This window comes from Ornithodoros turicata, chromosome 2 (assembly GCF_037126465.1).
Source record: "Ornithodoros turicata isolate Travis chromosome 2, ASM3712646v1, whole genome shotgun sequence".
Lineage (NCBI taxonomy): Eukaryota > Metazoa > Arthropoda > Arachnida > Ixodida > Argasidae > Ornithodoros > Ornithodoros turicata.
Genome location: NC_088202.1, coordinates 74,377,680 through 74,521,858, shown reverse-complemented (window position 1 = coordinate 74,521,858; position 144,179 = coordinate 74,377,680). Strand labels below are relative to the sequence as shown.

Genomic DNA, 144,179 nt, shown 5'->3' with positions numbered 1-144,179 from the left:
TTGTGTCGTCGTGACACATTGCCGTTGTGTTGTGGATTAACAAGTACACTGCTGTGAGCTCGGACAGAGTAAGGCTTGCAGGCTTATTTTCGACATGCTTCAGTACGGTTTCAGATCGATTCACGCTGCGAAGGCAGTTTGCCGGCAAGTACTGTCGTCTATGTTACGCTGTCCATCTTATTAGGCTTCCTTTAAGTGTATCTTGCTGGCACTGTGCGTGTGAAAAAAGATATTTTGGGAACAGAAAGTAGCAGGACTACACCGCTTCAACAGCGTGAACTCTAGTTGCAATAAGTGTTCATCCATTTCTCATTTCTCTCACTAAAGGGCTACCTCACCGCTAGAGACGTCAATGCAGACAACAGCAGTAAGCTATTAGCCACGCATTTCCTGATAAAAGCAGTTTTATGGAACATATATAACGGAAGCGTTGAACCGGTTCGCGAACCGGTTCGGGGCTGCGAACCGGTTTGCGAACCGGTTTGATTTCTGGACTGGCCGAACCGGAACTGAACCGGAACGAAATCAAAACAACGCGAACCCGAACCCGAACCGAACCCGTATTTTTTGCGGTTCGACACCCTGATTGAACCATCATAAAATCGACCAATATACAATTTTCATTCTAACCAACAATACGAACCTTGATAGAGGCATCCAAGACGTAGGAAATATGCACTGTTTTCACTCTTTTCCTCAAAGCCAGGAGACTTTATGTCTCTATCTATGTGACCATAGCAACGCGCATGCTTTATCACTCAAAGGGTTAGGTGCTATATTACTTCGTCCACCAAACGGGGCGCTCTAGAGGTCAGATAAGAGAGTTCAAAGGCGATATATTTTATTGTGCAGCGCAAGTAGATGTCGATATCACTCGCGGGGGTCACTATCTTCGCATCCTTTCCCTGAAACGGAAATCTTTCGTCAAAGTGGTTGACAAGTCGACTAAGTTTGTAGAGATGCGATATTGTTATTGAACGTGTAGAGAAAGTCCAAATTATTGATTGGTTGCAACGATACTCAATCAAAAACGAGAAACAAATTTAATTACATCAATATCTTGCAACAGAAATTTCTAATGAACCACACAGAAATATCAAATGTGAAATGCAACTCAGAGTTATGAGGCATTCCCATCTTAGAGGTACTTACTTATGTCAATCGAGTGAACAATTGAAACAAATACAAGACAATAATTATTTCAGGCAGTAAGTTCACAACTCATAGAATATCAGTCGAGTGAATACTTGAAACAAAATCAAAACAATAATTCTCACGACAGGTGGAGATTATAGCATTCTAAACCAGATGATAAAATTTTAATCAATAAAATAAACGTAGATATGCTTTTAATTAAGTGTAGACGTGCACTTGAAAACAGAAGAGACAATTGCTCTACGTTGAAAAGATGGACAGATTTTGTACTCGATACCATAAGTCATGGGAAGATGTGATAAAAAACTGCTTCGAAAAGGAGGAGCCGCGAAACGATTTCATTATTGCTGCATTTCAATACGTCCTAGACATGGTTGTATTCGGAGATATGGTACAAACTACAGAACCGAAGGTGCAAGAATTTATATGTCGTGGACATTAAAAGTTACGAATATTTTCCGAACGAAATTTACTTCAAACTCGAAGAAAGGGTCACCCGCGTCGACGAACCAGTTTCCGGAAAAAGCAACACGCTCGCGTGCGGTACCGCGTTAACGGGCCCGGCGCAGAATCGCGTTCGGTTTCGGGTACGGCATTGGGGAAACGCGGCCCGGCGTGTTGCCAAAACGTCTTCGAGGAGGCGGGTGACCCTTTCTTCGAGTTTTAAGTAAATTTCGTTCGGAAAATATTCGTAACTTTTAATATCCACGACATAAAGAATTCGCATTATGTTATAGTGTAAACAGAAAATGTCAATCCATTCGATTAACTTCTCTGACGTCGTGAAAGAGTGCTCGTCAAAGTGAGCGACCTAAAGCTTGCGTATTGTGAAATTGCACATTCTACGACACTGATCATAAATCGCAACACCTGTTCAAATTTTAATTAAACTCTTACTGATGTGTGGTAGTCACCACTTCTCCTGAATGTGAATCGATAAAACTTTAATTCATAAAGCATTTAATTCACAATCAACATATCTTGTATAGTATGTTTGAGTATATGCACAACTTTTTAATCTATATCTTTAGAAAAATGCAAGAAATAGCGTGCAGTTTTGACTTTGAAAATTTAAAGAAGAAAATGATCTTCAGTGTGGAATTTGCGTTTTACAATGTTATGAGCTAAAGACTTATAAAATTAAAGTATGGCCTTTCCATTTGCAGTGCCCTAATGCTATGACACTAAAATAATGTGATAGTTTTTCTGTATGGCTACGGGAAATCTCGATTATATTTTGTGAATTGGATCTACGTTTATGTGTGACCTGCGCTGATCTGGTTACTATAATTAATATAACATATCTTCCATTGTGTTTATGCATAACGCTCATCTTCATTGTATATTGGTTAGGCGCTTCTGATGGCTGTTGTGTGATCCGCTTCTCCCAAAATCTGATTGCCACTTGGAAATTGTTTCATATACGTTTGTGTGCCGTGTGTTACGAAGACTACGTGATTAGAAATGTAGACTTGGCCTGCACGTCATGCTCGTCAAATCTTTCGTTTGCATTGTGGCATCTGATAATAGATTCGCTTTTTGCAAAGGCTTCGTATTATCTCCCAGGCAGTGAACCCGAATGCGATTGTAAAAGTCGATGACACTGTGTCGCGAACACTTTGAGTTATCCCGCCGCAATCAGTTATCTTGCCTTATTTCCCGTTTTGCCCTATCTTGGACGGCTCATTTTCCCTATCCAGTCATACAAACAGACAACTGTGTTGACAAAAATATTTATTTATTTATTTTTTCCGCACTCCAATCGGGTTGCTTGTCAAAGACGCCTTTCTTCTTCTTTTACTACGTCTGGGCTAGTGCAACTGATTGAGAAATATACATGCACTGTGGAATTTAATTAATGAAATGTGATAAGTTTTCACATTAGATTTGTGATCCTTTTTTGTAATCATAGACTGATGTATCATGTCTCTAAATTTCAATGACCGATCCTTCTCCGGCAATTCTATCCTTCGGTTGTCGAACTTGTGTAGTCGAGTAAAACCTATTTGGTGGTCAGGCGCGTCTCATTCCATATAAGAATTCTTACACAAATTGTGGAATATTTGTTTCCTTAGCGATCACTGTTCTCAGTCTAGCCATGCTAAATGCAAGTTGATTTTTCATTGTGATGCGTAGAATTTATTGTAATGATGACAAAGATTACATTTATTGTTTCAGTTATACACTTGTTTATTTCGATAAATTACAGTTCTATTTCAAACTCCGAAGTTTTCGTTTGCTGTCTTCATTGATGAATTCCGAAGACATTGAATAGTTTATTTTGATTATTGGGCGCTTGAATCCAGCGTTGATTAACGCATGCGCTGTGTTGTCGCCGTGTTTGTATTGCTTCAACAACTTGCACTTTGTCGCGATGAACTTGCACAGTCTCTTATTGATGTTTCCTTTCTTTGTATGAAGACTCTAGAATGGCGTACAAGAAAGTATTAGATGAAAATCGTCCGGTGGTCCACCACAATTGATATGTTTGTTGAGTTTTAACAGGTGATAATACATCAGACCTTGCATTACGATATTGAACTTGTGCACATTCGACATCTTTGCAGAGACTGGTAGAATAAAATAATTGCGTTGCCGTGGTAGTGGAACATATCACGTGATAAGATTTTATGTACTTTCCATCTCAGCTATGTGTAATTTCAACAAATCCGTAATGAATCGTGCGATATAGACCGCTTGTATATGATAATTTGATCCGACTGCTTTCTTGATGAACGCAATGCCTATTGCAGTGATTACAATTACATCTGGTCTCGTGTATTTCAATTCTTCTTTAGCAAACCTCAAAAACTCCGCCATCAATCCCAGTGGCCCTTCCGACGTTGATGTGCAGATATTTTTATAAGTATTGTAGATTCGGCATATAAATTCTTGCACCTTCGGTTCTGTAGTTTGTACCATATCTCCGAATACGACCATGTCTAGGACGTATTGAAATGCAGCGATAATGAAATCGTTTCGCGGCTCCTCCTTTTCGAAGCAGTTTTTTATCACATCTTCCCATGACTTATGGTATCGAGTACAAAATCTGTCCATCTTTTCAACGTAGAGCAATTGTCTCTTCTGTTTTCAAGTGTACGTCTACACTTAATTAAAAGCATATCTATGTTTATTTTATTGATTAAAATTTTATCATCTGGTTTAGAATGCTATAATCTCCACCTGTCGTGAGAATTATTGTTTTGATTTTGTTTGAGTATTCACTCGACTGATATTCTATGAGTTCTGAACTTACTGCCTGAAATAATTATTGTCTTGTATTTGTTTCAATTGTTCACTCGATTGACATAAGTAAGTACCTCTAAGATGGGAATGTCTCATAACTCTGAGTTGCATTTCACATTTGATATTTCTGTGTGGTTCATTAGAAATTTCTGTTGCAAGATATTGATGTAATTAAATTTGTTTCTTGTTTTTGATTGAGTATCGTTGCAACCAATTAATAATTTGGACTTTCTCTACATGTTCAATAACAATATCGCATCTCTACAAACTTAGTCGACTTGTCAACCACTTTGACGAAAGATTTCCGTTTCAGGGAAAGGATGCGAAGATAGTGACCCCCGCGAGTGATATCGACATCTATTTGCGCTGCACAATAAAATATATCGCCTTTGAACTCTCTTATCTGACCTCTAGAGCGCCCCGTTTGGTGAACGAAGTAATATAGCCCCTAACCCTTTGAGTGATAAAGCATGCGCGTTGCTATGGTCACATAGATAGAGACATAAAGTCTCCTTGCTTTGAGGAAAAGAGTGAAAACAGTGCATATTTCCTAGGTCTTGGATACCTCCATCAAGGTTCGTATTGTTTGTTACAATGAAAATTGTATATTGGTCGATTTTATGATGGTTCAATGATAGGTTATTTTCCTCTGTTGTTGTTTACGTGTCGCCGCGTGTTCCTCTGTTCTTCAGCCTTAAGTCTGTGCTATAGTGTTAAGTCTGTGCTATTTCGCCTTTGGTAGATTGATTAGCTATTATTTCTCTATGTGTTGGATGTTGCGCAGGTTTGGCTCTCTATTAATTGTAGCTGTTGATTGTGTTGTTTCTCGTTATTTCCTTACGTCTATGCTGTTCACTTAATAGGAAATTAAAAGTTGAGTAATGTTGGAATATGAAACTGAGATTCCCTATTGCGCTCGAAATGTTATGACAAATATTCACGCTATTGCAATGATGGTTCTCACGTATACGAATATTAGACTTTTTATAATACAACTTGTAATTTCATTGTCATCATATTGATTAAGAATATCTTCTTTGTAGTGGTATAGATTTTATTTCCTCTTGTGTTCTTGTCGTTCGTGTTCCGTGGTCATTCATACATCTATCGGCACCCGTCTTCAACAAATCAGGGCAGATATCATTAGATCTCGTTGTTGGCTAGGAGCGTGCTATGTGGTGAAGTTCATTTTTAACATGTCTATTTTCTGATGAGTTTGATTTTTTCTTCTGATTTTCTGAATGATAGATTACTCTGTTGTTTTGATTAGGAATATCTTCTTTGTAGTGGTATAGATTTTATTTCCTGTTGTGTTCGTGTCGTTCGTGTTCCGTGGTCTTCCATACATCTATTGGCACCCGTCTTCAACAAATCAGGGCAGATATCATTAGTTCTGTTTGTTGGCTAGGAGCGTGCTATGTGGTGAAGTTCATTTTTAACATGTCTATTTTCTGATGAGTTTGATTTTTTCTCCTTATTTTCGGAATGATAGATTACTCTGTTCTTTTGATTAAGAATATCTTCTTTGTAGTGGTATAGATTTTATTTCCTCTTGTATTCGTGTCGTTCGTGTTCCGTGGTCTTCCATACATCTATTGGCACTCGTCTTCAAGAAATCATGGCAATTATCATTAGTTCTGTTTGTTGGCTAGGAGCGTGCTATGTGGTGAAGTTCATTTTTAACATGTCTATTTTCTGACGAGTTTGATTTTTTCTTCTTATTTTCTGAATGATAGATTACTCTGTTGCTTTGATTAGGAATATCTTCTTTGTAGTGGTATAGATTTTATTTCCTCTTGTGTTCGTGTTCCATGGTCTTCCAGGGTCTGTGCTGTTCACAATTAATTACATACAACTATCAGAACTTCCCGCTATTGCACTGATGGTTCTCACATATAGGAATATTAGACTTTTTATAACACAACTTATAATTTTGTTTATAATCATATCGATTAAGAATATCTTCTTTGATTAAATGTGGTGATCGTCACGCTCCGCCCATCACAGCAGCCCTCCACCCGAGCGCCGTCCCCAGTTACAGGTGGTGAAGGTTTTTCTGCTGAGTTTTTGCCCTTCACCTGATTGGCATCACAATTGGCACAATTCGCAGCACTATTGGCTTTACAATTTGCAACTTGATTGGCATTAATAAATATATTTTCACTTGTACTTTTTTGTATGATCCTTCTTTGCATGTCTCTGCATGTTATAAGCGCACGGAAAACCCTCCGCACACGCGCCGCGCGGGGAAAAATACGTGCAGGGCTCAGGGGTAGGGGTGCCGTAGTTTCGCCCCGATGTAGCCTGTACCCCCCCCCCCTATTACTACTAGCATGAATATCGTGTACTATATCTGGCTTCACACACAAGTTTCACCCAGTCAGTTTTCTTTATCACGAACAAGGAACACTAACGCACGTCGAGATGATGCAGAACGAACGACGGAGGCCCTGAATTGGTATTAGGTAACACCTTCAAGATAATTGATGTCTCAAGTGGTGAGAGACAGCGCACAATGGATCTTGCGCAAGCCCATTGCACGCTTATCGCATCCGATACTCTTGTTTTTAAAATTTAGTTCCGGACCTCTGCTGTGCAGGCCTTTCAAAGGCCCTTTGGAAGGAAAAGGAAGGAAGGGAAGGAAAACGACGTTCATTTCATGCTATTCATGCTAACTGCATAAAATATACACCGCCGACCTGGAAGGACAACTGGGTGTAACGCAGTTCGGTGAAACGGCGTCGACGAAACGGCTTTCGATGGAACCGCATTGGACGAAATGGCGTTCGATGTGTAGAGGAGGTGGTGTTCCTCCACATGAGTCCTGACCGGCGATGATGGAATGTCCCAGCGGGCAGATGTGCGTGGCCTCACGCTAGGACGGTGCCGGTAGAACTGGCTGGCAGGCGCAGTGGCGCGCGCCAGCAGAGGCACGTCGTTGTCATCGTCTACGGGCCGCCACATCACCCCCCCCCCCCTCAGACGTGGAGAGGTGCGTGCGATTGAGGTTCGCGTCGATACCATGAAGAGGAGAATGATGACGGCTCGTATATGGTGGACAACTCGGCACACGACTTGTGCATGTGGCTGCTGATGCAGCAGCAACGGAATGGCGGGAACAAGAGCGCTGCGATACGGGCGGGTTCCAGTGATGCGATGTGTATGTTGAGTGCTTGGATGCTTGAGTTGTTGCTGATTGTGTTGAGTCCCTGCTGAGTGCGTTGAGCCCTTGTTGAGCGCGCTGAGTGTTTGTTGAGCGATTGCTGTCGAGCGTTGAATGTTGCTGAGTGAGTGAGTTGCTGAGTGCTGATTGTTGCTGGGTGACTGCGTTGCTGAGTGGGCGACAGTACCACGACCGGTACGACAGCGTGAATGCCGGTTGCTGCCAGAGGAGTGCCGAGGAGGACCGTCATGAAGCAGGTGGAGACCGTAAAGTCAGCTTATTGTGGTTTGCCTGCGGATCCCCGGTGGAACAATGGTCCCGGTGTGCCTTGCCTGCTAGAGGGTGGTTCGCTGCTGGTTTGCCGCCGAAAAATTTAGGATAGTGAATGTCCGAATTACGCCGAACATGGTGTTCGTTCTTCGGGTCACCAAATGTAGAGGAGGTGGTGTTCCTCTACATGAGTCCTGACCGGAGATGATGGAATGTCCCAGCGGGCAGATGTGCGTGGCCTCACGCTAGGACGGCGCCGGTAGAACTGGCTAGCGGTAGAAGTGGCGGCTGGTAGAAGTGGCGCGCGCCAGCAGAGGCACGTCGTTGTCATCGTCGTCCACGGGCCGCCACAGATGAAACTATGTCGACCAAACGGCGATGAGACGGAACCCGACGAACCAGCGTTCGACGAAATAAGCGTACCTGAAGATATCGATGTACACAAATATGCTGTGCACAAATGAATGTTCACGTAGGGTAAGGTGGGGCAGAATGAGATATTCTATGACATGGTGTCTGCGGGTCTTATAGCCTGCAGAAAGCATCAGTATTTTGTACTCAATGTTGTACTCGTTGTAACAGGGACGTGCTGAAACGCAGGACGAGGTACAGTTAAGCGGTCTTTCGCAAAGCGCGCCGACTCTCAGGTGCGTGTGACATTCACGTCAAAATGCTAGTGAATAGGTCAGAACGACGAAACGTTTCACGAGTCAATGGAGATGACGTATAGATTTTTACGTAGGCAAAAAAAAATAGGCGATGTCAAGTTGCCGGTGTTGAGTAAATCAAAGAGTGGTATTAAACGGTAGGAGCAACCTATTTATTTACACATGGTAAACAAGACTTTCGTGCACGAGACTGCCATACTTCAGGTGCACTTCTTCTAACTGCACTTCTTCTAACCTGAAGTAGTACAGTCTAGTGCCCGAAGATCTTGTTTACCATGTGGAAATAGATAACATAGATCGAGAAGTTACCCGTCAAAAAGAATTCGTGACGAGTTAAGTTATCGTGCCAAATGTTACCGTGTCAAAAATGTAATTAAGTTAATAACGAAGTTCTTCAGCCTGAAATTTAACTCGCAGCTACGGAGTTACTTAGAAAAAATAACGAGTTACTTCCAAGTTACTTCGTACACAAAATAGCACTACACAGGTACTGCGCGCGTTGCAGTTGAGTTCGACCTTGAGTTGCCTGCGGAGGAGTGCAACACGCCTAGATGGTTTTCGTATATGTCGATCAATTCGAACGCTTTCCATCTTAGTCCCTGTGGGCGCACAATGGTTCAGCTTCATTTCAATGGCAGCGGTCCTTACTTCCTGAATAGAATACTGTCATTGATTGAATATCACGTTTTATGGCATAAAATGCCATGAAAGAACCGGAGAGCAAGCAAGAAAATGGGTGGACGTGAGTGAAAAACGAATTAAAAGTAGCTTGGACCTTAGCTAAAGTTACTTTGGCGAAGTTACCTGAAAAAGAAACGAGTTCCTCTGAAAGTTACCACGGCGCAAAAGTACCGAGTTAAGTTACAAGTTACCAAAAAAAAAAGGAACTTAGTTACAGTAACGAGTTACCTCCAACTTCGATAAGTAAGTTGCTCCTACCGTTTAATCTCACTCAATATATTTTTACCAAGAATTGTTCGACGTGAAACCACATTTTTTTTCAGGAACAGCTTCGTCGAACATATGATACAAGCAGTGGTGGGCAGTATCGCAGATACATGCATCTTCGATACAATCTTTCGATACATTTTGTGTATCGGTATTAGGTATCGCGTGCGGTTAGGTATAGGTATTAAGTATCGCAGTATTGGTATCGAAAATACATTTTTAGTGTATCGTGTATTTTAACGATACTCGATACTAAAAAAAGACGCAAATATTGAGGCTGTTGTGAGACTTAGGGTCGGCGGCGCTCGCTCAGGCGATAGTACAAGCCAGGCCGCAGCGGCGTACACTCTTAACTTGGTACCCTTTATTGTAACTTTTCGCAATGTGTAACCTTTATACAGACGTAGATATCCCAATATCGTAGAGGTTAAACACGACTTGTAACGTAACACTGGAGGATCAATAGAGGTTACTTCAGTGTTCAACGGAAATCCAATCGTCGTAACTTATAAATGTACCCTTTATAGGAACGTTGTAACTTCTAAATGACTGCCGCGTTTGAATTTCCTTCGTTTGGTTTTCTTGTTTCTTTGCAAGGTAACCTGTATAAAAGGCACTGCTCAAAAGTCACTGTGTTCTCGTTCAAGCCGCACATTCAATCATTCAGTACGAGAGTGTCGGATCAGTGTGCGTTACGTTATTGTGTCTCTGCGTCCGTGCGAACTCCGGATCGTGTTCAGAATTGTGAAGAATGCAAAAGGGTTAAGTGACGGAACTTTATCAGGGTATTTCTACGGCATGTTGAATACAAAGTTTACGTGGTTACGTTCTTGCTGGACAATCTAAGAACACTAATCAGAGCATAATCTGTCTCTCTAACACGGTTCAACACAGTGTGTACGTGTGTGTCTTACGTCCGTTATTTGAAAAAAAAAAGTATTGAAAGAGATTGAAACATTTATTTTACTGAAGAACAAGCTTTCGGACGGAGTCCGTCCTTCATCAGGTGCGATACATTGAACACTTGGTAGAGATATTTATACTAATGTACACCAGAGAAAGGGGACAGCGAAGGTGGTGAGGAGGAGATACAAATTCTTATTAGAGAGGACTGAGGGCGCGAAAACGAAAATATAAAAGAAAGCGATGTACAGTCGGAGCGTTAGCGGAGACCAAAACCGTTGAGAGATCTCAGGTGAGCGAACATCGTAAAGAAGACCGCTAGAAGAAATATTACACTGCTGGGGTTTGAAAGATAAACAATGGCAGCACTCGTGTTTAGCCTGCATTTTAACGTACAGAAACTGAGAAAAGGCTATCGGTTATTAGGAGTTTTGCAAAAGTTGTACATTCTTAAAATGGGTAAAAAAGAAAAAAAAAGGAAAGAAAAAGTAATGAGCAAAGAAAAATAAAATCTGGAGAAATTGTGACATGTCAGCTGAGAACACAAGGTATATGTACCACAGTTTAAAGTTAGCGGGCCCTGGAGTTGGTAAAAAAAAAAAAAAAAGGGGGGGGGATGCATTATACAATACTAAAGGGGATTGCTTCAGGTGGTCAAATGACTGATACACACGTGGTCTCCTGCAGTAGGTGAAAAAAAGGTCACGAGTTTTTATGTTTAGCAGAGGGGCAATCTTTCGGACCTTTCGGGAAAATCGGGGAAACAAGGTGATAAAGTGGGCCAGAAAAAACATTAGGACCATGTGGAGTCAAGGACTGGATCATATTTTTGTTTTACTTATTCGCATGCTTCTGATAAACCATAGCCGCGTGGTTGATGTGTCATTCTGACATATCAGAAAGGAGCAGAAATGTTTTCGGCGTACTGGAGAGGAAGTTGCAACAACGTGAGGACTGCAAAGAGTATACCTCCTTGAAACTGAATGTCGTTCACCACAGCTGAAGTGTTGGTATCGTGACGTCCTCGCGCTCTTGCCTCAGCTGTAGTTCCAGGTTTGCCAATTAAATAATACATATGCTCCAGTTACAATTATTTCTTTCTTTCATTTGTTGTGCATGTGAATCTGTACATGCAGTCATCACTTATTTTTCGTCACTGCAAGCCCTTAGATGAATTACGTATATTATAGCTGTATGTTCCGAATGACAGTATGCGTTCTGCACTGATGAGCTCTCATTTTGAGCACCATTTGTTCTGTAGCGTCTGTGAAGAGACGAGCGTCTTAGAGACAGCCATGCCTGGCGAAACTAACTTTTACGTCGGTGCGGCGGTTAGGAGACAGTAACCTCTATTTATAGGTGATCTGTGTAACGTTTATAGAGGGTATTGCCCATAGGTTACAAGATAACTTCTGAAATAGAGGGTAAAAATTTTGAAATGTTTACGCTTTACTAGAAGGTACAAGGTTTAGAGTGTAGGCATGTCGACCATAAATTCGTTCGAAGCTTACGTCCGCGCGCGCGCTCCATAGGCAAGGTCGCCCGGAGAGGAGGCCCTGGACCCTGCCCTGGGACGCGCTCGTGGGCACGCACGGCTTCTAGTTGGTTCCAGAAGAATCTCTTCCGTCTCTTTCTACGGCGGGCGCGCCGAAAACGCCTTACACAGGACCAACCTCACGGCTTCTGGAACTGCGCTGCCCGATGTCCCCCTCCTCAGTGCGCAAGAGCACGTCCACTTGACTTGAAGTGTGGATTCCGCGTCTGCCATGCGGAAAGAATAACCGCCGGCTTAGCTTGAGCACTGTAACCCGTTCTACAGCTCACAATTCACAACGGCCAACTAAGAAAATCAAGTCAGAGGCAAAGTCAGAGGCTACCGGGTAAGTACTGCAGTACCAAACGATAAAAGCAGCAGAAAAAAAGTTCCAGGTTTATTCGTATGTATAGTCAAGTCCTCACAGACCGGTACGCACGAAGAACATTGTCTTAAAGAATCGTTTTTTGCTACGCTGCTTATTGATGCGATCGTTTCAACGTACCCATGGCTTCAGTCTAAAGTTCTAACAAGACTAGCTGCTTAGACAGTGCAGCTTCATTAAATCCGTGCGGTCGGATACGTTCAAGCCCTGTCAGAAAAAGTGCGCTATAAAAATACACTAAAGGCTCTAGAAATAACAAATAAATGTTTTTACTTCCCTAATCATATTACCAGCTTTATTATATTGTTATTTCAGTGATGTAAACTTCGCTAATCATAACGCCAGCTGTATTATATTCGGGATTTCAGTTATGTATCGAAGTATCGACGATACAGTACCGAGTATCTGTATCGAAAATCGATTTCGGTTCTGTATCTTGTATCGGTATCGGAAATACAATTTTTGAGGGCATCGAGTATCGGCATCGAAGATACTTTTTTTAAGTATCTTGCCCAGCCCTGGATAGGCGCGTTAAGCGCGAAGATAGGGCGCGTTAAGTAGCCGCTCTACCCAGCTCGCTAGGTGCACTCTCTTCCTCGTACTCCGGTGCGTCTATACTAAACGCAGGCGAAGTTTCCAAGGCAGCTGATTTGTTTCCCGAACTCCCCTGTATACAAACGTCCCGCATGAGCAGCAATTACACGCTTCGGCATGCAAGTGTGAGAGCGGGAGCAGGAAAGGTCATCAAGAGCGCCACGCTCCGGGAAAGGACTGGCACCGTTTCTACTAAACAGTGTCACTCCTTACCGTAGGTGTTCAAACGGATCTGCCTGCCTAGGTTGGCGGCACGTTGCTTGGGGAATGAATAAAAGGAAGGCTCACACGTCTAGTTCTGTAATTTTCTGCACTACAGCCGTACGTGAGGGTCCACGGCCTTTAGAAATTTCAGGGCTTTCTGCACGGATTTGCGGCGCTCGAGGTTGTCGCGTGGATGGAGATCTCCCAAATCTGGAGCTCTGATACTCCACAATGCCGCACAGCTTTCAGGAGTTCACGTCTGGCGTCGGATGTAGCATGGCAGACCATTATAATGCGTTCTTCCGTTTCTAGTTCACCGCGTGGCGACAATTTGAACTAGCAGTGCGGCCAAGCTTGAAAGTGCGGGCGCAGGTGTAGGCACTGTGGGATCGGATGCGAAGCAGGAGAGAAACCTCGGCCTTGGAGAGGCCACTCGATCCGAGTTGTCTCGCGACGTAAACCCCCAAGTATTATTGCTGAGGCCACTCGATGCACAGGGTGAGGGCGCACACACGTCTCCCGTTCGCTTGTCAGGACGTAGCCTCCACACATGTATTTTGATTGTTCTGGAGCAGACGAAAATACCTGAACGCGCATGGAATTTCGGTTCGATTTTTGTAGCTGCTTTGGTCAGCTCACCAGCTCTGTCATTCCTGGAAATTCCCTTATGGGATGGCATCCACTGCAGCGATACCGTGGGACCTAAGTCTTGCCAGCTGGTGCCGGGCCTCTCATGCGAAACAGCACGTGTCAGAGTGGCGATCGATGCGTGAGATAGCACCTCGTGAATCCGTGTTTACAACGATGTTTGACAACTTGATCTGCTTGACACTTGATCAACTTCACAACGCACTCGATCTGCAGGATGGCCTTGGCTGTTTCCTTTCCTTTTAGTAAATGTATATTCTCCCCCCCCCCCCTGGATGTTTGTGGAATGTCAACTGTGATGGTGAGACCACCGTGTCTAGAGAAGTGGTGGTCTGTTCTTTTTCTTTCTTTTTTTCATGCGTAGCACGCAGCACTTCAGCGGCGACTAGGTGGGTGGACGTCTATCAGGGGCTGGTCGGGATTCACAGGTTGCAGAAGACGTACGAAGGAGCGCGCACCCGGCGCTCTGGAGTGCTTCAGTCATGCGCCCTTCACAATCACAACGGTGCCAACATGCAGCCGTTGAATCAACGTACAATTCTACAACGAACAGACGTTTCTTTTCTGCTCCTGACCGATATTCGTTTCAGGCCTAGCACCCTTGACTCGCACTATTCCCTTCACTTCCACGCACAAATCGACAAATCCACTCAGTTTCAGTGGATTGCCTGTTACTTACGCTGTTCAGGGCAGCCTGCGGGCCTGCCCTTAGGTAGCCCTACTATGAATTCGAATTTCAAACTTAATGGCACAACCGACGGAGACCTGAACGCCCTTTCTACGCTCAATCCAGACATACCTCCAGCGCCACCCCCAGAAGACCTCGGCGAGCTTCACGTCAACGCAAATCCTGCAAGCTCTGGCACACAATCTGCTGCCCGAGATCATGGCAGTGACCGTCATCTGTACAACACGGAAGACGACTCCGCGCACTCCGCTGTCGGTTTCCAGTTACCACGTCAACAACGGAAGCGCCGACGGCAGCAGGATCGGCGCCACAGCACCTCCAGCGATGCGTCAGTGAAAAGCGCAGGCGTAAGAGCTATTTGGTCGGCGGAAACACGTACAGTACATCTCAGGCCAATTGGTACCGGAAACAGCATATCATCTCTTCGTGTAATCAAGCTCGAGCAACTCCTCGAATCGGAGGCGCCAAATGAGATCGCTGAAATACGCATTAACCGCAATAAAAACATTGTTGCAGCAGACGTCAAGACCTGGAGGCGTCAACAAGCTTCTGTCCCTAAATTACCTATGTGCCATCCGCGTTCGAGCCTTTGTACCTCCACCACCAGGGTCGGTCATAGGATTAATCCGTGTACACAATACATTCGTGAGCGACAACTGTATTACGTCACGCATGCCTTCTGACATACCAATAATCAGTGTTCACCGACTTGAGAAAGAAGGAGAGTGAGTGAAGGTGGCTTTCTCCCACGGCCCATTGCTGACAACGTACACATTGGGGTAGTAAACTTCCCGGTGACCTCTTTTTGAATCCACCCTATGGAGTGCCTGAAATGTGGACGTTTTGGCCATGCTAGCGCTGCCTGTCATCGAGACCAAGTGTGCGGAAAGTGTGCATGGGATCACGAGGCTCACAATTGCGCAAATGAAAGTTGCATCAAGTGCGTGAACTGCGGTGGACAACACATGATGACCGGCAGGATATGTCCAATACAAAAACTCGAGACAGCGGCATACAGGCTCAGCCGCTCCAATGAGCTATCAATCAGGGAGGTCAAGAGGATAATGCGCCAGAGGAATGCTAAGCACACTTTGACACATCCACAGCCACACCCATCACAGCCACCGGTACACCCCTGCACAGAGAAGGCTGAGAAAGCGATCAAATCAAGAGTGTCAGAAGTTTGTTCTGCAGCTCCACCTTCTCAGCGCACTGGTTCATACGAAACCGCATTGAATAGCAAACAGTCCAACCTACGCGCAGGCCCGTGTCCTCATCCTTTAGACCAGGCACATGAGCGACAGCTCCCTACTCATACTGGTACCAAAGGTGAAGCTGGATTCAATGGCGACTTACTCGTCAAAAGCTCAGCACGTCGAGACGTCCGCTACTTCCGTGGGATACTTCTAAGGGGGATACGGGACTTTCTAGCACTTTTGGCTACTCCACAACGGACCCTGGCCGTCTTTTTAACGCCGTAGTGGCGTAAATGGACAGTCTGCCAGCTGTCAGCAATCAGTGACGCCCCGAAGCAATATGGAGGGACACCACAAAATACTGCAATGGAATTGTGCCGGGCTGCCCCCCCCCCCCCCGTCCCAAGCTGTCAGAACTGCAACTCCGACTAAGGAAAACCTTCTACAGTACCCTGGCTCTTCAGGAAGTCAACGACCCCACACATGCTATATAAGGAGTTTCATCAAGTACACCTCACCCGCCATCCCCAGCTTTAAACACGGCAGTGCAGCCATCTTCGTCCACCAAGACAGCCCACATCATCGTCTACCATCCAAGCATCTGACAGACGACACGGCGGAATGTGTAGCGGTTCATGTTATGCTAGGCCACCACAAGATCAACGTAGTGTCCATCTACATCAGGCCCCAGGCAGCGGGACGCCACCTCACTCCTTCGTACATAACAAAACTACGACAGGCTTTTAGTGGACCCATAATTATATGTGGCGACTTCAATGCCCACCATCCGCTCCTGAGTTCGAAAACAACAGATAAGCGTGGCAAGGACATTGCCGCTTGCCTTGAAGGCTCGGACCTAGTGGTAGCTAATACCGGTGAAGCCACGTTCTTCTGTCACCCTCACTCTAATGCCATAGACGTTACCGTACACTCTTCCGACATCCCGGTACACTGGGCCGTCTTATTCGACACCTGGGGAAGTGACCATTCTCCCATGGAGATCACGTTGGCCTGCAAGAAAAAGGAATCGAAGAGGCGATGCACAGTAATAAACTGGGAGATATACCGCGCAAGATTTTCCCCAGATTGCATGGACATATGGAGCACCATAGGGCAGTGCTTAGCTCGTGCATCGGCCACCATCAACGTTTCTTGTGACGACCCCAAGCCGGATCTGAAGTACTTGCGCCTATGCGCAGCCCGCCAAGGAACTCAGCGCATTCTGCGACGACTGCCTTCTGCTGAGAACACAGGCCAGAGTACCGTCGAGTGTCCTCAGTACTACGTCGCTATGCAAATAAGCTTTGTCGCGCGCAGTGGAGGTCATTTTCTGCATCGCTAAACGAGCACACACCGGCGAGGAAGATATGGGTCGTTGCAAACGCATTGATGGGTGCACCAGTAAACAAATTCCAGTCGCTTCCTTGGCCATGGCCAGGAACTCTTCAGTAGAGGAGCTCGCTGAAGAATTGGCAACTTCGGCGAAGGAAGGGACATCCCTGCCTCGAGCTTCATTCCACACGTGGCGGCACCCGACGTTGACTCCGCATTTGCATTGAGTGAGCTACAACATGCTTTACATCGCCTACAGGCGAAGTCATCCCCGGGCGTCGACGGCATTACCTATCAGGCCCTGTGAAACCTCCCATCGTACGACTTTCGACTACTTTTGGACTACGTCAACCAGGTGTGGACATCAGGCAACATCCCCCCCCCCCCCCCGAGTGGCGCGAGAGCATCGTTGTTCCTGTGCTAAAGAAAAGTAAACCTGTCAACGACATACGCTCTTACCGGCCGATCTCCCTAACTTCCTGCGTCGCTAAGCTCGCTGAACGCATATCTGCACAGAAAGCTCGCCTTTTTCCTCGACATGAAAGGCATTCTTCCGTAGCAAATGACCGAATTCAGAGTCCACCTATGTGCGACAGATGCTTTACTCGACTTTATTTCTGACGTGGATCAGGCAACTGAGTTCAAAAGGAAGACCGCTGCAGTATTCCTTGACATTGAATGGGCCTTTGATGCCGTATCTTCTAACACCGTGATGCTGGCTCACAAGGCAGCTGAGATTAGAGGGAGACCGTCCACCTTCATGCACGGTTTTCTAAATGAGCGTACTTTTAGGGTGTGCCTGTGGACGATACTCAGCCTATCCAGACGCCAGAATCTCGGTTTGCCGCAGGGCTGTGTACTCAGCCCTCTTCTTTTCAATCTGGTTCTCTCTGGCCTACCCAAGTCATTACCGAAATCTATTCCGCAACTACACTGCTCCATTCATGCCGATGGCATCTGCGTATGGGTTTCAAGCGAGAACCCTGAACAGCTCAGCCAAGCCATTCAAGATGGCATTACTGCGGTGGATAGCTACGTCACTGCAAGCGGGCGAGCTTTCCCAGATCAAAACACGATATATGCTCCTAGGGAGTGGAGAAAGGTGGCCTCCACTACCTCCGCCTTCTTTGCACGGTGCTCCCTTAACAAGAGTTAGGATCCAACACATACCTTCACATTGTGATCGACAGCCGCTTATCGTGGAGAAATGAAGAAATGACAAGAGAACTGAAATCTAGATGTCTGTCGACAAAGGAACCTCGCCCGACGACTTGGATGCACGGCATCTGGATGCCCTCAGCGCACGGTGGTGGCCATTCATAAGGTTACGCCCGTTGCCAAGATCCTATACGGCCTCCCATGCGCTCGCCCAAGTCCATCTGCACTTCAGAGCCTGGAGCAGATTCATAGGAAAGGCCTACGAAACGCCCTCAGCCTTCCTGGTTTTGCGCGTAACAAGGCCGTGTATTCGGAGGCACTAGCGCTACCTCTTCTCATACACTCAGCAGCTCCTCTAACAACTTACGCACTTACACAGAACCACCGCTGGCAATGCCCACATCGGGAGACTGACAAACTGCACGGAATCTCGCTTCGCAGCCACCATCCGCACTTTCACCGAGGTAGTGTCCGCGCCACCTGCAATGCCTCGTAAGAAGCCGCCTTGGACAACTTCCGAAATTCACAGCGAGCTATACCTAGCTGGACTTTGGAAGAAAAATGAGCTCTCTGACGCGGTTGTTCAGTACCTTGCAGTGGATGCCCTCTCATAAGGGAATTTCAGGGAACGACCTAGCTGATGAACTGGCCAAAGCAGCTACAAAAATCGAACTAAAAGGCCAGGCGCCTTCAAGTAGTTTCGCCTGCTCCTGAGCTATCAAAAGACATGTATGGAGGTTACATCCTGATATTCGAACGGGAGACGGGTCTGCAACCCCACCCTGTACAACAAGTGGCCTTTCCAAGGCTGAGGTTTCCCCCCTGCTTCGCATCCGATCTCGTAGTGCCTACTTCCAGTCCAAATTGTCGTCAATGCGGTGAGCCACATTATAATGGTGTGTCCGGCTACATCCGATGCCAGACGGGAACTCCACAAAGCAGTGCAGCACCCTGGAACGTCAGAGCTACAGATTGAGGAGATCGTTCGTCCTCTGAGGCATCGTTCCTTCCAGGTTAGTTCCATCGCGCCGATTAAGTGACCATGCGGTAAAAACCTGGCGACAAGGATCTCTAACAAATCAGTGCACCCTGTGAATGAGCGTGTCGATAGTCGTACCCGGTGTGCTCTGTGCACATAAGTCGGGACACCCCTCGCCCGGTGTTCCATTGGTTTCCTCAAACGATTTACAACGATGACTGGGCACGTTAGGGGTGACGTGCCCGTTACGTTTCCCTCCTTTTGAGAGAGAGAGTAGAGCGAAGCCTTTAATCACGAATTAAGTGACGGATGGACGCTGTTCCTTTTATATTACTGTCATGGTAACGGCATTTTTCGTCCCGAGTGGATAAATTGTTGCACTGCAGTGCCCCTTAAACTTCATTACCGCAAGACGCCATTGGTAAGTCCATTCTCCGCATGCAGTGCACTGGTCCTACACAAACAAGGCACTACCGCACTGTTGTGACGCACGTGACTCGCTTTTCTGGGCGCTTGTGTTTTCCTTCAACGTAGCCTTTTGCATTACAAAGCCTGTTCGTTTCTCGTACGTTCGAAATGTCCCAGAGAAGGAGTGAATGGGGAATACGTCGAGAACAAGCACAAAGTGACTTAGTTGTTGGCTTTATGCCTTTCTGACAATGACATATTGTCGCGTTATGTCCCTTACGTAAATAAGGAATTATCTCAAAACTAGCAACCCTGGATACCCTATATTTTCGATTATATTTTATTACGGCCAAAGTCTCATTACAGTCGGAAGTATCATCGCACCAATAATTCTTTAATCCCCAAACGTCTCATTACGGCCAAAATCTCATTTTTACCAAATGTGTCTAATTACGGCCAAAGGTACATACATTCAAGTACAAGTCAAAATGTCATGCTTATTGCAACTTGGGTAGCCATAAGGGCACACTGCATGGCTTATACCCTGCTGAATGCACATTCACACCGGGCTGCACAGTTGCATCATGTCATATTATGGTCCGAGAGCAGTATGAGTCCACCTTTGGTCAAACGGAGATTTTCGCCATAATGATACCCCTGAGGATAAAGGGATTATTGGTCGTCTTGAGACTTTTGTCCGTAATGAGACATTAGCGTAATGAGACTTCTGCGTAATGAGATGGATATTTTCAAGTGGTCGGGGTAACTCGGTACTGTAACTAATCTACTTTTTCGGCAAGGTTTAATTTAACTGGTTGCTTTTGAACTCCAGAAACTTAATCAGAAACTCGTTCATTTTTTCAGCAAACTTTCTCAAAGTAATCATCAAATGATTCCCTAAGGAACAACAACAACAACTGTATAACAGGATAATGACTGGGGAGTTTCATCGCCGGGGGCGATATACTCTACCCCATTGCTGGTGGTGATGCGGGAAATAAAATAATGAGCCCCTTCACAATAAGGATCGAAGTCCTGTTGTGTCCAGAAAGGCGAAGAGAGCCTTGAGTGCAGAGCGTTGGTGTGCTGGATGTGGCCAGGGACCAACCAATTTTGTGTGAGAGAGGGGGCGGGAGTCTAGCTCGTTGAGGGATCCGGAAAGTACGGGTTCGGGAATGATGGGAATGTGCGCGATGGAGAAGAATGCTCTAGATCTTCAACAGCACCGCAGTGGCTGCAGTGGGGAGAGGCAACTTGTCCCTGAACTAATGCGGCATCTTGACGAGAGATATGTGCAGGCATGTGGAAAGCGAGCGCTGGATCAACTCTGCGCAGCATGGCGAGGGGGAGAATGTCAGCGGTCCGTTGGCGGGTAGCCAGAGGAGTCACCAGGCGTCGAAGTAGGGACCGACGATCTCCTCTTATCAGTGCAATACGCGTCCGTCTCCGAGACGAGAGAGCTGCTTCGGCGGCGCTGTCAGCCTGTTCGTTGCCTTCGACACCGCAATGGGCTGGAACCCATTGGAGAACGAGCCTGTGCCCTGCTTCGTAGACAAGTTTGTAAGCCATTAACACAATAACAAACAACGTTGGGCTAGTTGGTAAGCATACGACATGGTCTGACGTAGTCCGTGTTTTTTGTGCGCATTCTACCATGCCATTAACACATCCATACCCAACGAGGCGGAGGAGCCTCGGATGCAAGAATTTTCAATTGCTTGTAGCGCAGATGTTGAGTCAGTAAATACCACCCAATTTCGTGGTGTAAAGTGAACGATGTGCTGCAGAAAGAAAAGTATGGCATAGAGTTCCGCAGCTGCGGATGAGGTTTGATGCGAAAGGCGAAGTCTTTCAACTACGCCCTTCGGATGGGATGACGAATGCCGACGCGGACTTGCCATTTCGAGATGCGCCAGCGGTGTATCCGGAAAAGAAGTTTCTCATCAAATATTGGTATAGCTTTCGTACATCAAACCTTTTATAAAACGTCTTGAAGCCGCCATTGTGAGATGAAGGTCTGAATTAATTATAGAAATGTCAAGAACTAAAAGGTGTATATTAGGTAACAAGTCATTGAATGTAACTCGTTGCTTGTCCCCAAATACCTGAGGAAGTTTTCACTATCCGTAACTTCGTTAGTAACTTATTTTCATTTTTGCAAACAACTCAACAGGTATTGAGTTCCGTTTGTCGATAACTTCCTCATCTCTGACACTTTTTACAAATCAAGCAAGATAAATAGTGAAATAGAGTTCGAACCTATTTTCACAAAGTACACTTTTACATCGTCGCAACAGTGATGAAAAAGATAGGGAATTACAGGAATTCGCGACTTTTCGGCGAGTCTGCACCCTCCAGGCAGGAAGAAACGATTCTTTTTCTCTTTTTCGAGGTATGCATCAATCGCAACACTAGAGATACCATAGAGATAGAGATCGCAACAATTACCAGGTCAAATAAAGTAGGCACACACACGACTCGGTAACGTATGAAGTTCATAAAGTGGTGCGTGTCTGGGGATAGATGGCGCCAAGCAAAAAAAACAATGTTTCGTTTCACGCTGCGTCTCATTTTGTCTCTCCTCATTTCATACAGCAGCTCTGCGATTGATTCACCAATTTTCACAGGAGAATGGTCGATAAGTTTGAGGTTTCCCAAGGCAGACATCGCAGTTATTCGGGTACATCCCACGTTTCAGAATGGTAAGTGAAATGCTAGCTGAATTCCACTAGATTGAAAACTCGGATCGCTCCCTACGCCGCCCTGTTCGGGGGTCCCTATGGAACATTCACAGAAGTTTGCTCTGTGACGACTATGGAAAGGTCACTACGATGTCGAAGTACAGGTAGTTTCTTTGACTGTCAGGTCACTACGATGTCGAAGTACAGGTAGTTTCTTTGACTGTTAGGTACTGACCTATAGACAAACTATAAACCTAGGGGAACCTGAACGAAAGCAAAGTCACGTCGTGTGGTGGTACGCGTACGTACATGTGTGTCGTTTCATGGACATGCACCTTAGACCGTGATGATAGGTACCTCGGCCGCCGATGTTTGGTCCGACAACGTGGGATTTTGCGTATTCGTAGGTTGAGGATCAGTACCTGATACATGGGTAGGTTGAGGTGCAGCGTGTTGAGTTTCAGAATGTTGAAACTAATAGCTAACGCAAACTTAACTGACGACCATTCGGATGGCCGAGTGGTTAAATGTGTCCAGTCGTTGGCGGCAGCCGAGGTCGTGTTGAAGACTGGGAGGTGCTGGGTTCGAATCGTAACACCGGCTGTGTTGTCTGAGGTTTTTCTTGTGTTTTCCGGCAGACTTTTCAGACGATGGAAGCGCAAAGGTGCAGGCGAGCTGGTACATTGTAAAACGACGAAAAACGTGAGCCAAGGAGGAGGAGGAGGAGGTGTGTCTGTGTTTCTTTGTGCTCTTTGTCTCAGGTTCTTCGTCGTTTTTCAGGCGAGTGTCGGTACAGTTCCCAGCACAAGACGCGGATGAGCAGCTCAGAGCTCCGAGGTCACCTTCCTCTTCACTTCCTTTCAGCGACCTCCGCTGCTATGGATAACCTCACATCCTAGCATCCGACCTACTCAACACCTAATCGCCAGCCGGTACTTCTGCCAGAGCCCGAACTCTGACGTCAGAACCTGTGCCAGCAAGCGAAGGTTCATCGACACACATCGCTTGGTGGATTTCTGCCGCCAGATGCCCGTTCCAGTCATGCACATGTCGACATTGTAGGGCCACTCTCGCCGAGTCCCACGGGTTCTGCGGCAACGGTTTCCCTTGTACCCTCACCTGCGTCGACAGGTTCCGTGATATTCCTATTCCCGACATCACCGCCGCACCCGTCACCAAAGCCTTAGTTGTTGGTTGGATTAGTTAGTTGAGGCTGCCCGCTACCATAACCAAGGATACATCAACATCCTCTGCATGATCGGGTCTACTCGCATTCGAACAACTGCGTACCAATAGCAAACGGGGTCCTCGAGCGATTCCACAGACAGCTCCAGCCAGCGATTTACCCAGAATTTCGTCCTTGGGGGGGGGGGGGGGAGGGGGCTGCAAGGGGGTGTATTTACAAGCTGTTACTCAATATTGTGTAGTCTCACAAGATGTTAGGGGGATCTCTTGTAGGTTTGGGGGTGGGGGGTTAGGGGGGTCTGGATGAATCTCTGCCTCCAGTCACTCGCGCTTATTCTGTAGGTGAATCCAGGACCGAAGTGCTACAGTTTGTACCGCTGGGCTTCCGTTCGGCCATCAAATAGGATGTCGGTTGTACAGTTTCCCAGGTGGCACGACCGTTGCGCATCCCTGGTGACTTCTTCCCGTCATAGGACAACCTTCTGCTGGACTATACCACATACCGTCAGCCTTCCCCGATCAATCATCCAATCTCTATTGAACCTATTACTTCATTTACCTGTCAAACCAGCCCCACATAACTTCCTCCCACGCTGAAAACCACCACGCATGCATTCATCCCTAAAGATTCAGTCCGCTACAGCCACAATATGACGGCCCCTTCCGAGTCCTCTCCCGTGACTATCACCATTTCACTCAACCTCCCTCTCGGCGATAAGTTATTTGCAAGGTACACCTCAAACATGCCTTCTTCGAAATTACGCACCCAGAACCAGCAGACCCACTTCCAACCCCTGGTACACCTCTCCCATAGCCACCAACCACGAAATCTCAGCGACAGATGCTGGGCACTACCGCTTTCCTGCGGGAAGACGTCAGGTAGCGACGACAACATTGTGAGATATTGAAGGTATCACGTGACAGAGATACTCGGTGGATCCTTGGTCAACAGCGACGATTTCTCTCTGCTGACTCCTAAGAATAAAGCGTTATGGCTATGCCACAGAAGGAACTCTGTTTCGTTCCATCGCCAGACGGATGTCAAAGGCTTGTTGATATGAGATTTATCTTAGCTAAGTATGAGTCAGCACATGTGTGTTTAGCTTTTAAAAAAGAATCTTTCCCTCAACGTACTTGCACACGAACAAAGTAACCCCTGTCTCATTTTCAAATCACGCACTAGTTACGTTCAAGTGTTATTCATGTGTGGTTGTATAATTAAGGATAATGTAGCTGTTTCTGCCATGTTGGGTCATGTTACATTCAAGGCTCTTACGCATTCCACTCCTGATCTGTATCAGTCAACCGCCACAGCTTAATTAAACATAAAATTGGGGTTTTCTGAGGCAAAAGTTCTCTGTACGTCCTTCTGTGTTTGGTTGACCTCTTTGTATAGCAACCGCTACATAAGATAGGGGAGGCCTTGTCGGTCATAGTTTTGGCAAGAAACCAGACGAACATACGTCAAGATATACACATGAGTATATTAATTACTGCATACGTTAATCTGTAAAGCTCGCATCCTATGTGTATTTCTACAGAATACATATTCATGGTATTACAGACTGCGTCTCGTGCAGCCGCATTGCTAACAAACGAAAGCCTATAGTATATAGTAGAGCGCACAGCTCGTAGAGTCTCGCACCAGATGGTGACAACATTAGAAGTCCTGGCTGTCTAGCAAAGCAATATACACACTCGAATACAAGAGCTTTTTCCCTATCCTTCTACCATGTAGAGAAGTAGAGGTAGTAGGCCCAATAGCATGCAATGACGAGACCAAAAATAGGCCCAAATGCACACCGAGCACCACGGTCGTAGTAGTCTTGGTCCACCTCCGCGACGCTCATTGTCACTGGAGTCTGCGTAGAACTCTCCACCATCAGCGTGTATCCATGTGCGGTGTAGTACCGTTCACATGATCCAGTGCCCGTCTCCTTTAAGCGTTTCTTTTCCCACATCTGAGATTTCTGGGCGAAAATGGAAAGAAGACGATTATCATCGCTGGACGTTAGGTGGCGGGATACATGACGCGGCAAAAGCATCCCTGGCAAAGGGAACTTTACATATTTATGCACAAAGCGGATCAAGGAGGATCATTCCATGCGATATTATCCAGTGGCCCTGCTCGACCGTCGCGAGTTCGATTTTCCGAAGGTATCATGGATACCCCGCGTCATCCTGGGATATCACATGTCTCTGTCAATATTACTGGGCCCTACCCAGTACAGCGACGTGACTGCAGCGCTACTCAGGCTCCCCAAGGAAACAATACTTCCTGGCAAGCTATGATGACTGAACCAACAGCAACCAGTGCGGGAACAGTCTAAAATATGATTTTGCATACAACTATTCGCTCTTTTTTCCTTTTTTGAAGGGAAGAGCAATCCGACTCGTGTATCACTTGTTTCCTTACAATAGATGGCCCGTGCTATCGGAAGGCATTTCCTGCAGATACCAAGCAACATTGAACTATATTCTCGAATCTCGGTGCACGCGGGGTCCAAGTTTACAAGGGGATTTATCCTTACGATCCAGACCGAAGGTCAGACTTCTTCAGCAGGAGGTTCATGGCTCAGCATGAGATAATGGGGTTCGAACAATCTGCCAAAACTAATTTCTTTCTCCAGTTTCGATATTTCGTTCGTCGGATGGGCCCAAGTTCTGGCAAGAAATGCCAGCTGACCAAGAAATGTAGGCTATCTCTGAGACGTTTGTGATTTTTCCAAATTCTGGTGACACCATCGTGTAGCATTCGTCACTTACTGCTGAACAAGCAATGGCGTAGTGGAAGAAGGCTGACACGATGAACACCTGGCAGATAGCGATCCAGATGTCGAGAGATGTGAGTAGCTCTTCTCCCCGTAGCATCGTCTTCAGCTGGATAGAATGTACACCGACGCAAAGAAGTGATGCCGAAGGTAAGAGCACACCTGCACCTTTGAACCACGCCCCCGCCCATGCAAACACAACGCTCAGTGCTCCAGGCAGCCACAGGGTTAAGATGCTCGAGAATGGGCTTCGTGGAAAAGAGAAGGCCACATGAAGGACCTGGTGAGTGCCTATGTGGAGAAGTGAGAGTGCCAGCTATGTAACTGCCGTGAAGCAAATTCGATTCACAACTTTGACTTCAAAGCCAATGGATATACACAGCTATGTACAAGAAGCAAGACGGAAGAGGAAAAAAGCTCGGAAAGCCGCGTAATATTGTTTCACAGACGTATGTATGTGGTTTATGAATTTCTAGGGAAGGCTTTGAAACAGTTCAATATTTGTATACACAGCCATCAGTGTAGCGAGTGCAGACGAGCTGTTTTTGGACGTCATGCTCTCTTCGGAGCGGCGAAGCGCCTAAGGTGTCATGATGACCTTCTCAGGATAGTAATGGGGGTGGAACCGTCCTAGAATACTGATTGCACTACATACCGTTATTCGTGCGTTTTCACAGTTTTGTAAACGCCCGTTGTAAAGAGAACGCTCGGCAACTAAACGACACAAAGAGTAGCACGTCCTGCATGCACACCCAGGAGCATCGGTTTCAGTTGGCGTAGTCCCTATGCAACGCAAAGGATGACACACTTCGACATCCCTTTGGATTCACAGCGTGATCCCAATCATGGCTCCCCATGAGGGACGTCGGCACTAATCCTTAATTGCGGATAAAATGCGGACATCCGCGAGCACCGAAGAGACGCGATTTCAAAACGTTTTATTCCTTCCCGTAAACCAGGATGTCACGCAGATATTCACGCGGAACCGCGAATATAACCTCACCCGCGCACTCTACCCGGGCTATGCCCTGTATCAGAGAGCATTAGGAAAAGGAGGCGCGACTTCAATGGACGGTCGCACCCGTCCTCAGTCCATTCCGAAACTATAGTGTCATTTATTTTATTCCTCGTTGACCACGATATCGAAAATCCCACGCTTAATAGTGGTGTAATTTGACTGCTATTCGATGGAATACGTGACAAGAACGGACGCCGGATGTTGAGAGTAGCTATGCCGGAATTCCCTCTGTCGAAAAAGGCGAAAACCTCATTCATTAAACCAAGGTTTTACACCAATCAGAGCACGGTCTTGAGCAAAGGGATGCTGCGGCCGCGCGAGGCAGACATTCACACGAAGATGTTGCACGTGAAAAGGGTAACGAAGCCTTTAACATCTGCGCGCCGCCCTCTCACTTTTTCTGTTGCGGAGGGACGTCACGCTGATGTAGTTGCTGCCGGGGCTTCCGCAGCTGCAGAAGCATCGCTGGCCTTTAAAATTCGTTTACTTAATATCTAAGCACTTTACAAAACAAAAAATGTTCCAAATAAATTGTCGGCCGATGCTAAACATAGTGATACATGTTTCATGGGCGGAATTCCGGATGCTACCTTCCCCTTAAATGTCTTTTTGCGCTGTGACGCCCGAAGGCGCGAAGTCGTGCGGCGGGGCGGGGCTTTGCTACGGCACGCTGCGTTTCGTTTCTTGTGCTTCTGTTCATACAAGTACAACGTCGTGAACCAGCGCAACTGACCAACGTTTTCCTTTCCTTTTCTTTCGTTTCCTTGAGCACGTGCGTCACCACAGCAACATCCGTGTATAGCGACCAACCAGCGCAAGGAATTGTGGTATGATGTGCTCCGGCGAGCGCTATCGCGCAACATCAGGAAAAGAACATGCTACTCCTAAAGCGTGTCCATCGTTGGCAGGGCATGCGGGTCCAAGCCATACCTTTCTTTCTGTCCGAGTAAAAAGGCTCAACCGCATGATGCGTTCTCTCAGCATTGGGTCGATTGTGGAGCGGCAAGCCACAGCGGCAGCGTTGCCGCAGACGCCGTTCTTGAAGTCCGAGACAAGCAGATCTTGACGGTAAGCGACGGAAATGGCGCGCACAAGTGGCCAATCAGAGATTAACCTCAGAGATGAGGTCCATCCGGTCGGGAGACCTCATAGATGGCGACACGCGGAATTGCCCAGATAGCTCATGTGGATCGCGTTCGGCAGAAGATTGTTGCGCACGTTAAAAACGTAATTTAGTGTGAGCGTCCAACACGCAAAACACAGAGAGAAGTGTTGAACAGATTCGTGAAGATGCGAACTGGGATGCTACTCTCGCTTCGTGTATTTGGGTGCGTTGTGAATAGCGGGACCGGCATTCATAAAAAATGTCTCGGTGCGTGCGCATTGCTGCAGTATATTGTTCGTTATAATACGAGTATGTTATCGCTAAAAAGCACCTATGTTTGAGACTTTTTCACTCGTTATAAAAGTGTTTATCAAGCCATGTGGAGTTTCTCTCCTTGAGAGAGTACGAGAACGCTCGCATGTGACACCATCCTCACGCTGCATGCGGTTAGCTTTGGGCTTTTCTCGACAGCGCCGCTTGTCCCTGAGAAAAGCTAAGCGTTCTGCCGCTCGAAAAATGCCTCAAGACAAACCTCCATGAAGCTAATTTTTTAAACGTAGTTCGCGCGGCAGACTGTCACGCGCGTTCCGCGGCCAGTTGTTCGCCGGCACCAGCTCTATGGGACGAAAAAACAGCGGACGGCGGGGGGGAGGTCTTGCTCTGATGTCAGTGTTGCCAGAGTACAAAGTGAAAGCTTAGTGAAACCAGTTCTCGAAGAAATGCACTTAATATTGTAAGCAGAGGAGGACGAGGAAGACGCTATTAAACGGAAACGTTCTATTTTCTCCTTTGACTTTGGTTGATGTAACGGGAGCGTTACAATTTTGGCGCAGTCGACAGGATCGTCACCTAATTTGCAGTGTGGGTGGAATTCTTTCTCCGTCCGGTTCCTGATGACGGGGTCGTCATCACAGCATACCAACCTCACGATGAAGATCGACAAGAGTTGCCTCCACAGGCCTCTACAAAGGATCTCTGTAAAGGATTGAGTTGTGTTTGCATGACCATTATGAGAATTTGTATGAGCGAAGTATGTTATATTTGCCCAAATTGTAACATCTGGCATCATCCGCCCACGTCTGGTGTTGTTGGGGGATGTTTGCTCATTTTCCTAACGAGCCTGCGACGAAGGTTGACCCGACTGGTAATGTCAGTGGGGAAAGGGAAAGGGAATGGCATCGTTGCAAGTGCAGGGGAGCTGGGGTCCTCCAGGCAACTCGATCCGTCGCGACGGCCATAAATCTGGGTTCTGGCGCCGGAGGCATGCACTGACCGAAGTTAGGTCGTGCACGGGTTGACACCTCGAAACGTTGGTCGTAAATCGCGTGGAGAGAGTGTGCAATCGGGCGGTTCTGGTCTGGAGAAGTATTTAAACTGGGCCAACCATGAGCTGTAACCCTTTGAACCCAGGCCGCCCGATTGGAAGCCTTCAGCGGGGGTTGTGGCCCTATCTGTCACCCTTTTAAGCGGCCGCAGCGACGGAGAGAGGACTGGGAGCCGGACTTCGGAACATGTAACATCCAGTCCAGTGTGTAAATCTTGTAAATATCCCTATGTACCATAGTCTCCAGTGAATAAAGCCCGTATAACCGTCATCTGAGTCGGGCTTTAATCAGTGCCTACCGAGCAGATTCCCAATCATCCCTTCATCGAACTCGGAGCGGCGGAGAAGGATTTGGACACTTCGGGCACATCGTCATCGCCCATCCGACCCCGCCACTCGGGACGAGAAGAACGGACAACAACAACATCGAGTTCGAGTTTTTACTATCTCCTACAATACTTAATTGAGAAGAGTAAGTTGGACTCCACGGCTCTACTTGCTAAAGATGCGATCAAGGTGAACATGAAGACGTCGGATTTTGAGCAGCTTTTGGCCTCCTGCTTCGCCTCGTCTGCTTCCTTCAGCCTTGCCCAGTGAAGCATCTCCCGTGGCGGACCCGAACCTGGCTTTAGTTTGGCAACAGTTGGCCCAAACCCAGCAAGTACTTACTAATCTCCTGGCGTCTAAGCTGGGACACGATAGACCTAAGTTCGAACTAACAAAACCCGATCCGCTTGATGGAAAGTCCTCCTGCCCGATTGCTTGGATTGAATTCTACGAATATGCTTGTAGCAAGAATTTTTGGAGCCGATGAGGATCGGATTAAAAATCTCCGTCTGTTCTTAACCGGCATGGCTAGGAAATGGTATGAGCTTCGTGTACTAGCTGGAGCATGCGAACTCTCCCTGGACCGACTGCAAGAGAAGCTTCCTGGAGTCGTTGGGAGAAAATGCGGTAGACCGATGGGACAAGTTTCGCAGACAGTGCTGCAGCTCTGCAATGGACACTTTCGCGCCTTCATCAGGGATTTCGCAAAACGAGCCAAATGTCTAACGGTGTTAACTCAGAAGGACGTTCCCTTTGTTTGGACAAATGCATGCGAAGATGCTTATGTAGACCTCGGACAAGCTATTTCATCTGATCCGGTATCGGCTCTTCCGCATTTTGCCTTGCCCTTTGAGTTAAACACCGACGCCTCCCACTTTGGCACAGGAGCAGTGCTGTACCAACGCCAGGACTTGGAGCCGAAGGCAAGAAGACTGAGAGTAATTGGATATCACTCATACACTTTCAGCAAGAGTGGGATCAACTACTCCACAACCAAAAAGGAGTCCTTGGCGGTTCTGATGGCATTCAGGTATTTCATAACCTATCTGGAGGGCAGGCACTGACCATCAGGTGCTGACTCATATCCTCAACCAGTCTGAGCCGAAGGGGAGAATAGCGCGATGGATTGCAGAGTTGCCGCACTTTGATTGTGAGGTTGCACATCGACCAGGTCCATATCTGACGGACGCGGATGCGCTCTCAAGACTGCCCAATTTACACTCACCAGCGCTTCTGGAATCGAACTACCTAAAGTTATGGGAAGGTACCGAGGAGCTTCAACAACTGGGAGAAAGATTTCTGGTTCCCAAAACCCTTGTGCCCAAGGTATTGAATATTGGAGTCTGGAGGTCATGACGGTTTTTGGAAGACTTACCACAAACTGAGGCAGCGTTTCTCTTGGGATTGCATGAAGAGAGACCTCAGAGATTACGTCAGGTCGTGCGCTGAATGCCAATTAAACAAAGCCAAATATAGACCCACTGCGGACCGTATGATTCTCACAGAACATTCAGCGAACCCTTTCCAAACGCTTCACCTGGACTTCGCAGAGCTAAAGAAGAAGACGGAAGGTGTAGGAAGGACGCAGTCATTCCTGCTTGCCATTGATGAATGCACTAGGATAGTGGCTGCCAAGCCGGGTAAGGAGGATACAAATAATGTCATAGCCATGCTTGAACGAGACATGTTGCGCAATACAAAACGTGTTGTGTCAGACAACGGAGCGGCATTTGCAAGTCGGCGCTTCCGATCATGGGGATCACCTTGAAGACATTGTCGCCGTACCACCCTTCGGGCAGCGGGCTAGCCGAGAGGGTTATCCGAGATCTCAAACAGTACATATCTATGTATCCAAATTTTCCTGGTGGATGGAAGTGTTGTCTCGAAGCCGCAGTGAATCATCACAATAAGTCGTACACTGCAGGTTTGGGATGTAGTCCCTACTTCGCTGCACACGGAGTGACCTCTGTATTGCACGCTGACACAGAACTCTGCATAGCAGACAAGATCGTCCTGAAAGAGAGCCTAAAAACAGAGCCTGAACGACACACCTACAAAAAGGCGATGAAGAGAGGTTTCGACCAAAGACATCACCCTAGCATCCCAGACGTCGCTGTAGAAGACATGGTGCTAGTCAAAAAAAAATATTCCTGGGCAGCGATTACGGTGGTCTGGTTCATTTCGGGTCCCGCGAACTGCGTACATAGACGGTGTTCTTAAGAACGTTGTGTACATAAATCAGAATGGCAAAAAAGAAATTGCCGCCATAGGAAATATTTTAAAGTATTATCCCAGGAGGGGCGGTCTTCTTCGCACAGGAACTGTAAGCAGAGGAGGACGAGGAAGACGAGGAAGGGAAAAAGGAGGAAGGGACTGTGGAGGACCCACGTTGATGTGAGTGGCTATTAAACGAAAACGTTCTATTTTCTCCTTTGACTTTGGTTGATGTAACGGGAACGTTACAAATATCACCAATTTTGCAACTAAATCCAACAACTGTCTAAAAAAACGGTGTCCAGTAATGTACCGAAAGGCATATTCAGTACTGATAAAGGAAAACGTGTTTCTTCGCAGAGAATGCCTGGTGTTCTAGCGATGCAGTAAGAAGCAGCGAGCAGACGACAGCGCCCCACAGCAAGATGATGATTATGGTCGCGTTAAGTAGAGGTTTCAGAGCGCAGGGAGCGCGCTCCTTTTTACCAAACACTGTCACTCTTTTCCGGAGCGTGGCGCTCTCGACGAACTCTCACGCTCCAGCTTGAGGGTCGGAGTGCGTAAGTGGTGCTCTGGCTCCGTGACGTATCGAGGAATTGAAGGCCCGAAAACAAATGAGCTGGGTTGGAAACTTCGCCGCCGGGGCGCCTATAGCGCCCGTGCCTCTGAAAGACCGTTTACTAGAAGCACAGGAGTACGAGACACAGAGTACACCGACCGCGTTGGGTAGAGCCCCTATTTAACGCGCACAATGACTCAGGAGAGCAGACGACAAGGCAGCGCAGCTGGCGCGAATTCGTAGCGGAAGAGCGCTTTGATTGGTCGGCCTCGTGTTCATCCACAGTCGACGCTGGGCGAAAATATCTGGTATGGGCAGATCGCAGGCAGACGCTCACATTCTTGACGCCCTGCGCGGGGCGTCCGACGCCGAGCGAAGTTCGCAGCTTTTTCGCTGTACATTCGCTCCATGGAGGTTTGCCATCATGCGATTGGGCCTGAAACGCTCAGCGAGTAGCGTGCGGCAGCCTTCGTCGTTGCAAGCACTCGTCGGCTACGCGGCAGTATAAACAGGCGTTCGGGGTACCCAATAACTAGGACGTGCGGGTGACGCAAACGAAAGCAATCCGTGGCAGTTTTGCCACAGAGTTTTCACCGGAACCCAAACCCCAAGCATCTTGCGCTTGCAGCAGCATCAAGCTGTGTCAAGCTGTGTCCACAGTATATAGCTAACCTTTGAAATACGAGTAATGTGAAATATACGAGTTTTTGCCCCAAACTATTGTTGTTAAACCTATGTTACACTAAACGGTACGTACGTGATTGTTTTACTGCTTTTTCATGACTCTAGCTCTCTTACAACATCTCATGCCGCATGAGGGCGATGCCAGTTCCCTTTGGGACGAGATTGTGTACCCAAATAGCATGCGCACTCAAAACACAAAACACAAATTGGGTTCCGTGCATACGCAGTGACTTCCCCCAATTTCGCTTAGACCCCGAAACGCTTGGGCGCGCTTGTGTACAGTGTTCTAAGCCTCTCTTTTACCCCTTTTACAGGCCGACCACAGCGGCGTCGCTCATGATCCAAGTTGTCTCGCGACGTAAAGTCACGAATGATCCTTACCTCTCGCAGTAATGCACGGGCTGCTTGTTCCACATCATGCAGATAGGTACACTCACTCTTATATCTACTTAAAGGGACGGTCGCATTCGTTCCAGTCTATTTCAAAACTATAATGTCATTTTATCACGAAACAGTAGCGTAGGTGACTGTTATTCGACGGAATACATGACAAGAGCAGACGCTGGATGCTGAGAGTATGTGGGAAGCCCCTCTCCTGAAAAACGAGGAAACGTCACTCCCTAAGAACCAACGAGGGTGCGACCTTGAGAAAAAGAATGCCGCAGCAGTGTGGTGGTCTCATAGCGTTACGGGGGCGTCTGGACGGAGCCTCCTCTCTCATCCTCTGAGCGCCGCCCTCTCACTCCTCCGCTTAGGGAGTGACGTCACGACACCGGAGCATCTGCGGTCGCGGGAGCAGCACAGATCTCTGAAATTCAATCACAGTCACGTCTCGCTTGTCCGGAATGTGAACGTCGAGTGGCCAGGCCGTCCGAAAGCATATCCATTTCTTCGCGTGAGCCAAAGAGGCCCTAGGCAATAATTTGAGAAGCATTGTCTACGACATCCTCTGGGAAACAGAGAAGTGGCCTCCACCGAACCTACACCTTGCCAGGTGGAACGCGCAGGTATCCCCACGTTTGCAACGCTGGAAGAAGCACTTTTTTCCTGGTTTGGTGACATGACAAGTAGACATGCTGTCATCAGCGACGACATGTTCGCCAAGGTTTTCGGAACCGCCTTAGGTAAGCAGGATTGGCCTCTTAGCTTTCTTTAGACCTTGCGCTAACACTATGTATTCTGCAGATAGGTGTTAACTCTGACTTTCATTATGCCGCTAACAATGCTACTAATTTCGAGCAGCTCACTTTGCATGACTTTTTCAGGTATCGGATACCAGAGGCAATCCCTTGCATTGTTTTATTTCTTATTTATTAGACCAATAAAGAGGTCTCCTAAATTTTCGAGTTTCCCTGGTAGTTTGCTTGATTCCCTTATACGGAAATTCGTTATCTGGACGCAAAGCGACGTACGACTCCCGAGGTATCATGCGGATAAGCGAGACATGAGTGTCCAAACAATTTGACAGAAACACACAGATAGACATGACAAAACAGTTTACGACGTTCCGGACGAAAAAAAATAGCCAAGCAGATTGTCACCCGATGCTGAATATATGGGTGTCGGTTTCATAGATGGGTTTTCGTATGCGAGCGTCCCTCTAATGGAACTCGAGGGCGAACTGTCATTCCTAACTGCCACTCTGTCGTTAAAAGAACTCTATGCAAATTACAACCTAAAGCTGCAGTACCTGCTATACTCGTAACGACTTCTTCATGGTACAGGTAACGCGTTCCGATATCAATGGAGTGTTGATGCATGCGAATGCTAGACGTATTCCGCTGTAAGTCGCTGAGCCAACGAAGACGGACCTGGTTTGCTGTTTCGCGTTCTGCCAGTAGAACAAACGGTAAATCTCAATTTTCGGAGTTTCGTAAATGCAGAGATACAAGTTGATCAGACTTTAAAAATTTCAGCTCATTATCGAAACGTACGTAAAATTGAGAGGAACGAGGATACGATTCATAAAATTTTAACCCACTTGACATTTGAATTTTATTTGAATTAAGTAGTAACTTAGCTTTGCAGGGCAGACGTTGCGAAAAAATTTTTGTGCGTAGCTTTTTGAACGAACACCTCGTAGTTTTGTGTTTACTTTCACTAAACATTTACTTCGGGTGTTAGCAAAAACAGACGAAAAACTTTTCTCTCGTGTGCATGGCACGTGGATGATTTGTTCAAAGTTTGCGCACCGTGAATGTCCTTTTTCAATCTGTATCTCCGCCGGCATACAAAATCCTTCCGTCTACTATCAAACAGAAACATCACTCTCACGTGTGGTGATGCGAAAGGGACACAGCTGCGAGTCCAGGGGATATCGGTGCATATCAGCCACGCAATACACGGCGAATATGTACCTGCAACACAAAGAGAACCCCACGCACATGTATGTATCTCACGCTTCCACCGGCAGTGTCTAGAAAGTTGTAACTTATATGTACGTTCCGTGCGAATACAGATGCAACAGAGCGCGCAATATAACTGGGACTGGATGCCACGATGCATGATTGGTAAGAAATGCACATATGTATAAAGGCACCACGGTTTCCACGTGCAAACTGTCCATTCTTTGTGATGTATTCATTTCACAAAAATTACATATTATTGCAACAATCGTAGAAGAAAATATTACACACACCCAATCACACAAAAAAGAGACAATGTTCTCCTTCGTGAAGTGGAAGGACGGAGGTCGCCGACATTTTGAACAGAGTCTATTCTTCTACTGTCCTCCGCGATCTGCTAAAGTGACACTACACTGTGCAAAGTACACTGTGTGCAAAGTACACAGGTTGTCAGACTGTCTAAAAACTGCGTAGAGCTAAAGCAGGGGATTCATTGTATACCTAAATATGTGCAAGCCCCGAGTGTTTTCATTCTTGACAAAGCACATAGAAGAAGCGAAGTCAGCGCACCTCACTCTTTCCTATAGTGCGTCAGCATATGTCACTAAGCTATGTAAGAGGCGAAGTATTCAGAACCCTGTATATACCGGCCTGACCCCGAATGACGCTTTGTGTCGACAGCCAAGCTCAGCCTCGTTTTGCGGGGGAGATAGTATAGCAATGTAATGTCAGTACCACAAGGTGCGCAGCCTGTTTACCGACGCACTACTGCGGCTCCGCGGCTGCGGAGTGGTTTCGATTGCATCCGAAAAAGTGTGTCTGACACCGATGCGGTAATGATCGGCACCGCTTGACAGCCAATACTTGGCCAAGTTTCGCTTCCGAAAATAGCTTACATATTGAAGAAACGAGTTTTAAAGAATCTCACTTCCTCTGCAGCTAAGGAAGCCGTAGCGGTAGTAACATCATGATGACGTAACCCAGGCGCACGCATGGCAGACGGTCGTCTCCGAGCTCGTCTCCCTCGCGTTCGCACCACAGTCACGGAGTGAAAAGTCCTCGGAAAATACGCAGACTTTCGCTTACCAGTGTGAGTTCGAGTTCTGACGTGACCATAGCGCGTGGAACACGGTGTTATGCTCCTGACTGTACGAAGAGGTCCTACGCTAGCCCAGAAGTGACATTCTAGAAACCGATCACAGACTCTCCACGACCTGCAGACGCCTTCCCACCCACCCTCCGGCCGCTCCGTGATTGACCTTGTCCGAGTGACCTCCGATTTCCAGAGAGGGAATTCCGGAATACTCCCAACATCAAACTGCACAGAAACTGCTCCACTTTTTCGCGTGGAATTTTCGGCCTTACTGTCGGCTATGAACGAGGAGCAAAACGGCACTATAGTTTCGGAATCGACCTGGACGAATGTGCGAAGAAATAGCGCCGCTTATAAAGTCGTTTCATTTCTGTTACTGAAGTCTTCGGCAGGAGGTATGCAAATAGTACGTTGTGGTAGGAAATGGAATGTAATTGGTGGCCAGTGTGAAATGTGAGGGGGAAAAAAGACCGACCGGCGCTATTGTTGAGACAACCCGGATGATGGAGCACGTTTGAGAAATAGTGCACGACGCGTTCTGTAATTACTGTTTACTATACCGGGTGCCTCAGTTAAATCACCGGGCTAAATAATTCGCGAACGGGTGTACCAATCGACGAACTTTCTTTTTTTACAAGTATCTGTCCGATACCACCTACAAGCTGCGCACCGTGTGAATGAGTAGGAGGCGCTCATTATTTAAATAAAACTTCAAATGAGTTTCGTAAAAAAAACAACTTCTAAAGGAGGGTGCTGTCGGCATTAGAATGGGTACTACCCCTTTTGGGTCCTTCAGTGGACACCTTTTGGAGAAAAATCTGCCACCCAAGCGGGTCATTTGCTGCAGTAATTAATTGGTTTCGGTTTTCATATTTTCGTCGCGGCTGTTCGCGGTGAAGCGCAAAAGGACGCTCTTCCACTCCTCTATCCACCAATGAATTGTGTCCTTACACCTATGAATTACGTTTTGGGCTTCACCGCGACCAGTCGCGACAAAATATGTAAAACGAAACCAATTAATTACTGCAACAAATGACCTACTTCGGTGGCAGATCTTTCTCTGAAAGGTGTCCACTGAAGGTCCTAAAAGGGGTAGTACCAATTTTAATGCCGACAACGTCCTGCTTTAGAAGTTACGTTTTTTTTACGAAACTCATATGAATTTTTCTTTAAATAATGAGCGCCTCCCACTGATTCACACGGTGCGCAGCTTGTAGGTGGTATCGGACAGATACATGTGAAAGAAAGTGCATCGATTGGTGCAGCCGTTCGCGAATTATTTAGCCCGGGGATTTAACTGAGACACCCTGTATGCTGTTGTAGAGTTTGCGTTGGATATCCAGTGTATGAACCGCACGAGCGTTCACCCTGGAACACCAACCATAACAGTTGTAACTTGATTTTGTGCAATGTCCTGTGATTGTCTGCAGTGACTTGCTCATCGCGTTCTTCTCGGACCTACGACGACTTTCAGGTGTCGGCCGCAAGTCGCAATGCGATTGTCGGTCCGACTGCGGCGCTGCCGTTACCACACGCAGTCAGAGCCGTGTAAAAAGGGTAGTCCGGAATGGGACCTCCATATACCTGAAGCTCCACCCACTTTTGGAGGTGTCTGGCCAATGACCGGTCGAAATACAGCTCGGTATTATTACAGGTGATCCTTAGTTATACTTCACCATTATTTACTGGGTGCCGCCATGTTGGAGAAAGTGGATTGGTTTAGCTTGAGACTGATAACCCTAACGACGCACGTAAAACTATGGATCTTGCTACCACTTTTATCAACACCATGTGCATGGAGAGGGGCATGTCGGGAAGACGCAGAGCTGCAGAAATCACTTCTTCGTACACCGACGGCTGCCGGTAAGAACTTTTAAACAACGTTCCTTTCAAATCACGTAACTTAAGCAGACGGAATCAGAAATTAACCAAAATATATATATATAGATAAAATTCAACAAAAACATGCGAAATTTTACGCATTAGTGACGTCTTTCCTGCTATTTCCTTGGGATAGCGGTACTCACTAGGCCTAACGTCAGCGACGAAACATATCATTTTCGCGTAAATAATGGTAAATGGTGAATAAATACTCACAGGATGAATTTAAGGTAGTTTGTGAAATAAATTTGCCACGAAATCCCCGCTTCGCCGTTCCAAGCAACACCTCTATGTTGGGGAAATTTCGGTGTCATGGCGGCCCCCATAGAAAACCGCAACCAATGAAATGCGCTCAGGTTTGGTTGACAGGTCGAGATTCTATTTTAGGCTCCTCCTAATGACCAGGCTCCCTTTTAATACACGGCACTGACCTGCCTATAACTGGATCTCCACCCGCGTTTTGAGGCGTCTGGTCAATCACCGGTCAAAATACAGGTTGGTGTTATTCCACGCTGTCCAAAGCGATACTGATAGTGATATTTACTGGGCCCCACCGTGTTGGGGTAACTGGTTTGGTTCGGATTGAAACGGATATCCCTAGCGGCATGCTAAAACAATGAATTTTGCGGCCACTTTTATCAACGCCATCTCGATGGAGAGGGTCAACAGAAGGGGTAACAGAAATGGTTGCTGGCAGAACCGATTCTTCGTACACAGATGACTGCCGGCATGAACTTTTAATTCACGCAACATAACCAGATGAAGTCAAAAATAGGCAAATATGTATATACATGCATATATCTATAAAATTTTGAAAAATGCAAAGTTTTAGTCATCAGTGGCGTCTTTCCGGCTATTTCCTTGGGATCGCGATCTTCGTTATAGGTCTAACATTAGCGACGGAACGTATCGTTTCCGTGTAAATAATGATAGCGGAGCGAAACCTGAAGCTGATTTTACAGATAGTTACAGTAGGATAAATACTCAAGAATTAAATTGAAGTAGTTTAACGATTTCCTTTTTTCCTTCGCCGTTCCAGGCAACACCTCGATGATGAAGAAATTCTGGTGTCATGGCGGTTCCAATAAGAAACAGCAATCAATAAAATGCGCTCAGGTTTCACTCACAGGTCGAAGCTCCTTTTCAGGCTCCTCCTAATGGCCAGAATCCCTTTTTTATACAGGGCTCTGTACACAGTTAATGCATTCCATACATGCAACTCGATGTAATAAGAGGGCTGCTTTCAGAATACGCACAGCAAAGTACCGTAACGGATAAATAAAGGAAAGCAAATTTGCCTGGGGATGTTCCTTTTAGCAGAAGCCTAATTAACGAACGTTGCTTGCGCTGCTGCACACTATAGGAGAATAGGAGTTAACGAGCCTGTCGCTCTTCTTATTGACTGTGACCACGCGTACATGGCATATTGGACTTCTTGAAATAAACTTCTCTATGGCAGCCGAAACCGATGACGGGATAAGAAACTTCACACGTAGGCGTTACTGCAGCTTACTGATCAACTCCCCGTAGTATGTTTCATAACCAATGCAATGAAATGCAGGTCGATACAGTGTGTTTCCGCGAAGAATCAACATCGAAGCTGCAGTGTCGCAACTGCGCTGTCACCAGATTTCGAAACCCAAAACGCCGAATTATCACCACGAGTATACCTTAACAAAAAAAATAATAATAACAATAATGGCGCCGTGATGTTACACGTAACGTTTGTCTGCCTTGTATGGCGACGTATTGCACATGCCGCAGGGTAGGGCTGCGGATAATTTCAACTACCTGGGTTTCTTTTGACATGCGCCGGAAATCTCAGAAACACGGTGCTGGAAGCAACGTTTACCTCGCCCCACATTGATGCCGTCCTCGGCCGGGATTGAACCCTTGATCTTGAGCACAGCAAGCCAACACGTTACGACTGAGCTACCGAGAAGGGCAGAGTGTACCTCCCCCATATTTTTTCATCCAAATCAGATAAGGTCGAACACACGTGCTCCCTTGTCTACAACAAAACATCGTAATAGGCAGAGCATTATCTCAGAGCACGTCAGCGCATATAAAAACGTGAACTCCTACAATTACTTTCTCATTGAGCAGAGGAAATAAGATATCCATCGGAATGGCTGCAAGTATCTTATGTTGGCTTTGTATGTTGGTTCTCGAGAGGCTGTTAAAACTGCACAAAACTATGTGTGCAACGTTCAAATAATAGCGGCTGACTTCTAATATATCCCCTTGCACAAACGAATTCTGGTGCACAGACTGCGGAAGCAAAAGTCGACCTTCTGATCGCTCCGGGACTACGAATATAACCGCGCTTTACGTAATAGGAGTGTACCTTATGCTTTGTTGGCACTGCGTTCGAACTGTGATTCTCGAGATCACACCTATTTCGGCATTCCTCTCACGTGTGAGCTTACAACAAATCATGTGACTTTGCACGTCCAACCAGAACCGAACGACATGAAGGGACTGACACGTGAAAGAAGAAAGCAACACCTGCTGGCATTGTATGAAAGGCTAATATTGTGGCACCCTTACTACGAGTACTCTCAGGAGAGTGTCTTACCTTCGAAAATGTACAACATAACCATCAGATGTCACTTTCGTGAGCGTAGCAGGGGCAGGGGTGCTCACATAACCTATGGCCATCGTGTCAAGGAACGCCAACGAGGGTCTCCATATCGCGTCTTCCAAAAACTGTGGAAACGGAAGGTACGGGTGCTTCGCAAAATGCGTCAGGTTCAGTCGATGATCCTGCCACTGAAGCCGCACTACGGCCGTCAGACTGAACTCCTGCGCGGTTGAAAAGGGGAATGTTGAAAGTGGCGACATAGGCAGTCAAAGTCATTTCATTTATAGTCGACCCTATGTGTCTGACTGCTAGCGCAAGTGCGTATAGCTCGTTAAAGTTGTGAGGGGCCCGGATTTATTAGAAAACAACATCGAAAATCGGGTAGCACCCCGATTCGTCCATGAATACAGTCACCTGCCATTCACCCAGTGTCAAAATGGCCTGTGCTTTCATGAATGCAGCCAGGCAGTCGCCTGCCGAAAGGAGCAGAGCCTTTGGGAATTCCCCCATTTGGACGAAATGGGTTATTGGACGGTACGGGTATTGGACGCGCTGGGCAAGTTTCTCCTCGCCTGTTCATTTCGTCCAAGTGTTCAGTACGTCCGATTTTTTTCGGACGAATTAAATATTTGGACGTTGTGAGTACTTGGACGAAATAAACGTTTGGACGAAATGGGGCGTAACCAGGGTAACGGTAATGGTAACGGAAACGAAACTGAAAGTCTGGTATCAGAAACGGACAACGGAAACGAAAATACAGCAGTAACGAAAATGGAAACGGTAACGAAAATACGTCCGTTACCCTTCCCTGCTTAAAAGTCGCAGTCACGTTTTAGTAGCACTGCGCTGAAATTTGTGTACTTTTCTTACTGTGCTGTACTCCAGATCGTGCACAGAAGAACCGTCCATTGTCCACAAAGGGCTCAACGTTCCTGTCGACATTGGCTGTACCCGTCCCTGTGGCCTGGGTATTGCCTCACGATGTGGCCAACCGGCCAACCAGAAGCGAAAAACTTGAAAGCGACGACACGGTTTGTTGCTGTCGACACTGTATGACATCATTATCGCCGACATGGTCGTGCGAAAATTACGAGAATTACAGAAAATTACGTGAAAAAAAAACGTATTACGTGGAAAATTACGTGTGGGAAAATTGTGAAACCGCTCAAGCTTGAAGAACAGCTGGTGAATCCAAGAGTCAGCATTTGCATAGTAAGCCGTGCAGCCCAGACATCCCGGAATTCGGCGAGAATTCCGTTAGGAACAGCCCGTTTACTAGAATTGGTGTAGTTTGCAACAAGTGCGTGACAAGTCACGAGTCACAAAATAAATCTATGCTGACGCGACTTCTGTAACATGTGTAAGAGGCCTAACAAATTTTGCACACAACGCTGCCTCACAACGCCCAGGATGTAGCCGAGGATGTATAGCGTGGCTTGGTACGTTGAAGAGATGGTATAGCCAGCACGATGTAATCGGTAGCATCTCTGACCGGCAATCAGAGGGCGCGGGTTCGAATCCCATTGCTGGTGCCTTTTCTTCAACTTCCATCATTTAATATTTTGGGGCACGGTTTGTGTTAAAGCGCTTTAACACAAACTGTGCACAAACGATTGAATGATGACTTCTGAATGATGACCTGATTGGCTGCAATACGGGAGAAGATATCCAGGGAAGAAATCAAGATAACGAGGAAATGCGTGACGTTTCTGAGCCCACATGCTTTGAGAGGCGCAATTACTCTCCGTGCATTTCTCTATCTCTGAATGACAGCGGCAGTATATACGGCCACTACAGTCACCTCAGAGGAAGGAGCCGAACTCGCTCCGAAACGTCGAGTAACCACTTCCTGTACCTTGGTTGGAGACTTTGTTCACGATTGTTTTACCCAACCATAGACGTACTTGTGTCGGAGATGTTCACGTTCAAGAATTAGAAATACGTTATTCGAAATCTACAATAAAAAACAGAGACAGTGTTGAAAGTACGCAACAATCATACCATTGAATCCAACAAGTCCTGCACGATGCAACCGATGCACACTGAAGTAACATTTGCAGGGGCCGAATCCCGATTGCGCAGAAATACTTTCGGCCGCCCGATCACGTCACGGGTATGTTTTCTTTCCACACGGTGGGCGACGTCTGCTGCTGTGTCAGATTGATATTGTAAACGTATTTTTATTCGCGATGTATTAATTTTCGCGATTCCAGGGCTGTTTCCTTTTGCGGGATAAACGTCAAGCTGTGTTCGCGAGTACAATTTTTCGCGATTTTTTTAGAGGTCGCGAAATTCGCGAAAATTAATACATCGCCAATAAAAACACGTTTACAGTAGATACACGGGATAACTGCGCCTCTCAAAGCGGGCTATTGAGAAGCTGTGACACGTATACAGCCCCCTCCTTCCATTCATATGCTGCTTACCGTGTCTCCTCCAGCGGTGACGTCGAAATCCACAGAGCTCAAGTCCAAGTAAACATCCGTGGGGCTACCTATAATATCCAAGAATACGATTTATTGATCGCTCGCTGTTACCGTTCATTGTAATTTCATATTTGCTGTATTGTCGTACGTCTACGCAATCATAACTTGTACTTGCAGAGTGCTTGCTTAATACCTCTATATAGTTCAAGCACAATTCTGCCTTCTGATTGGACAATTGCCTTCGTTTCGAATTCGATCCCCTTGATACCAATTCGTTCTTCTCGGTCGTACCACACAGGGACCGTGGTACGATGGGACCGTGGTTTGGATGGTGGGGTTACATCGAACGAAATGCTCCCATCAGTAGTTTTGTAACGAATTCGCGATGGCTTCTAAAATTCATGCGGTAAAGTGACATCGACTTATACAAGTAAGTGATGACCATCGCAAAGAGTTTTGTGACCTCCTGTTAGTCTTCTTCCATATAAATTTTGAAGACGTGCGACGCATGAAACGCCGTGCGGACACTTTCAACTCAATAGCGGTAGGATATGGCAGGCGAAGACACTGTTTGTGTGCCTTCCCAAATTACCTGAAAGGGTATGTAGCTGCGTGTCAATATGGTCGTGTTGACGCGTGCAAATGAACATTGACAGATGCAACATAAATTTCCCTAATACGCGTTATTTATCAGATGTTTTCAAAATTTAGGGGGAGCGCAACTTTAGAGGGAGCGCATTACAAAACAGTCTCGCGCATTATACCGTGAAAACTAAAAATCGCACGGAAAACGTACGGAAACAGGAAACCCAGGCTTGTGATAAAGAAAGTATAACTCTCATACTGAGCAGAGGGGATTACTGTGTCAAATGAGGCATCTCTCTCTCTCTCGCTCTCTCTCTCCTTTTCTTTTTACGTTTTTATGGTACCAACTTGAACGACTGACATCCAGGCCCACAATAACATCCACATTTTCTTGCTCCATACCAAGCCGACCCGTCCATCTCCTGAATTGCACAGGGATCGCGCAACCCTTCGACAGGAAGGTTAGCGAACTTCTTCGGAAAGCCCCATTAGTAACGCATTACAATTTGTACAGGACATGTCAACGAGATAACAGTTCGTAGATTAAGCCTTGTTGAAGTAACGAGACTGCAGTATTTCCGTGCACCAACTAAGGTAATATCGTGGAATGCTTGGAATACTTCAGAATACTGTGCTACTGCAGCCAGTAAACCAAAATATTGTGCATTCCATTGTAGCAGCACTGATAGCAACACATATATGTTATGCAATGATATATGATGAATATGATGAATGAAATATGATAGCAACGAAATATGATAGCAACACATATATGCTCCGTTATGTAGTGCCCAATGGCCTTTAACGTACCACGAAATAAAATTAAAAAAAATATATCGCGTGTGTCATAAAGCTACATGTTCCCGGTCTTGTTGGTCCGTACTACCACGCCCACATGGTAAAAGCATCTATATTACACGAACAAAATAAGCTTGGTAATTTTAGTGAGTTTTATAACATCGTACGCTGTCGCCTTTGTGTACGTAAGGCATAGCGTGGTGGTTCTGCGCACTGCGCGAAGCTCTCTTTATGGTTCGCTCGTGCGCAGAACCACCAACGCTATCCCTTACGTACGCAAAGGCGATAGCGTACGGTGCACTAAAACTCTCAACTGTAACGTACGGTACGTACGTAACTGATAATACGGTAACTGTAACGTGGTTGGACCTGTGACCTTATTCGCGAGTGATTTTTTTCGTAGAAAGCGCGCAACTGCGCAATTCATGCAGCAACTTATATGGAACAGGAAGCAACGGGAAGGGAATAAGCGCAAGGCACCACCATGACATTTATACTCGCATAGGGAAGTAAAAAAAAAAATGACGGTAAATTCCGATAGCGAGTGTACACCTCTCACTTCGCAACTGTCGGCAAAACAGCACTCAAAAACCTCGGGGCGCGTCTGCGTCAACAAGATAAGACCCACGATAACGCGTATTTATCCTTACTGCAAATAATTTTTGTTCACCTCGTCCGACAAAAAGGTTCTGATGCAGCATTCGTTGTCTTTTCTTGTCATGTGGATGTCTTCGAAATAATGACAATGCTGCTCGTACGATAATGTAAGCATTGTGTAAGCAGACACGTCTCGCTTACACTAGCGTACGCGACTGGACAAGTGCGCTGACAAGTATTTCTTTCGAAGCACCAGTGGCGTAACTAGGATGGTGCAGGGGGTGCGGTCCGCGCCGGTTGACACGACGGAAGGGGGTGGTAGTGATGGGCGATACTATCGAAACATTCGAGACTATCGATAGTTTTTGACTATCGATTGCCCAACTATCGAGTGAACCGGAATTTCGATAGTATCACGATAGTTTTTCGGACTATCGGTAGTACCGTGACATACAGGGTGTCCCAGCTAAGTGTATACAGATTTTTTTTAAAATATATATAACACTTTTTCCAAGATGAAATCAATTGCAATATAGCCTATGCTGAAGGGCACTCCCTAGAAGGGCATTAGCAAAGTCCAAAGGCAATGTCTTAATTAACTTTTATTAATTAACTTGTTAATTGTAAAAGCTACAAAGTTGTTCCAATGAGAACATCTGTTCCTTTCGGTCACCTGATATCGTAGCCGTTTTCAGAACAAAAATCCGTTCCATAGATCGCCCGCAAAAAAATTAGTGAAGAAACGCCATTTTTTTCTTTATTTTGTTCATTGCGCTTCTTAGAAGACGCGTCTTTCTTTCACCCCTAATGTGAGAGGGAGGAAGAGCACACTATCGCCTCTCGCGTCCTGGAAAAAGATTAAAAGGAAACAGAAAATGCAACCCAAGATAAGTCCAGTTCCGATAGAGTCACCCGATACATTTGTTTTTGTTTTGTTTCCGCAAGTTAAAGCTCATCTTCGACGCATGAGGCGGCACTGTGCTCCTTCCCCCTCTCACGTTGGGAATGAAGGAAATGCGCGTCTGCGAAGATGCGCAATGAACAAAATAAAGGGAAAAAATGGCGTTCCTTCACTAATTTTTTGCGGGCGATCTATAGAACGGATTTTTGTTCTGAAAACGGCGACGATATCAGGTGACCGAAAGGAACAGATGTTCTCATTGGGACAACTTTGTAGCTTTTATAATTTAGAAGTTAATTAATGAAAGTTAATTAAGACATTGCCTTTGGACTTTGCTAATGCCCTCCTAGGGAGTGCCCTTCAGCATATGCTATATTGCAATTGATGTCATCTTGGAAAAAGTGTTATATATTTTTTAAAAATCTGTACACACTTAGCTGGGACACCCTGTATAGGCGGTGCACTTCGCCGAGCTTCACGTCACTTAAGCCAAGCCAATCCAATCCAGCATACCGAGCTTCGCGTCGCTTAAGCTAAGCCAATCCAGCACACCCTCTGAATTCGCGTTTCGCTCCTGTCCGTAAACTATCAATATTTTATTCGCTCCGAATTAAAAATTTTAGCATATTTCTTTTGAAAGCGAAACTTTCTGCGAAAATTGCGTTTCGCTCCTACAAACTACCAATAGTTTGTTCAGTCCGTATTTAAATTTTTAGCTTGTTTCTTTTGAAAACGAAACTTTTTGAATTCGTATTTTACTGTTGCAAACTCTCTAGTCTGTTGACCACGAATTAAAAAAAAATTACTCATGTTTCTTTTAAAAACGAAACCATCTGATTTCGCGTTTCGCTCATGCAGACTATCGTTTAGCCACTCGCAATTTAAAAGTTTCCGTCGGAAACAAAACGTTCTGAAGTTTTTCGCATGCCTTTCGACGATTGCACTTCGCTCGCGATTGAAAAGTAAAAGAAAGAAAAGAAAAAGAAGAAATATGGTCATGGTAAATAAAATATGAAGTTCATTAAGTATCGGAGTGCAATGCTATAAAGTTGGCATTTCTGATTATCACAAACCGTATTACTGTGGCAGTAACGTAAACTACAATGGTTTTGAAAAAATGGCTAGGAAGCAAGCGAGCTGGTGAAGATGATGCATAATGTAAAAACCCCGAGACTAGGGAACACGAAGGGACAGACACAACACGAAGTCTCAAGAAGCCTCGAAGACTTCGTGTTGTGTCTGTCCCTTCGTGTTCCCTAGTCTCGGGGTTTTTACATTATAGAATGGTTTGACAGTGTATAGGTTGCTCTGAATAACATTAACCACACGCATAGCGCACAACAATCCACGAAACCTCTGCTTTGTCGGAATTTAAGCAGAACAGAAGTTCCCATCCGTTTTTCGGAACAGCTCCTCTGTTTTATGTAATCGTTTCCTTTTTTTTTTCATGCTAAAAGGTGCGAAACTATTTCCAAAATATCTACTGTGCAACCGTAAAAGTATTTGATTAGACTGATAATAGAACTGGGAGAAGTGACTTCTACATTTTTTTTTAGATTTCGTGTTAGCGCCACGAAGCAACTGTGGCTATGAGCGGCGTACAGACGTGGACAGATGGAGAGAGGGCAGCAGGAAGGAGTGGGGGACAGGGGGGTTAGTATGCGTCCTGGCCAACCTCAGGGGGAACTGTGCCTACATTCGTTTGGAAAGTCCTCGGAAAACCCAGGGAAAACCTCGGACAACACAACCGATGCGGGGATTCGAAGCCGCGTCACCTCCCAGTCAAAGCGTGGAAAGCGGCCATCCTAACCTCTATGCCACGGGAGCTGGTCTCTACATTTTTTCAGGTTTGGATTGGGTCCAACTTACTATCGATAGTTTTGAACACTATCGATAGTCAAATGAGTAGTCATCTCAACCATCGCTAGTATTATCGATAGTGTTTGGATGACTATATCGCCCATCACTAGGGTGAAGTGCCGCACCAGTATCGACGCTTCCCCCATCTCTCGCTCTGCAGCGCAATGACGTGAAAGGAACATGAGAAGCCCTCTGCGAGCACGTGATTTTTTTTTTTTTTTTCTGAGGGTGGTGTGATATTATTATTTAACGTGTATCGTCTGGGTGGAAAACGATACACTATTGAGGGGGAGTTGACGCAAAGAGCTCCCGCTCCAGGTGACGCACTGCCAAGAAATATGCTGTCAACCATAGGCGCCAACTGGGCTTGGGGCCCTGAGCCCCCCCCCCCCCCAGGAACTTCTTTTTTTGTTGTTGTTGTTTTTTTTGTGTTAGCGCCGCGAAGCAACTGTGGCTATGAGCAGCATACAGATGTGGACAAGTGGAGAGAGGACAGCAGGAAGGAGTGGGGGACAGGGGGGTTGGTATGCGTCCTGGCCAACTTCAGGGGGAACTGTGCAGACATTCGTTTGGAAAGTCTTCGGAAAACCCAGGGAAAACCTCGGACAACACAGCCGGCGGTAGGATTGGAACCCACCACCTCCCAGTCTTAGGTACAACCTTGTCTGGTATTCTTCGTTTTTCATTCAACATATCCGACATTGTGAGGCAGTGGTTACGCTTACGCTGACAGTAGCGTCAAATTGAAAGCAAGAAAAGCAAATTGCAACTCATATTTAGGACTTTTGTTCATAGGACTTTATGTTGGGAGCGCCAAGCAAACTTATAAGCCGCGAACCATCAAGCAATAACCTCAATACAAAACAATATCGCTTAAAAGAAGAGAAGCGATTTATTTTTAGCTGCGAAGTTTAATATCGTATCAATATTTCCATTCCATATAAATTATCTGTAACTGTGAAAGAAATTGACATAGATTCGTTCAACTATTTTCACCCCTTCAGGACGGCCAGCGGGTCTCTGCGCCCTTTTCCTACAAATAACGGCGTCACCCTTTTTGGTAACTTCCGTGTCGCGAACGGGTCTTACAGTGACAGATCATGCCGGAACAATCTCTACTCAGTCGCAGTATTCGTATGCAGTCTACAGCATCCAATGCAGCGATGCGGCCTCTTGCGGCGACAACCCGTCTCACAGTCTGCAATCTGCTTCATCATCTTGTCCAATAGTACAATGCAAATCGCCGGTTCTATATTGGTCCCCTGTCACAGGACTCCAATGCATATTCCGGGTTAAGCATGATGGAAGGATGTCCTTCCTGGTCTACCTTTCGTGAACGGTGCCACGAATCTCTTGTAGTTGGCGGGGACGACGGCTTTTTTCACATCTTGTTCTTGACTGCTCAGATGACACGGGATTGGGAGCCTGCCAATGGAACGTAGAATGCATAGCAACTTGCACAAATCGTTTTCAAAGGGTAAAAGGTGGAAAGACATAATGGTACAGCATGCAAGTAGTGGTGCTTCCTGCGCACAAGGCAAGACTTGTACGTATCTTGGGTACGTACTCAAAACACAGTATTTTAAATACTTTTTCCGCTATTTTGTTACTCTACTCATTACTTCTTCCGACCAGTATTTTTAAAGTATGTAGAATACTTTTTGCAGTATTTGCTACTCAGTACTCAATATACTTTCCTTCCTCGTCAAGCCGTATCCAGCACACTTCCCCTCCCTATCCACAGCTCACTGAAACTTCCCCATTTCTTTTTCTTCTTTTTGGGGAATTCGCGCATCTGTCATTTATCCTCCTGTACAATAGGCTGGTCCCACGCTTGGCCTTGCTTGTCAATATCCCGACCGATGTTCGTTCTGTTAATTTAGGGACAAGTGATATCGAAGCGTTTCAAAGGGCTTCGTTTGTAAAGCGAGCTGAAACGACCTTCGCGCGCAATTGCGTCGACTTTGTAAATGAAAGCAACCCTTCCGTCCCAGGCAGAAATTTGAGCTGGAATCCCAAGTGGATCCACTTGTAAAATAAAGCGCAACCATTTTGTTTTTCGAGTGGACCCACTTGGATTCCATCTCAAATTTCTGCCTGGGATCTCTAGCGACCTTTTAGTTTCCAGTACGCCTACACAAGGCGTGACGGTACGTGCCACTACGAATATGGCGGCAAGAGGATCGCTGCACTACTACCGCATTGGGTTTATCCAAAGTGGCTCGTAGTGTAACACCGCTTGCTTCTGGATTTTAGTCTCTTCTGAAAACTTACCGAGTAGGACAACCTCCCGTCCAATATTGCAATAATTAACTCACCCTTCCAGCACTCGCAATATCATATCCAACATTAATGTTGAAAAATCTCCCTCCCTACGATATATTCCGTGATTTTTTGTATTTTTTCCTCTGATTCTGTTTAGGTCTTGCAGAATGTGTGTGTTTTTACTTTGCTGTGTTGAATGTGCATGCGTCATGCCTTTTTTTCGTAACCAGTGATTTATCCAGGCCCACTTCTACACCCCCTGAAATGTTTGGTGGCACCCCCCAACTTTTTTCCTGTACACCCCCTACAAAGGGAGAGACTTACTATTTCAGCTTTAGACATATGTCGTAATGAATTGTACGTGAATCTGTTATGAGACCACTGTAATAATGACCCCCTCCCCAATTTTTCACAACCACCCACCCCTATGCTTGCGCTTCTAGATAAACCTCTTCCTGCAACCCTCCTCGTTTGTAAACCCTCTCCAGGAACTTTTGGGAATACATTTATTTATTTTAACAACACTGTTGGCACAGGTCACTGTGGGTCCACACAGGAAGTGGTCAGTATCAAATATCAGTATTAGTTTTTTTGTACAAAAGTATTGATATTTTATTCTGCTACGGTCGCGGCTGGTAGACCACTCGAGTCCTCAACTGTACGTGGAAGAAATGAGAATTTAAAAATGTCTCTGAGCGCTAGAGAGAGTTTTAACGCGAAGTGATGTTTATGTCTTGACATTAAGGCAGGGTAACGAGAATGAAATAAGTGAAAAAGCTGTTTTAAACGGAGTACCTTAAAATGTTCTTCAATTGGGTGCAACTTCATTCTGTGACACAAGCTGGTCGCAGATGTTGTTGTACGGAAGTCTTTGCATATGAAAAGCGATAAAAAAAAAAAACCCTGTGCGTGGAGACAACAAAAAGGATGAGGGACAGACTAACACACCACTGGCTGCTGTGTTTGTCTGTCCTTCGTCCTTTTTGTTGTCCGCTCGCACTAGGGGGGTTTTATCGCTTTTAATATGGATCACCAACCCGCCCGGATTTTAACTTTATTTCAGTATTTGCATATGAATCGAGCAACTTTTCTCTGCACGCTCTGGAGTCGATTTTTATGACAAATGAGGTACGAGTCCGAAACTATGCAACCGTAATCCAGAATGGGTAGAATAAGTGTTTTATATACTGTTGACCTAACATCATATGACGATACATAAATTGATTGATTGAGCTTACGTGAACTGCAGCAGGCAGGACAGAGTCGTGACTGTGGACACTTTTGACATTGCTGCAAGTAAACATAATACATAAGTCTCAACAGAATTTTATACACGTGGTCACGTTTTCAGGCTCCTGAAATTAATTATGTCAGCTCTAAACAATAGCAAGTTTGATGCGCCAAAAGAAATAGTAATAAAGGTCATAAGCATGATCATCGCCTAGAACGCCTATACTCTCCTTCTCTCTCTCTCTATCCCCCTCCCGTCTATCTTCTCTTTCAGATACGTACGCACTTGTTATTAAGTGCCCTGAGCAGAATAAACGCGCAAGAGAGACTCGGAAGAGCCCAGGTCACCCTGCGTTTTTCAAAACGATTCCAGACTCAAAAACTTCCAAGGCTGGCAAGTTGTACGGCTGCATTTGCACGGTGAAGAACGTGACTCTGCGACTTTTTTGGGGCACACATCGACAGAGCTCGGCATTTCGGCCTGAAAGAACTCACGATCACGATCATCTGATCAGGCGAGCGTGAGGCTGAAGCCGACCCATGCTCACGGTGAGGCTGATATGGCGCGTGATGGCTGTGCACCATGAGCGCAATACTTGATTGCGCTCATCCTCGCGCCACTGTTTATCGCAATCACAACGTCGAACGAATGAGTTGATCGCGCATGCTGCGATCACCATGAAGGCGATTACATGAATGCGATCACGATATCAGGCAAAGGCCGTTCGTGTGATATCTAGGCATTATCGCACTCACGCGATCACCATGTAGTTGCGCTGTTGGCACATGGCACCTTACACACAGCAAAGGCAGGGAAGGCGTGAATTTCCTCTTGTGATTGTGCTTTCGGGCCAAAAATAGGCAAATCAAAGATCGCAATGCCAATAAAAAGCTATTCGAGCCTGGGTGTGGGTCGTTTGGGCACTGGTTGTGCAGGCAGCAGGTGTTGCGCCGCTGCTGCAGCGAAGAATCATGTCTGATCGCGTTGACGAGCCCCACACCATGGGTGACTTCGCTGTCTCCGAGTGACTGCAGGACCACTTCAAATATACCAGTAGCTCTAGTGACGGCGAGAAAACATTTATGCTGTGCCGAGAAAACGCGAAAGATTGGAAAAAGAAGAGCAGTGGGAAATTTCGAGCATGGTCACAGCATGTGGATCTTTCCACAGCCCTCTGCATCTACGGTGTCCTTGATACGGCGCTCCCGGTGCCTGAAGTTGGGCAAGACGTCTGTGCTTGACGAGTATCTTGTGGAGGACTATGACAAGCAAGATGTCTATATCTTTTGGAAATCCGTCTGGCGGAGGTCTGCTTTGGCATACCGGCCACTTCCGGTGGCATCGAACGCCTTTTTTTGGTGGCCGGTGCAATACAAAACGGAGCGACAGTGCTCACTTCTCCCGACTACAGTGGAAAAACTCATCCTCGTGGCGGAAAGCGTGAAGGGGTCAAAACGGCAAGAGGCCGGAGAAATTCCACGACGTAGTCATTCAAAGCTCACTACCCTACACGTATTTCTCAATGTCAATGTTAGGATGTTTGTTCCTTCATGTATTTCCGCGCGCTGAATAAATAATTGGTGTTAGAAGCACAGTGAAGGCTACCGATTATGACAGATTTCCTAACTGACGTCCCCATTGGCCCTCTCGTCGCCAGTATGTCTACATGCCGATCCGCGAAGCAAACTGCGGCAAGCAGAAAACGACACACACCACCACAAGCCGACATTGCAGAATTCTAGCATCGTGACAACAGACATTTGGTCACCCGGCAACAGGTTCACAACGACACAGTGATCGGCGAAGACGAGATACGAAAAATTTGAGACGTCGGAGCATGATAGCAATAGTTAAGAAAGCATCCAAAGGCAAGCGTTATGCAAATTTCGCCTCTTATATTTGAATTTTATGGGCAGGGGCATGTTGAGGGTAGACAGCAGTGAAGCAAGAGCAACAACCATAATATAAAACTAATCAGAACGGGACGGAACACACGGCGTTGCGTGAACAGAGCACATGGCAAGTATTCTTGGGAGGGGGTGGGGGGGGGGGTGAGAACTTATGTTAGCAGTAGCAGAGCAAGTCGGGAGGCGAGTTCCATTTCTACTTTTTTTTTCGTCTCACAAACAAAGAAACACGGCGTTGCGAACGCGCCCAGAAAGTGCGCGTTCCCTTATACTTTGCGCTTTTGCAGAACAACATGATCGCGGTGATGAGCGCGATCACGCAATAATCGCGCTCAGGGAAAACAGCCTGATCGCAATCACATTGTAATTCCCGTGAGTGCCTGCAGAGGCGCGGTATCATGATCGCAATACAGGAATCACGAAATACAGATTACTGCCGTGAGTGCGATCGCGATCACTGCAGGTTTTCCTGATGTTATTTCAACGCGCCGTGATCATCGCAAAGGCACTTCAATGACGATTGCAATCACAGCCGCACTCATACCTTTGGTGATCGTGATGGCGGTTATTGTGGGTTATCGCGATCATGCGTGATTTCGCCGAGGTCTGCACATCGGGTATAGACGAACGTGTGCGCGTTATCTCGTAATGTGCAGCTCATAAGGCATACAAAGCGGTTGTCTGTGTAGCGTCCTGTCTTCAGTCCGCATCATGTCTACGTTTGATTCAAACCAACTCGCTCGCATCAGTGCTCTTGCAGCTTTCGTTTTCTTTCCGTCGCAGAAATGTTGGTGCAGACGTTCATACATGCCTTCTTTATCTATTTTTATTTTTCTTCTTTATATTTATTTATTTTAAAGTCAAGAGAAACTACTTGAATGGGATACAACAAAGAAATGTCTGTTTACAGGGAACATGTTGCGTGTAGCAGAATGTGACATTTTTTTCCAGTTGACCCATGACGCATGCTAACCCCCACACTGTCCATCACCCCTTCCTACTGTCCTCTCTCCATCTGTCGACATCTGTACGCCGCTTATAGCCACAGCTGCTTCAGGGCGCTAACACGGAATCAAAAAAACACACACACACACAGCATGGCGGAAGAACCATTTAAATGACAAGTGTATTTATCTGCCAGTGTGCCTGAGGCTCTTTCCTTAACATTTCTTCACCGGTTCGTTAATTTTCTTCCGTTCTACTATGCGTACTTTGCATGATTGTATCTAGTATACGGCTTCGTAGATCTCGCGCCCATGCAGCAGTCTCCGAACTATACAAAAAGAGGCATGAAAGGGTCGACTTGTAAGAATCATATTCCTCGAGCATGCGGAGCACAGAAAAGACACCCACCCACACGGATGAGAAAACACACGAAAACGGCTCAACGTTCAACCGGACAACTCATCGCACAACAGCAAAACGCACAGCAACCGCACAACTCGGCGAGCAACGTGACTAGTCTATTTTGCTTTCTAGCCAAGGCGAGACCGTAGCCAGAGCGCATGCGGAGATCGACGGATTCTTTCCTCTCCGCCCTCTCCGGGGACGCAACCGACATTACAGCGTCAGAGCCGTTTATTAGGAGAGTTTGGCCATTGGGAGGAGCCTGTCACAAAGCGCGCCATTTGACGTCACACGATGGTCGGCGCCAAGGCCAGTGGCGCCATTTTGGATCAGAGCTATCGCCTTGAAATCTCCCATTCCGCCATTTTGGAGCAGAGGCACAGCCTTGAAATCCCCCTGTGCCGCCGCGGCTCGCCTTTCATTCCGGTCAAGTGGGCGAAGTGATGATGGCTCTGACGTCACAGCGGCTCCCCATCTCTGGGCGGCAAAAGATCACAGAATGGCCAAGTAAGCGTGAGACTGTGGCGCCCTCTGTGAGGCTTGGGCGGAAGCACTTTAGCGCAGGCTTATCACAACGTGAGCCTGAGGCGGGGCGCAAGCGCTTTACTGGATGCTTCAGACACTCTTCCGCCGACTCCAGAATCTCCCCCCCCCCCTTGATAGATCCTCTTTACAGTGACCTTAACTGAGCAACAACAACAACTTTATGTTCGACCTTGGAGAGTGGGGAGTTTCGGAATTGCATTCGTAAAAACAATGATCATAAAGCTAAAATGAAGAAGAAACGGCATGCATGTCATAAAAGAATCCGTGCATAATGTGCGCGGCGAAAAGAGCCGCATCCCATAGCGCTTGCCTAACTCCAGCGCTATCCATGGCGCTGCAATCCAGAAAACTGACTACATGTATTCATCCACCCATCCACAGCGCATGCGCAGACGTGCGGATTCTTTCCTCCCCGCAGACGCAACCGTAATGTCTCAGGTGGACCCGACAGCTATCGCTGCTGGTGAAATGTCATACTTTTTTCCTCGTCGAAATACGTCCGCCAATACGATTTGCATACTTGACAACCAGCTCGCGTTGCTCAGTGGTTAGCGTGCTGGCCACGTCACGTCGATATTGGGAGGTACCAGGGTTCGGATCCCGGTGCCGGCTGTGCTGTCTGGGTGTTTTCCTGGGTTTTCCTCAGACGCTTTTAGACATATATCGGCACAGTTCCCTTAGAAGTCGGCCCAGGACGCACATTCCCCCACCTGTGTGAGGCCGACAACGGCGAGCCCCTTCACCACCACCACCATACCTGACAAGGCTCCACCATTTGTATAGCATGAACTGATGACGATGTCGCACTATTTGACGGACACAGTTACTGTTTCGCTTTTCTAAGGTTCCCAAATGAGACAGATACCGGCAATGTAACACTCTGCCCCATGCCTCACGTATTCCTACCAAGGCACACGTACTTCAAACCAGACCGTGAACGTTTCTTGCCGAGCATGAATGCATGATTACATATTATGTCCGTTCAAGGCGCTTCGCGTCACGAAGACTCAACAGTAAACCTAATTAACAAAAAAGAAAAAGTGAAGTGAAAATCTTCTCTCGGCAATCAAAGGCACTAATTGCATTAATGCGAGCGACGAAAATGTCACATTCGTTGGAAGCAGAAACGACCTAATGAAGCACGAATGTGTTTCGCTTGTGATTGCATGTACTCTGCGTGCGACAAATCAAGCAAACGTGAGCAGTCAGGCTCTAATATGGCAGTAACTTAGGCATTACGCGGGTATTTCGGTCTTGATTTCGTTCGGTTGCGTTGAAAGCCATCGTTTACCACACACATACTGGAGAGGAAAAAGCGTGGTATGCAATAACGTGGTTGCATTTACAGTATCTTTTCTCTTTTGTGTTATGAAGCAGGAGGTTTTGTTGGTTTATTTGTTTCCTTAACACGAAAATTTTGGTTCATGAGACAACATCACATCCCTCCTATCTGTACATCACTGTGCATACACTAAACCTCTCACTTTCAGCGAGTCACTGCTTACTGCCGTGAGCATCTGCTTTGGAGGTGAACTGAAAAAACAAAAATAACAAATCCTGGCGCTCCCATTTCTGTCCGTACATCACCTCGCAGGCATGAGCACTTCACGCGAAGATGGTAACACTGGTAATACTTCCTCGAGCATGTGGTGAAAACATACGGGGTTACAACGTACCACATGGACGGTATACTGTGTATCTTTTATATTATGCTCAACTGCAGCAAAAAGTATTGTTGTCTACTCGAAAATAATGTATGATATGTCGTATTCATTACTTAGTTAACTCAGGGACTTTCTTGTGAGGTCGTGTTTCTACAGATTTTATCTGAAAGACTTTTCGTATCGTATCTGTTCAGCGGTTGCTCTAACCGCGTAGACGAAGCCTATGCCTGCGGTACGCGACATGCTGTCTCTCCTTCTATGTGGTTGATTAGAGCAAGCGGTACATCACTCCTGCCAGGGTCAGGAAAATGGGACCGCCTGTAACGCCATTGAATGCAACATTTAAAACCCGTTTCGAGAAGTCTAGGTGATTTAGCAACGCTGAGACGGCCACAATCGCTCATCCAAAACGCTAAAACAATGAGAGCTCTACAATGCCTCCCTCTACCAGGACAGGAAACACTTAATGCGTTCTTCTGAATACAGTGTAGCGATCAGCCCAGATCGTAATTTTCTCCCGCTGGCGGTGATCGCTCTACCACAACCGATCTGTCACGCTCCGTGACAGCACTGCATCAAAAAATCGTTTCGTGTTCTCCGACTAGAGACGAAAGTGGGACAAACCCGTGTTGTTTCAGTCGTCCGCACGCGATTTGTTTCTTGTTTTCCGAGATGGCTTACATTTATTTTCCGTAGGGCTGCGCGAATATTCGGAACCTTCGAATACCGGAGCGAATAACTGTGCATTCAATTCGATCCCGAGTCGAACACGGAATTTGATATCCGAATTTCGAATCGAATCGATGTTTCTTCCAAACGGAATATATTCGAATTGTTCCGCAGCTGTTAAAACAAAGTGAATGCTGCTTCGCGCGATGGTCCCTATATACATTTCACGTACACGAGCTGTTTATCTGTACATATTTTGCATATGTTTCCGTATATGTTTGCATATGTTTCAATTAAAAGATGGCTAAGAAGCAAGCGAGCTGGTGAAGTTGATGCATAATGTAAAGCCCCGAGTTCCTGTTGTGTCTGTCCCTTCATGTTCCCTATAGTCTCGGGGGTTTACATTATGCATATGTTTTGGTTCGGTTATATAACTATTCGCTTCGGCTTTAAAAGTACTATTCACATGCCTACTTTTGGTAGAAGCGACAGAAGACGTTCAGACAGTCATTCATTACAGAGCAAATTGTTGTGTCATCTATCGAAAACGCCCCCATGTAGTCAGTGCTTTCTACTTGTGCGACTGATGACGCCGCAAGGTGTCAAGCAATTTCAAGCTTCTTGAAGCTCGTTCTAAGCCATTTCGTCCGTGATGACGCATAGCATAGGGACAAAGAGATACGGCCAGAACCATGGGTTAGGTGGCGACACATGCATGGCGGAACGTGTTGAGTACATTTTCTATCGATTCTGTTCTATCGTTCTGGTAGATCGAAATATAACGATTCGAAAAATAGGGGTTCCGACTTTCCCGTTATATCTGCTAAACACGGACAAACTCTTGACGTCTTCTCTAATTTCTTTCTTCAAACATTCTTCAAATATATGTTTCGCGGTTCGACGGTTTTGCTCTACGTGAGAATAGTAATAGGGAGTTTTAGATGGTGGTGAAGGGGCTCGCCGTTACCGGGCCGACTCCTAAGGGAACTGTGCCGACATATGTCTGAAAGTGTTTGAGGTAAACCAAGAAAAAAACCCAAACGGCACAGCCGGCACCGGGATTCGAACCCGGGTACCTCTCAGTCTCGACGTGCCACGCGAGCTGGTGTGACTTTCAGGAAACCGTGAGCATCTGATCTACTAAAACTCGCTATCAGAGACTTTTAGTAGATCGGAAGGTGTTCATGATAACGTCCCGAAAACTTGATAAGCCAATCGCCCTGCTTCTGTGAAGGGAGTGGTATCATATTGTTAAGGTTAGATTTGATAACTTCCTTTATCGTATCGTTTTCGCGAAGTTCTTCCGATGTACTAAAGCTCCATAATATGTAGAATCTTCAAGAATCTTCATCTTTCACTTATTCATATTTCAGAAGCAAATGCAAGACACGTGCAATGTCAAATGAGTAGCACAACACAGAACATAAAGGTGCGTCCTCACTATGCCGATCGGCTCTCCCCACTCTGTTTTGTATATGGCTCACGTTGAACCCCACAGTGATATCGCACTGCTGAGCTTTGATCATGCAGCCTCCACTGCCGTATCGTTTTCGTAGTGCTCTCGATTCACTAAAACTCGGTACATCGGTACCAGAGATATTCTGGTACCCGTACCGCAAGACACTATAGATTAGTATCGAAGCCATTTTGATCCACCGAGAGTTCGGGAATTAAAACGGAAAAGATTAAGATGATGAATCAATAAAAATCAATCAAAATTTCACAAGGGTAAGTTTCTGAGTTTCCCAGGAGAAATGTGTCATGAATACAGCCCGAACGCAAGAAGTAACCTCGAGAAAGGGGGGGGGGGGGGCAATGTCACGAAACTTTCAATCGTTCTTCCCTTTTTTTTTCACTGGTCTCTCTCTAGAGTATAGCGCATGGCCTCGACCTAAGTACACGAAAAAGCATAGTCCTGCATGCTTCTTGGGCCACATCCCTTGAGTTAAGTTTACGTCAAACTAAAAACTCCTGTCTAACTGTCCCGTGCACTGTGAGGCCCATGTGCGTCCTGCAACATACTGTTGGGGACACGGTTGTCTAAAATCTCAAGCACGTGGAGGAACAATCCCCTATCGGCGATGTCGCGCACGAAGGAACTACACCAATACCCTCATAAAGTTAATATAGGAAGACTCTAGAGAACGTACTTGGCGCGCCGTCAATGGGATTCTCCTATCCCCGAGCGTGACCGCCCGGGCGCAGCCATCCGTTGGTCATGGACAGTGTTAGTAGACGAATTTCAGCCCCCTAACTACAGCGGAGCTGCTCCGTTTGTTGCCAACCTTGTGCAGTCACGTGGGATGACAAACGCGGGAACGAGCCGATGGAGGGAACGACGTCCACCGTAGGAAGCGATGCAAGCCGTGTAACTGCGTTGAGTACGTACGTATCTTCGGCATACGTGCAGAATTGAGTGGTGCTATCGGAATCACAAGATGAACGTTGTCATATCAAACGTGGATCATATCTTATCTCTGAGATTACCTCCGACACCGCCAACCCGACACAGATGAAGAATGTTTACCGCCTATGGCGTATTGAAGTCGCGTTTGTGTGCTTTGCGAGCGAAATCAATATATCGTTACCCATCGTAACCAACGTAGGCATGTATTTCCGAAGGCAACAGTAATCCAAAGATGAATACACACGGTAAACCGTCATCTCATGCTGCTCTGCGAACCAACGGGAACCGGAAATGCCAATAACGAAACCACCCGCCATTCCATGCTCTGGTCTGTCGAGTTTCGTGATAATAAAGTGACGAACGAACGAACGACAGCACACAAACAAGTGATGTAGTGTGGGGGGGGGGGGGGGATATGTTTATTAAGAAAAAGAAAGGAAAGGTCAGCCAGACGAGGGTCGGCTTGCTATTCCAAACAAAAAGGGAAGGGGAAGGAAAGAAAAATAAGAAAAGAAAAGGGGAAGAAAAGAAAAATAAGAAAAGAAACGGGAAGAAAATGAGAAGAACAAAGCAAAGGAAAGGAGAAGATGTAGAAGAAGATGTAGTGGGAAAATATTCACTGCTTATTTATTTAACAAATACATATTAGATACGCACATAGTACACCAAATTTAGATAGCAAGTGATGAATGTACGAAAACGGGCGCGTCAAGTTTGGCGGAACGAAGCAGCCAACGGAAGGCAACGCCTTCCATGACCAACGGATGGCAGCTCCGTTGTAGCCACGCTTTTTTGAGCGAGTGCGACCCCCCTAATACCCTCTCTGAGGGGAGGCCGCGCTGAACTGCTCTCCCTAGCAGACGACGCTGAGAATGCGATGGTACTCTCTCCCGACAAGTGGCGCTGCGTGGCCTTACCTCGGAGACTGTAATGGTGTAGTTCCTTCGTGCGCGACATCGCCGATAGGGGATTGCTCGCCACAGGCTGGAGATTTTAGAGAACCGTGTCCCCAACAGTACATCGCACACTAATTTGTGCCAGTGCGCCACACACTCCTATAAGTTTGTGCCTCGCAGCATCGGATATGAAAACACTTTTTGTTTTTATTTTTTTTGCGTTCTTCAATGAAATAGATGCACCATCTGTCTTTAACGCTTCCCACCAGAGGGATTTTCCCATCATCCCCCCCCCCCCCCATACACACACCTTTATAACGCCGCCCAAAGACGTTGCCCCCACCATTCCGATATGGACATAATTTATACGAATACGCACAGCAGTAGTTCGTCGATACCGGTATCGCCCCCGACTACAACCACAGGGGGTACTCCTCCCAAATATTTTTTTCTCCCGCGTCACTGACTACAGCACACGGGAAAATATTTACGCAACGATCTCTTCTACAACACTAATGTTTTAATTTTGTTCTTCTATGTCACGGCATCGCAAATAAGACACACGAAAGAATTACCTGCAAAACGGAAGGACAATTTCGTGAACGTGATGTTGGCCTGCTCATCAACCACTAGCGTTACATATGTGAATGCAGCGAGTAACTACTGTAATTGAATGAAGTTACGTCATTCCTTTTGTTGCTGTTTGTCCGCGCGCAGGCAAATGATGATTACGTTGAGTGTGGGTCTCTGGGAACGAGCATTGTGTAGCTGCATACAAAACAGGTCTGTTGACCCCGATAAAGAAGGCGCTTGTAACAGTAACACGTTCTTCGAGCTTCATATTTCCGTAAACGGAGCGATCGCATGGTTTCTTTACTCTTTTTTCGTGGCGTGCACACCGAACGCTGAATGGAGCGTTATCTTGATGACGGATGTGCTATTATGAATGTGCTTGACGTTTTTGACGCCGCACCTTCGTGTTGTGACCACGACCATCTCCATAATACTCTATCTACGACTATACCTATTATAGCGATGGTCGTGGTTGTGACGTGAACACAACAGCGGTTCCAGGAACATCGCAACCATTACCTATAAGCACAGCTGAGCGAACTCACTCATGTGGGCCCCTCACCCTCACCTCACGCCTTTGAGGTGAGGGTGAGTGAGGGCAAGTCCGCGATGACGCCATCCGTGAATGCACTCATGAGGTCTTACTCCCACGAGGTCTCCTGTGAGTGCACTCATGAGGTCTTACCCTCATGAAGTCTCTTGTGAGTGCACTCATGAGGTTTTGCCCCTCATGAGACATCCTGTGAGTGCACTCATGAGGTCTGAGGGGCGCCAGGTCTGTGTGAGTGAAGTCACTGGTAAGGCCTGAGGGGTGTGAGGTCAGTATGAGTGCATTCAGAAATAAGGTCAAATGACGCATACGAGATGTGCGCAAATTATGAAGGTACTGGTGATATGGTTCCAGCGACCCAACTACCGGCAGGGTGCACTTTAAAGGGATGGTGTGCACGTATTTAGCAATTTCGTCTACGTCGCGCCGGGAACACAGCAAAGCGTCCTGAGCTGACTGATTACTTTGTGATATGGTTCCAGCGACCCAACTACCGGCAGGGTGCACTTTAAAGGGCTGGTGTCCACGTTTTTAGCAATTTCGTCTACGTCTCGCTGGGAACACAGCAAAGCGTCCCGAGCTGACTGATTACTTCGTGATATGGTTCCAGCCACCCAACTACAGGGAGGGTGCACTTTAAAGGGCTGGTGTGCCCGTTTTTAGCAATTCCATCTACGTCTCGCTGGGAACACAGCACAGCGTCCTGAGCTGACTGATTACTAAGTGATATGGTTCCAGCGACCCAACTACAGGCAGGGTGCACTTTGAAGGGTTGGTGTGCCCGTTTTTAGCAATTTCGTCTACGTCGCGCTGGGAATACAGCAAAGCGTCCTGCGCTGACTGATTACTTGGTGATATAGTTCCAGCCACCCAACTACAGGCAGGTGCACTTTGAAGGGCTGGTGTGCCCGTTTTTAGCAATTTCGTCTACGTCGCGCTGGAAACACAGCAACGCGTCCTGAGCTGACTAATTACTTGGTGATATGGTTCCAGCGACCCAACTACAGGCAGGTGCACTTTGAAGGACTGGTGTGCCCGTTTTTAGCAATTTCGTCTACGTCGCGCTGGAAACACAGCAAAGCGTCCTGAGCTGACTAATTACTTGGTGATGTGGTTCCAGCGACCCAACTACAGGCAGGATGCACTTAAAAGGGCTGGTATGCTCGTTTTTAGCAATTTCGTCTACGTCGCGCTGGGAACACAGCTGAAGCGTCCTGAGCTGACTGGTTACTTCGTGATATGGTTCCAGGGACCCAACTACAGTTACGGCCAACTACAGTGCACGGCCTTGAGGGTGAGGGCGAGTGAGGTTTCACCAAAATGCCCACCTATGCCTGTAAGCGCCTTGGTGCCACAGAAGAATAAGGGACCGTCACTGCGCATTTCCAGAACCCAAATCGCGTTTCCAACAATGCGAAGAGACGACTCCTTATCGCTTTGGGACCCTAAAGCGCATGGCCATTCTGAAAGCCCCTAATAAGAGCCACCAGCGTGCTCGCTTCGTGTAGGTAGATACTCACACATGCAGATGGGACGAATCCAGAATTTCCCGACCTCGAATCCAAGGAAGGTTCTGCGAATCCACGAATCTTTCGAATCCTTTCTTTAACAAATAGTGTAAAAATCAAAAGAAAAAAAAACACTTCTGCTGAAAATTGTTTCGAAGCAGAATTTGATATTTTTGTTTAATGTAAAAAAATTAAATAGTAAGATGGTCTATGTTGAAGACAGTTGAACTATTTTGTTAATACTGAATAGCAGTCAGAATAATCGCATAAATTTTACCATAATTCGTTAACTGAATCCCCAAACTTTTGATAAATGATCCACAATTTACTGTGGTGCTAAACCAGATATTTATTTCGCACGAGCCAAAAATGACAGGCTACATATTTTCATTAACTTACCCCACCTTATGGATAAGTTGAGGACATAAAAAAATTAATGCCGGGATTCAATTTTGTCTTTTGTTTGGGCCAGCCGAAACGGTCAGCCACGAGTAATGCACATGGAAATAAAGTGCACTGACACAGAATCATAACGGCGAGGTCATATTTTATTAGCCGAGGAGCAGAAAGGAGCAAATTAGAAGTCAATGAGAGAACTGATGTCCTGAGGCTGGAACGACTGGGCTGGGTTCGACTCCTACAGCTGGCTAACCTTTTCAGTGACTTTCATCTTTCATAGAAGTCAATGCTCGCGAAAGTTACAGATGGGACAAAAATGGCCCCTCTTACCTCGACCACATCTGCAAAATAGCGTTTGACGTCTTTCTAAAACCCACTTGCAGAATGTCAACACGTTACTTGAAAGCCTAGACAACGACTGTGTTCACCCTGGTGTCACGGACGAAAAAAATTTATTGTTAAGAAAATTCCACGCAAAAAACCCAAACTGTCCTCAACTTGCCCCGTCTTCAAGTAGCCCCACTCTACCCTAGTTCACTTTCAGGAGAAAACATACCCATATACTTCTTCCTAAGTGTAATTTATTTCAATTTATTTCATAAACTTTCGTGTCTGAATTTCTTCCACAAAAGTAAGAAACAATCAAAAGCAAAAGCATGTCACTTTTAAACTTGTAATGTCAGAGCTTTAGGCTGTGGTTTTTATGCGCCCTGGGGCCCGCAGGCCAAGCAGTCCGGCGGACTCTGGAGGAACGAATTTTATAAAGAAATAAACAAACGTGGTTTGTGGGTTCGAAAGATTCGATTCAGTGTTTTTGCACTGGGATTCGGACTCGCGAATCTCGAACCTCTGCCTAGGATTCGAGGATTCGCGGATTTCTACCCACCTACCCTCCATCCACAGTCTTTCGGCATCCACGACTTGCTTCCAAAACTATCACGAACATATAAGGGCACACGTGTAATGCCGTATGGTACATACAACGCGCCCTTGCAGTAAACCTCCACAGTCATCCATTTTTGTCATGCTGTACCTGTGATGTATTTTTCTTTCTTTTTTTCATTGATTCTTCCTCACTTCTCACGAGGCATAACATATCTCAGAATCGATAGAAATTTTATATGTGACATTACATCGTGGTATGCCACAGTGGTATACAGCTACCAGCGTATCATGTACACACTATCTTGCTGGACTACAACTTGTAAAACGTACAAAGGACTCATACCTGACAGTTTGACGTAATTCCAAGTTTTACTATAAGTGATCAGTTCCATTCGTGGTGAACATGACAATGCGGCTGCAACAATGCTTGACGCCGCCTGGCGGCAGCATGACGTCATGCCGACACACCAATATTTAACTTCACCTAAACCAAAATGCAGATAAGGTAAGCATGCAAAAAGTTAAGACGTTAGTTGTTTATTTAAAGGCTATGAAAGGATGTTTTAGTACATACTGGTATAAAGTACAACGGGTTACAGCAACAGATGAGACCAATGCTTTTTCTTTCTTTCTATTGAACACATCCCCCCCACCCCTCTTTAATGCTGTCGCATGCCTTCTAATGGCTCTCTGAGTCACCGTGAAAAACACATTTCAATTAAATCCACACCCGGTTGTTTACGGGTGAAATTGCTATAGGCAGCGCTTTCGTTGCCTCGACACGGGCACTTGTTGTTGGGCTTGTTGTTGCTATATTGCTCTAGAGTTGGCGTCTACGTAGTCCTAGTCTACAGCTTTTTCCGGCGTTATTAATCCTCTTGTCGTACATTTTAATCCTTATACCATGACATTTAATCCATTTGCCCTCGGAATTAATCCTCCCTTCATTATTTTTAATCCTCATTTCACATAATTTAATCCGTTTCTCACGCAATTTAATCCAAGTGGTTATGTGTCGGCTACATGACTTTTTTTTGTATTTTGGGACAATTCCCATGTGTACGCATATTGCACATGCTTTTCACTAATATTGTGGGTTTCTGCACCATAACGGGATACTGTGGGACTGTCAATCTGGATTACGGTGTTGTGGGACTATTCCCATGTCTACGAGTATTACCCATGGTTTTCATTAAAAACGTGGGTTTCTGCATTGTAATGGGATAGTGTGGGACTCTGTATATGGATTACGATATTGTGGGAGTATTCCCAGGTGTACGGATGCTTTTCATTAGATATTCGAGTTTCTGCACTATAATGGGATATAATGTGGGACTGTCGACCTTCATTACGATATCCTGGGACTATAAGAAACTCTACGGTTATTCCCAGTGCTTTCCATTAAAAACGCGTTTTTTGCACTGTAATGGGATATCGTGGGACCGTCAATCTTCATTACGATATTGTGGGACTATTTCCATGTCTATGGGTATTACCCATGCTTTTCATTCAAAATGCAGGTTTCTGGAGTATAACAGGATACTGTAGTACTGTCTATCAGGTTTAGGATATTGTGGGACTATTCCCATGTGTGCGGGTATTACCCATGCTTTTCGTTAACTATGTGGGTTTGTGCACTGTAATGGGATACTGTGGGAATATTCCCATGTGTGCGGGTATTACCCATTATTTTCGTTAAATATGTGGGATTCTGCACTGTAATGGGATACTGTGGGACGATTCCCATGTGTGCGGGTATTACCCATGCTTTTCGTTAAATATGTGGGATTCTGCACTGTAATGGGATACTGTGGGACTATTCCCATGTGTGCTGGTATTACCCATGCTTTTCGTTAAATATGTGGGATTCTGCACTGTAATGGGATACTGTGGGACTGGCAATCTTGATTACGATATCCTGGGACTATAAGCGTGTCTATGGGTATTCCCCCTGCTTTTCATTAAAAACGCGGGTTTTTGCACTAATGGGATACTGCGGGACTGTCAATCTTGATTACGGTATTTTGAGACAATTCCCATGTCTACAGGTATTGCACATGCTTTTCATTAATAATGCGGGTTTCTGCACCATAATGGGATTCTGTGGGACGGTCAATCTGGATTGCGGTATCGTGGGACTATTCCGATGTCTACATATTTTATCCATGGTTTTGACTAAAAATACGGGTTTCTGTACCGTAATGGGATACAGTGGGACCGTCAACCTTGCTTGCGATATTGTGGGACTATTCACATGTGTGCGGGTATTACCCATGCTTTTCATTAAATATGCGGGTTTCTGCTCCTTAATGGGATACTCTGGGATCTTGATTGCGATATCCTGGTTCTATATGCATGTCTATGGGTATTCCGCTTGCTTTCAATTAAAAACGCGGTTATTTGCACTGTAATGGGATACTGCGGGTCTGTCAATCTGGATTACGATATTGTTGGACTGTTTCAGTGTATATGGGTATTACCCATGCTTTTCATTCAAAATGCGGGTTTCTGCAGTATAACAAGGATATTGTGGGACTACTCCCATGTGTGCGGGTATTACACATGCTTTTCATAAATTATGCGAATTTCTGCACTGTAATGGGATACTGTGATCCAGGTAGACAGTCCCATAGTATCCCATTATGGTGCAGAAACCCGCATTATTAATTAATAGCATGTGCAATACCCGTAGACATGTGAATTGTCTCAAAATACCCTAATCAAGATTGCCAGTCCCACAGTATCGCATTACAGTGCAGAAACCCACATATTTAATGAACAACATGGGTAATACCCGCACACATGGGAATAGTTCCGCAATATCCTAAACCAGATAGACAATCCCACAGTATCCCGTTATGCTCCAGAAACCTGCATTTTGAATGAAAAGCATGGGTAATACCCATAGACATGGAAATTGTCCCTCAATATCGTAATGAAGATCTACAGTTCCACAGTATCCCATTACAGTGCAGAAACCCATGTTTTTAATAAAAGCATATGTAATATCTGTAGACATGGAAATAGTCCTACAATATCACAATCCAGATTGGCAGTCCCACGGTATCCCATTACAGTTCAGAAACCCATGCTTTTAATGAAAACCATGGGTAATACTCTTAGACATAGGAATAGTCCCACTATACCGTAATCCAGATTGACAGTCCCACAGTACCCCATTATGGCGCAGAAACCCAGCAAAGCATGTGCAATACGCGTACACATGGGAATTGTCCCATAATACACAAAAAAAAATCACGTAGCCCACACATAGTCACTTGAATTAAATTGCATGAGAAACGGATTAATTTATGTGAAATGAGGATTAAAAATAATGGAAGGAGGATTAATTCCGATGGCAAATGGATTAAATGTCATGGTATAAGGATTAAAATGTACGACAAGAGGATTAATAACGCCGGAAAAAGCTGTAGTCCGTGCGAAACGTTAGAGGGAACCAGTCTGTGTGGCTGGTCTTCCGCTCCGATGCCAACAGAGTTGTTTGTTTTTGTTTGCATCAGGTTTCTGTACTTACAAACTTTTCTTCTTCCTTTCAACTTTAGACTATCGTTCTGTGCAAATTAGAGGATAAATAACCGAGAAGTTAGCTACCCATAGCCTCGAAGAAGGCCGATGCCTCCTCTCTAAATTTAACTGGTTCATTGATTATTCTGCAAAAAAGGACAACTTAGTGAAGTCTCTAGTAGATGCCACTCTATAACCCTACTGTCCCTTATGCTAACCACGACCGTCTCTATAATACACGACCATCACACTCGCACCTAGCCCCAGCGCCACTGATGTAGTTTCTCCAAGCGGCCGCCGCGCGTTTGTGGCGCTGAATACGGGACCCTCGGCAGACGACGCATGCTATGCGGATACCGTTGCTGCCGTCATTCGCGTTTGGTTTTTGCTATTTTTCACGCTGTGGACAGTGTTTGTCTCCAGTGCATGGTTTGTGCATGGTGCAGACGTGATGGTGTACTGCACCGTCTCGCTTTGCAAGCCGAAGAAAGCAGTGTCGAACACAAGTATTTCATTCCACGAGTTCCGCTCAAATGCTGTCTTACGGGAGAAGTGGCTCGAAATATATCGCGGCGTCTTGACACAAGTAACTTCATTGCGAATTGCGATTGTTTCATTTCATATAGGGTGCACTTTTTGGATAGCAGTGTGTACCATAAATAGTTGAGTACCTTTTACGCATCACTCTCTGAAAAAAACGAATAATGAACCGTGGCCTCCGACCAGGGGTGGACATAAATGCATTTTTTGAGTATTTAAATATAAATACAAAATACTTTGTTGAAAGGGGTGTTTAAATACTCTTCATAAATACTGTTCGATATGAGCATGTAAATATAAAATATACAGTATTTAAATGCCGTAACTAGTACCATAAATACTGTGATGAAGATGTCATCTGGAATTACAGAAATAACGATGAACATAACAACAAGTCAGCAAGGAAAAATAGCATTTATTTGTTAGATTATCACGGTAATTTTAATATTAAAATTTTTTGACTGCATCGCTTAGGATTCTTGTGTTCGGCCGTACAATCAGATTCGCAAAGGAGAACAGCATCTTCACTGGTGCCGATGAGCAAAGGCTTGCATTAAATTTGATGAAGATACTTCGTACAACAAAGTAATCAGCCGCGACCATTGTCTGCAACAACAGCGAAAAACTCTCCATCTAAAATCGTTTTTCGCCTGCATACTAGCTCGAACTCTGCGTGTTCTCGGCATTTCAAGGCCGAAGACTTTAGCATCGGCGCAAAGCGCAATATTCTCAGACGTGGCAACGTGGCTACGGTACCTACGTTTAGTGATCACGAAGTTTACACAGCCTTGCATCTCCCAGGAGTGCAAAACGGACACAAAAAAGGCACCAAAAGGTAGCGTGGCAGAAAAGCCACCATCAAGAAAAATTCTCAGAGTGGCTTCTATCCGAACAGCATAATAAAGGTTACCATAATAAGGCATTCACCCATTCTCTGTAACTGCCCAGTATGTTAACACGGAACGCCTCTCACGTGAGACGTAAAGTCTGAACGCGCTTGCGTCTGACAATCATAAACGCATGATAACTGGCCCAACACACAGTGTGCTGCTACCAAGTTTATGTGTATGATGTACGGCACATAGTGCGCGAGTTTCACAGTTTTACATGCCACCTACGCTTCAGAGCACAGCCTATTTCTGAGTATTTAGTTTCAGAACTCTTAGCTCTACATGAACAGAGAACCTGCGACAATACACAAACATGTACGCACGAAAAATTAACCACAAGGACCACTCGTATTGCACACAGCTGAGCTACAACAGGCGCTCTTCTGGGTCCCGCAAGTGGCGCCCCTGGCGGGCGCTCCGCGCGTAAATACGGCGCTTCCGCTCCTCGAGGCGCGGACGGAAGTCCCATAGGCGAGCGGGCGAGTATTATGGTCGTGTATTATAAAGATGGTAGTAATGCTAACTTCCTACAACAACTTCTTTATACATACAACTGATCATATACCTTACTTCAAATTTACATTCAACCCTTATTTTCCCTTCCACTTCGAACGACATCGCGGTCGCCTGAACTTTCGTTTGGAGACCTTCCAAGATTTAAAGTGCAATATAAACATTCGCTAACAACTACACTCGAAATAATTCAATTCATTTTTTATGGTGCCCCATGAACGACCAGGATAGTCTGAGTAATAGTTGCACCGCACTATACGGAAGAAACACACACACATACAAAAACAATATACAGACACTAAAATGAGATAAATGAGACTATGCCTGTGATAAATGAAACTGCGGTCGGCTATGCACACATTGAACGTTCCTCACATGAAGAGAGCTGCGAAAATACTCAACGGATCGTGACATGCATCCCTACGAGTTACAGAGTAAGACATACCATCTATTTGGATCAAAATCGTGGCCGACGTCCAAGCCATTCATATTCATACATAGACGATTTTTTTTAATCTTTTAATTCTGTGTCAGCGCCGCGAAGCAACTGCGACTATGAGCGACTTACAGACGTGGACAGATGGAGATAGGACAGCAGGAAGGTGGGAGCACAGTGTGGTTAGTACGCGTCCAGGGCCGACTTCGGGGGCAACTATGCCGACCTTCGTCTGGAAAGTTCGCCGTAAAACCCAGGGAAAACCGCAGATACAATAGCCGGTTGTAAGATTCGAACACACCACCTGTCAGTCTATAGCACGACCTTGGAGCTACCACCAACCAGTGGATGATTTTATTCACCCGGTCATGCCGCTCTTTATTATTATTATTTTATTATTATTATTATTATTATTCCTAGGAAAACCGATAAGAAAATATGGAAGATAAAAATGATACTCTCTGCTGGTAATCCGCTCTCTTTCAGAATTATTTCACACAATTGGTGCGCCCCACCATCCTTTAAGCAACTGGCCTACTCCACGTTGATCCGACCTAAACTCGAATACGCGTTCAGCATATGGGATCCTCATCACTCTTACCTTATTGGCGGCATAGTTGTTCTGAACACCTCCGACTACATAGCCGAAGTCCTACGACAACTTAGCGACTCGAAATTCTATAAAATCCTAGATAAGGATCCCACCAAATCTTTTTGTTGCATTATTAACCAAACCATAGACGCCCTCTCGCGTAAAAACTTGGTCCCCTCTGATATATCTAAATTCATGAAGCCAAAGAACGTTAAGTCAGGCAATTTTTACCTCCTGATCAAAGTCCATAAGGAAAATCACCCAGGCAGACCTATCATTTCAGGTGTAAATACCCCGACAGAGAAAATTTCTTTAGTTGTAGATAAGTGCATCAACCACATCCCTCCTCTTCTGCCATCATATGTTAAGGACACAAAAGATTTTCTCGGCAAGATCGATTCACTGAACAATCTCCAGCTCAATCTTAGTAATGTCATTCCAGCGACCATGGATGTAGTATCCCTGTACACTAATATCCCTCATGATGAGGGACTTAAAAGTGTTGAAGCGTTTCTTTCTTTACATCCTCCCAATATTCCCCACAGCACCGCTATAATTCCACTCTTAGAGTTGGTTCTAAAATACAACAACTTTACCTTTTCGGACACCCATTATGTACAGATCCACGGAACAGCGATGGGTTCGCGAGTTTTCCCAAATTATGCTAACCTTTTTATGGGCCCAATTTGAACATAGAGCACTAGAATCATTTGATATACGTCCCCTAGCATACTATAGATACATCGATTACATATTCATCATCTGGCCTGATGATGAAACATCTCTAAAACGATTTTTTAGCATTTCAACTTGCTGCATCATTCAATTAAATTTTCATGTCACTTCTCACACCAATCTGTTAACTTCTTAGACGTAGCCGTCTCTCTTAGATCGGGCTCACTTGTTACCGAGCTATTTAAAAAACCCACAGATCGACGCCAGTATCTCCATTTTGACAGTTACCATCCCCAGAAACAGAAAAGTAACATACCTTACGGACAGTTTTTGCGCTTAAAACGTATATGCTCAGACCAGGGAGATTTTTCTAAACATGCACGCGACATGACTAAAGACTTCCTAAACCGTGGTTATCCTCCCTCTCTAGTAAGTGATGCCCTCCACAAATCAAACTGACAGGAAAGAGGCGTCCTACTAGCACCTAAAACTAGAATAGAAAGCCCAAACTTAGTTCTCACCACTCAGTTCCATAAATCTCTCAATAACTGTAAAACAGTCCTAAACCGCCATTTAAATATCCTTCACGCTGACAGGAAATTGAAGGAAGTTTTCCCGCAGGTACCCACAGTCGCTTTCGAGCGACAGACGAACTTGCGTAACCTACTAGTATCGTCAAAGATTCACCATCAACCCCCTAGTCGTGCTCCTTGTGGCAAAACACGATGCCAGACCTGTAAATTTATTGTTTCGTGTACACGGATTGATAGTTACAAAAACAACTTCACTTTTAAAATAAAACACCCTCTTAACTGTAATTCATATAATGTATGCTACATAATCTTCTGCACCAAATGTCACGTTCAGTATCTCGGAGAAACGTCTAATTCCAAGCGGGAACGGTTTTACGGACACAAAGGGGACATTGTTCGTCCGCGACCAACCCCTGTTTCCTTGCATTTTAACCTTCCTGAGCACGACTTTAACACACACTTAAACATAGTCATCTTAGAATCGGGCTTTCCTGACAACAACAAACGCAAAAACCGAGAGTCATTTTTAATTGCTAAATTCCAGTCCTTGACCCCACATGGTCTCAATGTTTTTTCTAGCCCACTTTATCATCTTGTTTCCTCAATTTTCCCGAAGGTTCCAAAAGATTGCCCGTCTGCTAAACATAAAAATTCTTGACCTGTTTTTCATCTACTGCAGGAGACCACGTGTGTATCAGTCATTTGACCACCTGAAGCAATCCCCTTTAGTATTGTATAATGCATCCCCCCCCCTTTTTTTTTTTTTTTACCAACTCCAGGGCCCTCTAACTTTAAACTGTGGTACATATACCTTGTGTTCTCAACATACATGTCACAATTTCTCCAGATTTTATTTTTCTTTGCTTACTCGTTTTCCTTTCCTTTTTCTTTTTTTACCCATATTAAGAATGTACTACTTTTGCAAAACTCCTAATAACCGATAGCCTTTTCTCAGTTTCTGTACGTTAGAACGCAGGCTAAACACGAGTGCTGCCATTGTTTATCTTTTCTCAAACCCCAGCGGTGTAATATTTCTTCCAGCGGTCTCCTTTACGACGTTCGCTCACCTGAGATCTCTCAACGGTTTTGGTCTCCGGTAACGCTCCCACTGTACATCGCTTTCTTTTGTATTTTCTTTTTCGCGCCCTCAGTCCTCTCTAATAAGAATTTGTATTTCCTCCTCACCACCTTCGCTGTCCCCTTTCTCTGATGTACATTAGTATAAATATCTCTACCAAGTGTTCAATGTATCGCACCTGATCGCTTGTTTTTCAGCAAAATAAATGTTTCAATCTCTTTAAATACTTATCTTATTAATCTTCTAGAGTCTCAAAATCGTGCCGCTCGTTTCATCTCGAACAACTGCGCTTATCCTTCCAGCATCACATCTATCAAACTGTTCTTAGGTCTCCCCCATCTTCACCCCCGCAGAAAATTATCTCGTTTATGTCTATTTCATAATGTTTTTTCATAATCAGCCCTTAAAGTGACAGTCCGGTCGAAAACATAGGTCTGGGAAACACCGCCTTATGATTTCTAATACTCCTCACAACAACTGTGCAAAATATTTCAGAAGAAATCGTATCGCACGATTTATAAGCGACTTTTTTCTATGCCGCAGTTGGTCCCGAGTAAAGGCCGCAGCGAGCTCTCGCGTGACGTGCATAAGAGCAATGCCGCACGTGACTTGCGTATGCCTGCTTGCGCGATAGTTGATTGTTGCGTGCTAGCATTTGTCCATTATAATGTTTTTGAGTAGCAATCACGCGTTATGTAGACTAAAATGCAGAGTAGCGTCAATGTAAACACAGGTATCACGACGTAGCGTTCTGTTCAGTACACTCATAGACAAAAACACCTCCCTGCATTCCCAGCAACTGCGCAGTCCTCCGCTCCACCTTGTCCATTGAGGACGTCATGCTCACGTGACGGCTGACGTACATAGAGGATCCTTGGGGCAAGGAGTATGCGAGGGAGAAAAACGAAACCGGATGTCTTCAGAGGAGTATTTTTTATTCGATATCTCGAAAACCACGCCATTTTGTGAGCTGAAACTTTCCACCCAGCATGTAAGCTTCCGTGGCAGTTGGAAAAAATCAACTTCCGGTTTTCCCGGACTGTCCCTAATTTTCTGGACCTAATTTTCTGGTACCGGCATTCCACGTTTCACATCGCCTAGACCGCAATTTTAAAATTCAGCCACTTCTTTACAGAACAGCTCAGCATTCCGATTCGTTTTTCCCATTAGCCATCGGGAATGGGACAGCCTTCCACAGTCGCTAGTCATCCTTACTGACCACACCATATTGAAAGGTGATGTCCGCGAGGAATTCGGAATTCTAAAGTTAATGTGATATCCACTTGGAGATGCCTTCCAAGAAGAAAACACCAAAAAAGTTTCTCAAAATTTGTTCGTGTTTTTTCATAAAACATCAAAAACATCGAATTCCCAACCAACTGTCGGTTTCCAGTTCAAACGGCCCTTCCCTGCTTCGCCTCTTCCGGTGACGTAACTGGCATTGCCGGTGAGATTACGAGATTCCCTATCGCTCAGCTGATGGCGTCGCCAGGCTGGTTGCAATCCGATACTACCGAAAGCATGAACGGAGACGTTTCTGGCGACTGTTCGGAAGCAGGTTGCGAGTCGGAAGACCGCATTTTGTGACAGCCTGCCTTCATAACCGACTCCAGTGACGTCCGTCCGCACACTGTTGCCCGAGTTTAGCCGGGTGCGCGCAGCCGGCTGCAAAATCCGATTAAGTTCATTCTCTAATGTTTCCGACTGTTTCGAAACGAAATATTCCGGTTACATCGTTTAGCATATGTGTCAGCATCCCTTTTACCGGTTACAACAACAACTTTGTTTGAATGATGATGATTGGGGTGTTTCAGCAAGAACGACTAGCTTGAAAGCTCATCGCAACTTCGGAGAATGCCATGGTTTTCATATAGAGCTTGGAGCGAGTGCAATATCTGCAGTGTGTTCATGAAGAACAACTGAACGCGCCGTCGACGCTCTGCAGCTATTTTGAAAACAACTTGTCAATCTTTCCACGTCGACATCTGAAGGTGAAAGTCACCGCGTCATGCGAACAATTAATCCATAGCTTCATTTTCTTGGCACTGCAGTTCCTTGCTTGCTGTTTGGCATTGACAACCGTGACCTCGAAAAGCTAACATAAAACATACTTCAGCTATGCGCCAATGTCCGGTGCCCGTTTCATAATTGTGACTGTACGATCGGCCTGCATTCTAACTGAAGAAAATATCGCTCCGAGCCTCGTTACTAATTCTGCACATCAGCTCTCTTCGATAATTTTTCCGTATACGAGTATGGCGCAAAAAAAAAAAATTAAAATGACTAAGCAACGTGGCAAATTAATTTATTTATTTATGCATATACCTTGCATTCTTCCTCAATTAAATGCCAGCTCCCGTGGCATAAGTTTTTTTTTTATTCCGTGTTAGCACCGCGAAGCAACTGTGGCTATGAGCGGCGTACAGATGGGGGGAGGACAGCAGGAAGGAGTGGGGGACAGGGGAGTTAGTATGCGTCCTGGGCCGACTTCAGGGGAAACTATGCCGACATTCGTCTGGAAAGTCTTCGGAAAACCCAGGGAAAACCTCAGACAGCACAGCCGGTGATAGGATTCGAACCCACCACCTCGCAGTCTTGGGCACAACCTTTGCAACCACCAACGAGCGGGACGCCTTAACCCGCTCCGCCATGCCGCTGGTCATGGCTGGTTAGGATGATCGCTTTCGATGCCGAGACTAGGATGTGTGACGCGGGTTCAAATCCCCACACCGGCTGCGCTGTCTCATGTTTTCCCTGGGTTTTCCGACAGTTCTTTCCAGACGAATGTCGGCACAGCTCCCCCCCGAAGTCGGACCAGGACGCATACTAAACCCCCTGTCCCCCACTCCTTCCAGCTCTACTCTCTCCACCTGTCCACGTCTGCACACTATTGCCTCAGTTGCTTCGCGGCGCTAACGTGGAATTTTATTTAAAGAATTCTCCCTCAATGACATTCAGAGTTTCATACTGAGTTCCATACTTCCCTCAAGAAAGGTGAAGCATAAATTTACCATAATTTGTGGGAGATTTAACCACCCCCGATATCTTCACAAGCCATAAAAAGAAGGGTGCGACGTTATGTGATTAGCATTGTGTTCGTGAATCAGCTGGTGTAACAGCGGACAAGAGTGGAAACATCCATTACGAATAACGTATCGAATTTCTGGGTGAGATAGCCATATAAGAGATTTTTTTGCGTTAAATAAAGCCGCCTCCATACTGCTGCTAGTGTAACTGAAACCATACGAAGGATTACACCAAGTCCTTTGTGTTTGAGAGTGCTATGCCATGTCCTTGTTCCAACTCAATCTGACATAGCGTCGAAGCTCTTGGGCGGAGGACCCACGAGCACACAAGAAACACCAACGTGACAAAGATATCGAATATACGCGGAGCAATACCGCTCGCCTTCTCGAGTGCGCAGAAATCATGTGCGTCACACGGGTTCAACGAACAAGCAATGGATTTCAATTTCCTGTTTGTAAGAACCCGTAACGTATTGCGTTCAACTCGAAATCAGATCAAGTCCGGTCCGAGTTGCTGGAGCGTGTTAATAAAGTGCGCTAGGCACCCCAATTGTTGTTACCAACAACAATCTAATAGCGAGACAAATATCAGGAACAAAATGTGAAAATCACGTACGCAGCGAATTATTACATCCTCAGACTCATGGACCCAGAACGGCTTTCCTACGTAATCGTCCGGTTGTATTCCAGCCTCACAATACAAAATATGTTTTATTAGTCGCCATGCGGAACACTTACTACTACTTACATACTGCTTACTTAGACAGTGTTGTACATAGGGGCGCTACTAGTAGCGCCGCTACCGTATGCGCTACTTTTTTCAGTAGCGGAGTGTCAATCGCGCTACATTTTAAATTGGTAACGGAAAAAGTATTTCCGCTACAAATGCGGGTAGCGGTGGACTCTTTCTCCGCTTCCGCTACTTTTCATAATAAGGAAGACGCCGAACACACAGAGAAAACGTGAGATAACGATGAAGCAGAATTTCTACTTGTCATTCCTTCTAGTTACTTGTTAATCAGGCAGACTGATCTGACGATCTTCCTCAATTTCACTAACTTTTATAAGCTAAGCGCAACTGAATAGTTAGGCATATAATTTGTGTTATGCTGTGCATTTTCCAACTTTTGAGCTCACATTTGCGAAACAAACACAGGTATGTATAACATACTGCATGATATTGGCTACGAAACTAGTTTCCGTCATACAATCAGTTGCAGAACAAGTGTGAGCTTGTTGAAAGCACATTTAAAACTGTATTTTGCAGTTTTATTGTTGGAGCAGATATACAACGTCGTGTCTTTTGGAACAGGAATATGGAAATATATCGGAAGCACAATGAGATATCGCTATAGTCATTCATTGCACTCCAAACGTACCGTCGACGTTGCTTTCAGGTGTTGCGCCTCAGGTGAAGCATTTCTTGCGAGATAGAATTACCTAAGCTTACATAGGTTGCCCCCAACGCGGTCTAGTTATTTTCTCACATTATACATACGTTACAATGTGGGCATATGAGCCACACAAAATGAATAATAATATTATTATCCGGGAGTCAGTGTACGCCAAGATGCTTATTAATGCTCTTTGCACACTTGCTTGATGGCGTACACAGGCGATTAAACTTAAAGCAATTGATTGTTGTTCATCATCATTCACCACCTTCTCCCCCTCAAGCAATGGGATAGGGTGCAGCCTTAGCGGCGAGACATCCCACTACATCATCATTACTTATTGTTGTTGCTGTTGTTAACAGCGTTTGACATGTTCAGGGAAAAGCTACGTGATATTTTCCTCTTTCTAAATGTTTCATTACGGAGGTTATCTCACACGGGTAGGCTCTTACTGAGGAGCTCATACTCCCGGAAAAAGCGTATTAAAAGTAGAGTTTCGTATAGTTAAACGCTTTGTAATGGAAGCCGTCGTGTGTCTGGAAGAAGGGAAGTAGGGGGCAGGCAACAACATTAACTCCTAATTCCTGTGAGACCTAAGATTTGGTGCAGCATGCCAACAACACGGCGTTGGCCCTGGCGAGAGCAAACATTATGCCATTCGTTTGATGTTTTCACATCATGATAATCACTTATTGGTGACTTGCTGTGTGGTCGCTTATCATGGCAGTTGCGCCACCTGATCACACTGATCAATCCGTCGGCAGGAAGCAGACGGAACCCAAGCAGCAAAATGTACTGAAAGTCGGGTGCAATAGGGGTGGACGGGTAGGTGGAAGGCCTTGAACAGACTCGTGAAACTATGGAACATCGATAAGACACATACCGTCCACCCCTATTGCACTCGACTTTCAGTACATTGTGCTGCTTGGGAAAAGTTTGAGATTGGGATCCGCGGATATCTCAAACAAAATACTATCACCGCAGAAAATTTTTTGTTGCTTCAAACGTTATGACGGGAACATTATTAAATGCACACATGCGCTATGTGCATTAAATTATGTCTTACATGCGCATCATCCCAAGGTCAAGATCAACGTGAAATAATATATATTGGCTGTAGGTAGTGGTACACATAATACGGCATACCAGCTATGTGAGGGAATATAAATGTTGCACCGTCTTTAGACACATTCGACAACGAGATGCCTGCGGTAAGGTGTTTCATAGAGAAGGGGTACAGTAGCGGATAAGCAGCGGCATAGTATTTACGTTACTTTTATTTGGTAGCGGTAGCGGTATATCGTTACTTTTTCATATTTGTAGCGGCGCTCGGATTTCGTTACTTTTCTGTGGAGTGGCGGGTAGCGGAATTTCGTTACTTAGGTTTGGTAGCGGGTATAAATAACACTGACTACACTACACTTACTGGGGAGGGGGGGATATACTTTTATTAGAGGGAAAGGTCTGCCGGACCAAGTTGCGCATGCTACTCCACAAAAACAAACTACTACTCTTCCTCCACAATTGTTATTGGAAAGCAATCTGTCTTTCGTATGTTTGCAATATTGCGCACTGACAAATTTCGAAGTATATGTAGGTTACGGGTACATATTGAAGTGTTCTTCGGCATCCTACAATTTAAATACCTGAAAACAGCGAATACTGGAAAGCTAATAACGATAGAGAAACGTCAATTGCTACAAAAATATGTATGAACAAAACCCGAGTCCTGAGCAACTTCACGCCTTATTACAATGAGTGCTGTTCGGGTAGCATCTCATTTTTGCGTCTGTTTTATTGTTACGTCTAGTTCAATTCCTACATCTATTTCTATTTTTACGTATATTTTTATTTTTACGTCAACGTTGGACGTAGACATTAGACGTAGAAATAGACAGACGAAGAAACAGAATTAGACGTAGAAATAGACGGGAAAATAAAAATATTCGTATAATTAGACGCTGAAACAGAAGTAGACGTCGTGGGGATTCTCGGTGGCACCTTGTGTGCTGATAACAGCCGGAGCTCATAGCTGCGGGTCATGCACAACATGCGCTGGGGCACTGTCAAGGGTAAGAGCGCGCTGCGCGCTAGGTTTGTGATCTTTTTCTGCTTGGCGTCGACAGCGGGAGCACTGTCGCGGAGGGAGTATGTACTTGCAAAGTAATGTATTAAACGATTGTTCTTCTTGTTCCATCTGGCCTCGTTGTGTTTTCCCTGCTGGTGTGACGGACGGGCTTCGCCCAGAGTGTAGGACTGCCGGTCTGGAACGCAGGCCCTACAGCCTAGAGCAGTAGGACAGCAGGTCCTACAACGTACAAATAGAAATAGACATAAAAATAAAAATAGACGTAAAATAGACGTAGAATTAGACGTTTCCCAGATGTTGTCGAGGGCGCACGTTTATCCCTCTGCTCCTGGGAACGGCAGAACAGAATTCATTTTCCGCTCTTCGCGATGCTATTGCTAATGCAGCGTCATTATACCTACTGGACCTGAACAGTAGTTCAGACTGACGCAAGTGACTACGGTGTTGGTGCAGCTCTTTTGCAGGAACACCACGACGTCCTCTGTCTGGTAACCTTCGCAAGCCGCACTCTCAATTCGCCTGACGGAACTATACTTACCAATCAGCATTGCCCTGAAGAAGTTCGAGTTCGACCTGTACTTGGATGGCACGGAATTCACCATCCAGACGGATCACCAGGCACTTTCCTGGGTTCGGCGGCTTCACATCCCTTCTGGTCGTCTGGCACGATGGGCGCTCAGACTCCAAGGTTACTTGTACAAGATCGAGTACAATATGGGCTCAACGAATGTTGTAGCGAATGCCCTGTCCCGTAATCTTCTTTAGCCTCCGGGAGCTGAGCGAACCGCACAACATCTTGAACGCTCAGAGGAAGGAGGGACTACGTCAGTGTGTGTGTCACAATGATTACAAGAGCAAGATTCCGGCAATGGCATGGATAACGCTAGCGGACACATCACATAGGAGTCATGTCGGTTCTTACCTGATGAATGAGGATGGTGTTTTGTTCAAGTATATTCCACAGGAGGACGATGACGCATCTTCTCCGTTCAGAGTCGTTGTACCATGCAGGCTACGTAACCCACACAACCACGAAAAAAATTCCAACGTCTGATATTATGCCGAACGTCGCTGCCGTACGAGGACCTCCGCTGGACGCCACTACATGTATACACTTAGTCGCCGCATGACAGCAGCCTGCTACACGCTAAACAGTGGAGTGTGAACCTCCCATGTCGGCTTTGCGCTGTCCACAGGCTGTGCTGTTGAGACGGAGAGAGAGACTTCATTCATAGTTCATTCATTTATAGTTTCGGGTTGGAAACTCCGGGACCATTAGGGCGAGCCCTGTTATTCAGTCCCAGGTGTGCGAGCCTGTTATTCACATAGATTGAGAAGTTACCGGTTAAAAAGGACTCGTTACAAGTTAAGTTACCGTGTGCAAAATGTAACGTAAGTTACCAACGAAGTTCTTCAGCCTGAAAGTAACGCGCAGTTACAGAGTTACTTAAAAAAAGAACGAGTTACTTCCAAGTTACTTTAGCATAAATTAAAAATAGCATTACGCAGGTGCAGCGCCCGTGAGCATTTGAGTTGAGATTCGGGCACTTCGCGTTGCACAAGCACGGGCGAGACGCGCAAAAGCTGTAGCGATGAGGACCCCGCAGGAGACTCCGCATTCACCACAGGCGAGCTCGAATACGCAGCACTGTTTGTGTATTATCATCAAGCAGGAGGACTATACCTATGAAGGAACTACTATGAAACTACCTTCGGAACCACAGCTCTGCCGCTGTCGTTGATTTGATGCCACTGTGACTTGCATCATATCTGCCAACTTTTTTAGCACGTCTACGCCTGTTGTGTAACGAGACCAGAAGCAAGGAACCCAACCTTTGCAACAAAACAGTGCTTTGCGTTCACAGCCATCTCTTTCCTCAGTAGTGCCAACTTGTTGTCAACGGTAAGCCCTGGTTGATCTTGTGCTTATGACACTTCTGTATATTTCGAAAAACGCTTACGTACCGAAGTAAAAAAAAAAGCTTAATTATACGTTGTTTTTGCACAGGACGCTGCGTCGCAAGTACGAGTACACACGGGTACTCCTGAACCTACGCTGAGAGGTGCTATTTCCTTCGGAGAACGCTCTTGGCCTTCAGGACAACGTCAAGCCGTCCCTACTCCATCTTCGCGGAAGGACTCTGGAACCGGCTCAACGACCCCATTAGGACAGGTCGTTAGAAGCTCTATTTAGCCTGACTGAACCAGGCGCAAGAGTACAACCGCGCCCGGAAGAACCTGGCGTTCACCGTGGGTGATCTCGTCCCCAAACGGACACATCCACTCAGCGACACAGCACGAGGTTTCGCATGGTGCTGCGTGGCCGCACATGCCTTACGGACATTCCGAAGTCGAAACTGAGTTAGGATTTAAAACTTTGTTACTACTGGTTGCTCACCTCGTGCATCGTCAACTTCATAGCTCTTGTGAACAGCGTAGTGTTACACATTACATACACATTGAAATGCGGGTGTTTTCGCACGTATTCACCCCGTCATCTTGTTGCACGCATATCGTTTCTCTGTTTCGTACGCACAGCAACTAATGTCGGAATTCGTTTCTAACATGCAAGAAGGACAATAAAAGGTGGGTGTGGGGGTTTGGGTGGGTGAGTGAGTGTGTTTGTCCCTTCAAATGACGCACTCTTGGAAGTCACTGGAGAGTCGTATTACCTTTCTCCAAAAGGTGTGATATATGTGGCAAGAAAAAGGAGTTAAAGTACACCGGTTTCTTTAAGAGTGTAGCCCGTTATGTCAAAAAACAAAACCTCGCTGTCGACGACCACTTGGGCGATTGCAGCCTATAAAGAGCAATATAAAGAGCAACAGGCCTTGGCAAATCCTTGTATGCGATGTCATGTGACCTCTTCCCCGCAGTCCATGTGATAATCAGTACCTGTTTGTGATAACAGATCACTTTACAAAGTGTGTAGATATTTTTCCCCTTATGGCGCTCTCTTCCCGTAAGCTCTGAGATCTACTTCTAGACACATTTTCTCAATTCCGTCTCCCCTCACAGCTTCTTACTGATAACGCCTCTTATTTGATCAGTAAAGTGTTCACAGGCACTTGTGCTGTCTTAGGCAAGACACAAGAAAACGTCTCCCTATCACTCCCAGGCTACCATTACTGAAGGGGTCAATAGGAGTTTAAAAATCACGTTTACTAGCCAACATTATCGTTCAACAGGTTACACACCGGTACTCCTGAACCTACGCTGAGAGGTGCTATTTCCTTCGGAGAACGCTCTTGGCCTTCAGGACAACGTCAAGCCGTCCCTACTCCATCTTCGCGGAAGGACTCTGGAACCGGCTCAACGACGTCATTAGGACAGGTCGTTAGAAGCTCTATGTAGCCTGACTGGACCAGGCGCAAGAGTACAACCGCGCCCGGAAGAACTTGGCGTTCACCGTGGGTGATCTCGTCCCCAAACGGACACATCCACTCAGCGACACAGCACGAGGTTTCGCATCTTCCCTCGCTGACAGATGGAAAGGCTCCTTCGTGGTACCTGCCCGCGGATCACCTACACGCTACGCAGCTGCGCTGACGGACAGGAAACAGGCTCAGTACACGTCTCGGACCTAAGACCCTTTTGCCCTTGGTCTGAGGGCGAGGCCCCACCTGCTGTGGATACTCCGTCATCGACTCCCCACGGGCAAAGTCCAGACACTGAGCTGAGCCAAAGCCGCTACTGGCTGAGGCCTCGCCCACATACTTAAAGTATCTTTTTACCTGTCGTTATTGTATAGCGCTCAGCGATAGCACAAGCACAGCTCTCTTTGTGGTGTTTCTTCTATCTTGGACACCCTCTTGTGTTATCTCACTGTGCAGTCATGGCTATGAGACGTTCCAGAACATGGTACAAGGGCCGCGTCCTTCAACCTCAAGAGACACGGCAAACCGTGTACTCCGGTTTCATGGATTCGGGCCCTCATCCCATATCTAAGACCTCCATTGGTACATTGACGATCGTCGACCAGCTCTCTGGAACTCCCGTTTCGTGGGCATCTCCGATTCCCTGGTTGCTCCAGCCCAGACGGCGCAGCCCTGTGGCGCAGACGCAGCAAAAGTTCCAGCATCGTTTCATGCAAGAACCTTGGACGTACGTCACACCGCTGATCCCCATTTCCCCCTCCTGTCACTTTCCGATGATGAACGCCAGCTGTATGTCCGACGTGCATGGTACCCGAAATGCATCGCTCCACCCACTTAAAATGAGCGTTACATTGCCGTAAGCTTGCGCAACACCGAGGAAGTGGAGTATCAGCCAGTATCTCCCCCGCCCCTTGGCCACTCTCCGTCGCCTACGTCCTGACCTCCTAAGTGAGCGCCATCTGCGCCTGCCAGACCCGCCAGGTATTTTCTAACTACCCACTGCCTACTCTTGACTGCGGGGGAAGATGTGGCAGCGACGATGATGTTGCAATCAGGGGCACGTGAACGAGGACGAAGGCACAAGCTCCAGGGGCAGTTCGGCAACGGTCAGTTGGGTGCTCGGCACCAAGAAGAGAGCCGGGCGATTTGGGCATATTTGAGCCGAGGCGTTCCAATTCGGCGGACTGAGCAGATTTCATCGTGTGCAGTGTGAGGACACCTGAAAGATATTAAACATTTCCTTTAACTTTATGTTCTCGCCCGTTTGGTCTCCCTTCCTTTGGGTCATTGACAAAAAAAAAAAAAAACGCGAACCCGCTTGGAACCCCCGAGTTGGAGATTTTTCCCACAACTGAACGTCTTCAGTTTTTTTCCCTGATGAAGGTTTATGTTAGCATAGCACGAGAAAACGAACACGTATCAAATGCAGCTTGTGCAGATTAAACCGGCCATGTAGAGCCAAATGCCTATTTGTAAGGTTGTAGTCTATTAACAGTTCCCTTTCGCTTCTTGTAGGTACGTATACGAATTCCGGAAACAAGAATTGTACCATAGCAAGCTGAATGGATATAAATCGAGGTCGAATGAGAAAGGAATGTGAAGGAGCACAGTGCCGCCTCATGCGTCCAAGATGAACTTTAACTTGCGGAAACAAAACAAAAACAAATGTGTCAGGTGACGCTATCGGAACTGCCCTTATCTTGGGTTGCATTCTCTGTTTTCTTTTAATCTTTTTCCTGGACGCAAGGGGCGATAGTGTGCTCTTTTTCACCCATTTGGAGTTAAGGAAAGACGCGTCTCCTAAGATGCGCAATGAACAAAATAAAGAAAAAAATAGTGTTCCTTCACGATTTTTTTTTTTTTTTGGATGATCTATCGAACGGATTTTTGTTCTGAACACGGCAACGGTATTAGGTGACCGACGGGATCAGATGTTCTCATTGGGACAATTTCGCAGCTTTTATAATTAAAAAGTAAATTATTGAAAGTAAATTACGACATTGCCTTAGGAGTTTACTGGTGCCCTCTTAATGAGTGCCCTTTAGCATATGCTATATTGCAATTGACTTCATCTCGAAAAAAGTGATATATATATTTTTAAAAAATCTGTTCGCATTTAGCTGGGACACCCTGTATGCGTACTGTCTGAGATCTTACGTCTCAGAGAAACTGTGCGCCATTATCTACGCCTCGTCGCGGAACATCGCCGTCACCCGTTGGTTTCGAAGCTCAAAACGCGGAGGCAGAGCAACATTTCTCGCTCCATCGCTGCTGCAAATCATCTCCAGGTCCCCTCCGTGGGTCTTTCCGATACCTTCAATCTCTACTACCATTCCTGGGGTCAAGATAGTGATGGGCGATACTATCGAAACATTCGAGACTATCGATAGTTTTTGACTATCGATTGCCCAACTATCGAGTGAACCGGAATTTCGATAGTATCACGATAGTTTTTCGGACTATCGGTAGTACCGTGACATACAGGGTGTCCCAGCTAAGTGTATACAGATTTTTTAAATATATATATAACACTTTTTCCAAGATGAAATCAATTGCAATATAGCCTATGCTGAAGGGCACTCCCTAGAAGGGCATTAGCAAAGTCCAAAGGCAATGTCTTAATTAACCTTTATTAATTAACTTGTTAATTGTAAAAGCTACAAAGTTGTTCCAATGAGAACATCTGTTCCTTTCGGTCACCTGATATCGTAGCCGTTTTCAGAACAAAAATCCGTTCCATAGATCGCCCGCAAAAAAATTAGTGAAGAAACGCCATTTTTTTCTTTATTTTCTTCATTGCGCTTCTTAGAAGACGCGTCTTTCTTTCACCCCTAATGTGAGAGGGAGGAAGAGCACACTATCGCCTCTCGCGTCCTGGAAAAAGATTAAAAGGAAACAGAAAATGCAACCCAAGATAAGTCCAGTTCCGATAGAGTCACCCGATACATTTGTTTTTGTTTTGTTTCCGCAAGTTAAAGCTCATCTTCGACGCATTGGGCGGCACTGTGCTCCTTCCCCCTCTCACGTTGGGAATGAAGGAAATGCGCGTCTGCGAAGATGCGCAATGAACAAAATAAAGGAAAAAAATGGCGTTCCTTCACTAATTTTTTGCGGGCGATCTATAGAACGGATTTTTGTTCTGAAAACGGCGACGATATCAGGTGACCGAAAGGAACAGATGTTCTCATTGGGACAACTTTGTAGCTTTTATAATTTAGAAGTTAATTAATGAAAGTTAATTAAGACATTGCCTTTGGACTTTGCTAATGCCCTCCTAGGGAGTGCCCTTCAGCATATGCTATATTGCAATTGATGTCATCTTGGAAAAAGTGTTATATATATTTTTAAAAATCTGTACACACTTAGCTGGGACACCCTGTATAGGCGGTGCACTTCGCCGAGCTTCACGTCACTTAAGCCAAGCCAATCCAATCCAGCATACCGAGCTTCGCGTCGCTTAAGCTAAGCCAACCCAGCACACCCTCTGAATTCGCGTTTCGCTCCTGTCCGTAAACTATCAATATTTTATTCGCTCCGAATTAAAAATTTTAGCATATTTCTTTTGAAAGCGAAACTTTCTGCGAAAATTGCGTTTCGCTCCTACAAACTACCAATAGTTTGTTCAGTCCGTATTTAAATTTTTAGCTTGTTTCTTTTGAAAACGAAACTTTTTGAATTCGTATTTTACTGTTGCAAACTCTCTAGTCTGTTGACCACGAATTAAAAAAAAATTACTCATGTTTCTTTTAAAAACGAAACCATCTGATTTCGCGTTTCGCTCATGCAGACTATCGTTTAGCCACTCGCAATTTAAAAGTTTCCGTCGGAAACAAAACGTTCTGAAGTTTTTCGCATGCCTTTCGACGATTGCACTTCGCTCGCGATTGAAAAGTAAAAGAAAGAAAAGAAAAAGAAGAAATATGGTCATGGTAAATAAAATATGAAGTTCATTAAGTATCGGAGTGCAATGCTATAAAGTTGGCATTTCTGATTATCACAAACCGTATTACTGTGGCAGTAACGTAAACTACAATGGTTTTGAAAAAATGGCTAGGAAGCAAGCGAGCTGGTGAAGATGATGCATAATGTAAAAACCCCGAGACTAGGGAACACGAAGGGACAGACACAACACGAAGTCTCAAGAAGCCTCGAAGACTTCGTGTTGTGTCTGTCCCTTCGTGTTCCCTAGTCTCGGGGTTTTTACATTATAGAATGGTTTGACAGTGTATAGGTTGCTCTGAATAACATTAACCACACGCATAGCGCACAACAATCCACGAAACCTCTGCTTTGTCGGAATTTAAGCAGAACAGAAGTTCCCATCCGTTTTTCGGAACAGCTCCTCTGTTTTATGTAATCGTTTCCTTTTTTTTTTCATGCTAAAAGGTGCGAAACTATTTCCAAAATATCTACTGTGCAACCGTAAAAGTATTTGATTAGACTGATAATAGAACTGGGAGAAGTGACTTCTACATTTTTTTTTTAGATTTCGTGTTAGCGCCACGAAGCAACTGTGGCTATGAGCGGCGTACAGACGTGGACAGATGGAGAGAGGGCAGCAGGAAGGAGTGGGGGACAGGGGGGTTAGTATGCGTCCTGGCCAACCTCAGGGGGAACTGTGCCTACATTCGTTTGGAAAGTCCTCGGAAAACCCAGGGAAAACCTCGGACAACACAACCGATGCGGGGATTCGAAGCCGCGTCACCTCCCAGTCAAAGCGTGGAAAGCGGCCATCCTAACCTCTATGCCACGGGAGCTGGTCTCTACATTTTTTCAGGTTTGGATTGGGTCCAACTTACTATCGATAGTTTTGAACACTATCGATAGTCAAATGAGTAGTCATCTCAACCGTCGCTAGTATTATCGATAGTGTTTGGATGACTATCGCCCATCACTAGGTCAAGAACAAGAAGGATCACGTTACAGAACCCGTGATGAAACAACTTGCGCTAGACATGATGCAGTGCCGTTACCCTACGCAACCCAACCCTACCCAACTCACACTGCTGCCTTTACAATTCCGACTGTGTCGTCGTGCAACGCATACCGTCTCTCGCACCGCACCTCATCCACGTCTGCAGAGTTACATGCCATCCTCCCTCAAACACCTCAAAGCCTCAAACACCATCCGACGACATCAGCAGCTGGGTGATATATACTGCGACTCCAAGGCAGCTCTTCAGTGTATAGCGAACATGTTGTATTCGTGGATCACTGGCACCAGAGGTTGTGGAAATACTGGAGGAACTAAGCCGTCTTGAGATGAGCGGGCACTCTATCTACTTCCAGTGCGTTCCTGCACACTGCGGCATCCGCGGCAATGAAGAGGCTGCAGCAGCTCCGTATCATTCCCGATCAGGCGTGCGGATTACCCTCCCCAAAGGCGACAGGCGAACCCACTGATCTCTATAGTAATAGGCTGGATAGCGGATTGAGGGTGCATCCGTACGGTCACCGGCCGCCGCCCAAAACGTAGCTCGAAACGTTATAGAGTTACTTACAAAAAAGAACGAGTTACTCCCAAGTTACTTCGGACACAAAATAGCACTACACAGGTGCAGTTGAGTTCGACCCTGAGTTGCCTGCGTTGAGTTTTCGTTTATGTCCAACAATTCGAACGCTTTACATCTTATTCCCTTTGAGCACACGATGGTTCAGCTTCATTTCAATAGCAGCAGTTCTTACTTCCTGAACAGAATACTGTCATTGACTGGACATAACGTTTTATGACATAAAATGCCGTGGAAGAACCGTAAAGAAAGCAAGGAAGTAAGTGGACGTAAGTGAAAAGCGAATTAGTAACTTGGAACTTAGCTTAAGTTACTTTGGCAAAGTTACCTGAAAAAGGAGTTCCTCTGAAGGTTACCACGGCGCAAAGTAGTTACCAAGAAAAGGAACTTAGTTACAGTAACGAGTTACCTCGAACTCTGGTTGAAAGTGTGTATTTGCATGAAAATCTAGCCTCTAGAATCATGTTCCCTAGTTACGAGTTTCAAGCGATGGTTGATGATTGGAATCAGTACTGCACGAAGGGCACCTTAAAGCTGCAACTAGTCCAATACATGAAAACACTCCAACACACATCCCCATTTTTTTCTTTATTCACATCACATCACATCACTCCTGAATTATGCGTTCATATGTAGTTAAAAGCCACTTCATATTGGACAGGACAGTACTAAGATGGGCAAAAGTATATAAAGAAAAATGTATTGCATGAAAATTTTGCTTAACGTACAAACTCGTTATTAGTGGGACATAAAAACACACCAGCCACATGTCTCTTTGGTGCGTTCCAGCATGTTTACTTTACTTAGAGACAATAAATAATTTTGAACCTCGAATGTCTACTCTTTATTCTCCCTGCTTAAGTTTGCGACAATATATGTTTGAATGTAGCCCAAATGAAAACAATGTGATCCGTCTGATCAAAGAAGATTCCCAGTGCTACAGCAGTATCGGACTGTACCACCTTGCCCAGGAATATACAGAGAAGGTGACAGCCAGGCCTCATCTGCGAAAGAAATTGTCAAGGCTGCTCATATTCAACAACCAGTAATGCACTCTGCCCACTTACCTGGTTGACTGCTTCAAACGTGCTGTTGCAACTGGACTTGTGAAACTTTGATGTTGGAGCTTTCACCACAGGACCTTGCTACTTAGCCTTTTTATGACTTATTCACTCTACCTCTAGTCATTTTGAACTGTCTTTACCGCCATTTATTTCCCCAGTGCACATACGATTTCTAGGCGATATGTTTTTACAGTCATATAGCCTTTATATCACATAATATCATTCTAGTCCTTTGGAAGTGGTTAGTGCCGTTCGGCATTTCGTGTCATAACTAGTCATATCTAAACTTCCTGTGCAAACCATAATGTTTATAGCCAAGCATATTAAGGTGGTTACATAAACAAACGTGCCAAACATTCCCTGGCATTCCACACCCCCGAGCAGAAAGGAAATGGGAGAAACACGAGAAGCAACACGCTGCACACGCTGACAGACGACAAAGGAAACGTAACACAACAACTACAACACCACACAAAACCAGCAAATCACATAATCGAAGCCTCAGCAATGGCTACGGCATCCGAAAAGCATGCCACATGGGATGTCAACCTCAAGTAAGCTTGTCGCATGTCCTATGACACAGTTACAACAGTATTCTTAAGCTGGTGTTGCGCAACGCGGTTATCATAAATTCATTACTCTAGGTGATGCATACCCCGAGACACACGGCGACTACAGAGCGACGGCCGGCGAAGTCACGCAAGCAGACTTGGACGATTTCAATCACGGTTTGGTGGAATGCGCGACGAAATGGATACTATCCAGGCCAGTCTCTGACGACGGGATTGAGAAATTTGCAATCCGCAGCATGCTGCTTGATGGTAAATTATCGGTTATGCTATTGTTTACAAAACATTTTCACTATTCGTTTGTCGTCTTCAGGGCGAGATACCATTGATATCAGCCATGACACAAAAGATTTAAACCATGCAGCAACAGTTGGTCAACGGGAGAACCCAAACTGGGGTTTGCTGAGGTCCTACAGGCTGACAGCAAGCAACTTTGGTTTAGTGCTCAAATGCTGCAGGAGAGGGTCCTGTCCTCCTTCACTTTTCAAGCAATTGCTGGGTAATGCAAAGTTCGTCTTGTGTTCTTAGTTGAAGGTGAATGAGATATATTGTAAAGCAAGTTTCCCAATTTAGGGTAGATAATTATGGAAATTTATGTCCTGAAGCTGGAACACAGAGAAAGAACAACACAAGTCTCATGTGCCTAAGAAGAATGAAAGAAGGAAGTGACTGAAAAGGTTAGCCAGCTGTAGGACATGAACCCACAGCTGGCTAACCTTTTCAGCGACTTCCTTTCTTTCATTTTAGGGTTGTTACATAATTTCAATCGTATCTGTACACATTCTCTTTGTGACGTCTGCTGCACAAACGAAAAAGGAAGTTATTAGCATGTAAGAAAAATTCATTGTAACGCTGAAAAGGAGTAAGAATGAACTGGTGGTCTCTAATAACATAAACGAACGTCCAACATTTTGACGTAAGCATCGTCGTTTCTACCTCAAACTTTGTTCAAGGGTAGTTCGATTGCCCAAAAGGTTAAATTCTCTGTGCTCCCTAGTTTTATACCTGGTTTTGTACCATAGCTTTTAATAAACCATGCTCAACGTCATTGCATCAGAAGTACTGTAATTTCATGCTCAGACTTGTGCTGTTATGTTTGAGTTGTATGCTTTATTTCCTAGGAGAATATAACCTCACCACTCAATCCGCCATTATATGGGGACAAAGCAATGAGGCTATCGCCATAGAAGAATACAAGAAAAAAAGTGGCAATAGTGTAATACCATCTGGACTGTGGCTACATCAAAGTGGATTGCTCGGTGGTAGCCCTGATGGCCTCGTGAACAATGATGGGCTGCTTGAAGTAAAATGCCCATGGTCCATCCGGTTTCAGAACGTTGAAACCATATTTGGTGTGAAACAGGGTTGCTTAACAGAACAGGGGCTTTTAAACCAGGACCACGTCTACTCTCACCAAGTTCAGGGCTGCCTTGCTTTTTCGGGACGCCAGTACTGCGACTTCTGTGTGTGGACCTCAGTGGACTTTTACTGCACACGGGTGTACCCAGAACAAGAATGGCAAGACCTGAAAATCCCGGAACTGTTGGACTTCTACAAAAACAGAATGATGCCATTGGTGAAACAAAAGCTGAACATTTAATTACAATTCCACTGCTGCAACAAAATGAGAAAACCAATGTACAGAACACATGGCGTGAAGTAAATTGATGATATCTACATAGATATACACAAACGCAAATGTACACTGTAGTCACAAGTACAAAGAAGGTAAAAGCAGGTGGACAGCATCTTAATTTATAAGTCATTTATAGGTCGCTGCAGGTTTGCAAGACAGCTGCACACTCTTACGATCTTCGACACCAGTGGTCGCTTATGCGCCTTCAGTTTAGATAGGATCTTAAACACCTTAACCCTTTGAAGAGCTCGCTCAACCTGAATACGGCAAGATGCTATTCGTTTTGTTAGCTCAACTTCCCCACTTGTAAATTGGCGTGCACGCAAAAATGGAGGAACATTCAATGATACACCTGAAGGCATTAGATCATAGATTAGGAAGCCCTTATCAGCTAACACAAGATCTCCTTCATGAAGCATGTTAAGAACACCACAAGAGCGCACAATGTCTCTGTCACTCACTGATCCCAAGTAACACTCACTAACGTGTAAAATAGCACCATTTGGGGCGACACCGACCAAGAATTTTACAGTATACCGTGACTTATAATTTGAATATGAAGCACCCTGGGCCTGCAGGTTCTGTCTAGGTGCCTCAATCTCAATTTCAGAGCAATCAATAATTAAAGCACAATTGGGATACTGTACAAACTGAGGTGGCATTTCATGCAACTGAAAAGGCGCCTTGACCTTTTTTGTCACCATAATGCCTTCATAGAGGACTTCATAAAGAACATGTAAAAATGTCACAAAGACGTTTTGAACAGTTGTATGGCTGACTGAAAATCTAAATGCCAAGTCACCATCAGGGGTACCTAGCTTCAACTTTGTGAGGCACAACAGAAGCTGGTCTTCAAGACTAATTCTTGCAACACGAGTGTTACTGTAGTATCTGATTTCAAGCTTGCAAATTAGTTGTGCAAGGGCATCAAAGTTAGTTGCAGGAATGCCAGTGTAGAGACATAGCTGTTGATCACTCAAGGAGGCCGTCGTAAATACCTTACACTGCAGTGACTCAATTTCCCTTTTCAGGCGCTGATTCTCTTGTCTCAGCCCCTCTGCAGTAAATAAGTGTCAGAGTTATGCTGTGTCACTTATTCAAGCAACAATGCACATAGCTGACCTAAAGAGGTTAGAGCAAGGAAAATGACATGCCACATATGCAGAGCAATATACTTACAAAATTACGAGAGATGCTAGACAAGGGCAAATTATAATGCTTGTCATCTAATTTTCAACCTTGCACATTTCGTGTCTTACCAATACCTCAAATTTGCAACAAACTAAAAAATTACATTGCACCTGAATGTGTGGTCTAAGACATACCAAGCTGTGCTTCGAAATTGTGCACAGGACCTCCTGGTGTGCAATTGTCCAGGTCCTACGTGTTATCAGTTGTGCCTATGTAAAGATGAAGTTTTCATATGTCAGTGAAAAAATGGCTAGGAAGCAAGCGAGCTGGTGAAGATGATGCATAATGTAAAACCCCGAGACTAGGGAACACGAAAGGACAGACACAACACGAAGTCAAGTTGAGACTTCGTGTTGTGTCTGTCCTTTCGTGTTCCCTAATCTCGGGGTTTTACATTATGCATTTTCATATGTATTTCACATTTCCTAGCATTTTTCCTAAACCTTACAAGATTTGTTAGTGATGGAGCATGGAGTGTTAGGCTAGTAGGTGAGGAAATATAATACGCAAAATGCATAAACAGACAGAAAAAAACAAGACAGAGAATCAAAAGGTTATATCTCTTGTGTTGTCTCTTTGTGCACTTTTCTTATTAGTATTAGGGCAAGATTCTTACAAGGGGGAATTTACAGTGGCACGCAGACTTGCCTTACCCAGCAAAGCGTGTGTGACCGCTCACCGATAGACAGCTGTACACGAGATTGGGATGATCCATTATCCCCTTGAAGGGAGGGTCGGTACGCTCAGTGGATACGGTCGCATTTCGACTTCTGCATTGTGCGTACCAACTCTCCCTTCTACGGGATAGTGGATCATCTCAATCTCATTTTGCAGCCGTTTATCACCACCCGACGACACGTGCTTCGCTGGTTATGGGAAGTCTGCGCGCCACAGTACGTAATATTGATTTCTTACCAGATCTTTCATGGCACTCGTGTGTTTCTGTGGTTTGGACAAGGCTTTCATTGGAGATTGGTTCAACCTGCTCCTGTTCATACATGTTGGCTGTAGTTCCCGTGCTCATCTGCTTCTCATATTCGTTATGCGTGTCTGTGCAATGGAGTGCTCCATGAGAATTGCTTTACACACCTCCCTGTACTGTGGACTAGCAATGTCCCTAGCTATGCCATAAAATGCATACCGAGCTCTCCTTCACAGCCATGTCTGCAGCATTCTTGATCCGATGTGGGCGAGAGGAAATCCTTGATGGTACCATCCTCACCTCCAGACTGCCCTAGTGGTTGCTGTACTGCATCGTGAATTCCTGCCGGTCAGTTAAACACAATGTGAAGACAGAAATCGTGGAGGGGGTCAGGACATCCTAACCCCCCCTTTACTAGTCTGCCCTGGGAAGGAACTCACCGCACTCAGCTGCAGACAAGTCCACATCCTGATCCACTTCATAGTGTGGTGTGAACTGGTTCACGTAGTGCTCCACACCGTGCGCAGGGCTCTGATACTGCGATGCTAGATGTCCACATAATAGGCAAAATGACTTACACTTAAGCTTTGGATTATTTACCTGTACATGGCGAGGACGTTTCCGTTCCGGGACATTCGCATGAAGGTTGGACTATTTGATAGTGAGAGATTGGCGTGCGGACATTCTCCGGAGCCTGACGTTCTGCGAGTGGCATCCGAATCTTGGTAGAAGATGTGCTGCATCTTCTATCTGTTCATGTGCGATATATCACTGCTATCACGCTATCTCACTCACAGCAACGTTGGAAACACGCAAAAACAAGTCATCAAACCTACCACGGGAGCTGTCAGGTAGCTGTTCTTTGATGGCACCACGGAGGTGAAGTGTCGGCACAGCACTAGGTTTCAAGCGTTTCCGTTTTCCTTGGTGCACGATGGCGTCAGGATTGAAGTGGCGGCTACAGACAGCTTGCGTATCTGTCGCCCGCCAGTACCGACTGTTAATTGCCTTTTCCCATGGTCGACGCAGTCTTGTCTCTTTCGGGAATGTGAAAAGCGATACTCCGTCCAAATGTGAACAAGTGCACCCGTAAACACAGCACGTATTCACCATATTCGAGCGAACAAGACACAAAACGCAGCCAAATGCATGGGGTATTCCGCGCTGTTTACCTTTCTAAGCTGCGCACGTGGTGCAGTCGGCTCCTCAGCCAATAGGAGCACGACATGCATGCGCCCACGTCATTGTACTCTCCCGCCCTATTCCCATGCGCAGAAACCAACTTGCAGAGCGTATAGATATGTCGGGAGGGAGACCAGTAGAGAGTTGTAGGCGCGTTTATTGACCCCTGGGCCGACTTCACTCGCGAATTTTTTCCTGCGCCCGGGAGGGTGGCGCTCGGGTGGAGGGCTGCTCGTGCGCTTACCAGTGGGCGGCGCGTGGCCGGAGGGCTACCCATACACTTATCGTCGTGCATTTTTCAGCCTGGGTCGACTTCTTTGGCGATTTTTCCGCCTGGCCGACTTCACTCGCGAATTTTTTCCCGCGCGCGGTGGGTGGCGCTCGGGTAGAGGGCTAGTCGTGCGCTTACCGGTGGGCGGCGCGTGGCCGGAGGGCTACCCATACACCTATCGTCGTGCATTTTTCGGCCTGGGCCGACTTCTTTCGCGATTTACGATTTCTTTCGCGATTCGCGAATCACAATTTTTTCATTACAACAGCCGTGGGCGGTTTACATTCAAGTATAGACATGCAATGGACAATGATATACAAAAGTACAAGTTGAAATATATTTATTAAGCCAATAGTAGCAGGAATTATGTTGTGACTCTGCGTGAAGGAGAAAAACCCAGCCAAAAAACATGAAACGGAAGAAACGCAATACAATACACATAATAAAGAATATACTTACTTATTACAGGTATGAAGCAATAGCATTGAAAGAGGTATCACACAGAAATAATCAAACACAATATTTTTTATTAACGGTAATCATACACACAACTTTTCAATGAATCAGAATTAAAATGGAACAGCACATTTAATCAAAGAAGATATTCTTAATCAATACGGTTACAATCAAAATTACAAGTCTTATATAAAAAGTCTAATAATCCTATAAGTGAGCACCATCATTGCAATAGTGGAGTTTTAATTTCAATTACACGTTGTACTGTAAGTAATTTCGAGCACATTTATTCAAAGAAGATATTCTTAATCAATACGATTACAATCAAAATTACAAGTTTCATTATAAAAAGTCTGAGATGTGAGCACCATCATTGCAATAGTGGAGTTTTTAATTTCAATTACAAGTTCTGATAGATGTAAGTAGTTCCAAGCACAATAGGGAAGCTTTCCAACATGACACAAATTTAATTAATCAGTTTCTTATTAAGTGAATAGCGCAGACATAAGGAAATAATTCGAATCAACACAAGATTGATATTTTCTACATACACTACAACGCAATGTGGATTCTCTGTGCTATGGAGATAAATAATTACGGTATGTTGTAGTGTATATAGAAAATATCAATTTCTTCGATTGAATTTCTCTGTCATCGCGAAAGAGTTGTTGTCAAGTGAGCGAGCTAAAGTTTGTGTATTGTGAAATTACACATTCTACAACTCATATTGTAAATTGCAACACCCGTTCAACCAAATGCACAACTTTTTAATCTATATCTTTAAAAAATGTAAGAAAAGGTGTATAGTTTTTACTTTCAAAATTTAAACAATAAAATGTTCTTTAGTGTGGAGCTTGGGTTTTGCCTCATTATGAGCTAAGAACCTATAAAATTAAAGTATGCTCTTTCCATTTGTAGTGCTCGTATGCTATGACACTAAGAATATGATGATAGTTTTTCAGTATGGCTACAGGAAACCTCGGGTACATTTTGTGAATTTGATCTACGTTTATGTGTGACCTGTGCTGCTTATAGTGATTAAGTTTATAAAAGAAATATTTGCTTATTATAATCAAGATTACGTATCTTCCATTTTGTTTATGCATAGTGCTCATCCTCATTGTATATTGGTTAAACATTACTGATGACAGTTGTGTGATTCGCTTCACCCAAAATCTGATTGCCACTTAGAATTTATTTCATATGCGTTTGTGTGCCGTGTGTTACGAGGATTATGTGATTAGAAATGTAGCCGTCGCCTGCGCATCATGCTTGTAAAACCCTGGATTTGCATCGCAGCATTTGATAATAGATTCATTTCAACATATATTGTCTAAAGATGTCATAGACGTACCTCCAATTATACATTTTTCGTTGCTCATGAATAAGAGAGCTAGTCCAGCTGTTTGAGAAATATGCACACTGTGCAATTTAATTCACAAAATATGATAAGCTTTCGCACAAGATTAGTTATCCTCTTTTGTAAACAAAGATTGATGTATCATGCCTCTAAATTTCAATGAGCGATTCTTCTCCTGCAATTCTATCCTTTAGATGTTGAAGTTGTACAGATTGTAGTCGGGTAAAACCTATTTAATTGACAGCGCTGATTCCGTGTGAGGATCTTAGTACATAGTGTGGAATATTCGTTTCCTTAGCAATCATTGTTCTCAATCTAACCATGCTAAATACAATCTGTTTTCGTTGCGATGCATTATAGTGATGACAAATATTGCATTTATCACTTCAGTTATGCAGTTGTTTATTTCCATAAATTACAATTGTCGTATTCCAAACTCTGAAGTTTTCGTTTGCTGTCTTGATTGATGAATTGAGAATCCATCAGATAGTGATGTCTTATTATGGGTCGCTTGAATCCAGCGTTGATTAATGCATTCGATGCGTTGTCACCGTATTTGTATCACTTCAGTAACTTGCACTTTGTTACGACGAACTTACACAATCTCTTATTGATGTTTCCTTTCTTTTTATGAAGATTCTTGAATGACATACAAGAGAGTATTAGATGAAAATCGTCCGGTGGTCCACCACAGTTGATATGTTCGTTGAGTTTCAATAAGTGATGATACATCAGACCTTGTGCAACAATATTAAACTTCTGCTCATTCGACATCATTGGAAGAACTGGTAGAAGAAAATAATGTTGTAGTCACGCTAGGGGAACATATCATGTGATAATATTTTTTAAGTACTTTCCATGTCAATGGTTAGGTGTAATTTTAACAAATCCGTAATGAATCGTGCGATATAGACTGCTTGTATATGATAATTTGATCTCATTGCTTTCTTGATTAATGCAATGCCCATTGCAATGATTACAATTACATCTGGTCTCTTGTATTTCAATTCTTCTTTAGCAAACCTCAAAAACTCCACCATCAATCCCAGTGGCCCTTCCGATGTTGACGTGCAAATATTTTTATAACTATTGTAGATTCGGCATACAAATTCTTGCACCTTCAATTCTGCAGTTTGTACCATATCTCCGAATACGACCATGTCTCAGACGTAATGAAATGCAGTGATAATGAAATCGTTTCACATCTCTTCTTTTTCGAAGCAGTTTTTTTTTATCACATCTTCCCATGACTTATGGTAAGGAGATACAAAATCTGTCCATCTTTTCAATGTAGAGCAATTGTCTGTTCTGTTTTCAAGTGTGTCTCTACACTTAATTGAAAGCATAGCTATGCTCATGGCGAATTATGTATGCGTGATGTATTAGTCGTGTCTGTTGATTTCCTCTGTAGGAAACTTTTAAACATTTCTCGTTTGCTTAGAAATGACTGCCTGAAATAATTATTGTCATGTATTTGTTTCAGTTGTTCACTCGATTGACATTAATAAAAATAATCTCTCAGTTGGGAACGTCTCATATTTCTGAGTTGTATTTCAGATATGATGTTTCTGTGTGATTCATCTACATATAACTTTCTGTTGCAAGACATTAGAAAAATCTGAAGTACACTAAATTAAATTTGCAATGTTTCTCCTTTTGATTTAGTATTGTTTCACTGATGTTATCATAATATTTCTCGTTTGCTTAGAAAATGCTTGTCTAAAATCGATTTGCTCTGATATTGATGTCTGTTCTTAGTTTTTTGTTGGCCCTGTTGATTGTTTTGATAGAATTCTTGCTCTGTTCCTCAGAATCGAATAATGCCAACATCTATTTGCGATAATTGTACAATAAAATATATCGCCTTTGTACTATCTTGTCTGGCCTTGAGAGCATCCTGTTTGCTGAAAGAAGGAATAGTGATGTACCCCTACCCCTTGAAGTGATAAAGCATTCGCAGTTGCTTCACTTTGGTCGTATAGATAGAGAGATAAGGTCTCCTGGCTTTGAGGAAAAGGGTGAAAACCTAGAGACTCTCTCATTGTACCATACCTATTTTCTGTTTGTTGGATACCTCCATCAATGTAAGGTTTGTAGCGTTCGTTAGAATGAAAATTGTTCAGTGTTCGATTAGATTAAGTCACGAGGATGATTTTATGATGGTTCAAATGATAGATTATTTTCCTTTGTTGTTGACGTGTTGGAGAATGCACCGTTTAGAGTGTTCCTCTGTTCTTCAGCATTAAGCCTGTGCCAGTCACAGTTGGAAGTTATTAAATTTGTAATGTTTCTCGTTTTGATAGACTGTTTCGCTATTATTTTCCTGCATGTATCTGCTGTTTGTGTGTTGAATGATGTGCCGGTTTGGCTCTCTATTACTGGTAGCTGTTGATTGTGTTGTTTCTCATTATTTCCTTACATCTGTGCTATTCACTTAATAAGAAATTGATTAATTAAAAGTTATGCAACGTTGGAACAAAACATATGCAACTTAGATTCCGTGTTGTGCTCAAAATTCTTTAAAACACTCAATAAGAAACATGATAATGAGGAAATTATTAGTGTTGCAATAATAGTGATCGTGACTCAGACTTGTTATAATAAAACTTGTAAATTGATTGTAATTGCATTGATTAAGATTGTCTTCCTTAACTAAGTGTAGTGTAGTGTAGTTGTTATATATTTTATTTCCTCTTGTGTTTGTGTCGTCCCTCTATGTGTCCCATGGTCTTCCAGGGTTTCTGTTGTGTACAATTAGTTACTTACATCTATCGGCACTTGTAATTGAAATTAAAACCCAAATATTGCTATGATGGTGCTCATGTATAGGAATATTAGACTTTTTATAATAAAACTTGTAATTTTGATTGTAGTCGTATCGATTAAGGATATCGTTGATTAAATGTGGTGTCCGTTTGTCGTTTTGATATAGTATTGTTTCGCTCTTATTTCCATACATGATGGAGGACACGTCGGTTTGGTTCTCTTTAGTGCTAGCTATTGATTTTGTTGTGTTGATTCAAATTATTTCCTTATGTCTGCATATTCACTTAATAGGAAACTGATTAATTAAATTTGTGTCGCGTTGGAATAATCAACTTAGCTTCCCTATTGTGCTTGATATTACTTACATCTATCAGAACTTGTAATTGAAATTAAAAACTCCACTATTGCAATGATGGAGCTCACGTCTCAGACTTTTTGTAATAAAACTTGTAATTTTGATTGTAATCGTATTGACTAAGAATATCTTATTTGATTAAATGTGCTCAAAATTACTCACAGTATGTAATTGATATTACAACTCTACTATTGCAATGATGGTGCTCACTTATAGGAATATTAGACTTTTTATAATAAGACTTATAATTTTTGATTGTAATCGTGTTGATTAAGAATATCTTCTTTGATTAAATGTGCTGTTCCATTTTAATTCTGATTCATTGAAAAGTTGTGTGTATGATTACTGTTAATATAAAATATTGTGTTTGATTCTTCCTGTGTGATACCTCTTTCAATGCTATTGCTTCATACCTGTAATAAGTAAGTATTTTCTTTATTATGTTTATTGTATTGTGTTTCTTCCATTTCGTGTTCATTGGCTGAGTTTTTCTCCTTCACGCAGAGTCGCAACATAATTCCTGCCACTCTTTGCTTAATAAATATATTTCAACTTGTACTTTTGTGTATGATTGTCCATAGCATGTCTATACTTGCATGTAAACCGCCCACCGCACGGCTGTTGTAACGAAAAAAAATTGTGATTGAAGTCGGCCCAGGCTGATTAATGCACGACGATAAGTGTATGGGTAGCCCTCCGGCCACGCGCCGCCCACTGGTAAGCACACGAGCATCCCTCCACCCGAGCGCCACCCACCACGCGCGGGGAAAAATTCGAGAGTGAAGTCGACCCAGGCTGAAAAATGCGCAACGATAAGCGCACGCTCAGCCCTCCGCCCACTGGTAGGTGCACGGATAGCTCTCCGCCCACCCGCCACCCCTGCTCGCGGGAAAAAATTCGCGAGTGAAGTCGGCCCAGGGGTCAATAAACGCGCCTGCAACTCTCTACCGGTCTCCCTCCCGACGTATCTATACTACTTGCGTGAAGTGGACCCTGACCTTTCCTTCACCATGCCTTATCGTGTGCCTCGCCATTTTGCATCGCTGGTGCACAGGCTTCGTCTCGGGGTACCATTCATCCCCCATTTCAAGCATCTGATCAGCCGCTCCGACTTTATGCTCTTCTCTCGCTGTGCTGTTTTGGCGGATACCAAGCATGTGCTTCTCGCCTGCCATCTTTAGACACCTCCCAAAGAGCAGCTCTGCAGTGTCGCCTGCAATCAATCGCGGTCGCACCATTCACATTGGCAACCATCCTAGGCCCTTGGTCTAACCAGATCGACCATCGCCAAGCTCTTGGGTACTTTCAGATTTTTCTCCGGGACACCGGTCTCCTCTCTTCTCTAAGATGTGCCTGCGTACCTGTGTGCTGTGTGTGTGTTTTTGTGTGTTGTGTTTTTACTTAGCGTTCTGTTGATGTCTCACTCACTCCATTGACTATCGACCCCTATTCAGCGTCGTTCATCACCTCACCATCACAACATATATCACCCTGCCCATTGTGCCTTGGGGTAGTGGGCCGCACCTCATGTGGCTGTGAGCCAGACTGTGCTCTAGGACCATAATATGATATCTTGCGGCCCAGTATGGATATGCGTTCAGCAGAGCGTGAACCATGCAGTGTGCCCTTATGGCTACCCAGGTTGCAATAAATATGACAACATTTTGACATTTACTTGAATGTCTGTACCTTGGGCCGTAGTGAGACACCTTCGGCCAAACTGAGATTTTGGCCGTAATGACACACTTGGGGATTAAAGGATTACTGGCCGAAATAAGACTTTCGGTCGTAATGAGATGGAATCCTGCTGTCGCACTCAAGGAGAATAGGTCGAGAACCGACGATATTTCGAACAGACTGTTCTTCCAGTGGGCTCAGTGCAAGAACAGTGTCTGGTCGAAATATCGGCTTAAAATCATTTAACCTCGACAGAAACGCTTCACCCGAATGAAACTACCGAACAATGAAACTAAAATCAAACAACATGTCAAAACGAGACATCATCAAAGCGCATGCAGTCGTTATGCAATTCTGTGTACACGTAAAATCTGGTCCCGTTGCCCATTTTACTCGGTAGACCATACTGCGATGTATTTCCCAAAACGGTGAAAACCACGCGGACGCATGCAAGCAAATACAGTTGGATAGATTCTCAGATACCACAAGGGAATTGCATCATTTTTCATTTTGCGTCTTTAAAGGAACATGTAAGGGCTCAAAAAGCTCTCAGGAGGAGGAGAAATTATGATTATAACCCCTGGGGCACATATTCGCACAAAAAGCACGAATGCAGTGCACAATCCTGGTGCGCAGGAGAGCTTTCAATCTCGCGGGACAGAAAAGCTCCTTTCCTCCGGAAGGAGGGGGGATGACGTTCAATAATTACAAAAGAAGAAGAACAAGTGAAGCAGTTTACAGTCTACATCACAGAATGTAAGTGTCTCCCCCTGTCGGCAGAAAGTAGGTTATTTTTCGCCTGTGTTCCTTGTACCCGGTGCAACACCATGTCTGCCCTTGCAGCTCTGCTTAGTGGTGACCAGGGCTGTATTAGCAACTCACAAAATGTAATTAACTGACAGCTACATGACTCTAAGTGTAACGAAGTTACAGAAAAAGTCACTTAGACAGAAACGCACCTCAGTTAGTTACAGTTGCTCATGAAATGTTAATGAGTTATTTCTCAGTTACTTCCAGTTACTCATTTTCAAAGTGGCATGTAAACCTTTGACACACTGGTTCACCATGCGGGTTCGCTGGGGATTCTAGCCTTCTTTGACACACAGTGTATCATATGTAATACTTGTTGAAAACAAACTTTTGAAACAACCCACAACGTGCTTGGCACATAACACACAGGACATTCAATTGAAGAAGTATTCGTCAGAGTGCAAGTTACTCGAAAAATAATTAAATTACAGACACGGATACACATTTCAGAAAGCAGTTGGTTACAGTAATTTGTTACCCCCCCCCCCCATAAACAGCAATTACTCACAATAACTCAATTACCTTTAATGAGTTACTCTGCAGCTCTGGTGGTAACCCTACGACGGTAACGCAAGACGATATCTCTCACGGGTACCTTTTCGACGGGTACCTTTTCACGGGTACCGACACGGGCAGTGTCGGTACCGGCATGCATGGTCAAATCGGTCGACGTCGTGAGGTCGTTCTCGGCATGTAGGACATTTCGTAGTCACAGGCGACAGAATTTCACCCCAGAACACATTGAAATGGTGCTTGTTTTCTACTGTCTTCACGCCTTCAATAAGAAGGTGGTGCACGGTGCTTTGAGTTCAATTCGAAAATAAAGACTGCCATGCGATCAGAGCGGTTTTGTGGACGGCAAATTTCCAGAGTATTTTGCTTCCTATTTCTCTCTTTGGCTCTGTGGAATCTTTGCAGTGCAACCGAAGAACGACGTAGAATCATACTTTTTCTGATCAGCAACTGTCACTGCTGCAGTAGTGCTGCAGTGGTCACGCAGCAGTGCACGCGATAGAGTGATATGTTGTTACCGTGAAGCAACCAATGCTGGCGGCATCGCTCGTAGTGCCGGTAGTGCAATACTGATCGTGCCTATTCCGCGAAAATGTATGCCTTTCTGGGTCCTTTTAGTGCCTTTTTAGGCGCCTAAAACGCGTGTTTTTAGTGCCTTAAAATCCGCTCTCGATGGTTGAGATAGTCGTTACAATCGAAGAAGATCGCGAGGCATATCTCCCTGAATGACAAGAAAATAACAGAAACATGAAGAAAAAAAAGGCTGTTTCGCTGTCTCGCTTTCTTTCCTTTCCTATTTTTTTTCTCCTCTCGTTCCGCTGTGTTCTTTCTTTTTTATTTATGGAAAATAGCGGTGACGGAAAATGTGTCCGCCGCAACCCGAGTTTTTAGCGGAAATATTGTTTTCCGCTACCACTTTAAAATGTAGCGGGGTCGCTACTCCGCCGCTGGTAAAAATAACGAAGTAACTCTGGTTCTACAAGACACACAACGCGTGAATATTTAATGCACAGATTTATCTCTAGACTAATCTCACGGACGGCGTTTTTTTTCTTTTTTTCTCGTTACGCCTCGTTCCACAATGTCATTTACTTAGCAGTGCTCATACCACATTCCGTGTCCTTGCGCGGCCAACTTGTCATCACGCATTTTCAAGGAACCTGCTCCAGTTGTCCCTTCTACATACGACGACCTTCCCGCTAACGCTACCAGCTACTCATTTCTGATACCGCAATCTGTAATTGCCAGACTACAATGCTGGCGAGGGAAATCCCTGGAAGGTAATATTTTACGTGCTCGTCACACGGCTCGGATAGTAGATTACTGTAGGAGCATATTGCGTTCGACTAAAAGACGGGACACTCGTTGCTGTCTCGGACCTGTCTGCTTTACTCAATGACTATACAGGGAGACGAAACAAAATGGCGCACACAGACAGGTGTCACGCGGCACGTATCCGTTTCTTACGCCTAGAAGACATAACTATAGAAGCAACCATCGTACCACGTGTTCGCGTCAAATCGGAGCTGGCGGTTCCTCCGCGTTTCAGCGGTCATCGTTTGAGATAATTACATTCTAAGAAAGAGGTTGCAATAGCGAAAGATTCTCATCGTGATGGGAATTGGTGTTCTGAGGTTGGAACACATAGAAAGGACAAATACATACAATGTCTTAAGTGCCTAATAAATTAATTATGAAAGAAGGAAGTCACTGAATAGGTTACATAGCTTACAAAGGTCCTACAGCTGCCTAGCCTTTTCACTGGCTTCCTTCTTTCATCATTGATTCTTATCGTGTTGTGTTTTATGTTCTATAATTTTGTTTTCGACAATGTTTTCGACTACAGCGGATGGGGTTGCGGTTTCGATTTAGTAAATGGATAACAAAGGATAGAAAGAGATGTCATTCGCTTTATGTGCCATTGTCTGCCCGCAACGCAATGGTCCTGTAGCGGCGGTGATAGAACTGCTCGCCGCAGTCGGCCATGATCAGGCTGGCAACGTCACCAGACTATCGCAGCGGGGGGATAGTGCGTCCCGGGCGGACTTCACAGGGAACTGTGCCGGTATTTTTATTAAAGCGACTGAGCATTTCGTCTTAAACATTTAGACTTATTTGTGACTTATTATTTGTGTCGCCACTGCGTGGCCAATTCAGTTGTGTTTAGTTAGGAATGAGAGACCAGAAATTTCTCGTCAAAATTTATCGTCATCCAAGGCGGACCTTTTCTGTGACTTTCAGATAACCACACATTTTACAACAGAAACGCCAGGGTTCAGATTATGCGTAAACTCACACGACGTGTTCAGTGAAATGTTAGGACCCTTGTTACCTTTTCGTGTAGCATACAGGACGGCGAATATGAGCAACTCCACTAGAGGACAACCACCAACAAGATTCACGATGTCAGTGAAACGTCCGATTTCTTAATAGTTACCATATTAGCGCAACCGGGAATTGCTGTAACTATTGCTAGTAGCAACGAAGCCACGAATTATCAATAATACGATCCATAATACGAATGAACAATTATCAATAATACGCACGTAACCTTCCGGGACGGGATCCCGGGACGGGATTTCGGGAATGATATAAAACCGAGACAGCGCGCATACAGAACGTTTGTGCAGTAACTCTGGGGTTTCCTGTATGAGGCTCAGAGCTTTTTCTCTACATTCCAATTACAAACATTGTCATAACTTAATGTTTTCCCTCGTGTTTTAGTACGCGGCGCTTTGTATACAAAAATAAAAAATGACGAGGCCTTTTTGCATTATCCTCAAATAGGAGGCTCTGTACTTCTAAGCGCGGTCATCACATGTAGCACCACTCGTTTTATTTCATTTAACCAAGCCTCGACTCGCAAAAGTTAATCATCGAAACATCGGAACTTGACAAGAAACAGTAAATAAGTGTCCCCGGCTGCTCAATGTTGAGACTCCAGATGGTATATTTGCCAAATGAGTGCTTCATGGTATACGTGTGTCAGTAGGCATTTCCTGGAGACCCCAAGACGTTCCAGTATATTGCTACGTTTCTCGAACCAAGTGCCCAACAACAACAACAGATAAATTAATGATGATGAATGGGCCAAGTGCCCAGTCCATCTTCGGCATTCAATAAGTAAAACCACGCCCAGGTTGAATCGCCTGACTTTGTGGGAAATATTCTTGGTTTGCGTGCTCATCGTAGGAGCCAAACCTACTCCTGAGATCACCAGCCTTTCTTTTTCTTTTCTTCTTTTTCTTTTGTTCACTAACCACGGCGCCACGCATGTCGTACGACACTGACCGATACCCCTCAAATGCGGTGCACGGTGGAAGCAATGCACGGTGCGTGTCTCACCAGGCGTCAAATATCGAATCCCTCTCACCGTACCGCGCAATGAATTACGCATAACCTATAAGGGTGCTTCGGAGGCAGCTAAGGACACAGAACTGCAGACCCAAGCAGCACAATGTACTGAAAGTCGAGTGCAATAGGGGTGGACGGGTAATTGGAAGGCCTTGAACAGACCCGTGAAACTAAGGAGCACTGATGAAACACGTACCGTCCACCCCCATTGCACTCGACTTTCGGTACATTGTGCTGCTAGGGGGATAATTCAAACCTGTGCTAGAAACTAAACAACCAAAATTATTCCGCGGTTCTGTCGTGCAGTCCCGACTGCGCCACCGTTCCAGTCCTCAAATCCCGGAAATTTTTTCGAGAAAATCCCAGGATTTCGGGATGTCAAAAACGGCCGGGATTCGGAATATCACGGATCCCAACACTATTAATACAGCCCTCTCAAATATGATGTTCCACTCCATGGTAATGCTGAGCATGTTTGTTTGTTTGTAAGAAGAAAAAAAAGGAGTGTGATCTCCTTATCCAGTATTCCTATCGGCGCCTGCATTTTTTTCCCCAAAGTCACCACCAGCAATGGGGTAGAGCATCGCCCCTGGCGATGAAACTCCCCATTCATCATCTCGCAATAAAGTTGTTGTTGTTGTTTCACAAAAGTGGCGATCCACACGTTCAACAACAAGAATCCACAGCAAAGTTCCAGCACGAACAGAATGATAAATCGTCTTCTTTTTTTTCTTTTTTTTTTTCGTTTTCTCTCTCTTAAAGGGCTTGTGACACTTTGATGATGTGGTTCATTACATCATGCACACATTGTACTACACCGACGAGTATTGACGAAAAAAAATGATTTATTTTTCTAAGTGGTAACGTGTCGTATTGGCGAGATTTAGAACCTTGACGACACGCCCAAGTCTGGCATCAGTGGCGCGAGAGCTACGGCCATTCCCATTGGTAATCGTGAGCACGTGACCTCTCCCACGCTGCCCCATTGGCGGAGACGCCCGCACTTATGTCAAAGCCGGATGGATTTCGATGTTCGCAGGTGCCGATTTTCTGAGCTTCCATTACCCCACTTGTAGTAAAACTTCGAAATGCAAGTTCATATCGACACAAAACAATTATTTCACATTAATTTGGCATTACTTGGCGCAAAGTGTCGCAATCCCTCGAAATCCTGACACCACTTCGCTACAAAGGAATTACCCGCTGCCCTGCAGATACGCCCGCTTTTAAACTGGTAGCACTTAAAATTCTGTACACGGCAGCTAACTAACGGTATTTGGCGTGGCAGTGCGCCAAGGAATCTAGGCAAGAAAGGGAGGCGGTACTGACTGTCCGTTACTCCTGCGCTTGCGGGGCATATTCTCGACCGTCCGCTATTTCAGTGATGAACTGATGCAGGGAAGCCGCGTCGGACGAGTCTGACCGTAGGTAGACCATCGACAGCCGAGATATGGGTCAGTCTGCCGGCGAACACTCAACTGCGCGGCTGCCCGGAACGTCGCCCTTTCCGCATGGCAAGTCACTTCCACTTGTTTTCCCCGTAGCAATTAATAGAGACAGGTTAGAGGCATTTCTCTGAGATGCGTTCGTATTATTGCGTGTGTTGTGCTTCTAAAAAAAAAAATGCCTTCCGTGCCGTCACACATGCCTCACATGCAACACGTTGTGTCCACACTTGTGATGCCGGCTGCATTCCTATATTGGGCACGGGTATAAATTATCGGGAGGTGTTGTGCGTTCTGGACGATTTGTAATCCTGGGACTTTGTTTAAATAAAGGAAGACCCAGGACCTCAAATGTGAAGCAGATGTAGTTTTAATGTGCTATTTTAGCTAATGATGCGCAACGCCTGTGAGTAATAGAACGATGTCGTGAATAGGCGAATATGCGAAATGGGTCCCTAAGGTTACGCTTTTCCATCGGACCACCCTTTTTTTAATGTGCGCTAGAAGTCCTGTTCCAGATCACAACAACAACGCGATTGGTACGAGAAGAAAGGGCGGCTCGAGGCAAACAGGGGGTTACCCATAATTAGGGTTCCCCGTTTACGGTTTTAATCGAAAAACACCGAAAAACATACGCCGGGTAAATTTTCCCTCATTCGGTTTTAATCGAAAAACACCGAATACAGAGGGACATTCCAGGAAGGATGACAGAAATAAATTTCTGCACACACCCAGCAAGTTGTTGATGCACATCAGAAAACCATACAGAAACACGATGCTTGTGAAAAATGTCCGTTTACTTTTTCGTTAGCCGTAAAACACCACCGCAGCGAACAACACCATGTTAAATGAGCGTCGTGCGAAAATTACATCGTGATTTCTATTCGCCGATAACTGTCGGGTAAACCGCGTACACGCCAGGAAAAACATCGAAAAACGCCGATTTCGTGAAAATCAATACACACCGAAAAACATACGCTGAATTCGCCCAAAAAATAAAAAACGAAAACGCGGAACCTTACCCATAATGTTGCGATGCGCTGATTTGGAGAAAAACAGTCGGGCGCAGAAAAAGTGGAAACTGTTTCAAACTGAGCGCTTTTGTGAATATTTTTTACTTCTTTTTTTTTTTGCACGTTCCCAAAAAAATAAATAAATAGACTAGAGCCCCAAGAAGCAAGCAGGCAGTACATCACAATAAGGAGAAAAAAAATCTGCTTCGTGCATCAACTGCTACGAAGATACAAGGTCTGCAAGTTGGGAAGAAGCGCGTTACTCAAAATCTTACTTTGTGTGTGTCAGTTTTTATCTTATTTTTTAATACACTATGTATGACTTTCAACAACTATCACTGCTGACACGCTTCGTAGACGCTAGGCTTCCATATATGTTGGAAGGAAAAGAATTAGAGAGGTCGACCGGATCAACCTGCCTGATTTGACGTGGTGCCTGCCTATACGTGGTGTGTTGCACGGAAGCACCCCTGGTTCTGTCTGGTTGTTTTCCTTGGGTTTTCCTGATACGCGCTGAGGCAGACGAGGCAAACGTCGGCACACTACTCGATGAAGCCGGCCCAGGACTCATGATTTACGCGAACAGTATGCCGCCAAATCGGCAAGCAAACAGTTCGGTTTATCACATCCTCAGCATCTGCTTCCTTCATTCTCTTATTATAATAAAGACGTACACGTTGCACGAGTCCTCGCGTTTTTCTCCACATTACAGTTGGTCTTTACAGTGTCCATTTGCGGAGTGAAGTTAGTTAAATATTATCTTGTACCTGTCTCTATCTATATCTTGTTCAGCTACGCACTAACAGCTACGGGAAAAGAGAAGCACTGAGGTAACGTGCAACACAACGACAAAGCAAGAGTAATCTCTAATGAGATGCAGTAGGAAAATACTATACTGTCTTTCCTTCCTTCCCCGCGCCCTTCCGGGACCAAATATAGCATCATTTGCTTCACTGCCATCCGGGTCGTCCACTTTGCTCTATAGATGCTGTTCTCCCATATCATGGTCTCAGTGCAGCCAGCCTCAATAGCGGCTGCTTCAAAAGCAGCTTGTTATCCAACGGGATCTGCAGCACGCTGGCATAGAATCTTTTGAATTATTTCAGCCTCTATCAATCCTGAGCGCGAGTACATTGAAAAGCTAAAAAAAATACGCCCGAACTAAAATGCGATAGCAAAATGCGACTACCAGATCACTCTCACGTCTTACCAGCGTCATTTATAAACAATATGCAAAATGTAGAACATGTGGCAAAATTTAACATTACAGATTAGCAAAAGAACAACTTTATTTTGAAGATGATGAATGGGTAGTTGAGAATTTAGCAATTCAGCATGGCACAAATGGGAAAACAAATAGTAATAAACAGTTGAACAGCGAACAGGAACAGATTGACATGCGGTTGGTAATGTCGAAACTGTGACAACGAAGGGCCCTCGACGATGTGAGACCCGCTGATTTCTTGGAGAGAAGTTGTGACATTGCTAAGTCCACCGCGCTTATCTGACACAGGTGACAGCGGAGTTCAAGAAAACGTTTTACAACACATCACTAGACGAATCCCATCAGTCCGATACTGATGTGCGAAAGCAACTTATACCGCAGTTATCCGATACACAACTTCAAGTTCTACGTCTTCTCGGTGAGCCAACTACCCAAGACTCCATACAGACCACGCGCACTGGACCTACCTGGACCTGGAGTTGCTGGATCACAAGAACCTTGGTATTAACTTATATAACTGATTAACATATAACTTATGTTAACTTATGTACAGGGCAGACGCACGGATGCATCTTCGCGGAGAACCGCGGGCGAACGGTGGATTCCTCTACATTTTCCTGCGCGCCGTGCGTACACTTTATTGGCATTACCTCAGTGTCAGAAGCAGGTTCACAAGGAGCTGAAACAAAGCCTAATCTAATTCAGTCCGGGTACAGCATGCAACTGCGTATCATATGCTCTCTGCACTCCTCTTCGTAAAGGAAACACTAGCATGACCCACAAGTTACCACCTGAGCAATGTGTAAGGTCGTATGTTGAATTCCTAACGTTTGGCCGAAACATTGCGCTGCATAAGCAATAGCAATTTTCGGGGTTCTTTTTCGTGATGGCAGCTTAGGTGCAGGTTATTTAATGTTAGCAAAACAGACCATACGCATGAAAAACCAACACGAGCAGCTAAATGCCTTTAGGGCAAAGGAAACATTGTAGGATGTTAAATTACCAAAACGGCGTAATGGCCACGCTCCAGAACTAGTATCAATGTGAAAAATTTGAAGCTTAATGGACAAAAAGCGAAAGCGTCCGTGACTTCTGTCGTACGCGCAGTGCTCCAGCACCGCGGAGATTTTCCTCGTTCCACTGAACCATACCGTTTAAAAAGAAAAACGAGCCTATATCCCAGAAATAGGAGGCTCAATAAAAGGGCAGCATTTTAGACGTTGTCAGCAGGTAAGTGTGATGGACGTGATGACGGGACAACATAGATTTCACTACATTCGTCATGAAATGACTACGTGACTTTTTCCGGCACGGATAATCAAGGAGGATAACGGCTTCACGATAGGGAGCATTCCAAGTACGCCCCCACATGTCAGTCACATCCCCAGCTTGTCAGTTGCGCAGTATGTAATCCGTATTCCGCAAATATAGAACCGAAAACTTCATCCGCTGCCGTTCGAAATTTTACGCAATACGCAGGAAGCTAAGCTAATGGTTAGTACTAGCTGCTCTTTTTAGTCTTTTATTTGCTTTATCCTCGAGCTGGTGTCCCTCCGCCTCCTCCTACGGAGATCCGCCTTCTGCTGCATGATGGAAAGCACCAAAAGTTATTATGTAGAATCGACCAAAAGCATCCTTCATTGAGCCATGAAAGGTTGGAAAGAACTCCCATCGCTTACTAATGCCTCATAATTAGGCTGTCCGCTGGGAAGTAATATCCCCTCGTGCACAACCCAATGAGCCGCAGTAAACAGTGTTCTGTTTACTACGTTATCTTGCCATCAGGGTCACAAGGAGAAGGATTCCTTCCTTCGCTCATCCTTGGAGCACAGGGGATGGCGTCACTTCCCACAGAAAGACATGAATGGATTCCCCAAGGAAATGTAAAACAGCCAACATACTTCTGGGTAAGAATAGAAAAACGAATGTTATGAGAAAGCAGCCAGATAGATTATGAGTCGACCGACTACCTTGAACGAGCAAAGTAACGGACGCCCGCCAAGAAACAGGATTGCGTTGATGCTTCAGTTTTTCTTTTTTTCGAGATCAAAATCAGTTATCGCTGCAAGGGCGAACCTTGACATTCATGGCCTGGTTCGCGCTGGTGTCTCATCGTGACGGAGTACAGAATGAAAAAAAAGAACGTTTTCGTGCTGTAAGCGTTGACTCGCAATTCGCATGCCGGTTTGGTATTACCGTTCTTAAAGCTAACATAGAATCCCCTCTTCTTGATCTTTAGCACGGTAATGGGTCGTGCCCCAGTGCTTCGTTTGAACAGCTCTTGACCCTGGCACTGGTGTTCATTCTTTGTACTTTTTGTTTTACTGTAACCAAAACGAATATATGCTTGATATTTCCCTTACCATATCCCGCATACATGCAAGAATGTGCAAATATAGCTTGGCATAATGATTCAGAGAAAGGTTCGATACTATTTAGGGGCATTTTCCACACCCTTCCAAGTTGACATGTCAAACAAGAACCGATAGCCAGAAAAGGGGCATCGTTTTTGTGCCGGCCTCGGTAGCTCAGTCGGTAACGTGTTGGCTAAGATCGTGGGTTCGATCCCAGCCGAGGGCGGTAGCAATGTTGGGGACGTAAACGTTACTTCTATTACTTACTGTCAGAGATTTCCGGCGCACGTAAAAAAAAAAAAAAAACAGGTAGTCCAAACAATCCGCAGTCCTACCCAGCGGCACGTGCAGCATGTCGCCACACAAATAGGCTGACTCACCTTACCTACTCCTAATATTATTTTATTTATTTTTTTTTGTCATCTATTTGAACAAAGATCTATGTTAAATATTGAAACCTCGAACGGCGACGAAGTGATACATGTATACAATAAATTAGTTCCAGAAAACAGCAGTAGGGGTGCTGAAAGGAAGTTCCTAATTAGGCGATACCCTGTAGACAACAGCTAAGGGGAGAGAGAGGGAGAGAGAGAGGGAGAGAGAGAGATACATGATAACGATGATATGGGGATGTGATCTTCCGCTCATTGAGCAGAATGCAGCTAAGGGGAAGTGAACAATCCTATACAAGGTTTTATAGAATGGGGGACCAAGAGCTACGGGGACCCAAAGAAATAGAATTGTCGCCACCGTCCATGAGGTTTGGCTGAGCACGGTAAAATTTCCCAAAAAATAGCGTAGGGCCCCAACACTAGCTCGCCTCGCTCTCGCGGCCGGCGCAGATCCGCTTGTGCGTGTCGTCTTCAAAAGGCCGAAAACACTGAGAACAAAAAAAAAATTTGGTCCAGGATGACAATTGTTTTTACTGCCAGCAATGCATATGTTTACGAAAGGGGATTTTTATTTTATTTTATATTTTTTCTTGTTTGTCTTGGTTGTCAGCCGTATAGCGACGCTGCAAGCGAGGAATACAAGCGCACCTCAAAACCCTCTTCTATGAACCGTACGTGGGTAGAGGTCGTTGCGTGCATTGTAACAGTTATTGCGTTTTGGGTCCCCTATTTTTACGCACCCTCTGCTAGAACTCTCTGACGCCGACGTTGCAGCGGAGGATACCGGATGTCCCTCAGAAGCCTCGACACAAATGTAGGCCCACTTCCTCATGAAGTCGACCCAAGGCGTACGATCTTCTCCGCCGCATGATTCCCCCGAAGTCGTACCGTTGGTAGTGCATTTTTAGTGAGATCTGGCACCGCCACCGGCAGATTGCTTTTAAGGGTCGAACGTTGACCGACAACTTGACAGGTCTACACTCCGCAGAACTTCCACATTTATGTTTCAAAGAAGCAAGGTGTTAATCAGGTGTCGCGTTTTGTATTCCGTTCGTGCGCCACAATGCTTGCGATCTTCCAAGCTCGAGAGAGATTTCTCGCGTTGCGTTTTATTGCACGGCTCATGTAGCTCACGAAGAATAATCCTAACCTGATTCCACGCGTCTGCTACTGAGATGTTCCGGAGAGATTAGCGTCTTAGGCGGGTTAGCAGAGTTAGCCAGCAGCGACAGACACGACGAATCACTCCTGTTACGTAGTCACGTCCACCTGTTGTCTCCAGCCATAGACATATAAAAGTCAGAACTAAACGTAAGACGGAACGGTTCTCCCGATGACACAATTGACTCGCTCAGCCACATGCGGAAGGGTTTGACATATATATGATTTGCGTCACACACACTGAGCTTGTCACATGAAAATTCGTACATTATGTTCCGGGGTTTTTTAAGCGAAAATAGCGACCTCAGGTCGCCGAATTTAGGCGGAGGCATTAAAGGGGCACTAAAATGCAAAAACAACTTGTTCTCAAATGAAAGTCCGTGTTTCAATTAGTTTGGTGCAAGCAATATCAGTTCACACAGCGCTACCGTTTAGAAGAAAAACGCAATGACAACAGAGCCATCTTTCTCGGCAAACAATGGGATCATTACGAATCTGATATTTGCGGCATCCAATGAGACAGCAGGAGAAGCGCGTGCATGCCTATCGTGTGCGTGTGGATTTAGAACTGGGCCGGTCGTAGTGTTCCGTACATGCACGGCGTAATGCGCATTGCTTCATTTTTTAATACCGATTTACTGTAGCCCACAATAGTTACCACAAATGTTCCACTGACACGTTCTTCGGACCGCGACACCAGTTCGTTTCGTAACTCGCACTGTGTTTTTCTGTCCCTTTAAGAATGTCACCCGGCCAATGAGCAAGCGCGAATGAAACCCTGGACTACGGCAGATTATTCGCGTCTCTCTCTCTCTCTCTCTTTTTTTTTTTTTTGCAGTTTTAATTTGACTGTCGCACTGGTTTCGTAACTTTGGATAGGTGTGATCACAGCGTGTCATTGGGCCAATAAGGCAAAGCTGTTTGCAGCATTTCATTCTGGGAACCAACGAGACTGGTAATCATGGTTCCGAAGCGTGGTACTTCTGGAAGCGCTCTCAAGAGGCGAACGACAGTGAAATCTTTACAAGACAAGATGGAATTATGAGATATTCTGCGAAGGGAAAGATCAGCTTCTGTTGTATTGATCGCCATTGTAGCGTCAACGAGTCAACAGTACAGCTCCATGTGCTCAAGGGCTAATTGCAGTTGAAATCGAAGAGGATCGTCAGACATGGCTCAGAAAACATTGTCAGATAGTATCAGAAAACGTATTAGGCCGGTGCCCCGCTCTTCTTTATTTTTTCGCTGTGTTCTAGGTTTTCCGTGTAATTTGATTGTGCACACACGAACGAGCTAATTGCGAGTATGCTCATCAGAGGAACCTTTAATTCCCTGTTCACTGTTACTTCGCCATTTCGTTTCATTCGCACCTCGTGAGTGTAATTCGGGCGCTTTACGATCCATTTCGCCGACTGAGTCCACTAATGCGATACTTTTGCATTCAACGTACCATTACACTTATGTCCATCGTCATCGATACACTCCACAGCAGACCGGGCGCTAATGTATGTCTCGCTGCTTTCAAAGGGCTTTTTTCATGTAAAAGCGGCGACGGCGATGTATGTCGCGGATGGCATTGGCAAACCGTCCTCTTCAGTAATAGAAATAGGATAATTCAGTGAAAGAACGATTCGGTGAATAAAGGTAATTGGAAGCGCCTAGGAGGACTCCTCTATTCATACACGCCCCCCCCCCCCCACACACACACACACCTTGCAGTCTAGACATCGCAACCACGTGTCTGTGTCGATCACAAAAGGTCCGATGCAGTCATTTGATGCTCATCTTCAATGAACCGCACTGTGGCAGGAAGGTGTCGAGTGTTCACAAACTTTGAGCACTTCGGGAGTTCAACTAACACTAGCGCGCAGTTGTCTGTTGAATGACAAGAAGGCATCCGACACCGCCCCTGTTGTATGCACGAACGGTATCCGGACGTTTTACTCTGTGTGCTCTAGAAACCCTTCCGCTCATTTTTTTTTATTCCGTGTTAGCTCCGCGAAGCAACTGTGGCTATGAGCGGCGTACAGATGTGGAGAGATGGAGAGAGGACCGCAGGAAGGAGTAGGGGACAAGGGGGGTTAGTATGCGTCCTGGGCCGACTTCAGTGGGAACTGTGCCGACATTCGTCTGGAAAGTCTTCGGAAAACCCAGGGAAAACCTCAGACAGCACAGCCGGAGGTAGGATTCGAACCCACCACCTCCCAGTCTTCAGCACGACCTTGGCTACCACCAACGAGCGGCCTTAACGATCCTTAACCCGCTCGCCCATGCCGCTGGTTCCCCTCGTTTACATGGGCTCGACGTTTGGTGGCGAAAGGTAGAAATTGAGAGAATCAAATTGAGATTTCGACCGGTTCGAAATCTGTTCTTCGTACGCACTTTTTCTAACTAAACAACGAAATCAAGTGGACGAAACAAAACCGCGCTTATCCATTATCCTCACATGACGAAGAAAAGTTACTAGAAAGAAATACTAATGTCTGGCAGCCGCGTGTGGTTCGAGTGTACACAGGTGCCCTTTCCCAGAGACATATTTTACCTGTATCTCAGGTGTGTTACAAGAGTATTGTCGAACATATGAGACGAAATATAATCAGGCTCGTAGGAACATTGGTGTATACTCGATAAGATAACCGCAAAAATATTGACCCCAATCCCGTTATAACGAACCGTCCTGCTACACGTACCACGTACGGTTGCAACCGATCACGGTTGCCAGACATAGGGTTCATCGTACTCCAGATTCATGGCATAACGTTCTTGTAATGCAGCTTCGAAGCGAGGGCGAGTTATAAAAACCAATAAGGATCTCGAGGATAAGAAGCGTTGAGGCGGTGTCGAGGCCGACCAGGAAGTGTCAGTGGGGCTACTCTCTCGTCGCGGGATGAACACATTGAGGGGCAGGAAACAACCTGTTCAAAAGCGTTTTTCTCCTTGCTCCTGAAACGTTTCTCTGACGGCCGTAACTTATGACCCTGTTATTACCTCACGCAACAGTAGAAGCATGAAGAACTGCTCGGAAGCAGCGGCGGAGAAGACGTGTCCAGTAGTGGCCGCTTCCTCGGCTCCCACGTGCGGTCGACCACGAGGAAGCCGGGACTGCGTACCTGAATACAAGTCGTCGTATTACGCTTCCCATTCCTTCGTCGCGTGACCAGGTGGGTCTCAGATGTGTGTTATTTACAAGAGAAGAAGCTTGTCTGTAGCTGTACCGCTAATGTGTCGCATCAGTGATGTAGAGCTTCCGAGTATTATCAGCTTCGTGCGCCTAAGTTGTGTAGAATCTCCGCTAGGGTCAATTTCTAGGGCTCGAAAGCGCGCAGGGCGTGTTTAATTTCTCACAAAAAGAGACGGATGTCATGATGTTGGCTGCATATCCCTGAGTTTGGGGTTGAGACACGTCGTACGTTTGTTCGTTCGTCCTATTGACTCAGCACCACGGACACAATGCCCACGTTATGTATGCACCAAGCATAATCCTCTTGTGCTCTCGCATGTCCGATAATCACGAAAGCTTTCTACCAAAGCTAATTGTACGATCAGAAGGTAGTGTTCCTAATTAACTTTGTGCAGGCCGGCTACCGTATCTCTCATTCGAGGATATTAGTTATATACCTGATTCAATACTGGTAACATCACAACAATAAAAGAAGGATAAGTGATGATGATATGGGATGTTTCCCCGTGGCAGCCACAGGACCCTACCCCACTTCACAGAGGTTAATATGAGAGCGGATGAATTATGGTGAACGCGAAGCGAGACAGGTCGGAGTTCTGTTTAGAGCTCTTCGAGGAGTCCAGTGGCTTGCATAAAAGCAAAAACGGAACGAAGAGCCCAGTATGCGCAGGGGTGTGGTGTGGTAACGTCACACCAATCCTAAACGCAAAACCAGACGTCACCTCATAACCAAGCGTAAGGTTGCGCGACGCCCTTCATCCTCCATGGGAATCCCCGCACAATGCAAGTACCGAGAATTAGCCGAGATGAATCGCGGCGCTTCTCTACAACCTGCGTGATACCGGTCCCCTCGGCAGCCAGTGACATCGTGGGTGGGACGGCGGAAAACCGCTGACCCCACATCGCCTTACACTAGCTATCCCAGAAATACCCACAAAGGAATTGCTTAATAAGGAATAGCAAGCCGTCCTTTCTGGCTGACTTTGCCTGACAATATAAATAGACCCCCCCCCCGAGATCAGTTCCAGCTAGGGACGACACAACGCCGGCACATATTGCTCCTTTTCCTCGGCTATTTGAATTTCATGCAGGTACACTCTGACTACTGTAGATTACGAGGTGCTCTGGGATCCCGAAGAATATACACACATCCTCTCACGTAGGCGTTACGTACTTCATGTGAGAGGGTACAATTTGACCGCATTCGGCTAACTACATTAGCTAACATTATTTCATCTAACCAGAAATGTTTCTCCTTATACGCCACAAAAAAGTTAAAGCAAAGCCGGTAGTACTGCTTGCCAGACACTTGTCTGAAATTTTAATTGAAAGGTACAGCAGCGCGTGTTTGCTTGGCCGCTGTTCAAGGAGCCGTATCGTTATTGTGTTTGTGGGGGGGGGGGGGGGGGGGGGGGCAGTATGCCGTATGACTTTATTAGTCGAAAGAAACCATCTTGCAGCATCTGGCGGTGGCTTCAGACAGGATAAACCGCCAGCTGTGTATTTCAGATAGTATGTCGCACAAGCAGTACCTTTGGAGTGCCATGACTAAGGGGATGTTATCTTGCGCGTTTCCGATATACTTTCCCCTGTTCCTCCTCGAACTTATACAGCGAAACCTCTGTAGTACGGACGGGACCACGGGACCACCGTTTTTGTCCGCTGGAGAAAGATGCTCGTACACGAGAGGTATTCAGGCAAGAGTATTGAAGCTTGCCGGGATAAATCCAATTTTCCGTAGTAGAAGACTGTCTGTCCAGGAGAGACGTCCGTAATGGCAGGCTTCACTGTACCACGTACGTGTAGATACAGTCATGTCTCGCTTATCCGGAGTTCAGATATCCGGAAATCTCGTTATCCGGACTACATTACTGGAACGAACCTGCTACCATTGAATTTTGTCTCTGTTATCCGGAATTCGTTATCCGTATCCGGACAGCAAGTACAGGGAACAATCTTCCAGGACCTAGGTCATTCTGATTGGCTTATCCGGAAAAGAGCCAATGTCCTCTGTCCCTGGCATGTGCTGTGTTCGCATTGTTCCGGAAAAGGGTCATATCTCACGGGGGCCTTCTGTACTCTTTGACTCCCTTTTCTTCAGAGGTCACTCCGTTTTGATACCCACCGGGCGAAAGAAATCCACGTGTGAACGTCCGAAAGCATCGCCCGTCTTTTTGGCCTATGCCGAAGGCATTTGCAAAAAGGCAAAAACATGTGCACCAACTTTCTGAGACACTACCCTTCTTAAAACAGCAGGGTGACGCAGCGGGTGCTGTGGTTGGGACCAAAATTCCGTCATACGCGTGCCTACTAATTTCAAGCAGCTCACTTCGCACGAATTTTTGAAGTAGCCATCTTTTCCTTGTTTTCTTTTGTTTAGCTACAAAGAGGTCAACCAAATTTTCCAGGTTTACACTGAAGTTTGCTTGACCCGGTTATCCGGAAATTCGTTATCCGGACGAAAAGGGACGACTCCCGAGGTGTCCGGAAAATCGAGACAAGACTGTATATACCAGGGTGTCCCAGAAAACGTGTCATTGAATTATCATAAAAAAACTACGCCACCTAGAACTATGCGGTTAACGGTATTTGTTCTTATTAGGTTTTTGCCACCTCCTAATGTGAATGTCATGTACTCCAAGTTTGATTATGTAAATATTTGCGAACTGAACTCGGAAATTTCCCAAGTAAAGGTCACTTTTTTATCCTACCAATATGAAGAGCGTGCCGAATTCACTCAAATTCATGATAATTGACAGTGATATTCACGAGCTATCCCATCGGAAAAAATAGCCGAATATTATGCTTTTCGGAGCACTGCACCATAGCGCGCGATGACTTTTTGAGCGCAATCGCTCCAGTGCGACGAAAGGAGGTTCCGAAGCCAGCCCACAGAGTGATAGTAGAAAAAGTAACAGTTCCTAAAATTGGGAGAGGGAAATAATTATCCCAGCGAAAGTCGGACGTGATAAGCTGTGCCTGTGTGATCTCTTTCTGCTATGTCTGGGAGGGCTGGGTTTCCAACCTCCTTTCGTCGGACTGACAAAGATTGCGCTGAAAAACTCATCGTGCGCTATTCTGCGCGAGCTCCGTAGAGCACGATGTTCGGCTATTTTTTCCGATGGGATAGCTCCTGAATATCCCTGTCAATTATCATTAATTTGACTAAATTAGACACGCTCTTCACATTGGTGGGGTAAAAAAGTGACCTTTACTGGGCAAATATCCGACTTAAGCTCGCAAAAATTTACATAATTAAACTTACGTTACACAACATTCACATGAGGAGGTGGCAAAAACCCAGTAAGAACAAACGCCATTGACCGCATGACTCAAGCTGGTGTAGTTTTTTTATTATAATTCAATGACACGTTTTCTGGGACACCCTGTATATACAGCCTGCCCGAACAATACAGTTTGGTAACAAAATCTGAAATGTGCCATCAGTAGCCATCAGCGCGCTCGTAGTCGCTTTCCCATTCATTCACAACGAACACTAGCTTCATAGTCCGTGTCATGCAGTATCTTATACCTGTTTGTGTTTCGCAAATGTGCACTGAAAGAAAGGCGAGAAAACGCACAGAAAAGAAAGAGACTACAAAGGAGGAAAAACACAATTAGATTGATTCTGAAATATTCGCAAAAAAAAAAAAAGAATACATCTCGTTGTATCCGACGGGGCTTATATGGGAGTATAATTGAAATTCACGAGGATCGCCAGACATGTGTAGTTGTATGTCATGTAAATAAAAGGAACCAGAAGAAAAAAATCTACTTCGCCGGTGTTTCGCCTTTCTTTTTTCTTTCTTCTGTGCCCCCACGTTTCTCATTTTATGAAAAGGAGCGGATAGTAGTAGCAAAGAAAAGGACCTACCCTTCCTAAAATTGTGGCAGAAATATTTTTCCACTACCAATTTGATATGCTGCGTGACGGCTACTCCGTTACTGGAAAAAGTTGTGGTATGGTAACGGTGCTTCTGGTAGCGCCGCTGTGCAGCTACAACATTGATTTTCCCTCAAGACAGTGCCATCAAAACTAGAAGCAAAACATGTTGAAAGCGTACTTCACTTTAGGGGCATATCCACCTCTAAAAGAATTTCAACATGCTCCCCGTGTACGGACAACTGTCCACTTGTGGAAAACCAATATAATTCAACCATCTGCTCGAAACCAGTTCCGTAGTTCGTCGCTCTCGTATGTAATGGGATTTCATAATTAAATGGCCCGAATAGCAGGGATCCGTATACTGTCCTGAGAGTGGCACGTTTTGTGCACGCCATTGACCGATGCAGTTTCCTACTTTGCGAATCTCGTGACCATGTTGCTTCCTTTGTGCCTCCTCGAGGAGGTGACCCCCAGCGCTGTCTGCAATAGAAACACTGCTCTCGTAAGTGCTAGCCGACGCAACCTTCCGTTATGGCTTTGACCTCCGCACAAGTACAACTTTCCCCGAGTCCGAGAAATTGGTGGAACCAGTTTATGATGCCATTACTGCAAAATGAAACGCCCGCCCCGGATGCGCTTGTAGGGAGAAGTACATCATAAAAGCAGGGCGGGTATATGATGTTACATCAATGAGAGAAAGTTTTGTAAGCGCATCAATTATGGGTACGTCGTGTCGCGTGATTGGAGTAATTTGCCGACAGTTTCGAAGAATTATATGGCAGACACTAAGTACAACCATGTTCTTCAGGTTGCATCATGATTTACTAGCCTCATAGCATAGTTTCGTAAGAAGACAGGGTATTCCGTGCAAGTTCTGGTGGAGAAATGGCATGCGTGCACGCAAGCTTAGTAAAGCGCTACCACCCTTTGAAATTGAGAGCCATTGCAAAGACATTGCTTTTCTTTTGCGACTCTTTTGTGGTTTCGTGGATGTACACACCCACGAAACGACAAATGACTCGTGCTGTTGGCTATATAAAAATGATTCTTCTTTGACCACGGCATTAGAGAAGTAACGTGACATCTGCCTTGTGGGGTTATGCGAACATTTTATATGCCAACCGTAAGCTTATGAGAAAGGGGCATCATGCACACTGAACGAAGTGGACGGCTCAAGACAAGAGTGAGACCTGCGTCGTCCACTTCGTTTAGTGTGCTGGTTGTGTATTCCTGAGGATCTAGGAAATGTTGCCCCTTTCTATAGTATACCAGATGGTTCGCACACTTCTCATTTGTTTTAAGCTTATGACATGAAGGAATTCGTTAGCCTGTCACCTTATAGCTGATCCGCAGATGAAGAGCAAGCAATATTGTGCAAGTGGGTTCGAACGCAAGGAAACGCTTCCTTCATAGCCCGATGTTGCTCGGTGATGTGACCCTTTTTTGTGATCGCTTACTTGGTGCTCAACACGACACTACTCCGTGAAGGAAACAACATAAACAGAAAGAGTTCATAGTTAAAAACTAGTTGACGCGTCCGAGGCTCAAGAATAAAGGTGAAATACTTTTTTTTTTCAGCGTGGAAGAAACACAAAGATATTATACACAGCTTGTTTTAAATTCCGTGTTAGCGCCGCGAAGCAACTATGGCTATGAGCGTCGTACAGACGTGGACAGATGGAGAGAGGATAGTAGGAAGGAGTGGTGTACAGGGAAGTTAGTATGTGCCCTGGGCCGACTTCCGGGCGAACCGTGCCAACATTCGTCTGGAAAGCCTGCCGGAAAACCTAGGGAAAACCTCAGACAGTATATACAGCCGCTGCCGGGATTCGAACCCGTGTCACCTTCCAGTCTCGGCGTGGAGCAGTGGTTAGGTTAACCGCTTTCCACGCCGAGGCTGGAAGGTGACACGGGTTTGAATCCCAGCACCGGCTGTAGACTGTCTGAGGAAGGCGGTGAAGGCGGTCACCCTAAAGTGCCTGTGTATCTGTACCGAAAGTTCACCTACAGCAGGTCCAGATTCATCTGTCGCTAATCCCCATGTTTTTGCTACTGCAGGAATGGCATTGAGGAAAGCAAGGTTATGGGCCACCACATTATGCTGTCTTATGCTCTTCCGGCAGGCTGGAGCTCAAGGTACGTCGGTAGGAATTTTAGTCACGCATAGTTAAGCACTGCTGTACGGGCCCTATACACCTCTTTTGGATTGTCACGGGCGTCAATCTAAAGCTCCGTAGCATGGTTCCCACTCAATTTTGGAATCGCAATACCAGAATTCAATGGTCTTTACAAGAACTGCAAAGTGAAATATAACAACAACGTTTCAAGATGCCATCATGTAGAACTTGGATGTGTCATCATCGAAGTCACACAACTCATCACCTATCAAGTAATCACACAAGACATCACCTCTCAGTTATTCGTACTTTTTCGCACAAACTCATTTTGAACATTTCTAGAAACTGAAAGGTGGCGACCCTCAACGTTCGCCGAGGACAAAGTTGGAGTCGGTCCCGTATTGGCGGACAGAAATCACGTGATACTGAAGTACTCCGTAACGCGTTTGAGACAGGTTACTAAGTACCATTAGACCTGTTTCGAAGAACAACGGCAGCTCTTGAGAACATGAGACAACTGATGTTCTGAGGCTGGAACAACATAGAAGGGACAATCACAGAAGGGTTCGAGTCCTACAGCTGGCTAACCTTTTCGGTGACTTTCATCTTTCAGCTCTTGAGAAGTTCGGTTTAAACTGTTACGGTTGTAAAGTGTGAGCTCCGTGCGTGTGAGAAATATCTGTGGGATGCGCGTATCTGTTGGCCTTTCTCTCTCTCCGGGTCTGTGTGTCTTCCTGCTCACTGTATCGCAGTGTTGTACCAGTTACCGAAATATGGTATCGCGATACCGATACTCTTACTTGAGTAAAAAGTGTCGAAATACCGATATAGATACTTCTTTTTTAAAGTAACGGAGTACCGCTACCGTTACTAAAAAAAGTAACGCGATACTTTGGGCGATACTTTAGTTTGAAATACGGGGATGACGCAACATAGAAATAATGCTTACGTGAACAGTTTTGCAGTGAAAAGACAGCATATTTCATATGTAGCTCGGAAGCGTATGCTTGACTTTTATCAATAGCTTGTTCTTGAAATCGTCTTTTGCCATCCTTGCAAGCCGTGGTCTCTCCGGCTGCTGACAGAGGCAGTGTGACATTTACGTTAGTGTCAGGCCCACACATACCATGGAGTCCAATGACTAAGGAATCCTATCCGAAGTTAACAATGCCACAGCATTTGTGAGCGTTACTCAGTAGTGCAACACGGCAGCTTATCAGTGGAATCCAGAGCGCACTGTCAAAGTCTTGACCACTGTTCGTTGACCTCAACTCTTTTGTTGAACACATAGTGATTATTTCCTCCAGTTTCAAAAAAAAAAAAAAAACGGTGAACACGTGTTTGGTATAATTCCATAATTCCGGTTACGGAGCACGTAGGCGTGTCCACAAGCTTCTTGTCGAGAGCTAGGCGGACCGCTGACAATGAATAAGAGCGAGAAATGTGGTCGGTGAAGAGAGGGTGGGGCACTAAGAAGTATCGGTATCGGTAACGATACAGAGATCGCGTTACCATAAATTTGTAACGGAAATACTTTTCCGATACCGACTTAAGAAAGTATCGCGATACGCACTCCGATACCGAAAAAGTATCGATTACTGTAACGGCGTTACTTGTAACGGCGATACGTACAACAATGCTGTATCGCTGCGGTTTGCAAAACCTCGCATCCAGGCGATTTATACAAACGTCTGGTTTACGTTCTTGTGTTCCGGAATGCACAAACCGTGCACATTCGTCTATGACACGAGCACTGCACTCGCGAGAACCACCATGACCTCGCCTAAATGGCTTACTTAGTTGCTCGCGTTTTCAATGGATGGCGCGCGAGTCGCCTCAGGGTTGGCGCGTCTGCAGTCCGCAAGCTGTGCTTGGCGCAGAAATCTTTGAAATTCGCCGTGCTGAAAAGATGTTCAATATACAGCAGAGCTGTTACGTATATGAAGCACTCAAGTTACAAGCTTCCAGGAAAACATACAGCTTCTACAGGTTTGCCATTTCCCTTTCCTTTGAATAAATGTATATCCCCTTCCCCCCATCAGTTCCTTTAAGGACCCGGCTCGATCGTTATTTTCCTTTAATATTTCACAAAAATATACATGTATGACATGACAGAATACAAGGAAACTGCGCTATAGTGATCCGTTCACAAACGCCATTGAGGACTCCCGAATGCCAAAGATCAACCGGCAAGGAAGAGACGGAGCCAGAACGACCATCAGGACCGGGAACGCCATATTGACTTTCCGCCCTGACAAGCCCATGCCAAAGGAGCTCAAACTAGGTTTTGACTAACTGCAAAAGGCCTGCCTGCAGCTCCAAGCCCACTTCGCCGCCAACCGCCGCCACTAAGCCCTTGCTTCCACCCTGGCCTCTTCCTCCATGCTTCCCACCATCTCCACCTCTCTCACCCTTTCTCTTTGACTTCCCCCTCACCCCTCCCCTTTCCCAGCGGGTGAAACTTGCCGTCGGTTTGGACAGGCAGACCTCCCCGTTTTCTCTCTACGCCACCTCCTCCTCCTCCCCCCGCCAAGAATGGCGAGGGACTCGCCTCGTTGGTAGTGAACATTCACGCTATAAGACGTCGCAATTGCGACACGGAAGAAATAAGACACGACCAGCACTATCTTCCAACATCATGGGATAGAAAGGAAAGAAGGCTGACGAATACAACAAAGGGCGCCGTTCATTTCCTGCACTTCTGGCTTTCGCTACGGAGTACTATTGCAATGAGTGCTAACTCCTGTGGTTTCGAAACTATAGCCCAGACCACCAGATAGACGGAATTTGCACTGCAGCTCCGCGAGAATAAAAAAAAAACATACAAAATCAAGAGTTTTCAAGGACTGTTGAGAATTCCAGAGTTTTCCAGACCTTGAAAACACCAGTTTCGAATTCCAGGGTATTCAAGGACAAGTGGGAACTGCCGTAGTCGTAGCACCGGTAAATGTACACGTGCCTGTAAAGTACAACAGTTTGATGTCTACGAAGAGGGTACACACGGTACACCTTGCAAGCGTCCCTCCAAATGCATATACCGATTGGGCGCAAATTAGCGCGCAGCTGATCGCAAGTCGTAAAAATATGTAAGTTCACCTGAGCGAAAAATATGTGCCATTGACAAAACGAGCAATACGTAAATTTTCTGGAAACTATCTTCTCATGTGGCTGTCTCGCAACTACGTCTGATGCTCGAAGTAGACAGCAACACGAAAGAACTCTCCTGTATGAGTAACGCTTTCTCATATCCGACTCCGACAAGGTCTTAGCATAATATCCGACTCTCCTTCGTTACATGGGCTTTGGCAACCGCAAAACACAGTGGTGGAGGGGTAGCCGCGGCGGATGTGGTTGTGCCTCAGATCAAATATCATAGAAGCAGGCAAGCTGATGGATAGACTCCATGATGGAAAGAGCCTGAGCAAGGGCAACGAGAAAATCGACGCCGGAGGGACAGCGTCGTTTGACACCGACAATTCTTGAGTGGTGAATCCAGTTATTTGCCGGGCAGCCTAACAGGCAATGAACGCTGTTCGCCCATTCGTTCATGACAGCAGAAGCGGTATTTTATTATCTGAAAAAGGGGAATAGGGCACCACAGGGGGCTAGGGCCTTTATCGCTAATTGCTACCACAGAACGTTGCATGATAGTCACGCGAAGGAAACTATGAGCTGGATTGGATTGGAATGGATTGGAAAAGAAAGAAAAATATGGAGAAGAAACTATGAGCTGTGGAGCCAATTTACGTTAATTCCGGTCATTTCGGTAATCGTAAAGATAAATACCTGAAGACAACAGAAAAAAGAGGGTAGTTACCAAAATATCACCGAGACCGAAGGTAAATTGGAAACTAATAATAATAATTGGGGATTTACGTCACGAGACAACTGAGAGATTGGAAACTGTTGCTGTTAGTTTGTGCAATATCCTTGCGCCAAAGTACCTCCTTCATTTTACGCGTAGACCACGTGATATTTCGTGACGAGATATAGAACCGTAAAGGAGCATTGAACAGCAGCGAGAGAGGCATCGAAAACTTGGGGGCGGGCACTAGAGCCCTCAACTGGCGCTGTCCCATGCCAGGTCCACAGGACAAGCCGGCCCTCTTTCATGCTGTGTGCTCTGGGCGGGCAGTCCGACACGTCCCGTGAACCCGGCAGTGCCAGTTCAAGCAGGTAAGGCAGACCATCACCGCCAACAATTACATATCATAGCGGACCACCAGCCATCACATTCTCAGTTGTCTCGCGACGCAAAGCCACGAATTATCATTATCGCATTATCGCCTCCTTCCTACAAATACAAATCAAATATGTACGTTTCAGCACCTACGCAAGAAATACTCGACCTGAGCGGTGCGTCTTTTACATATTCAGTCATTTCAGTGTTCCTACCGGCGCTAATTAGAGTGCTGGTATATACGTCATACTGAGAGCCCTCCAGCTATATATGGTACCTCTTTTCTCTTCTCAGCTGTTCCTTTCCTCCGTTTCAGCAACATGGAGCGCAGATCTTTACTGACAGGTTACAAATTTTTACAACGAGAAACTAAACCATGGGGCGCAACAAGGCTGGCGCCATAAAGGTGCCGGGCCGATATCTTACGTGCCTGGACAAAAAAAAAAAAAAAGAACGAGGAAGTTCTCGGCCCCCCACGGGCCATTTCTCTACACGCCCCGGGCCGGGTAGAGCTCCGAAAAAGTCGGCTCTCACAGTGCACTAAGAGGCAACTTGAGCTCATAAGGAGAGAGGCTAGAATAAAAGCTGGAATACAGGCGTAGAGCACTGCACAGGCCCGGGCTTACCCGAAAGCCCGAGCCCGGCTCGGCCCGCGGGCCGGGCCGGGCTTTGCGCTTTTATGCGGGCCTGGGCCGGGCTCGGGTTTCAGCCACCGGGTCCGGGCCGGGTACGGGCTTGACAACGCCGACCATGGTCGGGCATGTACGCGAATATATTTGGCGAGACTGGACAGCTGAATTTTAATGTCACTTTTTTTTTTCCATTGGGTATGGTGTATCATAGTGCTCTCATCTGAGAACTATCACTTTTTTATATGTGATCATGCTTATTTCGTGTAATGGGTCTGGATTTCACACGTGCACTCAGACACATTTGGGGACGTTTGGTGTGGCGGGCGCGCTGAGCACAAGGGTCATGTAGGTTAGGTGTTGGGACATATTTCGTTCGCGTGAGAGTCCGGCGCGAGGGTCAGTTAGGTTAGGTGTTCTGACGTATTTTGTTCGCGTGAGAGTTCGAGAAGGAGGAATAACACCGGTGCATGCGCAATAGAGCGGAATTGAGTATCTCTAGATCCGCAAGGTACATACATATCGCCCACGCGACACTGCGCGCTGCATTCCCAAGCAAGCAAGCACCAAGCACACAGCGGCTTGCCGGCAGAGAAACGCAGCCTGTAAAACAGAGAGCGTACCTCCTCACTCTCCACCAATTAGCTGCGTCCTTTTCCTCACTGCGCTGTGCTCTTTCAATACGCGGATTTGAAGGGAGACCAGAGCAGAGACCAGAGCATAGCGCACCTCAAAAGAACCCCAGGTGGTCCAAATTATCCGCATTCCTACCCTGCGGCATGTGCAACATGTCACCAGACTGCGCTGACAAACCTTACGTGTAACATCACAGTACCAATTGTGCTCTTTAGAAAATCTAAGTACGCCTGCGAGCCTCGAGAACACATAGAGGAGAGGCGGGCTGGGACCGGGCCTGAGCATGGAAAGGGTCGGGTACGGGCTGGGCCCGGGCCGGCGGAGTCGGGCTCGGGCCGGACTGGAAATCTATAGAAGACGTCGGGTCCGTGCCGGGTGCGGGCCGTAGCAGCGGGGCCTGGGCAGGGCACGGGCCTGAAAATTAGGCCCGTACAGGTGGGGGACAGCAAAGGAGTTGTACGGAGGCAAGACCCTCTACCAATGTCCAAGTTCGGGGGGGCGCCGTGACAGCGCCACCTAGATACAGAAGGCCTGCTTATTGCCTTCTCTCCCTTCTTGGCTACGTGGACATATAAAGTCAGAATTCGTCTGCTACTGCGTGTCGTCGTTCTGCGAATTCAGGAACTCGCAAAGTATTGTAGCTAACATGGAACCTGTAGACAAAAAGTGCAACACGCTTTCCAGAAAATCCGTCTTGAGAAAGATATGGAACCGTTTGCGCTGTATTTGAAAGATTTCCCATTCAGAACGCGGGGACGTTCAATCACTGTTCGCAGACGACGGCGGTTCGTCTCCATGGCTACGACCGCTGAAAGCACGTCCGTGGTTGGCTACCGCCGTTGACAAAACGATCCTGATTGGCTGACCCTTAGTTGTTACGTCACGTCGACGAGTACACAGGCTTTGTCTATCTAGGTGGTGTTGGCCATGATCGATATTCTGGATTCGGCCGCAGCCTTTCCACGTGTGAAGACCAGGTGCGTTCGGTGCAATGGTATCCAATCCAATGCAAGTTGCTTCCGCTTCCGCTGGCCTCCGTGCGCCATGCCGTGTGCGAAGTGTGTTTGTTTTGTCTGCCATGGCCTGTGCGCTCGAATTACGTGCCGAACGAGTATCGTACGGTTTAAACCTCCTGCTGCGACACGAAAGAACGGCGCATGGAACTCGTAGGAGACACCGTTCGCAACAGGCCTACCGTATCGATTATGGCGGCTCACATGTTGATATGCCCTCCCCCCCCCCCCCTTCGCTGGCTTGGTTTCTAGTTATTATGAGATTTCTATGAAGAGGCAGCACTTACGGAAGTTGTGGCAACCACAACATCGCACCACAGAGTTGGAGAACCGACGACGAGGCTTCCTCCGAAACCCAACCAATAAGCTACCCAGCACAGAATGAAGAAAATAACATACCGAGAGACACCCACTTTTTTGTTCGGGTTGTATTGAATAAAGACCAGGATATATGATTAAACACTATCCACCACGCGTAATTATGTTTCACTGTTGTCTCGCGGCGTAAAGCCCCGAATTATTATTATTCTAACCATGTTAGGTGACAAATGATTGATATGCCACTTCATTTAAAAAATTTTCGAGCATTAACACGCACCAAATTAAATAACCCGACTTGAATCCGCGAAAGGAGAGGTCTTTACGCATAAGTCCCTGACCTTCTCAAATCATTGTCAATCATCTCCAGCGGACTTCGGGGAGTATCGCAGCGCTTATCACCGCACACAGTTGATTGTCGCTGACAGCCATCACAGACACGTTGCTCGTTTTAGTGTAATGTTTGCGTGAAGATTCACATTCATGTGCCACCATTGGGGTAAAAGAAACCAAGAATAAAATGCGTTAGCCTTAAGCGCCTTTTCCGGTCCATACTCGAGTTCCGATTCTCCACTTCTGGTCAAACTTGACTTCCAGTTGTCCACCTCCGGTCCATACTTGACTTCCTGTTCGACATTTTCAATTGCTATATGTAAGTCCATTTAATTAACCTTTAATTAGCCTCAATTACTTTCAATTACCCTTTAATTACCGTAGGTAACCGCAGGTTACCTGAGGTAATCTTGAATATCATTTAATTCTTTTTAGTTACTCCCAATTTCCCTTTAATTGACGTTAATTACCTTTACTTACATTTAATTACCTCCGGTAACCTGCGGCTACCATCGATAATCTTTAATTTCATCTAACCTGTCGCTTAATAGACCTCTCCCTGTTTGTAAACAAATGACGTCATAGTGTTCGACAGCGCCACCAATTTGGTACAGCGGCAGGGGCGTTCAAGGTCGCGCCCAAAAGCCACTGTCTTGAGGGGATTACGATGATCCGTGAAAGGGACGCGACCTACGGTCCTACTTTTCTTTCAATAGGAGGCAGCGAACAAGTGCCCATTCGTGGAGCTCAGCCCTCCCCTTCCGATTGTTTCGGTCTGTCTACCGATGTCATGATGACGTTTCTCGGGAACAGGTCTATAACACATAAACGCATATACCTTACGTTCATTACCTTTAAACTCAACTTTCTTGCTTTAATTACCTCTAAATACCTTTAATTGCTCTTACCTCTTACTCTTAATCACCTTCAACTACTTCAATTTCAAATCATTTACCTCAATTTATATTTAGCCCTTATACACCCTTTACATGTCCACTTATACCTGAGGTGAGGCTTCACCCTCTCATACACACCACACACACATACAGCTTTTTTTTCATTTTGACACTGCTAATGCTAACGCATTAAAAGTTCAAGTCGTGTAAACGACTTTTATGGCATTTATGCTATACCGGTATTATTCGGAGCGAAAGAAAGAACTACACAGACACAAAAGACAAGAAAGAAATTAGTTTGTTCTAAAATATTAACTAAAATCTGTTGTTGAAAAAAATTTGTTTTTTTTTTTTACTAGCAGCCACGGTGTTTTGATATTCCCGTCATAAGCGCGACCGCTTTCCCAATGGTTTTTAAACGGGTCGGGACACTTTCATACAAGTGGCTCGTGGGCGCATTGCATTGCATGCAAAAATACTGAGGAAAAAAGAATGATTCATCTACTTGTCGTCCTTAGCGATATAGAAGCCCTCCAACTCATTCCCGGGCAAGCGCAGACGTCAGGGGGCCCATAGTTGCTAATGGCAGCCGTAAGCACGTGACTTCTCGTGCGCTGCCTCACTGGCGGCGGCAGAGCCTGTGGTGTCAGAGCCGCATGAGTTTCGGTATTGGCGGCTGCCATTTTTGCCTCTTCTTTTTTTTTTTTTTTTTGATTGGGTGTTAGCGCCGCGAAGCAACTGTGGCTATGAGCGACGTACAGATGTGGACAGACGGAGAGAGGATAGCAGGAAGGAGTGGGGGATAGGGGGTTAGTATGCGTCCTGGGCCGACTTCAGGGGGAACTGTGCCGACATTCGTCTGGAAAGTCTTCGGAAAACCCAGGGAAAACCTCAGACAGCACAGCCGGCGGTAGGATTCGAACCCACCACCTCCCAGTCTTCAGCACGACCTTGGTTACCACCAACGAGCGGACGATTTTTGCCTCTTCGATTACCCGCTTCGCTGTGAAACTTTCAATGCAGGTCAAGATTCGTGCAAAGAACCGTCTTTTATGTTTAGCTGGGGTAACCTGGGATGACCTGTCGCAACCCCTTTAAGAGCTCAATTGTTAATCTGTGACAACATTACCTGGACACAAACAGAGTCATGTGGCCGTTTGCTTACCAGAATATCTGCACTCCAAGATCACTCACGAAAATTAACTGAATGCATTAGAAAATTTCAAATGATACATGCGTCAGCGAACAACAGTATTTCGTAAACACAGCGTTAAATAGCGCCCTCTACATGAGGTACAGTTCGACAAGTAGAATTCGCGCATTCAGTACTTGTGTTTCTTTTTTAAGTTCCACGTTAGCGCCGCGAGGCGGCTGTGGCTATGAGCGGCGTACAGACACGGACGTATGACGGACAGGGTTAGTATGCGTCCTGGGCCGACTTCAGGAGGAACTGTGCCTGCATTCGTCTGGAAAGCCTGCCGGATAACCCACGAACCAGCGTCACCTCCCAGTCTCGTCGTGGAAAGCGGTCATCGTAACCACTGCGCCACGGGAGCTGGGCAATATTTGTGTGGTATAATCTGTTGGACATTAAAAGGACACGAAAGTGCAAAAATTTCTTCTCGTGGAATGGAAAATGCCGTTACCTAGTGACGACCAACACAAAAGAAACAGGATTCTTCCCGAGCGCCCTTCGTAATCTGTCTGACAATAACACGCAATTTCCGCTTACTCTCTCCCTCTGCTTCTCAAGAAGGGCGACAGTGCGGAGCACACTCTCATTGGTCTTCGCTAACGGTTTGTCCAATCATTTCGTATGTGGAGAGGAGACCGATCCGAGGCCTCTCCCTCTTCTTGGGAAAGAGAGGAAGAGTGAAAACGTGCATTGCGTTTTTGTTTTTTCGTTTTTCGCTCATAGGTCACGAGCGACGCAACGATAGTTGAATCCCGCTTCTTTTGTATTTCTGTCAAGGCAACGGGACCCTTAATTTCCGGAAAAATTTCGCACGTTAGTGCCTTTTTAAAGGGGCTGTCGCATCAGTCGAATTTCGAAATTATGGTGTCATTTTATTCCCCCTTGAATTTTATTCCTCGTGAAATACTGGCGCAGTTTGACTGTTATTTACTTGAATATATGCCAAGACCAGGCGCCGGATGTTGAGAGTATGCCGGAATTCCCTGTCTGGAAAAAGTTGAGAATGTCATTCCCTACACTACCAATCAGAGCACGAAGAAAAAGAATGCCGAATGCCACCCTTGAGAAAAAGAATGCCGCGCCGGTGGGGGTGTCTGGACGGCGCCTTTCTCCTTTCTTTCACCCCTCTCACTCCTCCTGCCAGTGAGTGACGTCATGCTGATCTCGTTGTCGCCGGAGCCTCCTCGGCTGCGGATGTTCAAAATTCGTTCATTTAATATCGGAGCGCTTTTCGGATGAAAGAAAAAAATTCGAAATAGCTGTGCAACCTTTGGCACTCGTAGTTTAAATACAGCGGCAGCTGTGTCGCTATGCACTGTGGGCAACATTTTTGACACGATTCTTTCGCTCTGTTTGAGAGTTCATAACCTATATATTGATATTTCGAAATTACCTCTTAGAAATTATCTCTTAGAAATGCATTGCAACTCGAACCCTGTTCAGATGTTTATACAATCTTTTCTGAATGAGTACGCAAGAGAAGGGAGCCGGGGTAGAACAGCTGATTAGACGAACGCGCTTTCTCATCACTGAGTATGTAGCCACGGGTGTAATGGTGAGAGTGGTGTCCACGTTTCGGGCCAGAACGTAATCGATACAAGGGCCCGTCCTGCATGCTGATTGTGTGATTGAAGAGACAACACTAAAGTCAATTTTTTCGCCAAGCCAGTGTCTGAAATGTTGACCCTCATTACTCATTGCACTGATGTTGAAGTCCCCCACAGACATGAATATAGACGGAATGCGCGGCGAAATGAGTCGCTCATTTACTCGGTTCAGCATTGGCAAGTGCGATGGCATCTCCGGGTATCGGTATCCATAGCCCCGAGAGAGAAGTGGTACACGTTCGCACATGTTCCCCAGGGAACGTGGATTGCAGAACGTCCCCCATAGCTACAGTCACCAGCCGCACGTCATTCTCGAACCAAAGCATGTTGCACACACTGCAAACGGCTCCAAACTTGTTGTTCAGGTACGCACGCTTGAAATGGGGATCCGCATTCTGCCGACGCTGAACACAAACACGTTTCACAGATTCATCTGTTTTTTCTTTCGACTTATCAACTTATCAGATTCTTCTTCAAATTGCTCAGACATCCGCTTTCTTGTTTCTCGTTCCAATACTGCTGGTTTGAGTTCTTTCTGTTCTTCGCTCATTTTGGATCTTCTTTTTCTTTCCGCTTCTTGCCTTGCCTTCCTTCGAAGCATTGCCTTCGACACTCATTTAGGTTCTTCTTTGCCGGTCTGCCTGTGCTTGTTATGCCCTCTCTTCTAAGGTCCTCTGAATTCTCCTTTCTCGTTCCGCCACTGCAAGTCAAGCATTGGCTTCTTCGCTTATCTGGCCCCTGTGAGCTTTTCGCCCTTCCGCATTCCGCACCTTCCTTGCAGCAATCTGTTCTGCACTGAGAACCTTCATCAGCGGAGCCATCCTAGCGAAAGGTCTGGCGTCCTGTGCTTTCCACTCCCGCCACCTGCATCACCACACTTCACGTGTTATCCAACATCGCATCACGCCACCTTCGCAGCGTACTCCTTCTGTGACTCTGCGCGCCGCGATATCTGGACACGACGGTGCACGCTATCCAGTGCTTAACTCCGCATATACAGCTGTCGAAGGAAAAAGTAGCCAAGTAGGTTGTCGGCCAATGCCAAACATAGTGGTATATGTTCCATAGATTTTTTTTTTTTAGTTTTTGGATGCAACCGCCCCTTTAAGGGGTTACAAGTTCAACAGTCTCGCACGTGTGGGTGTTACGCCTAGAGAGAGAACTCAAGAAGTGAACAATTACAAAAGTTTGACAAGCGCACACTTCCGTATGGGCAATAAAAACGGACGCTCTAGGCAGCTTGTCAATAATCCTTGAATTACTTTCCACTCCATTTTCACTGCGCGCGACTTTTGTTCGTTTACTTGTTCCCTCTGTATATACGTGAATAGACAGAGAAGCATACAAAACAACCACTCTACGGCATTCTTGTATCCAAGATTTCTGTTTACTTGCAGCGACAAAACGAGAACCCCCTTGTATGTCACACAATGATTCTCTTTTAATGACATGCTCTTCGTTTCAGCTACAGTCATGTCTCGCTTATCCGGAGTTCAGATATCCGGAAAACTTGTTATCCGGACTATATCACCGGGAACGAACCTGCTACCATTGGATTTTGCCTCGGTTATCCGGGATTCATTATCCGTATCCGGACAGCAAGTACGGGGAACGATCTTCCAGGACAAAGGTCATTCTGATTCGCTTATCCGGAGAAGTGTCAACGTCCTCTGTCCTTGGCATGTGCTGTATTCGCACCACACCGGAAATGGGTCACATCTCACCGTGGCATTCTGTATACTGTTTGACTCCCCTTTCTTCAGAGGTCATTCCCTTTTGGTGTGTGCGGACACACGATAAGCGGAAGAGGTGCCCTGTTCCCACCGGGCGCAGGCAATCCACATGTGAACGTCGATGGCCAAGCAGTCCGAATGCATCGTTTGTTTGTTTGTTTGTTTGTAAGGAAAGCATCGTCTTTTGGCCTATGCCAAAGATATAAAGGCGGACTCTGTCGAGGAAGCGTTACCACAAGGGAGTTGCCATACGTTGGTCATGGAAGGCGTTGCCTTCGTTGGTTGCTTCATCCCGATAAACTTGACGTGCTCCCTTGCCTAAATTCGTCGCTTGTTATTGAAATTCGCTATACGAGGGGTGTTCAAGTCAAACCGGGACTTTCTGTCTCCTGAGTGTACAAAAGGCTCGCGCTACTTCTTTTTCGTCATTTTCATACGCGACAGGCCTCCGCGTTCACCACGTGGTGGTTCAAAGTTTGTGCAAAACAGAAGACACGTGCTGGACAAGATAGCCGACAACGAGGTGAGCGCGCACATCGAACAGCGAATTGTTATGAAGTTTCTCGTGAATGAAGGCGTAAAGTCATCTGAAATTCACAGAAGATTTCAGGCTCAATATGGCCACGATACACTTAGCCGCAGCAAAGCGTTTAAGTAGTGCAAACGATTCCGAGACGGCCGTACATCAGTGCAGGACGATCCCGACCGGGGCGGCTCAAAGCCCAGTGTCAGAGTTCCAGAGAACATCCAACTTGTGGAGCGCCTGATCCTCAAGAACCGACGAATAACATGTCTCGAATTGGCTCGAAAGACGGACCTTTCTGTGGGAACGTCGAACACTACATTCATGAACACCTCCAGTTTCGGAAAGTTAGTGCCCGTTGGGTCCCGAGACAGCTCTCCGTGTTTGACCGGCATAGAAGACTGGAAATCTCCCAAGAGCTAAGGTACCGTTTCGATACTGAAGGACAGCCGTTCCTTGATCGGATTATCACGTGCGATGAAACGTGGGTGCACCATTTCACTCCTGAGTCTAAACGCGCATCAAAACAGTGGAAGCATCCGGGCTCGCCAGCTCTCAAGAAGTTCCGAAGCACCCCGTCTGCGGGTAAGGTCATGGCCACGGTTTTCTGGGACAAGGCTGGCGTTGTTCATGTTGATTTTCTGCCCAGTGGTACCACCATCAATTGTGCATATTACTGCCAGGTTCTCAGGGATGTGCATAAGGCGCTCAAGCAAAAGCGGACGGGCCTCATCACCAAAGGAGTCCTCCTCCTACAGGACAATGCACGCCCGCATACCTCGCATTTCACGACACGCACCTTACAGGAACTTGACTGGGAGTTGCTGCCACATCCCCCTTACAGTCCAGACCTCGCCCCCAGCTATTTCCATCTCTTCGGGCCACTGAAGGCATTCCTTGGGGGCCGCCACTTCAGCTGCGACGACGAGGTCAAGAATGCGGTCCGATCATGGCTCCTACGCGCCGGTAAAGATTTCTACGCTGCTGGATCCAAGCCCCCTTGAAACGCTGGAACAAGTGCATTAGTGCAGCTGGAGATTACGTTGAAAAATAAAACTAATTTCTCGCCTGTAAGTTTTTTACTTTTGCGAAAAATGAAAAGTCACGGTTTGACTTGAACACCCCTCGTACTATTTGCGCATCTCATATACATTTGTTAAACAAATAAGCAGAGAATATTTTCCACTACATCACTTGATTGTGTGCATTCGTTCGTACGTCACTTTATTATCACAAAACTTGACAGACAAGAACAAGGAATGGCGGGTGGTTTGGGTTTTGCATATTTCCGGTTCCTCTTGGTTCGCGGAGCAGCATAAAGATGACGGTTAACTGTGTTTATTCATCTTTCGATTACTGTTGTCTTCGGAAATGCATGCCTATATTCTTTACGATTTATTTATTTCGCTCGCGAAGCATACAAACGCTGCTTCAACACGTCATAAGCGGTAAACATGTTCATTCGTGTCGCCGGAAAGCGAAGGGTTGGCGGTGCCGTAGACGATCTCACAGATAAGATATGAGTCATACTTGATATGACAACGTTACTCTATTACAATTACTCAATTATAACGATACATTACTCAATTCCACACGCACCCAAAAGGGTCGTACGTACGGTTGCCTCGCTTCCTTCGCTGGACGTCGTTCCCTCGATCCATGGAGGTAAGAAACTAAGGAGATGCCCTAAGCGCCTCTCCCAATGCAAGCGAGCGTGCTGTGACCCGCGCATGGCATTGTGGTTAGTTGCCCACACACGTGACCCATAAACGTCACGGCAAGACGTCATAAAACATGGCGTCCTCCATGTCCGCGGCGTATCTTACCTGAATACAGAGACGAGCTGCGGCCGAATAACTTGTTTCCGCTTTCATAACATCTTAGAAGTTATCACACCCGTTGAAACACAAGATAGATCATCTCAGAGTGGAAGCAATGGATCACAAATCGCTAGAAGACGTACGTACGTCATCGTGAGATTGCCTAGCTTCTCTTCTGTTTTGCTCAACTTTTGTTGTGATTTATCACGCGGCAAATGTTGAAACAACCCATAACCTTCAAAGTATTGTGCGAATGGACTCCTTGAAGGTAAGACGTTTGCTGGAGATGAGGTTTGCTAAACTTCCAATCCTCCGAGCAGACCGCCATAACGCCGAAACATGTGGGGATCACGTGACCGGGCAACTAGATGGGCGTGGTATTGCCAGGAGCGACCGCTAGAGGGGTCCCACGGCCCTCCGATCTTATAGCCCTCTCCTTAGTTTCTTACCTCCATGCCTCGATCGGCCCGTCTCGCCGTTTGTTGTCCCACGCGACTGCCCAGGGTTGGTAACAAACGGAGCAGCTCCGCTGTGGTTAGGGGGCAGAAATTCGTCCACTAACATTGTCCGTGATCAACGGATGGCTGCGCACGGGCGGTCACACTCGGGGATAGGAGAATCACATACACGGCGCGCCAAGTCCGTTCTCTTGAGTGCTCCTATATTAACTCTATGGGCTGCACTCAGAGCTGCAGGCACACAGGTGTACGTCCGCCAGCGGAGAATGTAGTCCGCACATTGAGAGTGGGACATACGAGAACTACGAGAAGGTGGGCGATGCCACGCTGTCGGGAAAGCCGGTCCACATGTTTTGTTAGCACGAATATTTTACGTGTTTGGTTTAAGCGCGTGCAAATGTGCTCTGAATACGTCGTCTCTGACGGGTGCCTTGGCAACATGATCAGTGTACAAGCAACAGTTTGAAGCAACCGTGCGCACTGCGTTGTGACTTGGAGGCGTTATGCGCATACCTGAGGACACACACACACAGAGACGTCTTGAGATTTGTGGGCGGAGTTGACTTGCAGGAGTTGGTCTGTCCCGGATTGTACAATGTTATTTTGTTAGCCCGTGTATTTCTGTCTATGTGTTTTGTATCGGTTCGTCTTTTTTGATATGTTACAACAAAAGTGCGCCCCGTCCTTGCGACGTCGGTCTGCGTGTAGCGTGTGCGAGGTGTGTCAGCGTCGAACATCGAAGTGGACCTCTTACCCTCGCACTGTTTGTGCACAGTTACAATTCCCTGATGGAAACGTTTATCTTACTCATCGCTATGACCACGCGGAGAGAGCATGGGAAAGATGTGCAATTGATAACAATACAAGGCAACATAACTGAGATACATATCCTCGACCAATCCCATATGTTTTTGTGCTATGACATTGCTAGGGAAGTTTGCTGACACGAGGTGCTGAAGCGTGGTCCGTACTGCTACCTTGTTATCCTAAAGCAGATTGCTCCCCATTTCACTGAAGAGCTGGCGGGTCTGAGAACCTAAAATTACTCCCTAATTTTCACTACACAGAAAAAGGAGGACATAACGCCGGGCAGGTTCAGGGATTTGTCGTGAGTTCTGACCAGACACTGTTCAACATGCAGGCGTGGGAGCTGAATTTTGAGAGCATCTGCTAGTTCTGCTTGTCGCAGCGGCCTTCATGGATTTCCTTTGAGCGCACTCGTGGGGTTCCCTCTCGTTGTTGTGGAAACACTTTGCTCTATAGTTTTATTCATATAAATCAATAATGCGCCTCAATTATACTGTCTCAGAACCAACTGCGCGATGTGCCCCGAGAGAGTGATGCAACACAACGCAACCTTTTGCAGCGTTGCCAGACACTTCATATTTAGCGTATGTATTTTCGTCGAAGAAGTCCGGTTTTTAGTCCGACCCATGTACTATTCTAAGTATCAGTGCGTGCTTCTACCACTGACACAGTCCCACGTCTCGGCAGACAGCAAGAATCTTTTGTTGCCAGTGCATGCGAGTCTCCCTAATGAAGGCATCTGTTACGATCGCAATCTTCTGATTCTGCTTCCTTTCTTTCACGCAGACCTGTACGCCCAAGTGAAGGAGATCAGCAACCACACCGTCATCTCCCAGTTCGAATGGACAGTACCCGATGCGCACGCCCTGATCCATAAATCCTTCCTCACCCTGGGGCACAACCTAGGAGGACCCGAATTCTACACCGGCAAACCTGGATACAAAGTCCGGCTGAGCCTTTCCCTTGGCCGAGTGAATCCGAACACGGGAGTGCCGTATCTGGGAGTCTGGTTTACGCTTATCCAGGGAAAATTCGACGACGCCTTAGAATGGCCCTTCCAATACAAGTTCAACCTCACGGTCGTTTCGCAAAATGCATCAGACGGAGATGCCCACGTTTCGATGAACCCAATGACAGCAATATGCAGACTGCGCAAGCAATTCCAAAGACCGACAGAAAGGAAAAGTGACAGCGACGGTTGCGGTAAAGCATACCTGGTTGCCCATGACGCGCTGCCCAAGTTCATCTCAAATGATAAGCTTCTCGTTCGCCTCACTATATTTCTGGAAGACAAAGGCGCGATACCGAAACGAGCAAAATCTTACATTCGAGGGCATCAGCTTGTCTCGGAATTTCTTTGGACAGTTGAAGACATTGACTCAAAGCTAGTGCAAGCAAGAAGGCAGGAGCTGCACTCCCTAACCAGCGAGCTCTTCTATATCAACTCCGAAAGTTACCTCATGATATTGCAGCTAACGTTCCATCCAGAAGACGAGTACTTGGGACTTTTTGCTATACTTGTCCCTGGCGAGTTCGACGACTCGTTGGAGTGGCCGCTGACGTACAATTTCGAGTTGTCCATCGTGGATCAGTCTCGTGGCTATTTGACGTCAGACCGGAAGGGCCTTATCGATCCTACATCTGGAATATGTAACCTGAATGCGTTTACAAAGCCTCTATTTCATCCTAACATGCCGTGTGGCTTCCGAAGGCTCGTGTCGTTTGATGCCCTGCAGAAAAAGAATTTCAAGAAGGATGGAAAGATCATTGTACGATTCACTGCAATACTGGAGCAGATGCCTAACTTTGCATCGGTTTCTGTTAAAGATCAGCATATTGTAGCGGAATACACTTGGAAGGTGCCTAATATCGAAAGGAAAATGGCTCTCGCGAAGTCTGGCAGACCATCAAATCTCCTCAGCGAGCGATTCTACACCGGGCATCAGGGATATCTAATGCAGATGCAACTCAAATTTCAGAACAGTTCGAACGGCAGCATAGGGCTCTATCTGACCTTACTAGAAGGGGATTACGACGTATTTCTTCAATGGCCTTTTGTGAAGAGGTTCGATCTCTTGGTGATTGACCAACAACACGGAGGTTACGGCAATGACATCGTCGTGTCGGTGGATCCAAATAATCCTTATATCCGCAACGAAGCGTGCACTGGTTCGTTCTGGAGACCGTACGGCAGGAACGACGCTTGTGGTTCAGCCACTACAATATCTTACGATCAAGTTTATTCTCGAAAGTACATTAGGTATGGTGACTTGCTGGTCAAGGCCCTGGTGTACATGAAAGAGATCCCACCTCCAAACATAGCCAGGCTGGTGTTCAGAGACGACGCAGTTGTGGCCGAATACGACTGGCTTGTCCGGAATGTGTTTGCCAAGATAATGCAGGCGAAACATAGCAGTTTGCAATACTTTGACAGTGACAAATTTTACTTGTCTAACAGTGGTTATAGGGTGATGCTACGGCTATACCCTGAGAAGGCTCAAGGCTATGTAGGCCTTTACGTCGTGCTTATTCGTGGAGCGTACGACAACGTTCTTGAGTGGCCATTCAGACAAAAGTACGAACTCGTACTCGTTGACCAATCAGGGGCTAAGGCTGACCTCGTCAAAGTGACAGAAGCAACATCTGGAGAAGATGGTTGTCCTGATATTGCCCTCAAGAAACCAACGCATGACCTTGCAGATTGGAGCTGCGGCGAGAGCCGCATGATCAGCCATAGTGCGCTGCGTAACGGACGCTACGTAAAGGATGGAACGCTTCGTGTACGCTTCCGAACGTACCTCAAGGAGTACGCTACTGAAATAGCTTCAATTACACTTCGTAACGGAACGTTAGCCACGGAATACCTCTGGGCGATTGACCACGCCTACGAGAAAGTTCAGCTGCTGAAAACGAAACAGCTTTCAAAGCTAGAAAGTCCTTTGTTCTACACGAACCAGCAAGGCTACGCGCTGCGAGTGAGCGTGGTACTCAACCCAGTAACTGCGTCTTTGCAAACGCTGGCCAGCAATGATGACCAGCATGTGTTAGGCATTTATTTCACTCTGTGGAAAGGGAAGCACGACGTTGTTTTGAAGTGGCCGTTCCGGCATGTTCTCCTGCTTACTTTAGTGCACCCGACACACACTGAAAGGGAACTGACCAAAATGGTAGACCCTCGAAACGCTCGCTGTCCTTCGGAGGCCTTCAATAGACCAAAGACAGCGCACAATCAGAATGCGTGCGGGTACTCGGCATTTCTGGCTGTGGGTCAAATTCACGAGTTCATTACAGATAACGTCATGGTCATTAAAACGACGTTGGATATGAGGACATGAATAAATGCGGTATGTGCACCCTGTACTTTGTGTGACAAAATAATATGCAAGAAAAAAAATCACTGGACTATTAAGATAGCCGCTAATGCGAAATTTGAGCGCAGCTGTTGAGGTTGAGTTATGCACCAGTTTTATTTTCCACACATAGCACTTTCTTCAGGTAGCACTCCTATCTCAGGTCTTGCATGTCTCTGACATTCCTGCAGCGCAGGACACTCGCTGCTTGCTATTTCGACCTCGCAACCGGTAAACGTGAAATCCACCTTCACGAAGTGTGGTTGATCAAACACGCCAGAACTTCGCAAATAATACGCGACAAGTATAGCCTTCTCTTTGGACAACTCGGTTACGCCT

General features: G+C 45.7%; 2 protein-coding genes across 5 annotated transcripts; one reads left to right on the top strand and one right to left on the bottom strand.

Annotated features, from left to right (window-relative positions):
• Positions 1-24,809: 24,809 nt before the first annotated feature.
• LOC135383720 (gamma-aminobutyric acid receptor subunit pi-like) lies at positions 24,810-135,490 on the bottom strand. 4 transcript variants are annotated; one of them, XM_064613069.1, is made up of 10 exons: positions 135,313-135,490; positions 51,921-51,972; positions 49,745-49,842; positions 43,677-43,744; positions 41,245-41,471; positions 35,622-35,704; positions 35,038-35,178; positions 29,089-29,214; positions 26,112-26,407; positions 24,810-25,315 (listed from the first exon to the last, which is right to left on the bottom strand). In XM_064613069.1, exons 1-10 carry the CDS (start codon positions 135,473-135,475, stop codon positions 25,073-25,075), a joined length of 1,497 nt encoding a protein of 498 aa, XP_064469139.1. In that variant the 5' UTR covers positions 135,476-135,490; the 3' UTR covers positions 24,810-25,072. The 4 variants fall into 4 exon arrangements, with proteins under 4 accessions (XP_064469139.1, XP_064469140.1, XP_064469141.1 ...); XM_064613070.1 differs by lacking the exon at positions 135,313-135,490 and adding an exon at positions 65,608-65,690; XM_064613071.1 differs by lacking the exon at positions 29,089-29,214.
• LOC135383719 (uncharacterized) lies at positions 118,165-143,844 on the top strand. The gene is made up of 3 exons (XM_064613068.1): positions 118,165-118,319; positions 124,284-124,361; positions 141,277-143,844. Exons 2-3 carry the CDS (start codon positions 124,286-124,288, stop codon positions 143,823-143,825), a joined length of 2,625 nt encoding a protein of 874 aa, XP_064469138.1. The 5' UTR covers positions 118,165-118,319; positions 124,284-124,285; the 3' UTR covers positions 143,826-143,844.
• Positions 143,845-144,179: the final 335 nt, after the last annotated feature.

What these genes read in the sequence shown, in the direction of transcription:
- LOC135383719 (XM_064613068.1), top strand. Translation starts at nt 124,286, where the DNA reads ATGGCATTGAGGAAAGCAAGGTTATGGGCCACCACATTATGCTGTCTT. An exon ending in CCGGCAGGCTGGAGCTCAAG is followed by an intron (nt 124,362 to 141,276) that starts GTACGTCGGTAG and finishes TCTTTCACGCAG; the next exon opens with ACCTGTACGCCCAAGTGAAG.
- LOC135383720 (XM_064613069.1), bottom strand. Translation starts at nt 135,475, where the DNA reads ATGCTTTGGTTCGAGAATGACGTGCGGCTGGTGACTGTAGCTATGGGG. An exon ending in CCACCCACACTGCAAATTAG is followed by an intron (nt 26,408 to 29,088) that starts GTGACGATCCTG and finishes TTCTCCACATAG; the next exon opens with GCACTCACCAGGTCCTTCAT. An exon ending in ACGCCATTGCTTGTTCAGCA is followed by an intron (nt 25,316 to 26,111) that starts GTAAGTGACGAA and finishes ATTTTCGCCCAG; the next exon opens with AAATCTCAGATGTGGGAAAA.